This window comes from Ranitomeya variabilis, chromosome 2 (assembly GCF_051348905.1).
Source record: "Ranitomeya variabilis isolate aRanVar5 chromosome 2, aRanVar5.hap1, whole genome shotgun sequence".
NCBI lineage: Eukaryota > Metazoa > Chordata > Amphibia > Anura > Dendrobatidae > Ranitomeya > Ranitomeya variabilis.
Window position 1 is genome coordinate 368878329 of NC_135233.1, and position 144179 is coordinate 369022507.

At 45.1% G+C, this 144179-nt stretch overlaps 1 protein-coding gene and 1 pseudogene across 1 annotated transcript; both read left to right on the forward strand.

The window, feature by feature from the left end:
- The first annotated feature begins 2100 nt into the window (after positions 1 to 2100).
- LOC143803776 (olfactory receptor 6C3-like) lies at positions 2101 to 62707 on the forward strand (annotated as a pseudogene).
- Positions 62708 to 86124: 23417 nt separating this feature from the next.
- On the forward strand, positions 86125 to 87093 carry LOC143803777 (olfactory receptor 8G17-like). The gene has a single exon (XM_077281544.1). The coding sequence runs from the start codon at positions 86125 to 86127 to the stop codon at positions 87091 to 87093; it is 969 nt and encodes a 322-aa protein (XP_077137659.1).
- The last annotated feature ends 57086 nt before the right edge of the window (positions 87094 to 144179 follow it).

Consider the following 144179-nt stretch of genomic DNA (forward strand, 5'->3'; position numbering starts at 1 on the left):
GGGGGGTTTCAATGTTTAGGCACATCAGTGGCTCTCCAAATGCAACATGGCGTCCCATCTCAATTCCTGTCAATTTTGCATTGAAAAGTCAAACGGCGCTCCTTCCCTTCTGAGCTCTCCCATGCTCCCAAACAGTGGTTTACCCCCACATATGGGGTATCAGCGTACTCAGGACAAATTGTACAACAACTTTTGGGATCCAATTTCTTCTCTTACCTTTGGGAAAATAAAAAATTGGGGGCGAAAAATCATTTTTGTGAAAAAATATGATTTTTTATTTTTACGGTTCTGCATTATAAACTTCTGTGAAGGACTTGGTAGGTTAAAGTGCTCAACACACCTCTAAATAAGTTCCTTAGGGGGTCTACTTTCCAAAATGGTGTCACTTGTGGGGGGTTTCAATGTTTAGGCACATCAGGGGCTCTCCAAACGCAACATGGCGTCCCTTCTCAATTCCAGTCAATTTTGCATTGAAAAGTCAAATGGCGCTCCTTCGCTTCCAAGCTCTGTCATGCGCCCAAACAGTGGTTTACTCCCACACATCGGGTATCAGCGTACTCAGGAAAAATTGTACAACAACTTTTGGGGTCCATTTTCTCCTGTTACCCTTGGTAAAATAAAACAAATTGGAGCTGAAGTAAATTTTTGGTGAAAAAAAGTTAAATGTTCATTTTTATTTAAACATTCCAAAAATTCCTGTGAAACACCTGAAGGGTTAATAAACTTCTTGAATGTGGTTTTGAGCACCATGAGGGGTGCAGTTTTTAGAATGGTGTCACACTTGGGTATTTTCTATCATATAGACCCCTCAAAATGACTTAAAATGAGATGTGGTACCTAAAAAAAATGGTATTGTAAAAATGAGAAATTGCTGGTCAAATTTTAACCCTTATAACTCCCTAACAAAAAACAATTTTGGTTTCAAAATTGTGCTGATGTAAAGTCGACATGTGGGAAATGTTACTTATTAGGTATTTTGTGTGACATATCTCTGTGATTTAATTGCATAAAAATTCAAAGTTGGAAAATTGCGAAATTTTCAAAATTTTCGCCAAATTTCCATTTTTTTCACAAATAAACACAGATAATATCAAAGAAATTTTACCACTGTCATGAAGTACAATATGTCACGAGAAAACAATGTCAGAATCACCAGGATCCGTTGAAGCGTTCCAGAGTTATAACCTCATAAATGGACAGTGGTCAGAATTGTAAAAATTGGCCTGGTAATTAACGTGCAAACAACCCTTGGGGGTGAAGGGGTTTATCACCAGCAGCATTAATTAGATAGCAATGAACGTGCGGAGCATTAGCTGGCTGGAAACATCTAGTGTATATATATATGTATATATAAATATATATATATCTTGTAGGGAATTTTTTCCCATTATCTGGTCTTTTTGTGCAAATATGAACTCTGCATAGATCTAATATGTATTTTATCTCGAAAGTTCATTTCTGGCTTTAGAATAATTATATAGTATTTCATAATAAAGAGACCAGAAGACCAAGACTTGATGTCAATATAGCAAATATCTTAATGACCACCAAGTATTTTCCTTTGGTTCTAAGGTACACTGGTATGAAGGTGATCCTGACTGCACAGAAGACCAACATGCTAAAAGTAATATGATGAGCCTCATTATATCGGTCAGGCAGCTTCCTTACACAGAAGACTAAAACTGAAGAACGCTAGAAGACCGATGTATCCAAGAGCCATGTTGAATGTAAAAGGCTGATCCTTCATTACACTGTAATATTATCTTACCTAATTCGGTATGTGTATCTGACTCTGGAAAAGGTGGCCATCCACTCAGCCAAATAGCACAGATTGTAAATTGGTTTAGGCAGCAGAGCAATATGATGACTTTAGGTAATTGAAACTTTGGCCATGATTTGCTTTCAGGCCTGGTGGATTTGAAGGCCACTAAAACTGCAATATTCTTGTCCAGAGTTGAGGAAACAGATACAGTGAAAACAATACAAAAAGTTACTTGTCTAGCGATGCAGCTCAGAGTTGTTGGTCGGCCGATCAGCATCAGAGTGCACAGAAATGACATCATAAGAGATAAAAGCAGAATGTAACTCAGATCTCGATTACTGGCTTTGACTATGGGGGTGTCTCTGTACACTGTAAATATGCCCCCTACTACTACTGATATGGTAAAGCAGATGGCAGAAGACATTGTAAGTGTTACTCCTAAGGGATCTGAGAATGATAGAAAAATGACGACTTTTGGAACACATTCATCTCTCTTTATATTGGGCCATTCGTCTTCAGGGCAGATAATACAATTATTCATATCTAAGAAAAAAAAAAAAGTACTGTCAAATGTTTGACATATTAACACAGTTCCTAATTTCAATATATTTTAGAACAAAAACAGTCTTTATAATATTTTAAGTATATGAGGTTTACTGTGTGTAGTAGATTTGACTAACTAAGGCTAGTTTCACACTAGCATTTGTAGCAGCTGCGGAGGGCTGCGGACTTCCTCTGTGAAGTCCCGCCCTCAGCTGCACCTCCGCCGCTAGCTCCGCCTATTTCTGCATGCGGCCGGAATGCGGCCTGTGTACCTATCTTTAACATTAGGTACGCAGGTCGTGCGGCTGTATGCGGATGCTTCCGCATGCGTCGTTTTGACGATGCGGAAAAAAAAAGGAAATTGCTACAAGCTGCGTTTACGCTGGTCGCCGCATCGCCAAAACGAGGAGGAGGAAGTCCGCAGCCCTCCGCAGCTGCTACAAACGCTAATGTGAAATCGGCCTAATCTCCGAGTGAGGACTTTTAGCTATTAACTGATAGCAACAGGTTTGGCACCAGACAACTTTCCTCTGTAATTGCTATTGTTTTATATTGAGATTGCTGTTTTAAGGACCCCATTCAAAAGAAGGGGCATCTACTACAGTTTAGGCATGGACAGTCTTAACTATTCTTGGTCCTGATACAGTTCCACCCCTCAGTGTGTCTGAGATGCCTTTACTGACAGCTCAGCCATCCAATCTGCTACAGGGGCGTGCTCAAACTGTCAGTACTTTGATTGCCAGCTTGATCATCCAGTCTGATGCAAGGGCATACTGAGCTGTCAGCATGTTGATTGACAGCTGAACTGTACAATCTGAGATTGGAAGGTGCTGGCTGTCTCCACGAGTTCATTATATCAGGTGATTGCCAGGCTACGTAACCGATCTGTTTCTCCCATACCTCAGCCTGACGTATATTTAGCTACTGTGTGGTTTGTTTCTCTCTGCCTTGCTTCCTGTTACAGATCTTTTGTTGCCTGACCTTGGTGCTCGTTCTGACCATCCATCTGTTTAACCCCTTCTCCCCTAATTGGCTATAATCCTGGTATTCTGACCTCAGAATGTTATCTGTCTATGCCTTTGTCTCTTCCTTCTATTTATGACCTACCCTCCTGCTTTCTGACCTTCGAATCCTTGACTACCCTGACTCAGGGCTTGGCCATGAGAAGTGACTCAGACTCACATTGTGTCTGACCAATACATTTTTTTTTGCCAGGTTGGAGCCTGTTTACGTTCTTTGTGACCAGGTGGTGAACTTGATGCAGATTAATCAGGAACTGACTAAGGGATGCCAGAGTCTGGAATCATTGCAATATCAGTTGTAGGGTCAGATAATTAAGTTGAGGAAGACCCTCTAAAGCCCTCCACTGGCTGCAGTAGCTGTGATGTCAGTACTCTCTGATGTACAGTTGGTCTCTCCCGAACCCGTAATAGCCCTCCCTGATACATTTTTAGGAGAGCGATACTAGTGTATGGTATTCAGGGATATCTGTAGGTTATTTTTTACCCTTCCCCGGTCATCAGAGGAGGAGTTCCACAGGGTGGGAATAATCATATCCCTACTGCGAGGGATTCCTCAGACCTGGGCATTTTCTTTGTCCCCACAGGCCCCAGAACGGTTTTCTGTGACACCTTTTTTGACAGTATAGGTCTGATACATGACAAACTCGACAGGATCCAGGTCGTTGAGGCTAAGATCATAAACCTGGCATGGAAAGGTCGCACATCTGAGGACTACTGTACTGAGTTCCAGCAGTGGTGCACTGAGGTTCTGCAGATATCTGTGGATCAGGATGCTCTGGTCCTTCACAATGCATCTTGTGTTCTGTTGGAGGCCATCACCCAGGCAATATCAATAGACCATAGAATCCGTGAGAGACGGGGTGAACAGCAGGCTGCTCATTATACTTACCTGGTGCAGGTCAATTTACCGGAGGTGGAGCCATTGGAAGTTAGAGTTGTCAGTCTTCGCATTGTGAAGAAAAGACAGTCAAGATCTCGGACTCTGTCATTACTGTGGTCTCTCTGGACAGTTTCTTAACAATTGCCCAACTTATCCTCGGACTAGAAAACCGTTGAGAGAATGTCTGAATCTGGATGACGGATGAGGAGGTCACCTAGAGTCCCAGGTACCTTTTTCTTCCTCTGATAAAGTACTCATATATATGACGTTATCCTTCGAGAACCAAGTGTTATCAACATTGGCGTTCATTGACTGTGGTCTGATGATAACTTCATTGATTTGGTGATTTGGGACTGGTTCTGATGTTAGAATTCGAGACAGTTAGTTTACAAAGACCCATTCAAATCTTTGCCCTTGACAAAACATTAAATTTGATCAAGAGGGTAATGATGGATTTCACTCTCTAAGTGAGAGCACTTCCCTTTGATTCCATCTCCTTTTTTGTGTTGGATAATTTACCTGCTGGGTTGGTATTGGGGCTTCCATGGTTGCAGATTCACAATTCTGTTATTGGTTGGTGACAGAATGAGATTGTTAAATGTAGCCTCAATTGTTGGAAAAAATGTCTAAAAACTGTAAAAATATGCTCTGCTAGTCTGAAGGGTCTGCCGGAATACCTGAAGGTCTTTGAAGATGTGTTCTTAGAAAAAGAGGAGGAGATACTACTTCCCCATCATCCTTATGATTGTGCTTTTGATCTTAGTCCTAGTGTCAAATTGTCTAAAGCTTGCCTTTACAGTTTGTCGGGGCCTGAACGGACCACCATGAAAGAATATGTTAACAAATCTTTACGGAAGGGTCATATCTGTCTTTCCTCTTCCTCTGTGCTGGCTGGATTTTTCTTTGTTAAAAAGAAAGATTGGGATCTCTGTTCCAGCCTCAATTTCTGAGAACTAAACAAAATCACGGTTAAAAATACTTTGATTGTTAAATTAGAGAAATGTGTTTTTTCTGTTCAGGAAATTTCATTCTTGGGGTTCATCTTGTCAGAAGAAGGGTTTGAGATGGACCATGGGAAGGTGCAGGCCTTAATTGAGTGAGTTCTACCTCGTGATCTTAAGGCTTTGCAGCGTTTTCTGGGATTCTCCAACTATTATAGGAAATTTATCAAGGATTTTTCTCAGATTGCTAAACCTCTTACTGACCATACACCATACTGACCATAAAATAAAAAAGTGTTTTATGTCTGCTCCCAGTCTGATCCAATCTGATCTCCAAAACTGTTCATTGTGGAGGTGAATGCTTCGGAAGTCGGAGTGTGGGCTGTTTTATCGCAGGGGCCCAAAACTCTGACTAACATGAGTAAAAATTCACCATAGGAAAAGAATTATGATGTTGAGAATCAGGAGTTACTTGCTGTTAAATTGGCCTTTCAGGAATGGAGACTTTTTTTGGATGGGGCGGTTCATCCAGTTACAGGGTCACTGATGACAATAATCTAGTTTACAACAAATCTGCGGTTAACTCCTAGGCAGGCAAGATGATCCTTGTTTTTCTCAAGGTTTAAATTTACTATTACATTTAGGCTGGGGTCTAAGAATGTGAAAGCTGATGCATTATCTATAGTCTCAATTCAGTTTTTCGTCCAGAACCTCCATCCTTTATAATTTCTCAGGGTATTGCTGTTTCTATGATAACCTCAGAATTGGAAGAGGAAATTTGTAAAGTCCAGTCGTTGGCTCCTTCTGCTACTTCATGGTCCAAATTATTTGTGCCTGTGCGCTTAAGATTGCAGGTGTTAAAGGAATTTCATGATTTACTATTTGAGTAGTCATCCTGAGGTTACTGCTACATGGAAAGCCATTGCTAGACTTTTTGCATAATAATATTAACAATTTTGTATCTGTTTGTGAAGTTTGTGCACACTTCACACTGAGTAATTGGCTCCATTGCCAATTCCAGAAAGTCCAGAAACCCATTTATCTATGGATTTCATTACAGATTTGCCTCTGTCTGTTGGGAAAACTGCTACCTGTGTGGTAGTTGACCGATTCAGCAAACAAGCTCATTTTCTTCTTTTGACAGGATTACCTAATGCAGAGACACTCTCCAGGTTATTTATTTCTCATATCGTAAGGTTACATGGGATCCCTCTGAACATTCTGTCCAAGAGAGGAGAAAAATCTGTCTCTAATTTCTGGAGAACTTTTTGTAGTAAATTCGGTATTGACTTGTCATTTTCATCTGCTTACCACCCTGAAAACAACAGTCAGATTGTGAGGACAAATCAATCTTTGGAACAAATTTTAAGGTCCTTTGTGGTGACTCGGCAGGAGGACTGGTCTTCATTTTTACCTCTTGCTGAGTTTGATTTTAACAGTTGAGTAAATCAGTCTACTGGAACCTCACTGTTTTTCTGTAACTATGATTTTCATCTCCATTTTGGTGAACTTTGTAGGATTAGTTCTGAATGTCTTATGGTGGAGGTTACCGTAAAGAGACTGGGGAATTTCTCGAGGGAGGTTAAAAAAAAATTGGGACTGCTCAGATTCACCAAAAACGGAAGGCTGACCAAAGATATTTAGTGGCTCCTGTTTTTAAGACTGGGGATAAGGTTTAATTGTCATCCAGGAACATCAAACTTAAAGTTCCGTCAGCAAAGTTGGGTGCAAAGTTTATTGGTCCATATGAGATCCTAGAAGTGGTAATCCCGTGGCATTTAGATTAAAACTGCCTCCATTCCTTTGCATCCCTAACGTGTTCCATAAATCCCTATTAAGGGAGATTGTCTCATTGGCATTGTCTTCTTCATCCCCTCATCCTCTGGTTTTAGTCGACAGTGGCTTGGAGTATGAGGTCTAAAATTCTGTCCAATACCTCATCCACTTGAAGGAATATGGACCAGAGGAGAGATACTGGGTCCTAGATTGAGATGTCAAGGTCTGGTTAGTCAGACACTTCCATCTAAAATTTCCTATGAAGACTAGGGGTCCAAAGACCCCCTTAAAGAAGGGGTACTGTCAAGGTTCCACCCCTCAAAGTGGCTGGAATGCAGTTATTGAAAGCTCAGTCATCCAATCAAGTACAGGGGCATGCTGAAGCTGTCAGTACTTTGATTGACAGCTTAGTCATCCAGTTTGGTGTAGGTGCGTGCTGAGCTGTCAGTGTGTTGATTGACAACTCAGCCGTCCAATCTGAAACTGAGAGGTGCTGGTTGTCTCCAAGTGTTCATTTTTTCAGGTGATTGCCAGGCTACTTAACTGAGCTGTTACTTTCAGACCTCTACCAGACATACAATCAGCTGCTGTGTGGTTTGTCTCTGTGTGACTTGCGTTCTGTTATAGATCTTTCTCTGTCTGACCTTGGACCTCGTTCTGACCATCCATCTGTTTAACTCCTTCTGCTCCGATTCGCTATCCTCCTGGTATTCTAACCTCGGAACGTCACCTGCTTGCTCATTTGTCTCTTCCTTCTGTTTATTATGTACCCTCCTGGCTACTGACCTTGGGCTCCTTAGCTACCTTGACTCATGGTTTGGTCATGAGAAGTGACTCACCATCACAGGTTTAGCATTAAATTTCCATTCCTCACATTGTCTCTCTGTTTTTGGCTTATGGCAACATTAGATTTTGTTATTCCACCATTGTCAGAGGATTACCGTGTAGTACCTGTGTTGTTCCTGATGTCTTCAACCTGAGTTCCTGATGTCTCAACCTCAAGTTCTTGATTGTTTCAACCTGTGTTCTCCCGATTGAGAACCCTACTTAAACCTAGCAATGCACTTCCTTCATTGCAAAATTATTGAGTTCCCAGCCTTTAGTCTAGCTTCTTCCCACCTGCTGTTTATCCTCAAGATCCTACTGCTGCTCCATGTACCGAGCTCTGGCTATATCCTGACTATGTTAACTGTTTATCCTCTTAACTATACTGTTGTTCAGTGTACAGACCTCTTGCTATATCCTGATGACACTACCTGCCAGCGCTGCACCTAGTGGTTGCAATATCACTACTCCAACACCCACCTTCTACTTGTCTTTTGCTCATTCATGGCCATGACTCTTCTTCCACTTCTGGATCTTCTATAGTTTCAATTTAATTTACATCCACAATTATGATCTCAATATTATCCCTTTATCGTCTCTTTGCCCTACATATTAGTCAGATGTCTAAACCTGTGCAGTCTGTTTTTCCTGCTTGTATGCTCTTGTATTCGGGCTCATGTATGATGACCTAAGTACTCTGTGAGGAGGCCAGAATTAAAATATAACAAATGTGATGACATGTGGCATGTAATCCACAGAAAAGCTGGATTGGACACAGTCTGTTTATACTGCCTGTGCCCTTTTGAGGAACATACAGTGGGGAAAATAAGTATTTGATACACTTCCAATTTTGTAAGTTTTCCCATCTACAAAAAATGGACAGCTCTGTAACTTTTTAACTTCAACTGTGAGAGACAGAATTTAAAAAAATCCAGAAAATCACATTGTATGATTTTTGCATAATTAGTTTGCATTTTATTGCATGAAAAAAGTTTTGATACAATAGAAAAACAGTACTTAATATTTGGTAATTTGGTACAGAAACCTTTGTTTGCAATTACAGAGGTCAGACGTTTCCTGTAGTTCTTGACCAAGTTTGCACACACTGCAGCTGGGATTTTAGCCCACTCCTTCTCCAGATCTTTCAGGTTTCAAGGTTGTCGCTGGGCAACATTGAGTATCAGCTCCAACCAAAGATTTTCTATACGGTTGAGGTCTGGAAACTGGCCAGGCCACTTCAGGATCTTGAAATGCTTCTTACGGAGCTACTCCTTAGTTATACTGGCTGTGTTTTTCGGTCCATTGTTATGCTGGAAGACCCAGCCATGACCCATCATGTTCTTACTAAGGGAAGGAGGTTGTTGGCCAAAATCTTGTGATGCAAGACCCCATTCATCCTTCCTTCAATATGGTGCAGTTGTCCTGTCCCCTTTGCAGAAAAGCACCCCCAAAATATGATGTTTCCCTTACCATGCTTCATAGTTGAGACAGTGTTATTGGAGTTGTATTCATCCTTTTTCTTCCTGCGAATATGTCGAGTGGAGTTGATACCAAAAAGTTCTTTAGGTTCGATCTTACCAATTGACCTTCTCCCATGCCTCATATGGATCATCCGGATCATGTTGGTGAACTTCAAATGGGCCTGGACATATGCCGGCTTGAGCAGGGGGATCTCTGCGTGCACTGCATGATTTTATTCCATGACGGCATCATGTGTTACTAATGGTAATGTTTGAGACTGTGGTCCAAGGCTATCTTCAGAATTGACCAGGTCTTCCCATGTAGTTCTGTGCTGAACTTTCTCAGAATCATCCTTGCCCATGAGGTGAGATGTTTCATGGAGCCCCAGACCAAGGAAGATTGACAGTAATTTAGTGCTTTTTCATTTTCTAATAAATATGCCAACAGTTGTTGCCTTCTCACTAATATGCTTGCCTATTTTCCTGCAGCCTATCCTAGTTTTGTGCAGGTCTAACATTTGTTTGGGTGTCCTTAGACAGCTCTTTGGTCTTGGCCATGGTGGAGAGGTTGGAGTGTGATTGATAAAGTATGAAACGGTATCTTTTATACAGGTAATGGGTTCAAACAGGTGCAATTAATCCAGGTAATGAGTGCAGAGTAGCAGTGCTTCCTAAAGAAAAACTAACAGGTCTGCAAGTCAGAATTCTTCTTGGTTGGTAGGTGATCCCATGCTTATTTCATGTGATAAAATACAATTTAATTATTTAAAAATCATAAAATGTGATTTTCTGTTTTTTAATTTTTAGATTCTGTCTCTCACAGTTGGAGTATACCTATGATAAAAATTACAGACCATTTCTGTAGTTGGGAAAACTTGGAAAATCAACAGTGTATAAAATACTTATTTTCCCCACTGTACGTGGGCTCATGTATGATAACCTAAGTATTGTGTGAAGAGGGCACAAATAAAATAAAACAAATATGATGTCACGTGACACATAATCCACAGAACAGCCAGCAAAACATGAAATACAACATTTCATTTTATTAATTATAAAGTTTTGAAGACTATAACTATACTTTCTTTATGCATACAAAAGTGTTGAATAAAAAATATAAAGAGATGAACTTCTCCTCAAAATGTTCAATTTCTACACACCAGTTGTATTTGAGATTTCTCCTGCTGCACAGGGAACACAGTTGTAGCAGCAGATCGCTTCTCCTTCTCGACTGGATTTTCGAAATCCTGATGAGCAACTCTCTGTGCATACTGAGCGAGGGATCTGCAAGGTTAGGACAAAAGCATATGAGGGGGCTACATTATACTATATGAGGGGGCTACACTATACTATATGAGGTGGGCTACATTATTCTATGTGATGGGACTACATTATATTCTATGAGGGGGTTGCATTATACTCTGAGGGGGTTATATTATATTCTGTGGGGGCTGCATTATACTATATCAGGCTTGTTGCATTATACCCTATGAGGGAGGCTACATTATATTCTATGAGGGGGCTACATTATCCTATATGATGGGGCCACATTATATTCTATGGGGGGCTACATTATATTCTATGTGGGACTGCATTATATTCTATGAGGGGGGTTACATTATATTCTATGAGAGGGCTACATTATATTATATGAGGGGGTGCTTTATACTATGAGAGGGCTGTATTATATTTTATGGGGGCTACATTATATTCTGTGGAGGGTTACTTTATATTCTATGAGGGGACTGCATTATACTATATCAGGAGGCTACATTATATTCTATGAGGGGGCTACATTATACTATATGGGGTGGCTACATTATACTATATGGGGGGCTACATTGTACTATATTAGGGAGCTACATTATATTCTGTGAGGGGCCTACTTTATACTATATGAGGGGGCTACATTATATTCTGAGGGGGCTACATTATATTCTATGAGGGGGGATGCCCCAACTCATGCTACATAATTAAGTCATGTACAACCTTATATTATACCCTGATATTAGCGTGTTTTACCACACAATTGGTGGTCTTGTATTTATTTCTATGTAGCTACATTGTGGGCCCCAAGAATTATTTTCTCTGGTGGGCCCAAGGTGCTCCAGTCCGACGCTGATACTGTATGTAAACTTTTGGTTTCAACTCTACGATATTCTCATTGCCTGTTATTCTATTTTATTGTAATGTTGCAGCAAACAAAAACTTAATTCTGGAGTTTTCATTTTTTTCTCTTTACGCTGTTTATTGATTGGCTTAATTTAGTTTATATTTTAATAGATCAGACATTTCTGAATGCAGAAATAGCAGTCATGTATTTTTTATTAGTTCATTTTGAATTTGGAAAAAGGGCGGTGATTTGAATTTCTATATTTTTTAGTTTTTTAAACTATTTTTTAAAACTTGTTTTTTCACTTTTTACTTGCTTCAGTAGAGTTCTTGGGAGACTTGAAGCTGCAATCTTCAGGTCTCTTGTGCAACACATATCATCATTTACAATGACAAGCACGGGGGTCTTCTGCAGACTCCCATGCCAACCCATCAGTGCTCCACGATCATGTGACAGGGGCGTCGATGGGTGGAGTTTGTGACGCGCTTCCAATGCGCTTGTGTTAAATTCTGCTGTCAGTGATTGAAGCAGCATTTAACATGTTAGCAGCCATGGATGTATCACAATTCCACCCATGGCTGTTAGAGGTATATGACATGTGCCAGGAAAGATGCAAGCTTAGAGCCGAAGCAGTTGGACGACCTTAGATGTACCAGTATGTCCAAGGTCATAAAGGGTACATATATTTCTTTTATGTATGAACTGATATGTGATGACCTTTCCCAAACCACAATGATGGTTGATTGCTATCATTGTGGTTTGGTCCTAATGATGACACAATAAACCGCATTCATGCTTTAACCTTGTGGGTGACTACACCTTTGAACCTTGGGCAGTGCAGACTCTCAACCACTGTCATTTTCTGCATTTCACTTTATCGGTGGTCCAGCAGCAGCCTTTTCATGCTTTTATATGATATGTGACTGTCACAGCCCTATCAGGTGACCACACCTACAATATTTTGTTCCATTTGTATTTAATTTGTTTATCAGTTAAGACACTATTTGCGCTTTCTGTCTCTCCAGCGTTATTATTTGATTTCAAATAAAAAAAGCATACTTACTAATCTGACCAGCACCACTCTCCACTCCAAGCGTTGTGTTCCCCAGCAATTTTATGATACGGTTTATTTCATGTGAGTGCTAAAGCCTGTGTTCCATATGGTCAGAAGCCTTCACCACAGGGCCAGATGGGCAACAGCCTTCATAGTGGGGCTTGTTACACTGCAGTACTCAAAGTTGAGCTTGATGAGCTACATCCTTCAGATTTCTATCACACTGATACAAAGGCTGTGATCAATCAGCATGTGATGAAGGCTGCAGTTCTCAAGTAATGCAAACAATATCACAGTAAGAATGCTTTTTTTATAATTTTAGGTAGCACATTGGTGCTATTTAAACGGGAATGTCCAAAAGCAAAGTTTGGACACACCTCATTTAAAGATGTTTCTGTATTTTCATGACTATGAAAATTGTACATTCACACTGAAGGAAGGTGGCTACTTTGAAGAACCTAGAATATGAGACATAATTTCAGTTGTTTCACACTTTTTTGTTAAGTATTTAATTTCACATGTGTTAATTCATAGTTTTGATGCCTTCAGTGTGAATGTACAATTTTCATAGTTATGAAAATACAGAAAAATCTTTAAATGAGAGGGTGTGTCCAAACTTTTGGTCTGTACTGTATATATATATATATATATATATATATATATATATATATATAAATATATATATGTTAGGGTTGGAACACCGAGTATAAATATATGTAATAGTAGGTGCGTTCGCAACCCGGGGTCCACCGTGCAGGAGAGGAAACTGCTGATAATAATTGGCGGCGCTATAAGGTGGTATTAGCGAACTCTGTTACTTTACAGAATTGCTAGGATAGGGAAACGCTGTGCCCTGTTAACCTCACAGAGGAACACAGCTACCAAACAGAGCAAATTGTGGTCATGCAGTCAGCATAGCACACAAACAACTCCTCACCGGAGGTGCCGATATTCTAGGGGCTTATTTCAGCCAACCCTGACCTCATGCAAACATGCCCACACAGTAGCAAGGCTCAAAACATAGGTTGATACTAGTGCATGGCCGTGCGGCCATGCAAACCTTTTATAGCTGTAGCAGACAAGGACCTTCCTGGTGGTGCAATAGGAGCTGCTACAGGACCTGAGCATGTGACCCCAGACCTCCAATGGGAGGTCGTCCCGTGGGCATGCTCAGTATGGGAAAAGCGGGACTTATTTCCAGAAAGACCTGCTCGCTGCTGAACATTGCTGGCTACAATGACAGAGCCTGGAAGGGCAGTAGTAACCAGTCATCCAGTATCAGCCTGAGCCAGATGCTGGGACCGACGTCTCCGCTGAACAGGCTCCACTGCGGCTGGAGGAGAATGAGAGACCGCAGCAGACATGGTTCGAGATTCCCCCTGTGCAGCGGCGGGAACTCGACACCTAACATTACCCCCTCCTAGGGCCCCCTGCTTGGACCTCACTATGCTTGAAGGCAGCAATGAGCTGGGGAGCTCAAATGTGCTCAGCAGGCTCCCAGGACCTGTCCTCTGGGCCATAACCCCTCCAGTCCACCAAATAACATTTTTTGCCACGTACCACCTTGCACCCCAAAATAGCGTTCACCTCGTAATCGTCCGTAGATGAACCAATGTCCCGGCAGATGACTCGGAAAACCGGGACATGTGTATGGGCTTTAAAAGGGACACATGAAAGGTGTCGGTGATACCTAGGTGTGGAGGATGAGCCAGACGGTAGACCACAGGGTTAACCTGTTCGAGGACCTTGAAGGTACCCAAGTAGCGAGATGCAAACTTAGTGGACTCAACTCACAGCCTGATGTTAATTTTCCCCTTAAAGGACAATTTGGAGGCAAACTGTTGTGAATTCTGCTCTTGGGCTCCCTCCGGTGGTTATAAGTGGTAGCGCTGCTGTCTTTGGATCGCTGCAGTCATCAGGTGTGTCCACTTATTGCAATCCTGACTGGGCTATTTAGTCTTGCTTGACCCTTTAGTCAGTGCCAGTTGTCCATGGTTCCTGGAGGATTCACATCCCTTCCTGGTCTCTCCTGCTTTGCTGTTCATTTCAACAAAGATACGTTCTGGCCTTGTTTTTTGCAGTCCACATGCTGTGGGCCTTATTGTTCAGTTCTTTTCCATGTTTGTCTTGTCCAGCTTGGTCTGTATAAGGATTTGTTCAGCCAAGCTGGTATCTCTGGAGATGCAGATATACCCTCCATATCTTTAGTTAGATGTGGAGATTTTGTATTTTCTGTGGTGGATATTTTCTAGTGTTTTAATACTGACCGCATAGTACTCTGTCCTATCCTTTCTATTTAGCTAGAGCGGCCTCCTTTGCTAAATCCTGATTTCAGTCTGCGTATGTTATTTCCCTCTCCTCTCACAGTCAATATTTGTGGGGGGCTGTCTATCCTTTGGGGATTTTCTCTGAGGCAAGATAGTTTTCCCTTTTCTATCTCTAGGGGTATTTAGTCCTCCGGCTGTGTCGAGATGTCTAGGGAGTGTTAGGTACATTCCACGGCTACTTCTAGTTGCGGTGTTAAGTTCAGGGTCTGCGGTTAGTACAGGTATCACCTTCTCCCGAGTACGTCCCATGCTGCTCCTAGGCCACCAGATCATAACAGTACAACTGGCCAACAATGAGTTAATCGCATCTCAGAAGAAGGGAAGGAAAGTGCTGAGCCATTTTTTTTTCTGTAGTCTGTTGTGTCTTTTCTTCCCTCTTTACCTCTGGGTGGCTCAGGAGTTTGGCGCTGGCATGGATGTTCAGGGATTGGCTTCTCGTGTGGATTAACTTGCTGCTAGAGTACAGGGTATTTCCGATTACACCGTTCAGACTCCGGTTTTAGAGCCTAGAATTCCAACTCCTGATTTATTTTTTGGGGACAGGTCCAAATTTTTGAGCTTTAAAAATAACTGTAAACTGTTTTTTGCTCTGAAACCCCGTTCCTCTGGTGATCCCATCCAGCAGGTTAAAATTGTCATCTCTCTGCTGCGTGGTGATCCTCAGGATTGGGCATTTTCCCTGGAATCTGGGAATCCGGCTTTGCTTAATGTAGACACCTTCTTTCAGGCGCTAGGGTTATTGTATGATGAACCTAATTCAGTGGATCATGCTGAGAAGACCTTGTTGGCCCTGTGTCAGGGTCAAGAAGTGGCAGAATCGTATTGCCAGAAATTTAGAAAATGGTCTGTGCTGACTAAATGGATTGAGGATGCCTTGGCAGCAATTTTCAGAAAGGGTCTTTCTGAATCCGTTAAAGATATTATGGTGGGGTTCCCTGTTGTGAATTCCGCTCTTGGGCTCCCTTCGGTGGTTGTAAGTGGCACTTTTGTGAGTTCTTCTCTTGGGCTCCCTCCGGTGGTTTTGAGTGGTATGGCTGCTTCTTGGATTTAGCATCAGCAGCTGCTTCCACTGATCGTCTTTCTGGCTTGGCTATTTTAGTCTGGCCTTATCCCTCACTCAATGCCAGTTATCAATTGTTCCTGCTTGGAGTCACAGCTCTTTAGGATTTCTCTGACACTCTGACCAGTTCAGCAAAGATAAGTCCTTGCTTGTCCTTTTGCAGTCCACTTGTTGTGGACTTATTGTTCAGCACATTTTATGTTTTTTCTCTTTAGTCCAGCTTATCAGTATGTATCTATTCAGCTAAGCTGGAAGCTCTGGACAGCAGATTTTGCCCTCCACACCTTTAGTCAGGTGTGGAGATTTTTACATTCTCTGCAGTGGACTTTTTCTAGTTTTTATTACTGACCGCACAGTGTTCTGTCCTGTACTATCTATCTAGCTAGAAGTGGCCTCCTTTGCTACATCTTGTTTCATTCTACGTATGTCATTTCCCTCTCCACTCACAGTCATTATTTGTGGGGGGCTGTCCTATTCTTTGGGGATTTTCTCTGAGGCAAGATAGCTTTCCTATTTATACCTTTAGGGGTAGTTAGCTCTTAGGCTGTGACGAGGTGTCTAGGGAGTGACAGGAACATCCCACGGCTACTTCTAGTGTTGTGTTGAGATCAGGAACTGCGGTCAGTATAGTTACCACCTGCTCAGAGCTCGTTGCATGTCGCTCCTAAATCACCAGTCCATAACAGTACAACTGGCCAAAGATGAGTTAAATGCATCTCAAAAGAAGGAAAAAAAAAAGAGTTCTGAGCCATTTTTTTTTCTTTAGTCTGTTTTGTCTTTTTTCTTCCTCTTAATCTCTGGGTGGTTCAGGATTTTGGCGCTGGCATGGATGTTCAGGGTTTGTTTTCTCGTGTGGATCAGCTTGCTGCAAGAGTACAGACTATCCAAGATTATGTTGTTCAGAGTCCGGCTTTAGAGCCTAGAATTCCTACTCCAGATTTGTTTTATGGGGATAGATCCAAGTTTTTGAACTTTAAAAATAACTGCAAATTGTTTTTTGCTCTGAAACCCCGTTCCTCTGGTGATCCCATTCAGCAAGTTAAAATAGTAATTTCTCTGCTGCGTGGTGACCCTCAGGACTGGGCATTCTCCCTTGAGTCAGGGGATCCGGCATTGCTTAATGTAGATGCATTTTTTCAATCACTCGGATTATTGTATGACGAACCTAACTTTGTGGATCATGCAGAAAAAACCTTGTTGGCCCTGTGTCAGGGTCAGGAAGCGGCAGAATTATACTGCCAGAAATTTAGAAAATGGTCTGTGCTCACTAAATGGAATGAGGATGATCTGGCAGCAATTTTCAGAAAGGGTCTTTCTGAAGCCCTTAAAGATGTTATGGTGGGGTTCCCCACGCCTGTTGGTTTGAGCAAATCTATGTCTCTAGCCATTCAGATTGATCGGCGCCTGCACGAGCACAAAGTGGTGCACCATATGGCAGTGTCCTCTGAACAGAGTCCTGAGCCTATGCAATGTGATAGGATTTTGACTAGAGCAGAACAGCGGGGATACAGACGTCAGAATGGGCTGTGTTTTTACTGTGGTGATTCTGCTCATGTTATTTCTGATTGCCCTAAGCGTATTAAGAGGGTCGCTAGATCTGTTACCATCAGTACTGTACAGCCTAAATTTCTCCTGTCTGTGACCCTGATTTGCTCATTGTCATCCTTTTCTGTCATGGCATTTGTGGATTCAGGCGCTGCCCTGAACGTAATGGACTTAGAATTCGCCAGGCGCTGTGGTTTTTCTTTGCAGCCTTTGCAGAGCCCTATTCCTTTGAGGGGTATTGATGCTACACCGTTGGCCAAGAATAAACCTCAGTATTGGACTCAGCTGACTATGTGCATGGCTCCAGCACATCAGGAAGATTGCCGTTTTCTGGTGTTGCATAATTTACATGATGTTGTTGTACTGGGTTTTCCATGTTTATAAGTACACAATCCAGTGCTGGATTGGAAATCTATGTCTGTGACTAGTTGGGGTTGTCAAGGGGTACATAGTGACGTTCCTTTGATGTCAATTTCCTCCTCCCCCTCTTCTGATGTTCCTGAATTTTTGTCAGATTTCCAGGATGTATTTGATGAGCCCAAGTCCAGTTCCCTTCCTCCACATAGGGACTGTGATTGTGCTATTGACTTGATTCCTGGCTGTAAGTTCCCTAAGGGCCGACTTTTCAATCTGTCTGTGCCAGAGCATGCCGCCATGCGGAGTTATGTTAAGGAGTCTTTGGAGAAGTGGCATATTCGGTCGTCTTCATCACCATTGGGAGCGGGATTCTTTTTTGTTGCCAAGAAGGATGGCTCCTTGAGACCCTGTATTGATTATGACCTTCTTAATAAGATCACTGTCAAATTCCAATACCCTTTACCTTTGCTTTCTGATTTGTTTGCTCGGAGTAAGGGGGCTAGTTGGTTTACCAAGATTGACCTTCGAGGGGCATATAATCTTGTTCGTATTAAACAGGGTGATGAATGGAAAACTGCATTTAATACGCCCGAAGGCCATTTTGAATACCTTGTGATGCCTTTCGGGCTTTCTAATGCTCCTTCTGTATTTCAGTACTTCATGCATGATATTTTCCACAATTATCTTGATAAATTCTTGATTGTGTATTTGGATGATATTTTGATTTTTTTCCGATGATTGGGAGTCTCATGTGAAGCAGGTCAGGATGGTATTCCAGATCCTTCGTGAAAAATGCCTTATTTGTGAAGGGGTCTAAGTGCCTATTTGGAGTTCAGAAGGTCTCTTTATTGGGGTTTATTTTTTCTCCTTCGTCTATAGAAATGGATCCTGTTAAGGTCCAAGCCATTCATGACTGGATTCAACGCACATCTGTGAAGAGCCTTCAGAAATTTTTGGGCTTTGCTAATTTTTATCGTCGTTTCATTGCCAACTTTTCCAGTGTGGTTAAGCCCCTGACCGATTTGACGAACAAAGGCGCTGATGTGACGAATTGGTCCTCTGCGGCTGTTGAGGCCTTTCAGGAGCTTAAACGCTGATTTACTTCTGCCCCTGTGTTGCATCAGCCGGATGTTTCACTTCCTTTTCAGGTTGAGGTTGACGCTTCTGAGATTGGGGCAGGGGCCATTTTGTCACAGAGGAATTCTGATGGTTCCTTCATGAAACCGTGTACCTTCTTTTCCCGAAAGTTTTCGCCTGTGGAACGCAATTATGATGTCGGCAATCGGGAATTGTTGGCTATGAAGTTGGTATTTGAGGAGTGGCGACATTGGCTTGAGGGAGCCAAGCACCGTGTTGTGGTCTTGACCGATCATAAGAATCTGATTTACCTCGAGTCGGCCAAGCGGCTGAACCCTAGACAGGCTCGATGGTCCCTGTTTTTCTCCAGTTTCGATTTTGTGGTCTCATATCTTCCGGGATCTAAGAATGTTAAAGTGGATGCCCTCTCTAGGAGTTTTTTGCCTGATTCTCCTGGAGTCCTTGAGCCGGTTGGCATTCTTAGGGAAGGGGTGATTCTTTCTGCCATCTCCCCTGATTTGCGGCGGGTGCTTCAGGAATTTCAGGCTGATAAGCCTGACCGCTGTCCTATGGGGAAGCTGTTTGTTCCTGATAGATGGACAAGTAAGGTAATTTCTGAGGTCCATTGTTCGGTGTTGGCCGGTCATCCTGGGATTTTTGGTACCAGAGATTTGGTTGCTAGGTCCTTTTGGTGGCCTTCCTTGTCGCGGGATGTGCGTTCTTTTGTGCAGTCCTGTGGACTTGTGCCTGGGGTAAGCCTTGCTGTTCCCGCGCTAGTGGGTTGCTTTTGCCTTTGCCTGTCCCTGAGAGGCCCTGGATGCATATTTCCATGGATTTTATTTCGGATCTTCCTGTGTCCCAGAAGATGTCTGTTATCTGGGTGGTTTGTGACCGGTTCTCTAAAATGGTCCATTTGGTACCTTTGCCTAAATTGCCTTCCTCCTCTGATTTGGTTCCATTGTATTTTCAGCATGTGGTTCGTTTGCATGGCATTCCGGAGAATATTGTGTCTGACAGAGGTTCCCAGTTTGTTTCTAGGTTTTGGCGGGCCTTTTGTGCTAGGATGGGCATTAATTTGTCTTTTTCTTTGGCGTTCCATCCTCAGACAAATGGCCAAACTGAGCGAACTAATCAAACCTTGGAAACCTATTTGAGATGCTTTGTGTCTGCTGATCAGGATGATTGGGTGACTTTCTTGCCGTTGGCCGAGTTTGCCCTTAATAATCGGGCCAGTTCGGCTACTTTGGTTTCGCCTTTCTTTTGTAATTTTGGTTTCCATCCTCGTTTTTCTTCAGGGCAGGTTGAGCCTTCTGATTGTCCTGGTGTGGATTCTGTGATGGACAGGTTACAGCAGATTTGGACTCATGTGGTGGACAATTTGACGTTGTCTCAGGAAAAGGCTCAACGTTTTGCTACCCGCCGTCGGTGTGTTGGTCCTCGGCTTCGGGTGGGGGATTTAGTCTGGTTATCTTCTCGTCATGTTCCTATGAAGGTTTCTTCCCCTAAGTTCAAGCCTCGGTTTATTGGTCCTTATAAGATTTCTGAGATTATCAATCCAGTGTCTTTTCATTTGGCCCTTCCAGCCTCTTTTGCCATCCACAATGTTTTCCATAGATCTTTGTTGCGGAGATATGTGGTACCCGTTGTTCCCTCTGTTGATCCTCCTGCCCCGGTGTTGGTTGAGGGGGAGTTGTAATATGTGGTTGAGAAAATTTTTTATTCTCGTTTTTCGAGGCGGAGGCTTCAGTATCTTGTCAAGTGGAAGGGTTATGGCCAGGAGGATAATTCTTGGGTTGTTGCCTCCGATGTCCATGCCGCCGATTTGGTTCGTGCTTTTCACTTGGCTCGTCCTGATCGGCCTGGGGGCTCTGGTGAGGGTTCGGTGACGCCTCCTCAAGGGGGGGTACTGTTGTGAATTCCGCTCTTGGGCTCCCTCCGGTGGTTGTAAGTGGCACTTTTGTGAGTTCTGCTCTTGGGCTCCCTCCGGTGGTTTTGAGTGGTATGGCTGCTTCTTGGATTTAGCATCAGCAGCTGCTTCCACTGATCGTCTTTCTGGCTCGGCTATTTTAGTCTGGCCTTATCCCTCACTCAATGCCAGTTGTCAATTGTTCCTGCTTGGAGTCACAGCTCTTTTGGATTTCTCTGACACTCTGACCAGTTCAGCAAAGATAAGTCCTTGCTTGTCCTTTTGCAGTCCACTTGTTGTGGACTTATTGTTCAGCACATTTTATGTTTTTTCTCTTTAGTCCAGCTTATCAGTATGTATCTATTCAGCTAAGCTGGAAGCTCTGGGCAGCAGATTTTGCCCTCCACACCTTTAGTCAGGTGTGGAGATTTTTACATTCTCTGCGGTGGACTTTTTCTAGTTTTTATTACTGACCGCACAGTGTTCTGTCCTGTACTATCTATCTAGCTAGAAGTGGCCTCCTTTGCTACATCTTGTTTCATTCTACGTATGTCATTTCCCTCTCCACTCACAGTCATTATTTGTGGGGGGCTGTCCTATCCTTTGGGGATTTTCTCTGAGGCAAGATAGCTTTCCTATTTATACCTTTAGGGGTAGTTAGCTCTTAGGCTGTGACGAGGTGTCTAGGGAGTGACAGGAACATCCCACGGCTACTTCTAGTGTTGTGTTGAGATCAGGAACTGCGGTCAGTATAGTTACCACCTGCTCAGAGCTCGTTGCATGTCGCTCCTAAATCACCAGTCCATAACAGTTCCCCACGACTGCTGGTGTGAGTGATTCTATGTCTCTGGCCATTCAGATTGATCGGCGCTTGCACGAGCGCAGAGTTGTGCACACTATGGCGTTGTCTTCTGAGCGGAGTCCTGAGCCTATGCAGTGTGATAGGACTGTGTCTAGAGCTGAACGACAAGGATTCAGACGTCAGAATAGGTTGTGTTTTTACTGCGGCGATTCTGCTCATGTTATTTCTGATTGCCCTAAGCGTACCAAGAGAATCGCTAGTTCCGTTACCATCAGTACTGTACAACCTAAATTTCTGTTATCTGTGACCCTGATCTGCTCATTATCGTCATTTTCTGTCATGGCATTTGAGGATTCAGGCGCCGCTTTAAACTTAATGGACTTAGAATTTGCCAGATGTTGTGGTTTCCCCTTGCAGCCTTTGCAGAGTCCTATTCCTTTGAGGGGCATTGATGCTACACCGTTGGCTAAAAATAAACCTCAGTTTTGGACACAGCTGACCATGTGCATGGCGCCAGCCCATCAGGAAGATTGTCGTTTTCTGGTGTTGCGTAATTTGCATGATGCTATTGTACTGGGTTTCCCATGGTTACAGGTGCATAATCCGGTATTAGATTGGAAATCTATGTCTGTGACTAGTTGGGGTTGTCAGGGGGTTCATGGTGACGTTCCTTTGATGTCAATTTCCTCCTCCCCCTCTTCTGAAATTCCTGAGTTTTTGTCAGATTTCCAGGATGTATTCGATGAGCCCAAGTCCAGTTCCCTTCCACCGCATAGGGACTGTGATTGTGCTATTGACTTGATTCCAGGCTGTAAGTTCCCTAAGGGCCGACTTTTCAACCTGTCTGTGCCTGAACATACCGCCATGCGGAGTTATGTTAAGGAGTCTTTGGAAAAGGGGCATATTCGGCCATCTTCTTCACCATTGGGAGCAGGTTTTTTTTTTGTTGCCAAGAAGGATGGCTCCTTGAGACCCTGTATTGATTATCGCCTCTTGAATAAGATCACGGTCAAATTCCAATACCCTTTGCCTTTGCTTTCTGATTTGTTTGCTAGGATTAAGGGGGCAAGTTGGTTTACTAAGATTGACCTTCAAGGGGCATATAATCTTGTTCGTATTAAGCAGGGTGACGAATGGAAAACTGCATTTAATACGCCCGAAGGCCATTTTGAATACCTTGTGATGCAATTCGGGCTCTCTAATGCTCCATCTGTGTTTCAGTCCTTCATGCATGATATATTTCGGAATTATCTTGATAAATTCATGATTGTATATTTGGATGATATTTTGATTTTTTCAGATGATTGGGAGTCTCATGTGAAGGAACTCAGGATGGTATTTCAGATCCTTCGTGATAATGCTTTGTTTGTTAAAGGGTCTAAGTGCCTCTTCGGAGTACAGAAGGTTTGAAGGTTTCTTTTTTGGGCTTCATTTTTTCTCCCTCATCTATAGAAATGGATCCGGTTAAGGTTCAGGCCATTCATGATTGGATCCAGCCCACATCCGTGAAGAGCCTTCAGAAATTTTTGGGCTTTGCTAATTTTTATCGCCGTTTCATTGCCAACTTCTCCAGTGTGGTTAAACCCCTGACCGATTTGACGAAGAAAGGTGCTGATGTGACGAATTGGTCCTCTGCAGCTGTTTCTGCCTTTCAGGAGCTTAAACAACGATTTACTTCTGCCCCTGTGTTGCGTCAGCCGGATGTTTCTCTTCCATTTCAGGTTGAGGTTGACGCCTCTGAGATTGGGGCAGGGGCCGTTTTGTCTCAGAGGAATTCTGCTGGTTCCTTGATGAAACCGTGTGCCTTCTTTTCTCGAAAGTTTTCACCTGCGGAACGCAATTATGATGTCGGCAATCGTGAGTTGTTGGCTATGAAGTGGGCATTTGTGGAGTGGCGACATTGGCTTGAGGGGGCCAAGCACCGTATTGTGGTCTTGACCGATCATAAGAATCTGATTTACCTCGAGTCTGCCAAGCGGCTGAATCCTAGACAGGCCCGATGGTCCCTGTTTTTCTCCCATTTTGATTTTGCGGTCTCGTATCTTCCGGGTTCTAAGAATGTTAAGGCTGATGCCCTCTCTAGGAGCTTTTTGCCTGATTCTCCTGGGGTCCTTGAGCCGGTCGGCATTTTGAAGGAAGGGGTGATTCTTTCTGCCATCTCCCCTGATTTACGACGGGTTCTTCAGGAATTTCAGGCTGATAAACCTGACCGCTGTCCAGTGGGGAAACTGTTTGTTCCTGACAGATGGACTAGTAAAGTGATTTCTGAGGTTCATTGTTCTGTGTTGGCTGGCCATCCTGGGATTTTTGGTACCAGAGATTTGGTTGGTAGGTCCTTTTGGTGGCCTTCTTTGTCACGGGATGTGCGTTCTTTTGTGCAGTCCTGTGGGACTTGTGCGTGGGCCAAGCCTTGCTGTTCCCGCGCTAGTGGGTTGCTTTTGCCTTTGCCGGTCCCTGAGAGGCCTTGGACGCATATTTCTATGGATTTTATTTCAGATCTTCCGGTTTCCCAGAGGATGTCGGTTATCTGGGTTGTTTGTGACCGGTTTTCTAAGATGATTCATTTGGTACCTTTGCCTAAATTGCCTTCCTCTTCTGATTTGGTTCCATTGTTTTTTCAACATGTGGTTCGTTTGCATGGCATTCCGGAGAATATTGTGTCCAATAGAGGTTCCCAGTTTGTTTCTAGGTTTTGGCGGGCCTTTTGTGCTAGGCTGGGCATTGATTTGTCTTTTTCTTCCGCATTTCATCATCAGACAAATGGCCAAACCGAGCGAACTAATCAGACTTTGGAAACTTATTTGAGATGCTTTGTGTCTCCTGATCAGGATGATTGGGTGGCTTTGTTGCCATTGGCCGAGTTTGCCCTTAATAATCGGGCTAGTTCTGCTACTTTGGTTTCGCCCTTCTTTTGTAATTCTGGTTTTCATCCTCGTTTTTCTTCAGGGCAGGTTGAGCCTTCTGATTGTCCTGGGGTGAACTCTGTGGTTGACAGCTTGCAACAAATTTGGGCTCATGTTGTGGACAATTTGGTGTTGCCTCAGGAGGAGGCTCAGCATTTTGCTAACCGTCGTCGGTGTGTTGGTTCCCGGCTTCGGGTTGGGGATTTGGTCTGGTTGTCTTCCCGTCATGTTCCTATGAAGGTTTCTTCCCCTAAGTTCAAGCCTCGGTTTATTGGTCCTTATAGGATTTCTGACATTATCAATCCAGTGTCTTTTCGTTTGGCCCTTCCAGCCTCTTTTTCCATCCATAATGTTTTTCATAGATCTTTGTTGCAGAAATATGTGGTGCCCGTTGTTCCCTCCGTTGATCCTCCTGCCCCGGTGTTGATTGATGGGGAGTTGGAGTATGTGGTTGAGAACATTTTGGATTCTCGTTTTTCGAGGCGGAAGCTTCAGTATCTTGTCAAATGGAAGGGTTATGGCCAGGAGGATAATTCTTGGGTTGTTGCCTCCGATGTTCATGCTGACGATTTGGTTCGTGCCTTTCATTTGGCTCGTCCTGATCGGCCTGGGGGCTCTGGTGAGGGTTCGGTGACCCCTCCTCAAGGGGGGGTACTGTTGTGAATCCTGCTCTTGGGCTCCCTCCAGTGGTTATAAGTGGTAGCGCTGCTGTCTTTGGATCGCTGCAGTCATCAGGTGTGTTCACTTATTGCAATCCTGACTGGGCTATTTAGTCTTGCTTGACCCTTTAGTCAGTGCCAGTTGTCCATGGTTCCTGGAGGATTCACATCCCTTCCTGGTCTCTCCTGCTTTGCTGTTCATTTCAACAAAGATAAGTTCTGGCCTTGTTTTTTGCAGTCCACATGCTGTTGGCCTTATTGTTCAGTTCTTTTCCATGTTTGTCTTGTCCAGCTTGGTCTGTATAAGGATTTGTTCAGCCAAGCTGGTATCTCTGGAGATGCAGATATACCCTCCATATCTTTAGTTAGATGTGGAGATTTTGTATTTTCTGTGGTGGATATTTTCTAGTGTTTTAATACTGACCGCATAGTACTCTGTCCTATCCTTTCTATTTAGCTAGAGCGGCCTCCTTTGCTAAATCTCAGTCTGCGTATGTTATTTCCCTCTCCTCTCACAGTCAATATTTGTGGGGGGCTGTCTATCCTTTGGGGATTTTCTCTGAGGCAAGATAGTTTTCCCTTTTCTATCTCTAGGGGTATTTAGTCCTCCGGCTGTGTTGAGATGTCTAGGGAGTGTTAGGTACATTCCACGGCTACTTCTAGTTGCGGTGTTAAGTTCAGGGTCTGCGGTTAGTACAGATACCACCTTCTCCAGAGTACGTCCCATGCTGCTCCTAGGCCACCAGATCATAACAGCAAACGTCGCAGTGTCTAGTGTTCCTCCACCTACTACCACTAGACACTGACGTTTCCCAGGGGTCCACCGTGCAGGAGAGGAACCTGCTGCTAGTAATTGGTGGCACTATATGGCGGTATTAGCAAACTCTGTTACTTCACAGAATCGTTAGGATAGGGAAACGCTGTGCCCTGTTAACCTAACAGAGGAACACAGCTACCAAACAGAGCAAACTGTGGTCATGCAGTCAGCATAGCACACAAACAACTCCTCACCGGAGTCTCTTATTCAGACCGAGTGACGGTACCCGAGTCTATTCAGGTGTAGTACCGCCATATAGTGCCGCCATTTACTAGCAGCAGGTTCCACTCCTGCACGGTGGACCCTGGGCTGCGAACGCACCTATACTATCTCTGTATTTACTCGGTGCGTTCCGCCAGCCCTAACACCCTTCCCAGACTATCAATACTATTTCACAGGAAATCTTTTTATAAAGCCTTCAGAAAGCCTTTCTGTTTTGAGTTCTTGCAGCTACCTCTCCATTTTGAATAAAGAACGCAGTCTCCAAACTTGCCAGCCCAACGAACCTACCAAACAATCTTAATGAAACTTTAGATTTCGAATATACAAATGTAAATACCAATTTGGGTTACATTTTTTGTAGTTATGTTTGCACTTACAATTAAGAAATTGTATTTTTTCTAGAACACTCTGGAGACTATTACAAATGTAATGTGTGTGTCCTGGGAGAAACGTCCCATAGCGATTGTCAACACTATATTTTGCTCTGTTTTACCACAATTAGACAGATAATGACTGCATACCTGCGTTTCCCTTTTGGGGTGAGATTTGCCACACTATTTTATTACTTACACAATAAAAAAAGGAGTCTATTACTTTAGTTACACTGGTATTACAGTAGGAACATACTTCAGGCTGAAATCTGTCTTAGTCATTTGTCAAGACGGGTTGTAACTAGTGTTGAGCATTCCGATACCGCAAGTATCGGGTATCGGCCGATACTTGCGGGTATCGGAATTCCGATGCCGAGATCTGATACTTTTGTGGTATCGGGTATCGGTATCGAAACAACATTAATGTAAAAATGTGTAAAAGAGAGAATTAAAATAAAAAATATTGCTATACTCACCTCTCCGACGCAGCCTGCACCTTACCGAGGGAAGCGGCAGCGTTCTTTGTTTAAAATTCGCGCTTTTCTTTCCTTACGTGAAGTCCCGGCTTGTGATTGGTCGCGTGCAGCCCATGTGGCGGCGACGCAACCAATCACAGCAAGCCGTGACGTAATTTCAGGTCATTCAGTATTTTAAAATTACGCTCCGGCTTTGTGATTGGTTGCGTCGAAGTCACATGGGCGACGCAACCAATCACAGCAAGCCGTGACGTAATTTCAGGTCCTTAAGGATTTTAAAATTACGTCCCGGCTTTGTGATTGGTTGCGTCGCAGTCACATGGGCGACGCAACCAATCACAAGCCGTGATGTCACGGGAGGCTGGACACGCGCGCATTTTAAAATGCGCGCGTGTCCAGCCTCCCGGCTTGTGATTGGTTGACCGCGCTGCAACCAATCACAAGCCGGGACGTCACGGGAGGCTGGACACGCGCGCATTTTTAAAATGCGCGCGTGTCCAGCCTCCCGTGACGTCACGGCTTGTGATTGGTTGCGTCGCCCATGTGACTGCGACGCAACCAATCACAAAGCCGGGACGTAATTTTAAAATCCTTAAGGACCTGAAATTACGTCACGGCTTGCTGTGATTGGTTGCGTCGCCCATGTGACTGCGACGCAACCAATCACAAAGCCGGAGCGTAATTTTAAAATACTGAATGACCTGAAATTACGTCACGGCTTGCTGTGATTGGTTGCGTCGCCGCCACATGGGTGGCACGCGACCAATCACAAGCCGGGACTTCACGTAAGGAAAGAAAAGCGCGAATTTTAAGCAAACAACGCTGCCGGTTCCCTCGGAGAGGTGAGTATAGCAATATTTTTTATTTTAATTCTTTCTTTTACACATTAATATGGATCCCAGGGCCTGAAGGAGAGTTTCCTCTCCTTCAGACCCTGAGAACCATCAGGAATACCGTCCGATACTTGAGTCCCATTGACTTGTATTGGTATCGGGTATCGGTATCGGATTGGATCCGATACTTTGCCGGTATCGGCCGATACTTTCCGATACCGATACTTTCAAGTATCGGACGGTATCGCTCAACACTAGTTGTAACCTGAACAAACACAGCTCGAGACATGTGTCTCAACTGACAGAGAAGCCGCACTGTAAACATACATAACCTGCTCACTCAGCAAGGCTATGACAGGAAAAAAATCCTCTCAGCTGATTGAGCACAACTGAGCTTTTTTCTCCAGCTTTATCCTGTTGTGCTCAGTTGAGGAGAAGCTCTTTTTTTCTCCATGGCTGAGTGAGCAGATCGGGTATTTTTGTTCACAATGCTGCTCCTCTGACAGTTGATCCACATATATCGACCAGTGCTTCTTTAGACTGCAACCCTTCCTGACACTGGACTAAGATGGGTCTCATGATTGAAATATGTGACTATTGTATATACACATAATAGAACACAATAAGCACAATACGATTCTGAGCCATTGTATATCAAAATGCCCCAAAAACTGCTTCCTGGTATGTGACAGCAGCCATTATTACCCCATTCTTGGAGAACCCGTTATTTAATGTATTTTATTTTACAATTTTTAATATACTTTTATTTTATTACACTGTGTATATACAAATATCTACTGCACAATAAAAAATAAAATAAATACAATATCATTATAATTATAAAAAGACATATTAAATTATATTGTGTATACAGTGAAGAGCAAAAAGAGTAACGATGTTTTGATCTTTTGACTTTCAGTATCCATATCTCATTATCCACTTTTGGTTTAACTTGAGACTGCCATAATTTTATAGACAATCATCTTGGCTATCTCATAATTAAATTTGACTTGCAACTATTTAGCAAATGATTAGTTATGCAGGTTCTTGTCATGTCACTGCATTGTTACTGTTTTGCTTCTAAAGATCTAAATTTAATTTTTTAATATTTTATTAGTATTTTGTAAATCCGTCTTTGGCCTTCAACACTGCCTGAATCCTTCTGGGCATGCTCTTGATCAGATTCACACATGTGTTGACCAAAATCTGATCTCAGGTCTCTTCTGCACGTTCCCAAAGTTGGTACATACTGTCGACTCACTTGGGTATGTATACAGCTTTTTCTTCAATTCTACCCACAAGTGTTTGGAATGGGTTGTGGTCTGGGGACTGTGGGGGCCATTCTAGCACCTGTGTTTCACTGTCATTGAACCAATTCTACGCCAATCTCGACGTATGCTTAGTGTTGTTGTCCTGTTGGAACACTATATAGCCCTTTTCATACCCATAGTACTTGAGTGTACGAAGTAACTCATCTGGTAGGATACTCATATATAAATCAGCATGGAGACCACAAATGATCCTGGTCAAGTATCCAATGCCTTTGGCAATGAAACAACCCCATATCATCAGGCTTCCTCTACCGAACTTGACATGTCCTTTAATTTCTCAATCCAATAGCCCCTTTTACCTTGTTTCTTTCAGACCCATTTGCACTTATCAGAGTTTAGTCTATTGACTTTTGTGTCATTGCTCCAAATAACCCATTTCAAATATGGAAATGTCCACTTTTCGTACTTGTTTGCAAACTCGCACCAAAGCTTCTTATGACAATATTAAAGTTGAGGAATCTTCACCATTTTTCGGGCCACCATTACTGACTTGAGTCATTTGTGTCGCACGGTGATTGCATCAACGTCTGTGATCTCGCTATTATGAAGCATACGAGCCACCTCCACTGCCGTGTTTGTTGCACCAGAACTGATAGACCTTGGGATAAGCCGACTTCTTGACTCCGATATTTTACCTGGATGTCCACCTTTTAGCTTCTGAATGGATGGGCGGACTTAATTTCGTATTCTCCAACTGTAATGGCAGTCATATAATGCAGTTCGGCAATTTCCTTGACCAAGAGATCATCTTCATGGTTGGTCCTCAATTCAAACCAATGGCCTTTCACTTGGGAATCAACCTAATAACACACTGAGCTATTAGGGAATGTGAGAACAAGTTGTATTCTGTAGTTTTCAGAAAGAAAAATATTTTTCCACCACAAGGAGCAAATCAGTAACAATGCAGTGACATGACAAGAATCTGCATAACTAATCATATGCTAAATAGCTGCAAGTCAAGTTTATGTATGAAATAGGCGACATGATTGTCTATAAAATTATGGTAGTCTGACGATCCTAGCAGTAGGGGGCGGTGAGATATGGAGACTGGAAGTCAAAATTCAAAACAGCGTTCCTCTTTTGCTCTTCACTGTACACTAAACATAGTTCTGTAGCTACTGCTCTTAACCCCTTAACGACCGCCGATACTCCTTTTAACGGCGGCCGCTAAGGGTACTTAAACCACAGCGCCGGTTGGGCCGAGTACGACGCAAGTGTGAAAGTAGCCTTAGGGTTAGGGTTGGGGTTAAAGTTAGGGCTAGGGTTAGGGTTAAATTTAGGGTTAGGTTTGGGGCTAAATTTAGGGTTAGGGCTAGGGTTGGGGCTAAAATTAGGGTTAGGGTTGGGGCTAAAGTTATGGTTAGGGTTGGGGCTAAAGTTAGGGTTAGGGTTGGGGCTAAAGTTAGGGTTAGAGTTGGGATTAGGGTTAGGGTTTGGATTAGGGTTGGTATTAGGGTTACGTTTGGGATTAGGGTTGGGATTAGGGTTACGTTTGGGATTAGGGTTGGGATTAGGGTTAGGGTTGGGATTAAGGCTAGGGTTGGGATTAGGGTTAGGGGTGTATTGGGATTAGGGTTAGGTTTGAGATTAGGGTTAGGGGTGTGTTGGATTTAGGGTTCTGATTAGGGTTATGGTTAGGGTTGAGATTAGGGCTGTTTTGGGGTTAGGGTTGTGATTATCATTAGGGTTGTGATTAGGATTATGGATCGGGTTGAGATTAGTGTTAGGGGTGTGTTGGAGTTAGGGTTGGAGTTAGAATTGGGGGGTTTCCACTGTTTAGGTACATCAGGGGGTCTCCAAACACGACAGCCAATTTTGCGCTAAAAAAGTCAAATGGTGCTCCCTCCCTTCTGAGCTCTGCCGTGCGCCCAAACAGTGGTTTACCCCCACATATGGGGCATCAGCGTACTTGGGATAAATTGGACAACAACTTTTGGGGTCCAATTTCTCCTGTTACCCTTGTGAAAATAAAAACTTGGGGACTAAAAATCTTTTTTGTGGGAAAAATTTTTTATTTTTTATTTTCACTACTCTGCATTATAAACTTCTGTGAAGCACTTGAGCATTCAAAGTTCTCACCACATATCTAGATAAGTTCCTTAGGGGGTCTAGTTTCCAAAATTTGGTCACTTGTGGGGGGTTTCTACTGTTTAGGTACATTAGGGGCTCTGCAAACGCAACATAACACCCACAGACAATTCTATCAAAGTCTGAATTCCAAAATGGCGCTCCTTCTCTTCCGAGCTCTGCCGTGTGCCCAAACAGTGGTTTACCCCCACATATGGGGTACCAGCATACTCAGGACAAATTGGAGAACAAATATTGGCATCCAATTTCTCTTGTTACCCTTGTGAAAATAAAAACTTGGGGGCTAAAAATCTTTTTTTGTGGGAAAAAAATATATTTTTTATTTTCACTACTCTGCATTATAAACTTCTGTGAAGCACTTGGGCATTCAAAGTTCTCACCACATATCTAGATAAGTTCCTTGGGGAGTCTATTTTCCAAAATGGGGTCACTTGTTGGGGGTTTCTACTGTTTAGGTACATTAGGGATCTGCAAACGCAACATAACGCTCGCAGACAATTTTATCAAAGTCTGCATTCCAAAACGTCGCTCCTTCCCTTCCGAGCTCAGCCATGCGCCTAAACAGTGGTTTACCCCCACATATGGGGTACCAGCATACTCAGGAAAAATTGGACAACAACTTTTGGGGTCCAATTTCTCTTGTTACCCTTGTGAAAATAAAAACTTGGGGGCTAAAAAATCTTTTTTGTTAAAAAAAAAATATATTTTTTTTTCATGACTCTGCATTATAAACTTCTGTGATGCACTTGGGCATTCAAAGTTCTCACTACACATCTAGATAAGTTCCATGGGGGGTCTAGTTTCCAAATTGGGGTCACTTTTGGGGGGTTTCTACTGTTTAGGCACATCAGGGGCTCTCCAAACGCGACATGGCGTCCGATCTCAATTCCAGTCAATTTTGCATTGAAAAGTCACATGGCGCTCCTTTGCTTCCGAGCTCAGCCATGCGCCCAAACAGTGGTTTACCCCCACATATGGGGTGTCGGCGTACTCAGGACAAATTGTACAACAACTTCTGGGGTCCATTTTCTCCTGTTATTCTTGGTAAAATAAAAATGTGGAGGCAAAAAGATCATTTTTGTAGAAAAAATGCGATTTTTTTATTTTCACGGCTCTACGTTATAAACTTCTGTGAAGCACCTGGGGGTTTAAAGTGCTCACCACACATCTAGATAAGTTCCTTAAGGGGTCTAGTTTCCAAAATGGTGTCATTTGTGGGGGGTTTCCGCTGTTTAGGCACATCAGGGGCTCTCCAAACGTGACATGGCATCCGATCTCAATTCCAGCCAATTCTACATTGAAAAAGTAAAACGACACTCCTTCTCTTCCAAGCTCTGCGGTGCGCACAAACAGTGGTTTACCCCCACATATGGGGTATCGACGTACTCAGGAGAAATTGCACAACAACTTTTGTGGTCTAATTTCTCCTGTTACCCTTGTGAAAATAAAAATTTGGGGGCAAAAATATCATTTTTGTAGAAAAAATGTGATTTTTTATTTTCACGGCTCTACGTTATAAACTTCTGTGAAGCACTTGGGGGTTCAAAGTGCTCACCACACATCTAGATAAGTTCCTTAAGGGGTCTAGTTTCCAAAATGGTATCACTTGTGGGGGGTTTCCACTGTTTAGGCACATCAGGGGCACTCCAAACGCGACATGGCATCCGATCTCAATTCCAGCCAATTCTGCATTGAAAAAGTCAAACGGTGCTCCTTCACTTCCAAGCTCTGCGGTGCGCCCAAACAGTGGTTTACCTCCACATATGGGGTATCGACGTACTCAGGTGAAATTGAACAACAACTTTTGTGGTCTAATTTCTCCTGTTACCCTTGTGAAAATAAGAATTTGTGGGCGAAAAAACATTTTTGTGAAAACAAATGCGATTTTTTATTTTCACGGCTCTACGTTATAAACTTCTGTGAAGCACTTGGGGGTTCAAAGTGCTCACCACACATCTAGATAAGTTCCTTAAGGGGTCTAGTTTCCAAAATGGTGTCACTTGTGGGGGGTTTCCACTGTTTAGGCACATTAGGGGCTCTCCAAACGCGACATGGCGTCCGATCTCAATTCCAGCCAATTCTCTTTCAAGCTCTGCGGTGCGCCCAAACAGTGGCTTACCTCCACATATGGGGTATCGGCGTACTCAGGAGAAATTGTACAACAAAATTTGTGGTTAAATTTCTGTTTTTACACTTGTAAAAATTACAAAAAAATGGTTCTGAAGTAAAATGTTTGCAAAAAAAAGTTAAATGTTCATTTTTTTCTTCCACATTGTTTCAGTTCCTGTGAAGTACGTAAAGGGTTAATAAACTTCTTGAATGTGGTTTTGAGCAGCTTGAGGGGTGCAGTTTTTAGAATGGTGTCACACTTGGTTATTTTCTATCATATAGACCCCCCAAAATGACTTCAAAGGTGATGTGGTCCCTAAAAAAAACATGGTGTTGTAAAAATGAGAAATTGCTGTTCAACTTTTAACCCTTATAACTCCCTAACAAAAAAAAATCTTGTTTCCAAAATTGTGCTGATGTAAAGTAGACATGTGGGAAATGTTATTTATTAACTATTTTTCGTGACATATCTCTCTGATTTAAGGGCATAAAAATACAAAGTTTGAAAATTGCAAAATTTTAAAAATTTTCGCCATATTTCCGTTTTTTTCATAAATAATCGCAAGTAATATCGAAGAAATGTTACCACTATCTTGAAGTACAATATGTCACGAAAAAAACAATCTCAGAATCAGCGGTTTCCGATAAAGCGTTCCAGAGTTATAACCTCTTAAAGTGACAGTGGTCAGAATTGTAAAAATTGGCTCGGTCATTAAGTACCAAATTGGCTCTGTCACTAAGGGGTTAATCTGTTTCTTAGATGTTTAGTAAATAACTTTCTAATTGCAAATATAACTTTCCAGTACAATATTTTAGATTATAGTTGTTCTCAAAAGTTTACATACCCCAGCAGTATTTTTGCTTTTTTGGCCTTATTTCAGAGAATATAAATGATAACACCAAAACTTTTTCCCCACTCATGGTTAGTGGTTGGGTGAAGTCGTTTATTCTCAAACTATTGTGTTTTCTCTATTTAAATCATAATGACATCCCAAAACATCAAAATGACCCTGATCAAAAGTTCACATACCCCATTTCTAGCGTGTATTGCCCCCTCTAACATTAATGACAGCTTGAAGTCTTTTGTGATAGTTGTGGATGAGGTTCTTTATTTTCTCAGATGGTAAAGCTGCCCACTGTTCTTGGCAAAAAGCCTCCAGTTCCTGTAAATTCCTGGGCTGTCTATCATGAACAGCGCGCTCCAGATCTCCCTAAAGTGGTCAGGAGACTGAGATGGCCTTTCCAGTACCTTCACTTTGATCTGCTTTAGCCAATGACAGGTTGACTTGGCCTTGTGTTTTGGATTGTTGTCATGTTGGAATGTCCAAGTACGTCCCATGCGCAGCTTCCGGGCTGATGAGTGCAAATTTGCCTTCAGTGTTTGCTGATAACATGCTGCATTCATCTTTTCTTCAACTTTGACCAAGTTTCCTATACCTTTCTAGCTCACACATCCCCAAAACATCAGCGATTCACCTCCGTGCTTTACGGTAGGAATGGTGTTTTTTTCATCATAGGGCTTGTTGACCTCTTTCCCCATGTAATGTTTATGGTTGTGGCCATAAAGTTCAATTTTGGTCTGATCACTCCAAATTACCTTGTTCCAGGAGTTTTGAGGCTTGTCTCTGTGCTGTTTTGAGTATTGTATGTGAGATACTTTGTGGCAATTGTGCAGTAATGGCTTTCTTCTGGCGACTGGACCATGCAGCCCATTTTTCTTCAGTGTCTTCTTATTGTGCATCTTGAAAATAGCCACACCGCTAGTTTTATCAATTCCTTGGATATCTTTTTGTATCCCTTTCCTGTTTTATACAGTTCAACTACCTTTTCTCGCAGCTCCATTGACAATTATTTTGTCTTTCCTATGACTCACAATCCAGAAATCCAGATGAAAGATGCAAGAGTCTGTCTGGATCCCAGAAACTCACTCAGCTTTTATTCACAAACACTGATTACAAGCAAACAGGTCACAAGTGAGGATGTTACCTTTAGTAGCCATTCAAACCCATTTGTGTCAACTTCTGTGCATGTTATCAGGCCAAAATCACCAGGTATGTGAACTTTGTATCAGGGCCAGTTGGATTGTTTGGGTTGTCATTATGATTTAAAAAGGGAAAACACAGTAGTTTGACAATAATCGGCTTCACCCAACCACTAACATGAGTAGAGAAAAAGTTTTGGTCTTATCATTCATATTCTCTAAAAAAAAAAGGAAAAGAAAGCAAAAATTCTGCTGGGGTATGTACATTTTTGAGCCCAACTGTATGTCAGTAATGTAGTATCTTTTTTATATAACATTTTTGATCTTACCAACAGGTAACAGCATGGAAATAATAGAAAAAAATCAAAGCCTTGTCATGTTCTTCATTATTAAAGGCATTTCAGATGCTCCAGAGCTACAGATGGTAATCTTCCTTTCAGTTCTTCTTATTTATCTCCTAACCATTGGTGGCAACATGATCATTTTGTTCTTGGTCTGCCTGGATGCTAAACTTCACACTCCTATGTACTTTTTCTTGGCTAACCTGTCTGTATTAGATATGTTCTCTACCACCGTGACTCTTCATAACATCCTTATCATATTTATAATAGGTGATAACAGGGTCTCGTATGAGAGTTGCATTTGTCAGATGTACTTTTTTGGGTTTCTCATATGTGATGAGCTCCTATTTCTATCTGCAATGAGCTATGATCGCTATATTGCTATTTGTGATCCTTTGAGATACCACATGGTCATGAACCACAGACTCTGCATTGTTCTTGCAATTTGCTGTTGGCTGTTGGGCATGATAGAGGTGATACCCTACATGATTTTGCTTTTGGGCATTACATGCTACAATACAATAAATCACTTCTTCTGTGATCTTGTGCCTCTCAAGATATTGTCCTGCAGTGATACATCAACCCTGGAGATCTTAAGCTTGACAGAAGGTCTTCTTCTCATTACTTTTACCCTTTTACCCCATTCATTTTGAAGTTCATATCTTATGTCTTCATCATTTCAAACAATACTGAAGATCCATTCCGGCACTGGGTAGACGGAAGGCCTTCTACACCTGCTCATCACATCTCACAGTGGTCATACTACTTTACTCGACCCTCTTCTTTCAGTACTTGATGCCTACATCATTAGATACTTCAAAGTCCAACAAGTTCTTCTCCCTATTTAACACAGCTGCTATTCCTGTATTGAATCCCCTTATTTACAGCTTAAAAAATAAAGATGTCAAGTCGTCAATAGTGTTGAGCGATACCTTCCGATATCGGAAAGTATCGGTATCGGAAAGTATCGGCCGATACCGTCAAAGTATCGGATCTAATCCGATACCGATACCCGATCCCAATGCAAGTCAATGGGACGAAAATATCGGAATTAAAATAAACCCTTTCTTTCCTTGTAGGTTCATTCTACATGAAGGAAAACAACTAAGAATAATGTAGGATGTATTGGGGGAGGTGGCGGAGACATTAAAGGCACAGAGGTTTAGCCCAATCAAATAGAATAGCAGGATTTTGGGGTTTTTTTATGACGTTCGGCGTTAGAAAGAATTTGACTATGTTATTTTTTTTTTTATTTTGTCAGATATTGATGTTTCACTACTTCCACGCCCTTCACCTTCTTTTTTACTTCTCCCACACTTTCTTCTTCATTATCCTCATCATCAGCTTCTTTGACATCAACTTCTTCACCTTATTCATCTTCTTCTTCATCTTCTACCTATTATTTTTTTTCTTACATTGTTCATATTCTTTTTATTTAACTATTATCTTCTTCGTATTCAACTTCTTCATCATATTCTTATTTGTGACAGGCATTCCCGTAGTTGTTATCTATAAAAGTTTGAAGATTACACCTTCCGTTCTGCCTGTCACAAAAGAGTTACATTTGTCCGCGTTCAGTTTGGCCTGCAGCATCAGGCTTTATCCAGGGGCACCACGAGGAGGAACGGACTCACCCCCATACACTGCTTAGTCTTCTTTTGCTTATAATTTAGATAATATCTTTTGCTCTGATATTTAGTGTTATGCTTAATGTTCTTCTGCTCTTTGTTCTGCAGCCTCTTGTTCTTCTGCTTCTCGGTCTCCCATGTCGTCGTCGTCTCCAGGGTCGTCGTCTCCAGGGTCGTCGTCTCCGGGGTCGTCGTCATCGGGGTGGTCTTCAGGGTCATCGTCTCCAGGGTCGTCGTCATCTCAGTGGTTGTCGTCTCTGGTGTCGTCGTCATCTTAGGGGTGGTCTTCCGGGTCGTCGTCTTTAGGGTCTTGAACTTGGAAATGTAGCAGAAGGTACAAGAAGGCTGAGAAAATGCCGAGAAACAGCTGATGGAACTGGAACTCGGATGGCTACCCGAAGGTCCAAGAGCCAATGGAACTACCGAGGACCAGCTGACGTTACTGGAACCCGGTTACTAAGCAGGAGGTACATGTGCCTGAATGCACTACCAAGGACCACCTGACGTTGGTGGAACTCGGATACCCAGAGGGAGGCACCTAAGCCAAAGGCTCTGCCCGGAACCAGCTGACGGTACTGGAACCAGGATGGGGAGCAGAAGGTACAAGAGCAAAAGACACTGCCGAGAACCAGCTGACGGTACTGGAACCCGGATGGGTAGCCGAAGGTCCAAGAGCCAATGGAACTACCGAGGACCAGCTGACGTTACTGGAACCCGGTTACTAAGCAGGAGGTACCCGTGCCTGAAAGCACTACCAAGGACCACCTGACGTTGGTGGAACTCGGATACCCAGAGGGAGGCACCTAAGCCAAAGGCTCTGCCCGGAGCCAGCTGACGGTACTGGAACCAGGATGGGGAGCAGAAGGTACAAGAGCAAAAGACACTGCCGAGAACCAGCTGATGGTACTGGAACCCGGATGGGTAGCCGAAGGTCCAAAAGCCAATGGAACTACCGAGGACCAGCTGACGTTACTGGAACCCGGGTACTAAGCAGGAGGTACCCGTGCCTGAAAGCACTACCAAGGACCACCTGACGTTGGTGGAACTCGGATACCCAGAAGGAGGCACCTAAGCCAAAGGCTCTGCCCGGAACCAGCTGACGGTGCTGGAACCAGGATGGGGACCTATTCAAGCTTGTCTTCCTAGAGCCCCAACTAGCAGTGTTGGAGCAAAGGGTCAGCAGCAGAGTGTAGGCCAAAGCCTTCACTGGAGGCATTTGTAGGTCTGTTGTGTCTGCGTGGCTGTTGCAGGACACGATGCCGGCTACACAGCAGGGGAACAGCTGGCGGTGCTGAACCCCACTGACACATTGGCTGGTGTTTTTCTCTGTGCAGCTAGCAGTACCGGGCACCAACTGGCGGTGTTAGAGCCCAGGCTCTGCAGGGGGAGCAGAGTGTAGGCCGAAGCCTAATTGATCCAATTTTAAAGGTAACCTTTAACCCCCCCCTCAGGTGTTACAAACTAGAAGAGCCACGCCTTATGCAGCAGTAGTGCTGCACAAGTCAAAGGTTGCTCTTTTAATTTTGTTCCTTGTACAAGCTGAATGAAACACGTACAACATTTTGGCCCTTATACAGTCAATCTGTCTTGGAGGCGGGAGTTCCCTTCGTAATGAGACGCAGCACCGCTGGCAAAAATACCACCTTGGTGCTTGGCGCGGCCTCCTGAGCATCGCATTTTGATGTACAGGAGTCTGCGTTGTTGCGTTATCCCTTGGCCATGCGCTGCCCGTCTTCTGACATCATTTCATGTCGGCTGGTGCGGTTCGCGATGCCCATGAATCCCAGCCCCGCAGTGTCTTTACAGTGTTTCACACTGCGGGGCTGGGATTCATGGCCTGGCGCAGTACATAGGTTCGCCTCTCGCTCGTGTCCTTACACCTGCTACAGACTGTGCGGCGTCAGCTGATCCCTTATCGCATGCCACGGCCATGAAGCCGCACAGTCTGAAGAAGGCGGAAGGAGCTGAGTGACAGCCTGGCGAAGATATGCACTGCTCATGCCCGTCAATCACACCCTCGCAGTCAAAATAAATAAGACACCGAGGGGCGTTGTGTCGGGCAGGGCGGCCGCAGAGGTGCAGCCAGCCAAACAATGATGTCAGAAGAAGGGCTGTGCTACCAAGGGGGTCGTTGCGTGTCATTACAAAGGAAAGTCACACCTCAGGGACGTTTTAATGGTCTCAGGGGACACATTGTAGACGTGTTCTGTTCCACGGGTGCAAGGAGAATAAGTTTATGAGCCACCTTGCACACATGCAGCATTACTGCTGTACAAGGTGGCTGTAAAACATACAAACACCTAGGGGTGGGGCGACAGGATCCCTTCAATTTCAGTTCTTGTGTCTGCGTGGCTTTTGCAGGACACGATGCCGGCTACACAGCAGGGGAACAGCTGGCGGTGCTGAACCCCACTGACACATTGGCTGGTGTTTTTCTCTGTGCAGCTAGCAGTACCGGGCACCAACTGGCGGTGTTAGAGCCCAGGGTCAGCAGGAGGAGGAGAGGGAGCAGAGTGTAGGCCAAAGCCTGCACTGGCGGCAGCTTTGTGTCTGCGTGGCTGTTGCAGGACACGATGCCGGCTACACAGCAGGGGAACAGCTGGCGGTGCTGAACCCCACTGACACATTGGCGAGGTGTTTTTCTCTGTGCAGCTAGCAGTACCGGGCACCAACTGGCGGTGTTAGAGCCCAGGGTCAGCAGGAGGAGGAGAGGGAGCAGAGTGTAGGCCGAAGCCTGCACTGGCGGCAGCTTTGTGTCTGCGTGGCTGTTGCAGGACACGATGCCGGCTACACAGCAGGGGAACAGCTGGCGGTGCTGAACCCCACTGACACATTGGCTGGTGTTTTTCTCTGTGCAGCTAGCAGTACCGGGCACCAACTGGCAGGGTTAGAGCCCAGGCTCTGCAGGGGGAGCAGAGTGTAGGCCGAAGCCTAATTGAACCAATTTTAAAGGTAACCTTTAACCCCCCCTCGGGTGTTACAAACTAGAAGAGCCACGCCTTATGCAGCAGTAGTGCTGCACAAGTCAAAGGTTGCTCTTTTAATTTTTCTCCTTGCACACGCTGAATGAAACACGTATAACATTTAGCCCTGTATACAGTCAAACTGTGTTGGAGGCGAGAGTTCCCTTCGTAATGAGACACAGCACAGATGTCAAAAATCCCACCTTGGTGCTGGGCGCAGCCTCCTGAGCGTTGTTATTTGCTGTACAGGAGTCTGCGCTGTCGTGTTATCCCTTGGCCTTGCGCTGTTAGCGCTGCCCATCTTCTGACATAATTTAATGTCGGCCGTTGCGGTTCGCGATGACCATGAATCCCAGCCCCGCAGTGTCTTTACATAGTTAAAACACTGCGGGGCTGGGATTCATGGCCTGGCGCAGTACATATGTTCGCCTCTCGCTCGTGTCCTTACACCTGCTTCAGACTGTGCGGCGTCAGCTGATCCCTTATCGCATGCCACGGCCATGAAGCCGCACAGTCTGAAGAAGGCGGAAAGAGATGAGGGACAGGCGAACATATGCACTGCTCATGCCCGTCAATCACACCCTCGCAGTCAAAATAAATAAGACACCGAGGGGCGTTGTGTGGGTCAGGGCGGCCGCAGAGGCGCAGCCAGCCAAACAATGATGCCAGAAGACAGGCAGCGCTACCAAGGGGGTTGCAGCGTGTCATTACAAAGGAAAGTCACACCTCCGGGACGGTTAAATGGTCACAGAGGACACATTTTTGACGTGTTCAGTTCCACATGTGCAAGGAGAATAAGTTTATGAGCCACCTTGCACACATGCAGCATTACCGCTGTACAAGGTGGCTGTAAAACATACAAACGCCTGGGGGAGGGGGGACAGGTTCCCTTCAATTTCAGTTCTTGTGTCTGCGTGGCTGTTGCAGGACACGTTGCCGGCTACACAGCAGGGGAACAGCTGGCGGTGCTGAACCCCACTGACACATTGGCGAGGTGTTTTTCTCTGTGCAGCTAGCACATCTGGGCCCCAACTGGCGTTGTTAGAGCCCAGGGTCAGCAGGAGGAGCAGGGGGAGCAGAGTGTAGGCCGAAGCCTGCACTGGCGGCAGCTTTGGGTCTGTTGTGTCTGCGTGGCTGTTGCAGGACACGTTGCCGGCTACACAGCAGGGGAACAGCTGGCGGTGCTGAACCCCACTGACACATTGGCTGGTGTTTTTCTCTGTGCAGCCAGCACTTTCGGACAGCAACTAGCGGTGTGGGAGCCCGGGCTCTGCAGGTGGAGCAGAGTGTAGGCCGCAGCCTGCACTGGAGCAAGTTGAAAGGGAACCTTTAACCCCCCCCCCCAGGCGTTTGTAGCTGAAAGAGCCATCTTGTACAGCACTAATGCTGGAAAAGGTAAACTTATCTCTTTTAATTATGGTCCTTGCACATGCTGAACCTAACACTTTTGAAATGTGTCCCCTCACACAGTTAAACCGTCCGGTCGGTGGAACTTTCCTTTGTCATGTGACGCAGCACAGCCGTCATTCTTACCCCCTTGGCGCCGTGCGCCTCCTCCTCAGCGTTGTTTGAATCTGTCCCAGGGTCTGCGCTGTTATGTTATCCCTTGGCCAGGCACACTTAGCGCTGCCCGTCTTCTGACATCATTTGGTGTCAGGATGGCTGCGCCTGTGCGGCCGCGCTGGACGAGATCCCGCCTCGCTGTGTCATCTAATGTAATCACTCTGCGGACCTGTGATCCATGGGCATGAGCAGTGCATATCCTCGCCTCTCACTCCCCTCCCTACGGCTTCTTCAGACTGTGCGGCGTCACGGCCGTGGCATGCTATTAGGGATCAGCTGACAGCGCACAGTCTGAAGAAGGCGTAGGGAGATGAGTGAGAGGCGGAGGTTAAGATATGCACTGCTAATGTCCATGGATCACAGGTCCGCAGTGGGATTAAATCAGAAGACACTACGAGGCGGGATCTCGTCCAGCGCAGCCGCACAGGCGCAGCCATCCTGACACCAAATGATGTCAGAAGACGGGCAGCGCTAAGTGTGCCTGGCCAAGGGATAACATAACAGCTCAGACTCCGGGACAGATTCAAACAACACTGAGGAGGAGGCGCACGGCGCCAAGGGGGTAAGAATGACGGCTGTGCTGCGTCACATGACAAAGGAAAGTTCCACCGACCGGACGGTTTAACCGTGTGAGGGGACACATTTCATAAGTGTTAGGTTCAGCATGTGCAAGGAGCACCACGAAAAGAGGCACTTTTTCCCTTTGCATCATTACTGCTGCACAAGGTGTCTCCTTTAGTAACAAACGCCTGGGGGGGGGACAGGTTCCCTTAAATTTAACTTGTTGTGCCTGCGTGGCGGTCGCAGGACACGTTGCCGTATACACAGCAGGGGAGCAGCAGGCATTACTGAACCCCACTAACACATTGGCGAGGTGTTTGGCTCTGTGCGGACAGCACTTCTGGACGGCAACTAGCGGTGTTGGAGCCCAGGGACAGCAGCAGGAGGAGGAGGTGGAGGAGATAGGAGGGATTGCCACACACACAGCTGGGGAACAGCTGACGTTACTGAACCCCAATAACAGAGGAGGGACTGTTGGGACTGTGTGGACAGCACTTCTGGATGGCAACTAGCAGTGTTGGAGCCCAGGGACAGCAGCAGGAGGAGGAGGTGGAGGAGATAGGAGGGATTGCCACACACACAGCTGGGGAACAGCTGACATTACTGAACCCCAATAACAGAGGAGGGACTGTTGGGACTGTGCGGACGGCACTTCTGGATGGCAACTAGCGGTGTTGGAGCCCAGGGACAGCAGCAGGAGGAGGAGGTGGAGGAGATAGGAGGGATTGCCACACACACAGCTGGGGAACAGCTGATGTTACTGAACCCCAATAACAGAGGAGGGACTGTTGGGACTGTGCGGACAGCACTTCTGGATGGCAACTAGCGGTGTTGGAGCCCAGGGACAGCAGCAGGAGGAGGAGGTGGAGGAGATAGGAGGGATTGCCACACACACAGCTGGGGAACAGCTGACGTTACTGAACCCCAATAACAGAGGAGGGACTGTTGGGACTGTGCGGACAGCAGTTCTGGACGGCAACTAGCGGTGTTGGAGCCCAGGGACAGCAGCAGGAGGAGGAGGTGGAGGAGATAGGAGGGATTGCCACACACACAGCTGGGGAACAGCTGACATTACTGAACCCCAATAACAGAGGAGGGACTGTTGGGACTGTGCGGACAGCACTTCTGGATGGCAACTAGCGGTGTTGGAGCCCAGGGACAGCAGCAGGAGGAGGAGGTGGAGGAGATAGGAGGGATTGCCACACACACAGCTGGGGAACAGCTGACGTTACTGAACCCCAATAACAGAGGAGGGACTGTTGGGACTGTGCAGACAGCAGTTCTGGACGGCAACTAGCAGTGTTGGAGCCCAGGGACAGCAGCAGGAGGAGGAGGTGGAGGAGATAGGAGGGATTGCCACACACACAGCTGGGGAACAGCTGACGTTACTGAACCCCAATAACAGAGGAGGGACTGTTGGGACTGTGCGGACAGCACTTCTGGACGGCAACTAGCGGTGTTGGAGCCCAGGGACAGCAGCAGGAGGTGGAGGAGATAAGAGGGATTGCCACACACACAGCTGGGGAACAGCTGACGTTACTGAACCCCAATAACAGAGGAGGGACTGTTGGGACTGTGCGCACAGCACTTCTGGACGGCAACTAGCAGTGTTGGAGCCCAGGGACAGCAGCAGGAGGAGGAGGTGGAGGAGATAGGAGGGATTGCCACACACACAGCTGGGGAACAGCTGACGTTACTGAATCCCAATAACAGAGGAGGGACTGTTGGGACTGTGCGGACAGCACTTCTGGACGGCAACTAGCGGTGTTGGAGCCCAGGGACAGCAGGAGGAGCAGAGGAACACAGTGTAGGCCGAAGCCTGATTGGAGAAAGTCTAAAGGGAACCTTTAACCCCCCCCAAGGCGTTTGTAGCTGAAAGAGCCAGCTTGTGCAGCACAAAGGATGCAAAAGGAAAAGGTGGCTCTTTTCATTATGGTCCTTGCAAACACAGAACTAAACACTTATAAAATGTGTCCCCTGATACCGTGAGACCGTCCCGGAGGTGGGACATTCCTTCGTAATATGACGCAGCACAGCCATCATTCTTACCCCCCCGGCGCCGTGCCCAGGGTCCTCAGCGTTGTTTGATTCTGTCTCGAAGCCTGTGCTGTTATGTTATCCCTTGGCCAGGCACACTTAGCGCTGCCCATCTTCTGACATCATTTGGTGTCAGGCTGGCTGCGCCTGTGCGGCCGCGCTGGCCGAGAGCCCGCCTCGCAGTGTCGTCTAATGTAATCCCACCGCGGGCCTGGGATCCGTGGCCATGCGCAGTGCATATCCTCGCCTCTCACTCCCCTCCCTACGGCTTCTTCAGACTGTGCGGCGTCACGGCCGTGGCATGCTATTAAAGATCAGCTGACGGCGCCTAGTCTGAAGAAGGCGTAGGGAGATGAGTGAGAGGCGGAGGTTGAGATATGCACTGCGCATGTCCATGGATCTCAGGCCCGCAGTGGGATTAAATCAGAAGACACTGCGAGGCGGGCTCTCGTCCAGCGCAGCCGCACAGGCGCAGCCAGCCTGACACCAAATGATGTCAGAAGATGGGCAGCGCTAAGTGTGCCTGGCCAAGGGATAACATAACAGCACAGGCTTCGAGACAGAATCAAACAACGCTGAGGAGCCAGCGCACGGAGACGGGGGGGTAAGCATGACGGCTGTGCTGCGTCACATTACGAAGGAAAGTCCCAACTCCAGGACGGTTTTACGGTATCAGTGGACACATTTTATAAGTGTTAAGTTCTGCGTGTGCAAGGAGCTAAACAAAAATAGCTACCTTTTCCTTGTGCATCATTACTGCTGCACAAGGTGGCTCTTTCAGTAACAAACGCCTTGGGAGGGGGGACAGGTTCCCTTACATTTCAGTTGTTGTGTCAGCGTGGCGGTCGCAGGACACATTGCCGGCTACACAGCTGGAGATCAGCTGACGTTACTGAAACCCAATAACACTGGGTCGTATGTTTTTTGTGGCGGGCACAGAAAACTGTGCCACAGTTGGGCCATACTGGTCTTGCCTTGGGCAGAGGCACTGCTTCTGCTCCCTCTTTGTGCAGAGCCTCCACCACTGCCTGGATGCACTGAGCTGCTTTGTAATGCACTAGCAGCACTTCTCTCACTTGGAATGGAGAAGATGATGGAATTCACCAGTGTGTCTTGGTACTCCCGCATTTTTCGCTCCCGGTTCAACGGTGTGATGAGGCTTTCTACGTTGTCCCGGTAGCGAGGATCGAGGAGGGTGAACACCCAATAATCAGACATGTTGAGAATGTGGGAGATGCGGCGGTCGTTTCTCAGGCACTGCAGCATGTAATCCACCATGTGCTGCAGACTGCCAACTGGCCAAGAAACGCTGCCCCCTGCTGGAGGCGTGATCTCTGCCCGCTCGTCATCATCACCCCACCCTCGCTGTACACACTGAGTACTGGACAATTGTGTCCTCTGGACGGATGTCTTCCTCCTCCATTGACTCCTCCTCATCCTCCTCACAAAGTGTCCCCTGCCTACGCGTTTGTGAGGAACCACGTGGCGCTGACTGTCCAGAAGATGATGGAAATGGTGAATCCTCATCCTCCACCTCTTCCACAACATCATCCCTTAGTGCTTGCAGTGATTATTCAAGCAGGCAGATAAGGGGGACAGTCATGCTGACTAGTGCATCATCTGCACTCGCCATCCGCGTGGAATAATCGAAGGGACGCAAAACCTGGCAGACGTCCTTCACAGTGGCCCACTCTGTGGTTGTGAAGTCTGAACGGCGCGGAGTGCGACTTCTTTGCGCCTGATGCAGCTGGTACTCCATTACAGCTTGCTGCTGCTCACACAACCGCTCCAACATATGTAACGTGGAGTTCCACCTGGTAGGTAGGTCACATATGATGCGATGTTCCGGCAGGTGGTGTCGGCGCTGCAGAGCCGCAATGTGTGCTTTTGCCGTGCTGGAACGCCGCAAGTGAGCACACTCTAGGCGGACCTTGTGCAGCAGTGCATCAAGATCCGGATAGTCCCTCAAAAAACTCTGCACGACCAAATTGAGCACATGTGCCAGACATGGGATGTGAGTGAGGTTGCCGAGGCCTAGAGCTGCCACCAGATTTCGGCCATTATCACACACTACCATGCCTGGCTGGAGATTCGCTGGCACAAACCACACATCGCTCTCCTGCTTGATGGCATTCCAGAGCTCCTGCGCTGTGTGGCTTCGATTCCCCAAAGAAATTAATTTCAAGACGGCCTTTTGACGTTTGGCCACGGCTGTGCTCATGTCGGTCGTAACAGGTAAACGTTCATCACGGGTCCATGTGGAGGCGGACTGTGACGGCTCCTGCAGTGATGATTCTGAGTAACTGGTGTAAGAGGAGGAGTCAATGCGTACAGAATGGATTCCTGCAATCCTTGGAGTAGGCAGGACACGTCCTGCGCCACTTGCACGATCTGTACCCGGCTCAACGACATTAACCCAATGGGCAGTGAGGGAAAGGTATCGCCCCTGTCCATGTTGACTGGTCCACGCATCGGTGGTGAGGTGGACCTTGCTACTGACGGCATTCAGTAGCACGTGTTTTATGTGTCCCTCCACATGCTTGTGCAGGGCAGAGACAGCTTGCCTGCTGAAGTAAAAGCGGCTGGGCACATTGTACTGTGGGACTGCCAATGTGTTGTGAATTTGCTTTTTGCTCCCTCTAGTGGTTACTAGTTTTTTGACTCTGGTTTTTCTGTCATTCCTTTTATCCGCACCTGGGTCGTTAGTTAGGGGTGTTGCTATATAAGCTCCCTGGACCTTCAGTTCAATGCCTGGCAACGTAGTTATCAGAGCTAGTCTGCTGTGCTCTTGTCTACTGATCCTGGTTCCAGTTATATCAGCTAAGTCTGCCTTTTGCTTTTTGCTATTTGTTTTGGTTTTGTATTTTTGTCCAGCTTGTTCCAAATCTTATCCTGACCTTTGCTGGTAGCTCTAGGGGGCTGGTGTTCTCCCCCCGGACCGTTAGACGGTTCGGGGGTTCTTGAATTTCCAGTGTGGATTTTGATAGGGTTTTTGTTGACCATATAAGTTACCTTTCTTTATTCTGCTATCAGTAAGCGGGCCTCTCTGTGCTAAACCTGGTTCATTTCTGTGTTTGTCATTTCCTCTTACCTCACCGTCATTATTTGTGGGGGGCTTCTATCCAGCTTTGGGGTCCCCTTCTCTGGAGGCAAGAAAGGTCTTTGTTTTCCTCTACTAGGGGTAGCTAGATTCTCCGGCTGGCGCGTGTCATCTAGAATCAACGTAGGAATGATCCCCGGCTACTTCTAGTGTTGGCGTTAGGAGTAGATATATGGTCAACCCAGTTACCACTGCCCTATGAGCTGGATTTTTGTATTCTGCAGACTTCCACGTTCCTCTGAGACCCTCGCCATTGGGGTCATAACAGTTTGCCAGGCCGGTATTAAATGTTTAATGCATTGCAGAAGAGGGATTATAAGAAAAAAGATTCTGAGTTTTTTTTTTTTTTTCTTCTTCCCCTTTACCTCAGAGTGGCTATGCTTGCTGCAGACATGAATGTCCAGACCTTGATTACAAGTGTGGACCAGCTGGCTACTCGTGTGCAGGGCATACAAGACTATGTTATCAGAAATCCTAGGTCAGAACCTAAAATACCGATTCCTGAACTGTTTTCCGGAGACAGGTTTAAGTTTAGGAATTTCGTGAATAATTGTAAATTGTTTTTGTCCCTGAGACCCTGTTCATCTGGAGATTCTGCTCAGCAAGTAAAAATTGTTATTTCGTTCTTACGGGGCGACCCTCAGGATTGGGCTTTTTCGCTGGCGCCAGGAGATCCGGCATTGGCTGATCTTGATGCGTTTTTTCTGGCGCTCGGTTTACTTTATGAGGAACCCAATCTTGAGATTCAGGCAGAAAAGGCCTTGTTGGCTATGTCTCAGGGGCAGGACGAGGCTGAAGTGTATTGCCAAAAATTTCGGAAATGGTCCGTGCTGACACATTGGAACGAGTGTGCACTGGCCGCTAATTTTAGAAATGGCCTTTCTGAAGCCATTAAGAATGTTATGGTGGGTTTTCCCATTCCCACAGGTCTGAATGATACTATGGCACTGGCTATTCAAATTGACCGGCGGTTGCGGGAGCGCAAAACCGCAAATTCCCTCATGGTGTTGTCTGAACAGACACCTAATTCGGTGCAATGTGATAGAAAAACCGCAAATTCCCTCATGGTGTTGTCTGAACAGACACCTGATTTAATGCAATGTGATAGAATCCTGACTAGAAATGAGCGGAAAATTCATAGACGCCGGAATGGCTTGTGCTACTACTGTGGTGATTCTACACATGTTATCTCAGCATGCTCTAAACGTATAGCTAAGGTTGTTAGTCCTGTCACCGTTGGTAATTTGCAACCTAAATTTATTCTGTCTGTAACTTTGATTTGCTCACTGTCATCTTATCCTGTCATGGCGTTTGTAGATTCAGGTGCTGCCCTGAGTCTCATGGATCTCTCATTTGCTAAGCGCTGTGGTTTTACTCTTGAACCATTAGAAAATCCTATTCCTCTTAGGGGTATTGATGCTACACCATTGGCAGCAAATAAACCGCAGTATTGGACACAGGTTACCATGTGCATGACTCCTGAACACCGCGAGGTGATACGTTTCCTGGTCTTACATAAAATGCATGATTTGGTTGTTTTAGGGCTGCCATGGTTACAGACCCATAATCCAGTCCTGGACTGGAAGGCTATGTCAGTCTCAAGTTGGGGCTGTCGTGGTATTCATGGGGATTCCCTGCCTGTGTCTATTGCTTCTTCTACGCCTTCGGAAGTTCCGGAGTATTTGTCTGATTATCAGGATGTCTTCAGTGAGTCTGAGTCCAGTGCACTGCCTCCTCATAGGGACTGTGACTGTGCTATAGATTTGATCCCAGGCAGTAAATTTCCTAAGGGAAGACTGTTTAATCTGTCGGTACCTGAACATACCGCTATGCGTTCATATATCAAGGAGTCTCTGGAGAAAGGACATATTCGTCCGTCTTCTTCCCCTCTTGGTGCGGGATTCTTTTTTGGTGGCCTTCCTTGTCAAGGGATGTGCGGTCATTTGTGCAGTCCTGTGGGACTTGTGCTCGAGCTAAGCCTTGCTGTTCTCGTGCCAGCGGTTTGCTCTTGCCCTTGCCTGTCCCGAAGAGACCTTGGACACATATCTCCATGGATTTCATTTCTGATCTTCCGCTATCTCAGGGCATGTCCGTTATCTGGGTGATATGTGATCGCTTCTCTAAGATGGTCCATTTGGTTCCTTTGCCTAAGCTGCCTTCCTCTTCCGATCTGGTTCCTGTGTTTTTCCAGAACGTGGTTCGTTTGCACGGCATCCCTGAGAATATTGTGTCAGACAGAGGATCCCAGTTCGTTTCCAGGTTCTGGCGATCCTTTTGTAGTAGGATGGGCATTGATTTGTCGTTTTCGTCTGCTTTCCATCCTCAGACTAATGGACAGACGGAGCGAACCAATCAGACTTTGGAGGCTTATTTGAGGTGTTTTGTCTCTGCTGATCAGGACGATTGGGTGACATTCTTGCCGTTGGCTGAGTTTGCCCTTAATAATCGGGCTAGTTCCGCCACCTTGGTTTCGCCTTTTTTCTGCAACTCTGGTTTCCATCCTCGCTTTTCTTCGGGTCATGTGGAGCCTTCTGACTGTCCTGGGGTGGATTCTGTGGTGGATAGGTTGCAGCAGATCTGGAATCATGTGGTGGACAACTTGAAGTTGTCACAGGAGAAGGCTCAGCGCTTTGCCAACCGCCGTCGCGGTGTGGGTCCCCGACTACGCGTTGGGGATTTGGTATGGCTTTCTTCCCGCTTTGTTCCTATGAAGGTCTCCTCTCCCAAATTTAAACCTCGTTTTATTGGGCCTTACAAGATATTGGAAATCCTTAATCCTGTGTCTTTTCGTCTGGATCTTCCTGTGTCGTTTGCTATTCACAATGTATTTCATAGGTCCTTGTTGCGGCGGTACATTGTGCCTGTAGTTCCTTCTGCTGAGCCTCCTGCTCCGGTGTTGGTTGAGGGCGAGTTGGAGTACGTGGTGGAGAAGATCTTGGATTCTCGCCTCTCCAGGCGGAGGCTTCAGTACCTGGTCAAGTGGAAGGGCTATGGTCAGGAGGATAATTCCTGGGTGGTCGCCTCTGATGTTCATGCGGCCGATTTAGTTCGTGCCTTTCATGCCGCTCATCCTGATCGTCCTGGTGGTCGTGGTGAGGGTTCGGTGACCCCTCACTAAGGGGGGGGTACTGTTGTGAATTTGCTTTTTGCTCCCTCTAGTGGTTACTAGTTTTTTGACTCTGGTTTTTCTGTCATTCCTTTTATCCGCACCTGGGTCGTTAGTTAGGGGTGTTGCTATATAAGCTCCCTGGACCTTCAGTTCAATGCCTGGCAACGTAGTTATCAGAGCTAGTCTGCTGTGCTCTTGTCTACTGATCCTGGTTCCAGTTATATCAGCTAAGTCTGCCTTTTGCTTTTTGCTATTTGTTTTGGTTTTGTATTTTTGTCCAGCTTGTTCCAAATCTTATCCTGACCTTTGCTGGTAGCTCTAGGGGGCTGGTGTTCTCCCCCCGGACCGTTAGACGGTTCGGGGGTTCTTGAATTTCCAGTGTGGATTTTGATAGGGTTTTTGTTGACCATATAAGTTACCTTTCTTTATTCTGCTATCAGTAAGCGGGCCTCTCTGTGCTAAACCTGGTTCATTTCTGTGTTTGTCATTTCCTCTTACCTCACCGTCATTATTTGTGGGGGGCTTCTATCCAGCTTTGGGGTCCCCTTCTCTGGAGGCAAGAAAGGTCTTTGTTTTCCTCTACTAGGGGTAGCTAGATTCTCCGGCTGGCGCGTGTCATCTAGAATCAACGTAGGAATGATCCCCGGCTACTTCTAGTGTTGGCGTTAGGAGTAGATATATGGTCAACCCAGTTACCACTGCCCTATGAGCTGGATTTTTGTATTCTGCAGACTTCCACGTTCCTCTGAGACCCTCGCCATTGGGGTCATAACACCAATGACATCAAGTCACGGAAGCTGTCAGTCTCCACCAGCCTGAATGACAGCATTTCCAGTGACAGAAGTTTGGCAATGCCTGCAGTCAGAGCCTGTGCTCGTGGGTGGTTTGATGAGAAAGGCCGCCTTTTCTCCCATGCCTGTACTACCGATGGCTGTAGACTGGGCTGGGAGTGTGTGGATGACTGGGAAAGTGGTGCTGCGGGTGGAATTACAGCGGGTCTCTGGACAACAGGGCCAGAGGTTCTTCCACGGCGATCCTGGGAGGAAGCCGAACCAGCTGCGTGTGAGCTGGAGGAAGAGGCAACACGAGCTGAAGAGGTGGTAGCTGCCGCTGTTGGTTGGCCTAGCTCTTCAGTGTGTTTTTCTAACTCCACCGCGTGCCTGTTGCGCACATGTTTCCACATGTTGGAGGTATTGAGGTTGCTGACATTTCGACCTCTTTTGACTTTGTGATGACACACCTTGCATTTGACATAGCAAATGTCATCTGCAACTGTGTCAAAAAAGGGCCAGACACTGCAAGTCTTGGGAGCGCCCTTTTTGGCTTTTGGAACAGACATGCTCCTAACGGGTGCCAAAGTGGAGGCTACAGGCTGCGCAGTCTTCCCCCTCCCTCTACCTCTTTGGCCCGTTCTAGGAATCTCTTCCTCAGAGCTGCTCCCACCACCTTCCTGTCCCTCACGCCACGATGGGTCAAGGACCTCATCATCTACACTACCCTCTGCCACCAACTGCTCCTCCTGGGTAGTCTCAGCAGCAGAGCACGCACCAGAAAGTGGCACCTGAGTGTCATCATCAGCGGATGCGGCCTGCAATGTGGTGACCGGAGGCACTGGCCCACCTGCCTCTTCAGAGGAAGAGAGAAAAAGCTGTTGGGCATCACTGCACCCTGCCTCTTCTTCCATTTCTCCAATGCTGCTTGGCTGGCCCCCTGTTTCCAAGCCAAGAGATTCAGAGAACAGAAGTAGAGACGGCTCTTGTCCTGGGCTCTCTGTCTGCCTGGGCAATTTGGCAGGTGGTGAAGAAACAGATGGCTGCTCTCCAGTGCTCTGTCTGAGAGGATGTGGCACTAATTGAAGTCGATGCGTTAGCTGCCATCCATCCGACAACGGCTTCAATTTGTTCTTCACGCAGCAGCGGTGTACGGCGCTCTACGACAAAGCTGCGCATGAAGGACTGTTCCCTGGTGAAACTGGGTGCTGGTGAGTCACCAGTGCCCGCAGCAGGCACAGAATCCCCACGTCCTCTCCCTGCTCCGCGCCCACGCCCACGTGCCTTACTCACTGCCTTCTTCATCTTGGTTGACTGATAAAGATAAGCAGAAAAGTACTAACGGCTTTGTGTGCTTATTCCTGAACAGCTCCTAACAGGTATAAGAAACACTAATTTTCTAAAGTGTGGACTAGACTTTAATATGAGCTAATGTGGCCTACACAAATGTAAAGTGGTGTCACTGGTGTGTTTGGTGAACTTTATTATTTATTTATTTTTTGGGGGCTGAACTGACAACAGAGAGAGCTGCAGTCACACGGAGACCGTGCAGACAGCCGTAAACGGCGCTGCAAGGCCCAAAAACCCTCCTCTACGTTATCCTATGTAGTGTTTTTCCACAAGTTAGCTGGAGACCGGTGGAAAGACACTAATAGGAATTTTTTGAAAAAATGTGCAGCAGCCTGCACTTTTTAAAACAAAAGGAAAATTGATTTTACGGTATGACGCAGTGAAGAACCCTGACCTGGAGACAACCAAGCTATGGCTGCTCACAGACTACAGGGCGAGCTGCAGTCACACGGAGACCGTGCAGACAGCCGTAAATGGCGCTGCAAGGCCCAAAAACCCTCCTCTACGTTATCCTATGTAGTGTTTTTCCACAAGTAAGCTGGAGACGGGTGGAAAGACACTAATAGGAATTTTTTGAAAAAATGTGCAGCAGCCTGCACTACTTAAAACAAAAGGAAAATTCATTTTACGGTATGACGCAGTGAAGAACCCTGACCTGGAGACAACCAGGCTATGGCTGCTCACAGACTACAGGGCGAGCTGCAGTCACACGGAGACCGTGCAGACAGCCGTAAACGGCGCTGCAAGGCCCAAAAACCCTCCTCTACGTTATCCTATGTAGTGTTTTTCCACAAGTAAGCTGGAGACGGGTGGAAAGACACTAATAGGAATTTTTTGACAAAATGTGCAGCAGCCTGCACTACTTAAAACAAAAGGAAAATTCATTTTACGGTATGACGCAGTGAAGAACCCTGACCTGGAGACAACCAGGCTATGGCTGCTCACAGACTACAGGGCGAGCTGCAGTCACACGGAGACCGTGCAGACAGCCGTAAACGGAGCTGCAAGGCCCAAAAACCCTCCTCTACGTTATCCTATGTAGTGTTTTTCCACAAGTTAGCTGGAGACGGGTGGAAAGACACTAATAGGAATTTTTTGAAAAAATGTGCAGCAGCCTGCACTACTTAAAACAAAAGGAAAATTGATTTTACGGTATGACGCAGTGAAGAACCCTGACCTGGAGACAACCAGGCTATGGCTGCTCACGGACTACAGGGCGAGCTGCAGTCACACGGAGACCGTGCAGACAGCCGTAAACGGCGCTGCAAGGCCCAAAAACCCTCCTCTACGTTATCCTATGTAGTGTTTTTCCACAAGTTAGCTGGATACGGGTGGAAAGACACTAATAGGATTTTTTTTAAAAAAATGAGCAGCAGACTACACTACTTGAAAAAAAAAAAAAAAGAACAGTATGAGGCAATGAACCACCCTCCCTGAACTGAATACAACCAGCTATGGATGGCCTATGGCTGCACTCAGACTAGAGAGTGGGCTGCACTCACACACACACACACACAGAGACCCTGCAGATCGCTGTGAAAACAGCGCTACAAGGCAAAAGCAAGGTGATTAGTAGGTGAACACAGCGGTTGCTAAATTATCCTTTGAAAAGCACAAAGAAGCAAATCGCTATCTCTAAACTGGCCCTCAGTCAGCAAACAGCGTCCTGTCACTAACTGAATTCACAGCAGAGTGAGCGCAAAATGGCGCCAGCAACTTTTAAACTGCATCATGACATCATTTCAGCAGCCAATCACAGCCTTGCCAGTAGTTTCATGCCCTCCATGCTGAACAGGATGTGCCCACACTTGGAATCATTCTCATTGGCTGATTTCGTACAAATTTGTGCAGTTTGAATCCTGGGAACTTCCGATTCCGGTATCCGATACGCGGCAAGTATCGGATCCCGGTATCGGAATTCCGATACCGCTAAGTATCGGCCGATACCCGATACTTGCGGTATCGGAATGCTCAACACTAGTCGTCAATGATAAGAACATTAAGATATATTAAAGGTTACAGGAGGTCTACGTGAGACCTGATTACATGTGTTCAAGTTTCACATGGAGAATTGCAAAGCGCAACATGGAAATTATGTTGAGCAGGGGAGTTAGTGTCCTCTTTTTGTTATATATTATCACAATGTCTTTGCTGCCAATGCTATTCAAGATATTTTTAAAAATTCACAAGTATCCATGTGACTTGTCATATTTGCACCAATTTAAACACAATGCGTATCGCCCACCCCTTTACTGTGCATGCAGGGTTTTTTTTGTCAAAGATAAAGGTAAAAGTAAAACCCTGTGTTGGTTAATCTGTGGTATGTATGCACCAGTGCCCATAAAATAAATCACATGAAAACTAATCTTTTTTTTTCAATCTCAAGGGAGTCTAGAAGTAAAATTGGACTTATTTATAGGCATTCCAAACAAAGTCCCAAAGTACAGGGTGGGCCATGTATATGGATACACCTAAATAAAATGGGAATGGTTGGTGATATCAACTACCTGTTTGTGGCACATTAGTATATGGGAGGGGGGAAACTTTTCAAGATGGGTGGTGACCATGGTGGCCATTTTGAAGTTGGACATTTTGGATTCAACTTTATTTTTTCCAATGGGAAGAGGGTCATGTGATACATGAAAATTATTGAGAATTTCACAAGAAAAACAATGATGTGATTGGTTTTAACGTAACTTTACTCTTTCATGAGTTATTTACAAGTTTCTCTTTGATTACAGCCATTGACATGTCGCAGAGTTTAACCCCTTCCCGACCTTTGACGCCACGTAGGCATCATGAAAGTCGGTGCCAATCCGACCTGTGACGCCTATGTGGCGTCATGGAGGGATCGCGTCCCTGCAGATCGGGTGAAAGGGTTAACTCCAATTTCACCCGATCTGCAGGGACAGGGGGAGTGGTACTTCAGCCCAGGGGGGGTGGCTTCACCCCCCCGTGGCTACGATCGCTCTGATTGGCTGTTGAAAGTGAAACTGCCAATCAGAGCGATTTGTAATATTTCACCTATGAAAATGGTGAAATATTACAATCCAGCCATGGCCGATGCTGCAATATCATCAGCCATGGCTGGAAAACCTAATCTGCCCTCCCCCACCGCCACCGATCGCCTCCCCAGTCCTCCTTTCTGCCCCGTACTCCCCTCCGTCCGCCTGCCCACTCACCCGTCCTCCTGTCCGCCCCCGTGCTTCGATCCACCCCCCCGTGCTCCGATCCCCCCCTCATACTTACCGAGCCTCGCGGTGTCTGTCCGTCTTCTTCATGGGCGCCGCCATCTTCCAAAATGGCGGGCGCATGCGAAGTGCACCCGCCGAATCTGCCGGCAGGCAGATTCGTTCCAAGTACATTTTGACCACTGTGATAAAACCTATCACAGTGATCAAAATAAAAAAAATAGTAAATTAACCCCCCTTTATCACCCCCATAGGTAGGGACAATAATAAGAATAAAGAAAATATATATATATTTTTTTTCTTACCCCACTAGGGTTAGAGTTAGGGTTAGGGTTAGGGCTAGGGGTAGGGTTAGGGTTAGGGCTAGGGTTAGGGTTAGGGTTTGGGTTTTAGGGTTAGGGTTAGGGTTAGGCCATGTGCACACGTTGCGGATTCTGCTGCGGATTTTTCCGCAGCGGATTTGGAAAATCCGCAGTGCAAAACCACTGCGGTTTTCACTGCGGATTTTCTCGCGGTTTCTTCTGCGGATTCCTCTGCGGGTTTTCAACTGCACTTTCCTATTGGTGCAGGTTGAAAACCGCTGAGGAATCCGCAGAAAGGATTGACATACTGCGGAAAATAATCCGCTGCATTTCCGCGCGGATTTTTCCGCAGCATGTGCACAGCGTTTTTTTTTCCCCATAGGTTTACATGGTACTGTAAACTTTGGGAAAACTGCTGCGGATCCGCAGCGTCAAATCCGCTGCGGATCCGCAGCAAAATCCCCAGCGTGTGCACATGGCCTTAGAGTTACATTAGACTGTGCACACATGGTGCGGATTTGGCTGTGGATCTGCAGCGGATTGGCCGCTGAAGATTCGTAGCAGTTTTCCATCAGGTTTACAGTACCATGTAAACCTACTGAAAACCAAATCCGCTGTGCCCATGGTGCGGAAAATACCGCGCGGAAACGCTGTGTTGTATTTTCCGCAGCATGTCAATTTTTTCTGCGGATTCCGTTTTACACCTGCTCCTCAATAGGAATCTGCAGGTGAAATCCGCACAAAAACACTGGAAATCCGCAGTAAATGCGCAGGTAAAATGCAGTGCCTTTTACCTGCGGATTTTTCAAAAATGGTGCGGAAAAATCTCATACGAATCCGCAATGTGGGCACATAGCCTTAGGGTTAGGGTTGGAATTAGAGTTAGGGTTGGAATTAGGGCTAGGGTTGGAAATAGGGTTAAGATTAGGCTTGTGGTTGGGGTTATGGTTAGGGTTAGGGGTGTGTTGGGGTTAGGGTTGTGGTTAGGGTTGGGATTAGGGTTAGGGGTGTGTTGGGTTAGGGGTGTGTTGGGTTAGGGTTGTGGTTAGGGGTGTATTGGGGTTAGGGTTATAACTAGAGTTGGGATTAGGGTTTGGGGTGTGTTGGGGTTAGTGTTGGAGTTAGAATTGAGGGGTTTCCACTGTTTAGGCACATCAGGGGTCTCCAAACGCAACATAGCGCCACTATTGATTCCAGCCAATCTTGCGTTCAAAATGTCAAATGGTGCTCCCTCCCTTCCGAGCCCCGACGTGCGCCCAAACAGTGGTTTATCCCCACATATGGGTTACCAGCATACTCAGAACAAACTGGGCAACAATTATTGGGGTCCAATTTCTCCTGTTACCCTTGCGAAAATAAAAAATTGCTTGCTAAAACATAATTTTAGAGGAATGAAAAATTATTTTTTTATTTTCACGGCTCTGCGTTATAAACTTCTGTGAAGCACTTGGGGGTTCAAAGTGCTCACCACACATCTAGATAAGTTCCCTTGGGGGTCTAGTTTCCAAAATGGGGTCACTTGTGGGGAGTTTCTACTGTTTAGCCACATCAGGGGCTCTGTAAATGCAACGTGACGCCCGCAGACCATTCCATCAAAGTCTGCATTTCAAAACGTCACTACTTCACTTCTGTACCCCAACGTCTGCCCAAACAGTGGTTTACCCCCACATATGGAGTATCAGCGTACTCAGGAGAAACTGGACAACAACTTTTGGGGTCCAATTTCTCCTCTTACCCTTGGGAAAATAAAAAATTGTGGGCTAAAAAATCATTTTTGAGAAAAGAAAAATTATTTTTTATTTTCATGGCTCTGCGTTATAAACTTCTGTGAAGCACTTGGGGGTTCAAAGTGCTCACCACACACCTAGATTAGCTCCTTGGGAGGTCTAGTTTCCAAAATGGGGTCACTTGTGGGGGAGCTCCAGTGTTTAGGCACACAGGGGCTCTCCAAACGCAACATGGTGTCCGCTAATAATTGGAGCTAATTTTCCATTCAAAAAGCCAAATGGCATGCCTTCCCTTCTGAGCCCTGCCGTGCGCCCGAACAGTGGTTTACCCCCACATATGGGGTATCATCGTACTCAGGACAAACTGGACAACAACATTTGGGGTCCAATTTCTCCTGTTACCCTGGGGAAAATAAAAAATTCCGGGCTAAAAATCATTTTTGAGGAAAGAAAAATTATTTTTTATTTTCATGGCTCTGCGTTATAAACTTCTGTGAAGCACCTGGGGGTTTAAAGTGCTCACTATGTATCTAGATAAGTTCCTTGGGGGGTCTAGTTTCCAAAATGGGGTTACTTGTAGGGGAGCTCCAATGTTTAGGCACACAGGGGCTCTCCAAACGCGACCTGGTGTCTGCTAACAATTGGAGCTAATTTTCCATTCAAAAAGTCAAATGGCCAGGTCATTAAGGTCAAAATAGGCTGGGTCATGAAGGGGTTAACATGTGAGGAGATGATAGAAATTGTGTTGATGTCTGGTGAACGCAGTACCCGGTTCATTGCAGATTTCAATGCAAGACACCCTATGCAAGAAAACTGTCACCAGTCCCATTTGATTTAGGTGTATCCATATAAATGGCCCTCCCAACAAGTTTGCCTCATCACTGAACATAATGTTCTGTGTAAACTGAGGGTCCGGTTCCAATTTTTGTTTTGCCCATTCTGCAAATTCAGTGCGGCGATCTGGGTCATCCTCGTTGAGATGCTGCAGCAGCTGGATTTTGTAAGGGTGCCATTTGTGAGTAGCTAATATCCGCCGAACGGATGTTCGACTGATGCCACATCGGCACGCTGAATTTGCAGAATGGGCAAAACAAAACTGTGAACAGTTAAGCAAGTTGAAGATGAAATGTTCTCTATTAGGCTACTTTCACACTAGCGTCGGGCTCGGCGTCGTTTTTTGCTCCCGACGGTCCACCACAACACGGCGCAACCGTCGCACGACCATTGCGACGTGTGTCAATGCGTCGCAAATACGTCGCTAATGTTAGTCAATGCAGAAAAAACGCATCCTGCAAGCACTTTTGCAGGATGCTTTTTTTCGGCAAAACAACACATTGCGACGTATTGCAGTTAACGCCAGTGTGAAAGTAGCCTTAGGCCCAAAGTTAAAGATCACACATTTAATTTCTATTTCTTTCTATTTTAGGAAAAAAAAAAAAAAAAAATATATATATATATATATATATATATATATATATATATATATACATATATGTATATATTAATATTTTACATTTTAAAAATTACAAAAAGGAAAATGGGCCAATGCAATGGGACCAAGCATGGTTAGTACCTAAGAGCACCCCTTTTGCAAGTATTATAGCTTGTAAACACTTTTAGTTGCCAGCCAAGAGTCTTTCAATTCTTGTTTGAGGGATTTTTATCAATTCTTCCTTGGAAAATTCTTACAGTTGTGTGAGACTCCTGGATCGTCTTGCATGTACTGTTACTTTGAGGTTTAGCCACAGATTTTCAATGATGATCAGATCAGGAGACTGTGAGGGTCACTGTAAAACCTTCAACATGCACCTTTTGAGTTAGTCAATAGTGGATTTTCATGTGTTTTTAGGATCATTATCCATTTGTAAAAGCCATCCTCATTTCAGCTTCAGTTTTTATTATAGATGGTGTTATGTTTGCATCAAGAATTTGTTGAAATTTCACTGAATCCATTCTTCCTCTACTCATTAAATGCTCCCCGTGCCATTGGCAGCAACACAATCCCAAAGCATGATTGATCCACCCCCATGCTTAATGGTTGGCGAGTTGTTGTTGTCCTGAAATTCTGTGCCCTTTTTTCTCCACACATTCTTTTGATTATTGTGACCAAAATGTTCTAGTTAAACCTCATTAGTCCACAGAGCTTGTTTCCAAAATACATCAGGCCTGTTTAGATGTTCTTTTGCATACTTTTGAAGCTGAATTTCATGGTGAGGACACAGGAGAGGTTTTTCTCTATTCCATGAAGGACATATTTGTGCAGGTGTCTCTGAATAGTAGGACAATGTACCTCAACTCCTGAGTCTTCTAAATCTTTCTGAAGGTTTTTCGCAGCCAAGCGGGGATTCTAATATGCCTCTCTAGCAATCCAACGAGCAGCTCTCACTGAAAATTAGCTTGGTCTTCCAGACCTTATCTTGACATCCACGATTCCTGTTAACTACCATTTCTTAATTACATTTCAAACTGAGGAAAGGACAAATTGAAAACAATTTGCTGTCTTCTTTTAGCCTTCTCCTGCTTTGTGGGCCTCCACCATTTTCATTTTCAGAGAGGTAAGCAGCTGCTTTGAAGAACCCATGGCTGCTGTTTTTTGGCACAAGGTGAGAGGAGGCTGGGTTTTTATAAAGCTGAGAAATTTGCATCATCTGGCCTTTCTTAACGATGATAGTGAACAAGCCATAACCCTAACACACTAAATAAAGTTTGAAACCTTGGTCAAAGTTATCTGAGCACACAAATCTCCAAGGGTGCCCAAACTTTTACATAGGCCCATTTTCCTTTTTGTAATTTTTAAAATGAAAAAAAAAAAAGTACTATATATATAGTATTCCCGAAAATACAAAGGAAACAGGTCATGTTTACCTTTAGACATTTTAGAGATCATTTCAACTTCAACTTGCTTAGCTGTTCACAATAACAGTAATTTTGACCAGGGGTGCCCAAATTTTACATGCCGCTGTGGCTTGAAACAGTTTTTCTATTCCCAAAGAAGTGACATTATTCTACTATCTTAAGCAGCCTAAAAATAAAATCTTATTGAGTTAATTTTGAAGGTTACTCCTGTCTGTGGCCATTATTTATTGTGTGTCCAATTTGTGTCAAACTTTCTGAAATGTACAGGTCTTACGGTATATAACAATTTATTTGAATTGCTAAACAAATGCCCACCACTATTTTACATATTGCAGAAGATTGCAATAACCGCAAAAGTGTCTCACATAACTTCAGATACAACTGAATGTGCTTCCTCATAACGCCTTTCAGAATTTCTTAAAATGTTCTTTTTGGCAAGAGCTAAATAATTGGGGTTGAAAAGATTTCTAGAGCTAATTATAGTGTTATACAAATGGACAGAGAAGTGCAAAAGAAGTCATGGCTAAGAATGTGCAATCTGTTAGCAATAGCAAAAAGACCACCACCACTGGTATCAGCTGTACTGGCACTACCAAACACAGGTTACAATTGGTCTCCTTTATTGGGAAGTGGATGATGTTATGGAATATATGACACATCACTCATATCAGTCCCAGAAAGAAGATGTTACCTCTGATAGTGACACCATCAGATTGAGTTAATGTTCTGCACAGAGCTGTCTGCCAGGTCGCAAATGACTAATGGGGATAATTTATTAATCTTTTTTGCAATTTTCTTTAAAAATGAGAAGATAGTCAGTGGACTGTTATTAATTAGGCTGTTGGTTACTACTGGAATCATATTGGTTTCTACTTTGACCTTACTAAGGCTGTAAGAACTAGAAAGAGGCTGGATATAGTCTTACATGACAAAGTAATACATGCACCTTTTCAGGTGTGAGGGGATGACTCACTCAGCTGCTTCCCAAGGTAGACACAGGAACGCTTCTTGTGGTATATCACCTGCTGGTTTATTGTGGACCAGCGTAAATAGAGCCTCTCTGACATAATGGCAAAACAAAAGGATAACATATACCAAAGTCCAATTGTCTGAGGGATTCGCCATCTCAGACCACCATGTGTCTTCAGCTCCATCTGGAGGAACCGCTTGGAGCTTTTTCTCTCCAAACACAACACGCAGACTGCCTCTCAAGTCCAGCCATTTAAACCCAGAGCATGTGACTGATCACATGACTGCCACATCACACAGGGCCTGTTAGCACATGGCTATGCCGACTCTGCAGGTGGAGATAGAGTACACATATTATCACCCATTCTATAGATGTCCACCTAAAACCAGCCCATGTATGCAACTTTAATTTAACCCTCACAATACCAGTGTGCGGGAGGAAAATACTCTGGTTTCACATCACTGATGTTATTATGAGCAGTGACACATGGCTCCTCTCGTATACCGTGCTAGTGACCCTGTCACATATTCCCCCCTTCTGCCCAAAACCGGGAATTTTAGCACCTTCAGACACCAGAGAGGGGATTCGGGAGGGAGCATCCACATTATCATGTAACTTCCCTGACCTATGCTCTATGTGTAAACTGAAATCTTGAAGGGCTAAGAACCACCTAGTCACCCAGGCATTCTTACCATTCTTCTCTCTTAACCAACTCAGAGGGGCATGGTGTGATATTAGCTTACACCTACGACCTACAAGGTAATACTTCAGTGTGTCCACGGCCCCCTTCATGGCTAAGCACTCCTTCTCAATAATTGCATCATTATTCTCACAGGAAGAGAGTTTCGGGCACAGATACAGGATGGGATGCTCTTCTCCATTTATTTCCTAAGACAGCAAAGCTCTCAACCCGACTATGGAGTCATAGTTTCTCTCTTAATTGGTCAATGGATTGAACCTTTCAGGTGCAATAATTATGCATTCATGCACTCCCTGTAGTCCAGTATTATAAGCAATCATTGACTTTGATGAAACATCTTGTTTACACAAAAAGAAGTACGATTGCGTCTGAGCAAATTAAAATCTCCTGGCTAAGATGGCATTCATCCACGGATACTGAGGGAATTGAGCTCAGTGATTGGCAGACCACTGTATATCATATTCTTAAACTCTCTTGTAACAGGGTTGGTGCCACAGGATTGGAGGATGGCTGATGTTGTACTGATATTTAAGAAAGATAAGAAGGTGGATCCAGGTAACTACCGTCAGGCATCAATAGTGTGCAAAGTTTTTGAGGGCATCATAAGAGATGACCTGCAGAAATATATTGCAGAGAATAATATAATAAATGACAACCAGCATGGATTCAAGGAATACAGGTTGTGTCTAACTAGCATGTTGGGTTTCTATGAGGAGTTTAGTGCAAATCTACATGTTGGTAATGCGGCTGATGTGATTAATTTGGATTTTGCAAAGGCATTTGATACTGTACCACATAACAGCCTTATACTGAAGCTACAGAAGCAAGGACTGGGGGAAACTATATGCAGATGTGTAAGAAATTGGCTTAATGACAAGAAAGAAAGAGTCGTCATAAAAGGTACATTCTCTAAACGGAAAATAGTAGCAGTGGGGACCGCAGGGATCTATACTGGAAGCAGTGGGGACCACAGGGATCTGTGCTAAGACTGATTCTTTTAAACTTCTTTATTAATGACCTGGTGGATGGGATTGAGAGTGAAGTGTCTGTCTTTGCTGATGGCACCAAACTATGTAGAATATTAAAATCTGAACTTGACACTACAATATTGCAAACCGATCTGAATAAGATGTCTGAATGGGCAAACACTTGGCAAATGAGGTTTAATGTACATAAATATAGAGTAATGCACCTGGCACAGAGTAATCTTACAGCTGCATATGCATTAAGTGGGAGTGTACCTGGGACTACAGAACAGGAGAAGGACAAGGGATCCTGGTTACAAACAGTACTCAATACCAAGCAGCAGCCGCAGAAGCAAACAAGATTTTAGGATGCATAAAAAGAGAGATAAAATCCTGCGATCCAAACGTATTGTTACCTCTTTATAAATCACTGGTGAGGCCACTTCTAGAATACGGGACTCAGTTTTAGGCACCACATTTTAAAAACGATATTCTGAAGTTAGAATCAGTTCAAAGAAGGGCAACTAGAGTTGGGCTTGTTTAGCTTAGAAAAAAAAGATGCCTCAGAGGAGATCTCATTTACATATATAAATACATGTGTGGTCAGTACAGAGGACTGGTACATAACTTATTCCTTCCAAAGACCTTACTAACGACCAAGGGGTAGTCATTACGGGTGGAAGAAAGGTTATTCCGGCAGCTAAATAGGAAAGTGTTCTTTACAGTTAGAGCAGTCAGAGTGTGGAATACCAACAAAAAGTGATGGTAATGGCAGACACTATAACAGCTTTTAAAAAAGGGCTGGATGATTTGTTTGATACACATAAAATTGCGGGTTATAGTTAAATTAGTGACGAATGTAGAGTTGGTGGAGGAAGGTTGAACTGGATGGACCTAAGTCTTTTTTCAACCTATGTAACTATCTTAACAGTGATTTCTTTCCCATAGTATAAGAACAAATGTCCCCTTTGTTCACAAATCTTATGCAGAATCTGCCATTGAAAAATAACTACTTTAGGCAATTTTAGTTAATTTGACTATGACCCATGCATCCGTTCAAACACATAAATCAAGAGTAGATATTTTAGATTTGCTAATTTGAGGTTCTACACTTTCTTCTTGTCTTGCAAATTTATCTCAAGACTCTTGGTGATATTGGTCATACAATAGTATTGTCCAGATTCTAGATCATCATATTCACCCTTTTCATTGGGAAACTTTCCATAGCAAGCATATCTTCTACAACAGTGTTTCTCAGCGTTTTCAAGCCAGGTAGCCCCTCATGACAGAAAATTCCCCTAAGGATGGATGAAGGAGTGTGACATGGCTACCAAAACTAAAGGATAGCAAGCAAAGCACATTACCTTACTTACAGAAATTGGTACACATTGTGAGTCAGGTAACATTTTTGTTTAATGCCCTAGCATACTCAAATTTTTGCCTATTGCCTCACAGTTTTAATGCCCTAAGCAATGGTTCACCTAAATCACGTTGGTCTAGTGTTGCATATGTGAAGCCTATATGATGTATTTTTAATCTATTTTTTATGGAACCTCTTAAAAAAAATTTAAAACAGACATCAAACTCTCTTTATACAGACCCCTGTACTACATACAGACCACATGCCAGAACTCTCCTGTATACAAACCCTCTTGCATACCAAGATAGCCCAGAACCCCCATATTACAAACTGACTGCACCTAATGACCCCATACACCTACTTTATTTACGGGCCCCCATGCCATCGTATAAGAACATGGCAGTGTTACCTACTCACACTCCTCCTGGCTCTGCTCTTCACTATCTACAGTACTTCAGCTGATTCAAAGTCTCTGTAAAGTCTTTTTTTCTACCAATAAATCCTTCATCGACTACTGTGTTGCAGACATACGACCACCTCTCTCAGCCTGACCTGCTCCGACTATGCACCGCAGGACTGTAGCACTGTAGCACTGTAGGTGAAGTCGGCAGCCCATGAACCAATGCAGTGCTCCAACAGCAAGTCATGACCTTGATATGCACAGGAACTTCTGTTAAAGATCGATGGTGCATCGCCCAGCCCTAAACCTAGCAGACAAGAATAAAACATTACAGGATATTAAGGAAATCAAGGCTGGTTTCAGTGTTCTCAACCACAACATAGACCCTTTAGAATTGTGGGACCACACCACCTAGTGTTGACAAGTACTGTTCTACAACAGTTAGTCTTCATAAATTCCTGCTTATCTGAAATGCAATATTTTAGTTGGTTCATCAATGATACAGTTTATCTGATGGTCAAAAGCTATGATCATTAAGTAGACATTGGAGACACAGAATGATCATCAATTGCTTCAAATCTAATATAATCGATCACTTCTTTTGTGATATTGCAACATTTTCCTGCGCCGAGATCCCAGTCTTTGAATTTTTAATTATCATTAAATAAGTGTCTATTTTGACCCATTAATATTGTTTCTTATATACCGGTATTCGTAAATGTGACCATAATAGAAATGTATTTCCCAAACAAAAGATGCAAAGTCTTCTACACATGTTCATCATAAATCATACATCTGTGCAAGGTGTTAAAAAAAAGTTATGTCAACTTTAAAAAAAACAAACAATTTTTTAGGGGTCGAGATCCCGCCTCCGCACAGGGGGAATCTCGAGCCATCTCCGCTGCGGTCTCCCATCCTTCGCCAGCTGCAGTGGAGCCTGCTCAGCGGAGACGTCGGTCCCAGCGTCTTGCTCAGTCTGACTCTGTCCAAAGGGTTACTGCTGCTTTTCCAGCTTCTGCCATTAAAGCCAGTGCTGGGCAGCGGCGAGCAGACGCTTCTGGGACTAAGTCCTGCTTTTCTCGTTCTGAGCATGCCCAGAGTAAGATCTCTCAGTGGAGATCGAGGGTCACATGTTCAGATACTGCAGCTAAATCCATTGGTCCTCCAGGAAGGTCCTGAAGGTGCTCAGGCTCTGTAGCAGCTTCTCATTGGTCCTTCTAGGAAGGTCCTGTTCTTGCTGCAGCTATTTAAGGTTCTCATGACCGCACGGCCATGCGCTAGTATTGAATCAGTTTTGTGCATGCACCAGTGTGGTCACATTTATGTGTGTGTTCAGGGACTCGGCTGAAATAAGCCCCTAGAATGCTGGCATCTCCGGTGAGGAGATTGTGTGTGTGGATCTAGGGCCCTGGCTGAAATAAGCCCCAAGAATACCGGCTTCTCCAGTGAGGAGATTGTATGTGTGCGTGACCACAGACTGCCTTCAGTTTGGCAGTTAGCTGTGTACTCCTGTGGGGTTAACAGGGCACAGCGTCTTGTTTCCGGGCGACTCTGTGAAGTAACAGAGTTTGCTTAAACCGCCATATAGTGCCGTCATTTGCTAGCAGCAGGTTCTACCTGCATGGTGGGCCCCGGGCTGCGAACGCACCAATAATAAACATCTATATTTACTCGGTGCGTTCCGCTAGCCCTAACATAATACTAGCGCCAGGGTCTGGCTAGCAATGGCGGACAAACAGCAATCTTTGCGGTACATCCAGCAGCTGGAGGGTAGGTTGGCGGCTCTCGAGCACACAACCTCAGCTGTGGATGTTACCGCAGTAGCTGTTCAGGCTGCTAGCGTGGCCGCAGCAACTTTGTCCACTGCCACTCCTGTTCCGACCCTATCTCGCCTCCCGCTGCCAGAAAAATTATTTGGTGATGGTAAATCTTGTAGGGGTTTTGGGAGCCAGTGCTCAATACACCTCGAGCTTCTGGCTGCACGTTTCCCTACAGAGCGGGCAAAGGTGGGATTCATTATGTCCCTCCTGTCGGACAGGGCGTTGGAGTGGGCTACGCCGCTATGGGAGCGTGGCGATCATGTGGTGCAGAGTGCTCCACTGTTTCTGAGCACTCTGAAACAGGTCTTTTTAGGACCTCGAGTCACCCATGATACGGCGCTCCAACTGTTGTCATTGACTCAGGGCTCGTCCTTGGTCAGCCATTTTGCCGTCCACTTCCGCACCTTGGCATCTGAGTTGGAGTGGTCGGATAAAGCCCTAATCCCTATATTTTGGAGGGGGCTGGCTGACCATGTTAAGGACGCTCTGGCCACTAGGGAGATTCCCGCCACACTGGAGGAGTTAATAACTACTCGTATTGACCTCCGTTTTCACGAGTGGAGGTTAGAGCGAGCCCAGTGCAGGCAGAGGTTTTGGCTGGCTCCCACCTTTCCCAAACCTTTGGAATCTCTGGTTCAGGCAACCGAGTCACATGAGGCCATGGAGTTGCCACGAGCGGGACTTAAGTCCCGGACCGCTCGTGCACTTAGGGTCTGTCATATTTGCCGGCAGTCAGGACATTTTGCCACCAGATGTCCTCAGCGGTCGGGGAAACATAAGCGTCTAGTGGTAGTGGGTGGAGGTTCACTAGACACGGCGACGTTTGCCTCCAAATTGTCCTTTAAGGGGACAATTGCCATTGGCCCATCCACTCATTCGGTAGAGCTTTGCATGGACTCCGGGGCGGAGGGCAATTTTATGTCTTCTGCCTTCGCCCAACGACACGCAATACCTCTGATGATGCTCGGCCAACCAGTGACCGTACGAGTGGTGAATGGGTCGACACTGCCCTCACAGATTACACACCAGACCATCCCATTTACGCTATCCATGTCGCCATCTCATCAGGAGATAATATCTCTGCTCGTCATTCCAGAAGGAATTGATGAGGTCCTGTTGGGGATACCTTGGCTACGGTACCACTATGCTAATATTGAGTGGTCCACTGGCAGGATTTTGGGATGGAGTAAATCTTGTGGGGGTAGATGTCAGAGGGTACCTGTTGTGAATTCTGCTCTTGGGCTCCCTCCGGTGGTTGTTAGTGGTAGTGCAGTGGTCTCTGGATTGTAAGCAGGGCAGGTGTTTCTGCTTATTGCAGCTCTATTAGGTATTTAGCGTTTTAGGATCCATCAACCCCTGCCAGTTGTCCATTGTATCTTGGAGGGCTTGCATCTCTGTCTGGCTCCACTTGCCCTGCTGACATTTCTGCTAAGATAAGTGTCTTGTTTTTTGTTCTCTTTAGCACGCATGCAGTGTGCTTTTATGTGCAGTGCAATCTATTGTGTTTTTGTCCAGCTTAGACTTTGTTTGGATTTTTCTGTCATGCTGGATTCTTTGGAGATGCAGATATACATCCTATGTCTTTAGTTAGATGTAGTGATAGTATATTCTGCTGTGGATTTTTCTAGAGTTTTAATACTGACCGCTTAGTACTCTGTCCTATCCTTTTCTATTTTAGCTAGAAGTGCCTCTTTTGCTAAACTCTGTCTTTTCTGCCTGTGTATGTATTTCCTCTTAAACTCACAGTCAATATTTGTGGGGGTCTGCCTATCCTTTGGGGCTCTGCTCTGAGGCAAGATATGATTTCCCATTTCCATCTTTAGGGGTATTTAGTCCTCCGGCTGTGTCGAGGTGTCTAGGCCATGTTAGGTACATCCCACGGCTACTTCTAGTTGCGGTGTCAGTATTAGGATTGCGGTCAGTACAGGTACCACCTACTCCAGAGATAGTCTCATGCGGCTCCAGGGTCACCGGTGCATAACAGGTGCAGATCTCTCCTCTCTCCCCAAGCAATATTGGCCCTATGCAGACGTATTCTCCAAAAGGGCTGTGGAGACTCTTCTGCCTCACTGCCCCTATGACTGTCCTATTGACCTCTTGCCTGGTGCTGAGCCTCCCCGGGGTCGAGTCTACCCATTGTCTCTCCCAGAGATGGAGGCTATGTCTCAGTACATCCAGGAGAATTTGGCAAGGGGATTCTGTTGTGAATTTGCTTTTTGCTCCCTCTAGTGGTTACTAGTTTTTTGACTCTGGTTTTTCTGTCATTCCTTTTATCCGCACCTGGGTCGTTAGTTAGGGGTGTTGCTATATAAGCTCCCTGGACCTTCAGTTCAATGCCTGGCAACGTAGTTATCAGAGCTAGTCTGCTGTGCTCTTGTCTACTGATCCTGGTTCCAGTTATATCAGCTAAGTCTGCCTTTTGCTTTTTGCTATTTGTTTTGGTTTTGTATTTTTGTCCAGCTTGTTCCTAATCTATATCCTGACCTTTGCTGGAAGCTCTAGGGGGGCTGGTGTTCTCCCCCCGGACCGTTAGACGGTTCGGGGGTTCTTGAATTTCCAGTGTGGATTTTGATAGGGTTTTTGTTGACCATATAAGTTACCTTTCTTTATTCTGCTATCAGTAAGCGGGCCTCTCTGTGCTAAACCTGGTTCATTTCTGTGTTTGTCATTTCCTCTTACCTCACCGTCATTATTTGTGGGGGGCTTCTATCCAGCTTTGGGGTCCCCTTCTCTGGAGGCAAGAAAGGTCTTTGTTTTCCTCTACTAGGGGTAGCTAGATTCTCCGGCTGGCGCGTGTCATCTAGAATCAACGTAGGAATGATCCCCGGCTACTTCTAGTGTTGGCGTTAGGAGTAGATATATGGTCAACCCAGTTACCACTGCCCTATGAGCTGGATTTTTGTATTCTGCAGACTTCCACGTTCCTCTGAGACCCTCGCCATTGGGGTCATAACAGTTTGCCAGGCCAGTATTAAATGTTTAATGCATTGCAGAAGAGGGATTATAAGAAAGAAGATTCTGAGTTTTTTTTTTTTTTTTTCTTCTTCCCCTTTACCTCAGAGTGGCTATGCTTGCTGCAGACATGAATGTCCAGACCTTGATTACAAGTGTGGACCAGCTGGCTACTCGTGTGCAGGGCATACAAGACTATGTTATCAGAAATCCTAGGTCAGAACCTAAAATACCGATTCCTGAACTGTTTTCCGGAGACAGGTTTAAGTTTAGGAATTTCGTGAATAATTGTAAATTGTTTTTGTCCCTGAGACCCTGTTCATCTGGAGATTCTGCTCAGCAAGTAAAAATTGTTATTTCGTTCTTACGGGGCGACCCTCAGGATTGGGCTTTTTCGCTGGCGCCAGGAGATCCGGCATTGGCTGATCTTGATGCGTTTTTTCTGGCGCTCGGTTTACTTTATGAGGAACCCAATCTTGAGATTCAGGCAGAAAAGGCCTTGCTGGCTATGTCTCAGGGGCAGGACGAGGCTGAAGTGTATTGCCAAAAATTTCGGAAATGGTCCGTGCTGACACATTGGAACGAGTGTGCACTGGCCGCTAATTTTAGAAATGGCCTTTCTGAAGCCATTAAGAATGTTATGGTGGGTTTTCCCATTCCCACAGGTCTGAATGATACTATGGCACTGGCTATTCAAATTGACCGGCGGTTGCGGGAGCGCAAAACCGCAAATTCCCTCATGGTGTTGTCTGAACAGACACCTAATTCGGTGCAATGTGATAGAAAAACCGCAAATTCCCTCATGGTGTTGTCTGAACAGACACCCGATTTAAAGCAATGTGATAGAATCCTGACTAGAAATGAGCGGAAAATTTATAGACGCCAGAATGGCTTGTGCTACTACTGTGGTGATTCTACACATGTTATCTCAGCATGCTCTAAACGTATAGCTAAGGTTGTTAGTCCTGTCACCGTTGGTAATTTGCAACCTAAATTTATTCTGTCTGTAACTTTGATTTGCTCACTGTCATCTTATCCTGTCATGGCGTTTGTAGATTCAGGTGCTGCCCTGAGTCTCATGGATCTCTCATTTGCTAAGCGCTGTGGTTTTACTCTTGAACCATTAGAAAATCCTATTCCTCTTAGGGGTATTGATGCTACACCATTGGCAGCAAATAAACCGCAGTATTGGACACAGGTTACCATGTGCATGACTCCTGAACACCGCGAGGTGATACGTTTCCTGGTTTTACATAAAATGCATGATTTGGTTGTTTTAGGGCTGCCATGGTTACAGACCCATAATCCAGTCCTGGACTGGAAGGCTATGTCAGTCTCAAGTTGGGGCTGTCGTGGTATTCATGGGGATTCCCTGCCTGTGTCTATTGCTTCTTCTACGCCTTCGGAAGTTCCGGAGTATTTGTCTGATTATCAGGATGTCTTCAGTGAGTCTGAGTCCAGTGCACTGCCTCCTCATAGGGACTGTGACTGTGCTATAGATTTGATCCCGGGCAGTAAGTTTCCTAAGGGAAGACTGTTTAATCTGTCGGTACCTGAACATACCGCTATGCGTTCATATATCAAGGAGTCTCTGGAGAAGGGACATATTCGTCCGTCTTCTTCCCCTCTTGGTGCGGGATTCTTTTTTGTGGCAAAAAAGGACGGATCTTTGAGACCTTGTATTGATTATCGGCTTTTGAATAAGATCACTGTCAAATTTCAGTATCCTTTGCCGCTGTTGTCTGACTTGTTTGCCCGGATTAAGGGTGCCAAGTGGTTCACCAAGATAGACCTTCGTGGTGCGTACAACCTTGTGCGCATTAAGCAAGGTGATGAATGGAAAACCGCATTCAATACGCCCGAAGGTCATTTTGAGTACTTAGTGATGCCTTTTGGGCTCTCCAATGCGCCTTCAGTTTTTCAGTCCTTTATGCATGACATTTTCCGGAAGTATCTGGATAAATTTTTGATTGTTTATCTGGATGATATTTTGGTTTTTTCTGATAATTGGGATTCGCATGTGGAGCAGGTCAGGTTAGTCTTTAAAATTTTGCGTGAAAATTCTTTGTTTGTCAAGGGCTCAAAGTGTCTCTTTGGTGTACAGAAGGTTCCCTTTTTGGGGTTCATTTTTTCCCCTTCTGCTGTGGAGATGGACCCAGTCAAGGTCCGAGCTATTCTTGATTGGACTCAGCCCTCGTCAGTTAAGAGTCTTCAGAAGTTCTTGGGCTTCGCTAACTTCTACCGTCGTTTTATCGCTAATTTTTCTAGCATTGTGAAACCTTTGACGGATATGACCAAGAAGGGCTCCGATGTAGCTAACTGGGCTCCTGCTGCCGTGGAGGCTTTCCAGGAGTTGAAACGCCGGTTTACTTCGGCGCCTGTTTTGTGCCAGCCTGACGTCTCACTTCCCTTTCAGGTTGAGGTGGATGCTTCGGAGATTGGGGCAGGGGCCGTTTTGTCGCAGAGAGGCCCTGGTTGCTCTGTTATGAAACCTTGTGCCTTTTTCTCTAGGAAGTTTTCGCCTGCCGAGCGAAATTATGATGTGGGCAATCGGGAGTTGTTGGCCATGAAGTGGGCATTTGAGGAGTGGCGTCATTGGCTCGAGGGTGCTAAGCATCGTGTGGTGGTCTTGACTGATCACAAGAATCTGATGTATCTCGAGTCTGCTAAACGCCTTAATCCGAGACAGGCCCGCTGGTCATTGTTTTTCTCCCGCTTTGATTTTGTTGTCTCGTATTTACCAGGTTCAAAGAATGTGAAGGCCGATGCTCTTTCCAGGAGCTTTGTGCCTGATGCTCCTGGAGTCACTGATCCTGTTGGTATTCTTAAAGATGGAGTTATCTTGTCAGCTATTTCTCCGGATCTGCGACGTGTGTTGCAGAGATTTCAGGCTGATAGGCCTGAGTCTTGTCCACCAGACAGACTGTTTGTCCCGGATAAGTGGACCAGCAGAGTCATTTCCGAGGTTCATTCCTCGGTGTTGGCAGGTCACCCGGGAATTTTTGGCACCAGAGATCTGGTGGCCAGGTCCTTTTGGTGGCCTTCCTTGTCAAGGGATGTGCAGTCATTTGTGCAGTCCTGTGGGACTTGTGCTCGAGCTAAGCCTTGCTGTTCTCGTGCCAGCGGTTTGCTCTTGCCCTTGCCTGTCCCGAAGAGACCTTGGACACATATCTCCATGGATTTCATTTCTGATCTTCCGCTATCTCAGGGCATGTCCGTTATCTGGGTGATATGTGATCGCTTCTCCAAGATGGTCCATTTGGTTCCTTTGCCTAAGCTGCCTTCCTCTTCCGATCTGGTTCCTGTGTTTTTCCAGAACGTGGTTCGTTTGCACGGCATCCCTGAGAATATTGTGTCAGACAGAGGATCCCAGTTCGTTTCCAGGTTCTGGCGATCCTTTTGTAGTAGGATGGGCATTGATTTGTCGTTTTCGTCTGCTTTCCATCCTCAGACTAATGGACAGACGGAGCGAACCAATCAGACTTTGGAGGCTTATTTGAGGTGTTTTGTCTCTGCTGATCAGGACGATTGGGTGACATTCTTGCCATTGGCTGAGTTTGCCCTTAATAATCGGGCTAGTTCCGCCACCTTGGTTTCGCCTTTTTTCTGCAACTCTGGTTTCCATCCTCGCTTTTCTTCGGGTCATGTGGAGCCTTCTGACTGTCCTGGGGTGGATTCTGTGGTGGATAGGTTGCAGCAGATCTGGAATCATGTGGTGGACAACTTGAAGTTGTCACAGGAGAAGGCTCAGCGCTTTGCCAACCGCCGTCGCGGTGTGGGTCCCCGACTACGCGTTGGGGATTTGGTATGGCTTTCTTCCCGCTTTGTTCCTATGAAGGTCTCCTCTCCCAAATTTAAACCTCGTTTTATTGGGCCTTACAAGATATTGGAAATCCTTAATCCTGTATCTTTTCGTCTGGATCTTCCTGTGTCGTTTGCTATTCACAATGTATTTCATAGGTCCTTGTTGCGGCGGTACATTGTGCCTGTAGTTCCTTCTGCTGAGCCTCCTGCTCCGGTGTTGGTTGAGGGCGAGTTGGAGTACGTGGTGGAGAAGATCTTGGATTCTCGCCTCTCCAGGCGGAGGCTTCAGTACCTGGTCAAGTGGAAGGGCTATGGTCAGGAGGATAATTCCTGGGTGGTCGCCTCTGATGTTCATGCGGCCGATTTAGTTCGTGCCTTTCATGCCGCTCATCCTGATCGCCCTGGTGGTCGTGGTGAGGGTTCGGTGACCCCTCACTAAGGGGGGGGTACTGTTGTGAATTTGCTTTTTGCTCCCTCTAGTGGTTACTAGTTTTTTGACTCTGGTTTTTCTGTCATTCCTTTTATCCGCACCTGGGTCGTTAGTTAGGGGTGTTGCTATATAAGCTCCCTGGACCTTCAGTTCAATGCCTGGCAACGTAGTTATCAGAGCTAGTCTGCTGTGCTCTTGTCTACTGATCCTGGTTCCAGTTATATCAGCTAAGTCTGCCTTTTGCTTTTTGCTATTTGTTTTGGTTTTGTATTTTTGTCCAGCTTGTTCCTAATCTATATCCTGACCTTTGCTGGAAGCTCTAGGGGGGCTGGTGTTCTCCCCCCGGACCGTTAGACGGTTCGGGGGTTCTTGAATTTCCAGTGTGGATTTTGATAGGGTTTTTGTTGACCATATAAGTTACCTTTCTTTATTCTGCTATCAGTAAGCAGGCCTCTCTGTGCTAAACCTGGTTCATTTCTGTGTTTGTCATTTCCTCTTACCTCACCGTCATTATTTGTGGGGGGCTTCTATCCAGCTTTGGGGTCCCCTTCTCTGGAGGCAAGAAAGGTCTTTGTTTTCCTCTACTAGGGGTAGCTAGATTCTCCGGCTGGCGCGTGTCATCTAGAATCAACGTAGGAATGATCCCCGGCTACTTCTAGTGTTGGCGTTAGGAGTAGATATATGGTCAACCCAGTTACCACTGCCCTATGAGCTGGATTTTTGTATTCTGCAGACTTCCACGTTCCTCTGAGACCCTCGCCATTGGGGTCATAACAGGATTCATTAGGAAGTCTGTGTCACCTGCAGGGGCTGGGTTCTTCTTTGTACAGAAGAAGAACGGAGAACTATGTCCATGCATTGATTACAGGGGTCTTAACGCCATCACCATTAAGAACAAGTACCATCTGCCCCTGATATCTGAGCTTTTTGACAGGCTTCAGGGAGCAAGAGTGTTTACTAAACTAGATCTGCGGGGTGCTTACAACCTGATTCGCATCCGTGAGGGGGACGAATGGAAGATGGATTTTAACACCAGGGATGGGCACTATGAGTATCTGGTGATGCCCTTTGGGCTCTGTAATGCCCCAGCTGTTTTCCAAGACTTTGTAAACGATATCTTCCGGGATATGCTCTCCACCTCGGTGGTAGTCTGTTATGATCCGGTGACCTTGGAGCCGCATGAGATGTTCTCTGGAGAGGTGGAACCTGTACTGACCGCAAACCCTAAACTGACACCGAAACTAGAAGTAGCCATGGGTGTACCTAACACATCCTAGACACCTTCGACACAGCCGGAGGACTAAATACCCCTATAGATGGAAATGGGAATTCTATCTTGCCTCAGAGCAGAACCCCAAAGGATAGGCAGCCCCCCACAAATATTGACTGTGAGTATTAGAGGAAAGACACACGCAGGCAGAAAACAGGATTTAGCAAAAGAGGCACCTCTAGCTAAATAGTAAAGGATAGGACAGAATACTAAGCGGTCAGTATTAAAACCCTAAAAATATCCACAGCAGATAATACAAAAATTCCACCATCTAACTAAAGACATGGAATGTATATCTGCATCTCCTGAGAATCCAACATGACTGAAAAAATCCAAACACAGTCTAAGCTGGACAAGAAAACACAATGAATAGCTCTGAATTGTAAAGCACACTGCATGTGTGCTGAAGAAACAAAAACCAGACACTTATCTTTGTTGAATTGGCAGCAGGGCAGGAGGAACAGACAGAGATGCAAAACCTCCAAGAACAATGGACAACTGGCAAGGGCTAATGGATCCTGCAGACCTAAATACCCCAGTCAGAGCTGCAATCAGCAGGGACACCTGCCCAGGATTGCAACCCAGGGACAATTGTATTACCACCAACAACCACCGGAGGGAACCCAAGAGCAGAATTCACAACAGTACCCCCCCTTGAGGAGGGGTCTCTGAACCCTCCCCAGAGCCCCCAGGCCGATCAGGATGAGCCAGATGAAAGGCACGGACCAAATCAGCAGCATGGACTTCAGAGGCAAAAACCCAAGAATTATCCTCCTGGCCATAACCCTTCCATTTGACAAGGTACTGAAGCCTCCGCCTTGAAAAGCAAGAATCCAAAATCTTCTCAACCACATACTCCAACTCCCCATCAACCAACACAGGGGCCGGAGGATCAACAGAGGGAACAACGGGCACCACATATTTCCGCAATAAAGATCTATGGAAGACATTATAGATAGCAAAAGAGGCCGGAAGGGCCAATCGAAAAGACACCGGATTAATAATCTCAGAAATCCTATACGGACCAATAAACCGAGGCTTAAACTTAGGGGAAGAAACCTTCATAGGAACATGACGGGAAGACAACCAGACCAGATCCCCAACCCGAAGCCGGGAACCAACACACCGACGACGGTTAGCAAAACGTTGAGAGTCCTCCTGAGACAACACCAAATTGTCCACCACATGAGCCCAAATCTGCTGCAACCTGTCAACCACAGAATCCACACCAGGACAGTCAGAAGGCTCAACCTGCCCTGAAGAAAAACGAGGATGAAAACCAAAATTACAAAAGAAGGGCGAAACCAAGGTAGCCGAACTAGCCCGATTATTAAGGGCAAACTCGGCCAATGGCAAGAAAGCCACCCAATCATCCTGATCAGCAGACAGAAAGCATCTCAAATAAGTTTCCAAAGTCTGATTAGTTCGCTCGGTCTGGCCATTTGTCTGAGGATGAAATGCGGAAGAAAAAGACAAATCAATGCCCAGCCTAGCACAAAAGGCCCGCTAAAACCTAGAAACAAACTGGGAACCTCTGTCGGACACAATATTCTCCGGAATACCATGCAAACGAACCACATGCTGAAAAAACAACGGAACCAAATCAGAAGAGGAAGGCAATTTAGGCAAAGGCACCAAATGAACCATCTTAGAGAACCGGTCACAAACAACCCAGATAACCGACATCCTCTGGGAAACCGGAAGATCAGAAATAAAATCCATAGAAATATGCGTCCAGGGCCTCTCAGGGACCGACAAAGGCAAAAGCAACCCACTAGCACGGGAACAACAAGGCTTGGCCCGCGCACAAGTCCCACAGGACTGCACAAAAGAACGCACATCACGTGACAAAGAAGGCCACCAAAAGGACCTACCAACCAAATCTCTGGTACCAAAAATACCAGGATGGCCAGCCAACACAGAACAATGAACCTCAGAAATCACTCTACTAGTCCATCTATCAGGAACAAACAGTTTCCCCACTGGACAGCGGTCAAGTTTGTCAGCCTGAAATTCCTGAAAAACCCGTCATAAATCAGGGGAAATGGCAGAAAGGACCGCCCCTTCTTTCAGAATGCCGACCGGTTCAAGAACCTCAGGAGAATCAGGCAAAAAACTCCTAGAGAGGTCATCAGCCTTAATATTCTTAGAACCCGGAAGATACGAGACCACAAAATCAAAACAGGAAAAAAACAAGGACCATCGAGCCTGTCTAGGATTCAGCCGTCTGGCAGACTCGAGGTAAATCAGATTTTTATGATCGGTCAAGACCAGAATACGGTGCTTAGCTCCCTCAAGCCAATGTCGCCACTCCTCAAACGCCCACTTCATAGCCAACAACTCCCGATTGCTGACATCATAATTGCGTTCAGCAGGCGAAAACTTATGGGAAAAGAAGGCACACGGTTTCATCAAGGAACCAACAGAATCCCTCTGAGACAAAACGGCCCCTGCCCCAATCTCAGAAGTGTCAACTTCAACCTGAAACGGAAGAGAAACACCTGGTTGACGCAACACCGGGGCAGAAGTAAATATGCGTTTAAGCTCCTGAAAGGCAGAAACAGCCGCAGAGGGACAATTCGTCACATCAGCGCCTTTCTTCGTCAAATCGGTCAAGGGTTTAACCACACTGGAGAAGTTAGCAATGAAACGGCGATAGAAATTAGCAAAGCCCAAAAATTTCTGAAGGCTCTTCACGGATGTGGGTTGAATCCAATCATGAATGGCCTGAACCTTAACCGGATCCATCTCTATAGATGAGGGAGAAAAAATGAAGCCCAAAAAAGAAACCTTCTGCACTCCAAAGAGACACTAAGACCCCTTCACAAACAAAGCATTATCACGAAGGATCTGAAATACCATCCTGACCTGTTCCACATGAGACTCCCAATCATCGGAAAAAATTAAAATGTCATCCAAATATACAATCATGAATTTATCAAGATAAGTCCGGAAGATATCGTGCATGAAGGACTGAAAAACAGATGGAGCATTAGAGAGCCCGAATGGCATCACAAGGTATTCAAAATGGCCTTCGGGCGTATTAAACGCAGTTTTCCATTCATCACCCTGCTTAATACGAACAAGATTATATGCCCCCCGAAAGTCAATCTTCGTAAACCAACTAGCCCCTTAATCCTAGCAAACAAATTGGAAAGCAGAGGTAAAAGGTATTGAAACTTGACCGTGATCTTATTCAAGAGGCGATAATCAATACAGGGTCTCAAGGAGCCATCCTTCTTAGCAACAAAAAAAAATCCCGCTCCCAATGGTGAAGAAGATGGCCGAATATGCCCTTTCTCCAAAGACTCCTTAACATAACTCCGCATGGCGGTATGTTCAGGCACAGACAGGTTGAAAAGTCGGCCCTTAGGAAACTTACAGCCTGGAATCAAGTCAATCGCACAATCACAGTCCCTGTGCGGTGGAAGGGAACTGGACTTGGGCTCATCGAATACATCCTGAAAATCAGACAAAAACTCTGGAATTTCAGAAGAGGAAGAAGAGGAGATTGACATCAAAGGAACGTCATTATGAACCCCCTGACAACCCCAACTAGTCACAGACATAGACTTCCAATCCAACACAGGATTATGTACCTGCAACCACGGAAAACCCAGCACGATAGCATCATGCAAATTATGCAACACCAGAAAACGACAATCTTTCTGATGGGCTGGCGCCATGCACATGGTCACCTGTGTCCAAAACTGGGGCTTATTTTTAGCCAAAGGTGTAGCATCAATGCCCCTTAAAGGAATAGGGTTCTGCAAAGACTGCAAGGGGAAACCACAACGCCTGGCAAACTCAAAGTCCATTAAGTTCAAAGCGGCGCCTGAATCCACAAATGTCATGACAGAAAATGATGACAATGAGCAGATCAAGGGCACAGATAACAGAAATTTAGGCTGTACAGTACTGATGGTAAATGAACTAGCGATCCTCTTTGTACGCTTAGGGCAGACTGAAATGACATGAGAAGCATCGCCACAATAAAAACACAACCTATTCTGACGTCTGAATCCTTGTTGTTCTGTTCTAGACAGAATCCTATCACACTGCATTGGCTCAGGCATCTGCTCTGAAGACAACGCCACAGCGTGCACAGTTCTGCGCTCCCGCAAGCGCCGATCAATCTGAATGGCCAAAGACATAGAATCACTCAGACCAAAAGGCGGGGGAAACCCCACCATAACATCTTTAACGGATTCAGAAAGACCCTTTCTGAAAATTGCCGCCAAAGCATCATCATTTCATTTAGTCAACACAGACCATTTTCTAAATTTCTGACAATACAATTCTGCCGCTTCTTGACCCTGAGACTGGGCCAACAAGGTCTTCTCCGCTTGATCCACAGAATTTGGTTCATCATATAATAATCCTAAAGCCTGAAAAAAGGCATCTACATTAAGCAAGGCCGGATTCCCAGATTCCAGGGAAAATGCCCAATCCTGAGGATCGCCACGCAGCAGGGAGATGACAATTTTAACCTGCTGAATGGTATCACCAAAGGATCGAGGTCTCAGAGCAAAAAACAGTTTACAGTTGATTTTAAAACTCAAAAATTTGGACCTATTGCCAAAAAACAAATCAGGAGTAGGAATCCTAGGCTCTAAAACCGGAGTCTGAACAATATAATCAGAAATACCCTGTACCCTAGCAGCAAGCTGGTCTACATGAGAAGCTAATCCCTGAACATCCATGCTAGCACAAGACTCCTCAGCCACCCAGAGAAAAAGAGGGAAGGAAAGGCAAAACAGGCTACAGAAAAAAAAATGGCTAAACAACTTTCTTCCCTTCTTCTGAGATGCATTTAACTCATTGTTGGCCAGTTGTACTGTTATGATCCGGTGACCTTGGAGCCACATTAGACGTTCTCTGGAGAGGTGGAACCTGTACTGACCACAAACCCTAAACTGACACCGCAACTAGAAGTAGCCGTGGGGTGTACCTAACACATCCTAGACACCTTCGACACAGCCGGAGGACTAAATACCCCTATAGATGGAAATGGGAATTCTATCTTGCCTCAGAGCAGAACCCCAAAGGATAGGCAGCCCCCCACAAATATTGACTGTGAGTATTAGAGGAGAGACACACGCAGGCAGAAAACAGGATTTAGCAAAAGAGGCACCTCTAGCTAAATAGTAAAGGATAGGACAGAATACTAAGCGGTCAGTATTAAAACCCTAAAAATATCCACAGCAGATAATACAAAAATTCCACCATCTAACTAAAGACATGGAATGTATATCTGCATCTCCTGAGAATCCAACATGACTGAAAAAATCCAAACACAGTCTAAGCTGGACAAGAAAACACAATGAATAGCTCTGAATTGTAAAGCACACTGCATGTGTGCTGAAGAAACAAAAACCAGACACTTATCTTTGTTGAGTTGGCAGCAGGGCAGGAGGAACAGACAGAGATGCAAAACCTCCAAGAACAATGGACAACTGGAAAGGGCTAATGGATCCTGCAGACCTAAATACCCCAGTCAGAGCTGCAATCAGCAGGGACACCTGCCCAGGATTGCAACCCAGGGACAACTGTATTACCACCAACAACCACCGGAGGGAACCCAAGAGCAGAATTCACATCAGTAGTCTACCTGGATGATATTCTCATCTACTCTCCAGATATAGACTCCCATCGGAGAGATGTGTGCAAAGTCTGCAACCTCCTACGGGCAAATTCCCTGTATGCCAAGTTGGAGAAGTGTGTGTTTGAGCAGGAGTCTTTGCCTTTCCTGGGCTATATCATCTCGGCCCAAGGATTGGCTATTGATCCTGCCAAGCTACAGGCTGTGCTGGACTGGCAGGAACCCCATTCTCTCAAAGCGGTGCAGCGCTTTATGGGGTTCATTAATTACTATCACCAGTTCATTCCCCACTTCTCAACTTTGGTAGCTCCTTTGGTTGCCCTCACCAAAAAGGGAGCAAATCCCAAATTGTGGTCAGAAGAGGTCTCCAAGGCCTTCCTCTCTATTAAGTCCCACTTTGCTAGCGCTCCCATTCTACATCGCCCCGATGTATATAAACCTTTCATAATGGAGGTGGATGCCTCATCTGTCAGTGCAGGTGCAGTCCTATTCCAAAGGATGCTCAAGGTCGGAAGCATCCCTGCTTCTTTTTCTCTAAGACCTTCACACCGGCAGAGAGGAATTATTCCATCGGGGACAGGGAGTTGCTAGCTATGAAGTTGGCCTTCTCGGAGTGGAGACATCTCTTGGAGGGGGCTCGTTCCCTTCCAAGTTTTCACCGACCACAAGAATTTGGTTTATATTCAGACTGCCCAGCGGATAAATTCTTTTTCTTCTCCCGGTTCCATTTCACCCTCCATTTTCTCTCTGGGGAGAAGAACATTAGTGCCAATGCTCTCTCCCACTCCGTAGTGTCATCAGCGGAGGAGGAGGAACCTCGGCTTATTGTCCCTTCGGAGAGTCTGAGGACCGTGGCTCCGGTTTTGCTTGAGTCTGTGCCCCCAGGTAGGACTTTCGTGCCAGCAAATTTGCGACCGGAGGTTCTCTCTTGTGCTCATTCGTCCAGAGTGGGTAGGCACTTTGGGACTAAAAGGACATCTGAGCTGCTGGCGAGAACGTACTGGTGGCCACATATGGTCCGTGACGTCGGAGACTATGTTCGAGCGTGTCTCCTGCGCCAAAAATAAGTCTCCTTGACAACGGCCAGCTGGTTTGTTATATCCCCTGCCGGTGGCAGACAGGCCCTGGGAGATGGTCGGGATGGACTTTGTGGTGGGTTTGCCCAAGTCTCGTGGCTGTACCATCATTTGGGTAATCACCGATCATTTTTCTAAAATGGTGCATTTGGTGCCGCTTCCACGGCTACCTTCTGCACGGGCCTTGGCAGCGTTGTTTATTAAACATATCTTCCGCCTACATGGTATGCCGGACAAAATTGTCAGTGACTGGGGTCCCCAGTTTGTATCTCGGTTCTGGAGAGAGCTTTGTCATCTTCTCAGTATTGAGTTAAATCTCTCTTCTTCCTATCATCCCGAGACAAATGCCTTGGTAGAGAGAGCCAAACAGACCTTGGTCACATACCTGCGAGATTTTGTCTCAGCTAGGCAGGATGACTGGGCATCTTTGCTATCGTGGGCGGAGTTTGCTCTGAACAACGCTGTAGCCGACTCCACTGGACAGATACCTTTCCTCCTTAACTATGGTCAGCATCCGCAGGTACCTGTGCCCATGCCCGTGTCTTCTGCCGATTCCAGGGTGGCAGACTGGGATGTGGAGGCACAGGACATTTGGGACCGCACTCAGGATGCCATTCGGGCTTCCAAAGAGAGAATGAGGTCCTCCGCCGATGCACATCGGCGCCCCGCTCCGACCTTTGCTCCTGGCGACTTAGTGTGGCTCTCCGCCCGTAAACATCAGGCTGCGAGTTGAGTCCACTAAGTTTGCACCTCGCTACTTGGGTCCTTTCAAGGTCCTCGAACAGGTTAACCCTGTGGTCTACCGTTTAGCCCTTCCGCCACGCCTGGGTATCACCGACACCTTTCATGTGTCCCTCTTGAAGCCCGTATACATGTCCCGGTTTTCCAAGTCATCTGCCGGGACATCGGGTTCATCTACGGATGATTACGAGGTGAACGCTATCTTGGGGTGCAAGGTGGTACGTGGCAAAAAAATTTATTTGGTGGATTGGAGGGGTTATGGCCCAGAGGACAGGTCCTGGGAGCCTGCTGAGCATATTCGAGCTCCACAGCTCATTGCTGCCTTCGAAAGTAGTGAGGTCCAAGGAGGGGGGGCCATGTTAGGGGTCGAGATCCCCCCTCTGCACAGGGGGAATCTCGAGCCATCTCCGCTGCGGTCTCCCATCCTTCTCCAGCCGCAGTGGAGCCTGCTCAGTGGAGACGTCAGTCCCAGCATCTTGCTCAGTCTGACTCTGTCCAAAGGGTTATTGCTGCTTTTCCAGCTTCTGCCATTAAAGCCAGTGCTGGGCAGTGGCGAGCAGATGCTTCTGGGACTAAGTCCTGCTTTTCTCATTCTGAGCATGCCCAGAGTAAGATCTCTCAGTGGAGATCAAGGGTCACATGTTCAGATACTGCAGCTAAATCCATTGGTCCTCCAGGAAGGTCCTGAAGGTGCTCAGGCTCTGTAGCAGCTTCTCATTGGTCCTTCTAGGAAGGTCCTGTTCTTGCTGCAGCTATTTAAGGTTCTCATGACCGCACGGCCATGCGCTAGTATTGAATCAGTTTTGTGCATGCGCCAGTGTGGTCACATTTATGTGTGTGTTCAGGGACTCGGCTGAAATAAGCCCCTAGAATGCCGGCACCTCCGGCGAGGAGATTGTGTGTGTGGATCTAGGGCCCCGGCTGAAATAATCCCCAAGAATACCTGCTTCACCGGTGAGGAGATTGTATGTGTTCGTTACCACAGACTGCCTTCAGTTTGGCAGTTAGCTGTGTACTCCTGTAGGGTTAACAGGGCACAGCGTCTTGTTTCCGGGCGACTCTGTGAAGTAACAGAGTTCGCTTAAACTGCCATATAGTGCCTTCATTTGCTAGCAGCAGGTTCCACCTGCACGGTGGACCCCGGGCTGCGAACGCACCAATAATAAACATCTATATTTACTCGGTGCGTTCCGCTAGCCCTAACACAATTTTTCCATGCATCCAAAAATGCAGCCATGAAAAACAACTTATGCAAAAAACACGCACTTATATGGCTAGGTTTATGGGAGATTAAAAAAAAGTTTGAGCTCTTGAAATAAACATACAAGGACTCAAGTCAATTTGGTTTGTATATAATGAGTTAAAGCATAGGTTAAAATATCATCACGTTAAATTTTGTAGGTGTCAGGTGTGATTGATTCATTAATTTTAATTAGTGATATCCCTCAGAGATTGTGTATACTCGTAATGAAGACTTTTCTGGCTATATATGATGCAGAAGCTCATTTTATGAACAGGTAACAGATGATGGGTGGAAACTCAACTGAACTGAGTGACGAAGAAAATTCTGGCAGACTATGGACCATGTGCACCACGGATTGGCTTTGAAAGATGAAAAGCTAATGATCTCTAGGTAGGACTAGACGTAAAACGCTTCCTCATCATCGAGAACAAATTAATACTTATTTTTTAACACCAGAATGGAAAAATTACTCATTTTGTGGTGACAATCAGACATTTGTCACATAAATATTCATTATCATGTATTTCTGAGTGCATTATTTTTTTAAAGGTGTCGTCTATCATATATATCAAATCAGTGGAGATCCTACACTCTGCACCCTCAATGATCAGAAGTTATCGGCTCTGACGCCAAGTTTAATTTAAACTGATTAAGTTCATTGCTCAACATTAATAAACAACTGTAAAATGAGATGTTGGTAAACATTTTCGGAAGATATATTATTGGCATTACCCAAAAAAATGTTACTTTTTTTTGCATACTAGCAATTTTTAAAGGTGACTATCAAAGTGAGCAGAGCTATGCATCAGTTTTTGAGACTTATACCTAAAACTATAGACCAAGCTTATGAATGTGAACAGAAGATGTAGGTTACAATTTATGGTGCTAAATACTTCGAAATAAGCCACATTTCTTAGACAGCATGGTCTTCTTAATAGATTTAGCGCATCTTACTCTGATGTAAATGCGCATAAGACAGGCGTATGAAGCGCCAGTAATTTCTTCCCATTATTACTTAGGAGGCTAACACAGACCATTATCTATAGAGGAGGACAATATCACATCGAATGGGCTGTGCTGCGGTAAACGAGAATCGTTTTGTGTTGCCAAACACCAAACAGTTCTTTAATATATCAATGCATTTCAGTTCTGGACCAGCACCTTTATTAAGGTAAAAAAGAAATATTGTCCGGCGCTGAAACGCGTTGGTACAATATAAGAGAGTTTTGGAACACACAAGACTTCTTGTTTACCGCAATGCAGCCCGTTCAGCGTTATATCACCCTCCTCTACTACTACTCATCTGGAAGATTTTTTTATTCAGCCATGGGGCCGAGCAACAGTTACCCGTGTCTACAGGTGTTGTGCATTCACATAACACCACCAGGTGAGCACATACTACCAACTTTCCCTACCCTACTAGGGAATATTGCTCTATGCATGTGCAGTTTTGTCTCCCAAACAGTTCCACTGACCATTATTGGCAAACGACATGTGTAAAAATAAATACTTTGAAACCTATTTATGATGAGAACTCAAAATCACATTGAAAAGCTGTGTTCCAGAGATGATGCCACCTCAAGAAAAATTTCCAGCATATATGTATACACTGTTGTAAAACCCAAAATCAATCACAAATTGGTCTAGATAAATGAGTGGTATCTTAAAAAGATATGGTTTCTTGGAGAAGTCTTTGAAAGGGTCCAACACAACTAAAATGGTGGTCTATTCTTACACTCTTGGCAATCCCAACAATTGGCCGATTGAAGGTCGCTATGGCATTCCCCATTCATTTGAGTGAGATAAAGATGCAGAAAGATATAATATCAGTCGCAGGTTCTAACGATAGTATTGAGCTATGCCTCAAACTAAGAGGATTTGCGGTGAGCTAGAAACTCACCAATCTATATTGATGGCTTTTCATGTTGATAGGTCAGTTTATTGGTCCTGGAAAATGTATTTAATGGTAGTGTAATATCTAATATACTGTATATATTAATGCTTTCTTTATTTCTGAAACAGGGGTTTCAATAAAAAAAACAAGCCATAGAGTATGGAGCAAGGAAATTGGACCATGGTGACATATTTCATTATTAAAGGGATATCTGAAGTCCCAGAGTTGCAGCTTCCAATATTTCTTCTTCTTCTTTTGATTTATCTCTTTACACTTGGTGGTAACATGACTATTTTAATGGTGGTCTGTCTAGATCATGTACTTCACACACCCATGTACTTCTTTTTGGGAAATCTGTCCATAGTGGACATGTCTTCTACAACTGCAGCTCTCCACAAGGGACTTCTAATTTTTATCACTGGGGACAGAGTCATTTCATACGTGAACTGTATATCACAAGTTTATTTTCTGGGATGGCTAACTAGTGATGAACTTCTGATACTAACAGCCATGAGTTATGATCGATATGTGGCCATCTGCAACCCCTTAAGATATTCTGTGATCATGAACTGGAGACTTTGCTGCTGGTTGGCAGTTGCATGTTGGGTGGTGAGCTTTGTAGAAATCACTCCTTATGTTATTCTAGTGAGAAGTTTTTCCTGCTATAAATCTAATGTGGTCAATCACTTCTTTTGTGATCTTGTGCCCCTCAAGAAACTTGCATGCAAGGTGAACACTTCCTTTGAAATGTTTACAATAATTGAAGGAGTTTTCATCTTGACCATTCTTCCCCTCTTTCTGACCATTATATCGTACATATTTATTATCAACTCGATATTGAAGATTCGCACCAGTAGTGGAAGGCGTAAAGCCTTCTACACTTGTTCTTCACACCTCACTGTCGTCATTCTTCTCTACATCACTTTGATCAGTCAATACCTAAGTCCAACTTCAAATGATGTAGAACACAAGAAACTTCTTTCTCTCTTCAATATGGTGGCAGTCCCAATGTTAAACCCATTGATTTACAGCCTGAAGAACCGAGATGTAAAGTTGGCCTTACAACGACATTTACATCAGTTCAGCATGAAATGTAATGTTTTTGCAGCACGGTTACTCCGTGATTAACACTGTTGCCTAAATGACTCAGGACCAGGGTTTACATCCAATAAAGGTCAACCACGTGGAATTTTTATGATCTCCCTGTGTTTTACTGTTCTACAGCTCATTCCCAAATTCTAAATACATACCTAAAAGTTACTTAGCTATGAAGTTATCCCTTTATCCCTTGTGTATGTACCCTAACTAAAAATCTTTCAGTAGGATCACTGAGATTAAAGCCATTTCACTTGCAAGTTGTATAGCTGACATTTGTATTTTTCTAGCAAAGATGTGAGTTTTTAATGAATTGTTCATTCTTTAAGACCCTTTAAAATCTTGCGCCTTTTGTACTGACCCATATTTCAGATATTTTCATAAATGCCATCATAGTTAAGATCTTAAGTGTAGTCAGTAAAGAATAAAGCCTCCAACACATGTTCCTCACATCTCACAGATGTTCTTCACCTTCAAACTACATTCATTAGACAGTCCATTCGAGATGTCAATAAAGATAGTCTACAGTACAAGTTCTCTATATTTTATACAGCAGTTCCGATGTATAAAATAAGGCCATAAAATCAATTTTAAGGAATTTTGGTCTTCAGTTACCTTATTCTCTTTTTCTGATTAAATGTATTGATTATCAATAATGAACAAAACAGAATATAAGATATCCGTAGATTTTGTAGTGTTTTGTTTTATTTGTGATAATCTGAATTGTTTTATCCTCTTGGTGCATCTTTCTGGTTCTTTTGTTTGGAATCTCAAAATAACCTTATGGTAATTAGACCAGTTTTCTAGAACCTCATTACAAATCTATGACTAATAATAAACCACATAATTGATTGAATTCTTGGCATGGAATGCGATTGTATATCCCACTTAGATATGGAATTAATTAAATAAAGGGTATCAGAAATAGAGATAAGAGTTTGGATTTAGTGTTCATCGAATTCACCAAAAGGTGATTTGTTGGAGTTTTAAGCACTCAACTGAAATTTTATTTCAATGGAGGCTGAGCATGTGAAGTTTAATTGGATCATAGAGGAATAATGGGCTGGTACTTGCCTACATTTCATATTTCGGGCAAAAGTTCACTGCATTCTGTCTATTTTTACAGCTCCTATTAAAATCTATAGTAGCCATAAACATTTATATGCACTAAGCTCCTACTAGTGGTTATTCTAAAAAGGCACTGACCCATCAATGACTGTATTTTCCAACATGTCTGAAAGTGTCCAGGTTCAAATCCCACCAAGGACAACATCTGCAAGGAGTTTGTATGTTCTCCTCGTGCTTGCAAGGGTTTCCTTCCTCTGGGTTCTCCGGTTTGCTCCCACACTCGAAAAACATACTGATAGGGAACTTTGATTGTGAGCCCCAATGGGTATTCGCTAACCAATGCTTTTGTAAGCTGCAACAGAGGAAGCTCCATTTGGCTATGAGTTATAGTTTCATCAGTAGCTGTTGAATGGCAAATGTATTATTACATGACATCATAACATGATAAATGGTCGGAATAAATCTGACATTGATGGAGCCACTCTTTGTAATGAATCTATACTTAAATTTAAATACGGAATACCACTTAAATAGCTCATTCAGGCCTTTGATGTACTTGTATAAGTGTATCTGTTGTACTTGTATGCACATGTACCTATGATAGTCATAGGTACTTGTATGCACATGTACCTATGATAGTCTACGGGGCCATTCACATGTCTGTGATTTTTTGCAGACTGAGCGATCTGTGTAAAATCGTGGACTCATGCTTGCTAGGGGTCGAGTTCGCGCCTCTGCACAGGGGGAATCTTGAACCATCTCCGCTCCGGTCTCCCATTCTTCTCCAGCCACAGTGGAGCCTGCTCAGCACAGACATCAGTCCCAGCGTCTGGCTCAGCCTGATACTGTGAGGATGGTTACTGCTGCCTTTCCAGGCTCAGCCATTGTAGCCAGTACTAGTCAGCGGCGAGCAGACATCTCTGGGACTAAGTCCTGCTTTTCCCCTTCTGAGCATGCCTGGGGTAAGACCTCTCATTGGAGGTCGGGGGTCACATGCTCAGGTACTGTGGCAGCTCCCATTGGTCCTCTAGGAAGGTCCTGAAGTTGCTGCAGCTATAAAAGGTTTGCATTGCCACACGGCCATGCGCTAGTATAAGCTTATGTTATGAGCTTTAGCTACTCAGTGGTCTTGTCTGCTTGTGGTCAGGGTCCAGCTGAAATAAGCCACTAGAATTCCGGCACCTCCGGTGAGGAGTTTGTATGGTGAATTCAGGGCTGGCGTAAAGCCATTAGAATTCCGGCTCCACCGGATAGGAGGTGTTTGTGTGCTTGCTACTCCCTGACCACTGATTGATTTTGCTCTGTTAGGCAGCTTTGTTCCCCTGTGACACTAACAGGGCACAGCGTTTTCCCTTCTGTTCGACTCTGTGAAGTTCGCTTCTACCGCCATATTGTGCCACCATTTCTTAGCAGCAGGTTGGTCTCCTGCACGGTGGACCCGGGCTGTGAACGCACCAATAATAATATCTAAATATACTTGGTGCCTTCTGCCAGCCCTAACGATGTTTGATTTTGATCAGAGTATCGGATCAAAATCAGCAATGCACGTCAACGGGACCGTGGAAAAATCAGATGGCATCCAAGTGTTGTCTGATTTTCATGGACTGTCAGAAAGGAAATTTTTCTTTTGTTTCTGCCAGTGGGTGCGGCCTCACTTCCATATACTTCAAAACACTTCAATACAAGTGTATGGAGCACACCCTCTTGACAGGCTATGGCTGGAAGTATTTATAATTTATACATATCCTCTGTTCCCAGCTCAGAAACTGGTGAATCCCCGCAGCATACAGCGTGTGGGCTGGGGAAATTCATGTCTCCATTCACAAAGATTGACTGAAAACTTATCGATCTGGACTTGACAACCCCTTTAAGTTTGCAAATTTAATTGTTATTTAAAAGAAAGTAGAAAGAGATCATGAAGAAGGAAGAAAGTATGACTGAAGATTCAGACTACACAGAGTCTGTTTGTAGTCTGTTACCATGGAGACAAACATCTTTATCAGAGCTGTAGACACAAAGCAGTAAGAGATTTGTAATCAACACTATTGGAAAAGTTACCTGATATATTTTTTTATATTTTAGATGCATTTTAGCAATAAAATAAAATGGAATTGCCAAAGTGGCTTTTTGTAAATACATGGCATATTTAAAAAATTACTCAATGCAAACAACACCTGTGTCAGTCAATTCTCTGCTCCACTAGTATAATATTTATAATTATAGTATGAGTTTTAATTATAATTAGGGTGACACAGCATGCACTAGCTAAGATCAACAGCTGTCAAGAAAAAAAATGGTCCCAGGAGACTGCCTCAATCATTGCTTTATAAAAGTTCTGATCTCGGCGGAGACTGTAATAATAAACAGAAAAATAGTTGCTGATAGGTAAAATTATAAAATAGTTTGGGTGAAAATATCCCTAGGAATATGCTAATTTTATTATTAAAATATTAGTTTGGGTAAAATCAGTTTTACTTGCAAAAAAGATCCGAGTCTGAAATATAGAAGCAGTCATAGTGGTAATTTTATGCCCCGAAACACCAATGCAAAATTTGTAACAAGGCTTCCAACAAGCATGTGACATTTCCAATATTAATGTCCTCTTATTTCTTAAAGAGCCCACAGACCCAAAAAAAGTGTGACTGTTATCTCCATTCTGTCTAAATTCATGTAACAACTATAGAACTTTCAGATTTGGAGGGTTTCCTTTCCCTCTGAGTTCTGTAAGTACATTTTTTATATCTCCATATTTACTATCTATTGGGCTCTTCCTGGTGTGAGATTAACCTGTGATCTGCGCTTTGAGAAGTCAGATATTTCCCACGACTTCTACATTTAATGGTTTTTTTTTAAAAAACCATTCAGCAAGGTAATGCAGCTGCATCCCCCTCCTCCCGCCTCTTTGTCTTCCATTTACTATTTTATACTAGTAGTATTTTATCTAACTTGGATATTCATTAAATTTTTAGAAATAGTTAGTAAAACAATGTGAGGGAGGAAGACATTGCAGAAAGGTCAATTGAAAAAGCCAATGGACAAGAGTAAAAGCAGTTGAATTACATTGAGGAGGTTTCTAAACAAGTACAGGGAGAGTCTGCAGGAAGGGAAGAGGCGACTACGGGCTACTAGAATAAGTTGTATTAAAAACTTTTTCCACTGTTGCATTAGTCATATTAGCAAAAATTGGTTTGAGAAAGCCTCCTTGATCTTTTATCCCAAAGGAACTGATGAAAGGAGGAAAATTAATGGAGCCATGTACAGTGGGGAAAGTATTTGATACACTGCCGCTTTTGCAAGTTTACCCACCTACAAAGAATGGAGAGATCTGTAATTTTTATCCTAGGTACATTTCAATTGTGAGATACAAAATCTGAAAAAAAATCCAGAAGATCACATTGTGTAGAAAAACAGAACTTAATATTTGGTACAGAAACCTTTGTTTGCAATTCCAGAGGTCAGATGTTTCCTGTAGTTCTTGACCAAGTATGAACGCGCTTCAGCAGGGATTTTGGCCCCCTCCTCTATACTTATCTCCTCTAGATTTTTCAGGTTTCGGGGATGTCACGGGGCATTATTGAGTTTCAGCTCCTTCCAAAGATTTCCTATTGGGTTCAAGGCTGGATACTGTGTCATGATCTCTGCAGGCAGAGATCATAGCAAGCCTATAGAGGGACAAGCTCTCGGAAGATGGAACTATACTGACCATGAACTAAGCCTGCCGCGCAACTAGAAATAGCCAGGTAGCATTTCCTATTTATCGCTAGATGCCCAGCTCTGGCCTAAGACCTAAATAGCTAGCAGAGGGAAATATAAGACCTGGCTCACCTCTAGAGAAATATTCCAAAGAAGACAGTAGCCCCCCACATATAATGACGGTGAGTTCAGATGAAACAACAAACGCAGCAGGAAAATAGTCTTAGCAAATTTGAGGTCCGCTTACTAGATAGCAGAAGACAGATAGTATACTTTCATGGTCAGCAGAAAAACACTAACAAAACACCATCCAGAGATTACCTTAAACTCTGGCATTAACTCATAACGCCAGAGTAGCAATCCCTGATCAACGAGAGCTTTCCAGACACAGTAACAAAACTTCAGCTGTGAACTGGAACAAATAGGCAAAACAAAACATGGACAAAAGTCCAACTTATCTAGTAGTAGTCTAGAAGCAGGAACAAGCACTGAGAGGCATCAGATAACATTGTTGACCGGCAAGAAACCACCAGAGAAATGAGCTTAAATAGCGACACCCACTACTGATGGAACCAGGTGAAACAGGAAAGAGGATGACAAGTCCAATTCCACAAGCGGCCACCGGGGGAGCCCAGAATCCAAATTCACAACAGTACCCCCCCCTCAAGGAGGGGGCACCGAACCCTCACCAGATCCACCAGGGCGACCAGGATGAGCCCTATGGAAGGCACGAACAAGATCAGAAGCATGAACATCAGATGCATTGACCCAAGAATTATCCTCCTGGCCGTAACCCTTCCAGTTGACCAGATACTGGAGTCTCCGTCTGGAAACACGAGAGTCCAAAATTTTCTCCACAACGTACTCCAACTCACCCTCAACCAACACCGGAGCAGGAGGCTCAACTGAAGGTACCACAGGTACCTCATACCTGCGCAATAACGACCGATGAAAAACGTTATGAATGGAAAAGGACGCAGGGAGGTCCAAACGGAAAGAAACAGGATTAAGAATCTCCAATATTCTATAAGGGCCGATGAACCGAGGTTTAAACTTAGGAGAAGAGACCCTCATAGGGACAAAACGAGAAGACAACCACACCAAATCTCCAACACAAAGCCGAGAACCAACACGACGATGACGGTTGGCAAAACGCTGAGTCTTCTCCTGGGACAACTTCAAATTGTCCATAACCTGCCCCCAGATGTGATGCAATCTCTCCACCACCGCATCCACTCCAGGACAATCCGAGGATTCCACCTGACCGGAGGAAAATCGAGGGTGAAACCCCGAATTACAGAAAAACGGGGACACCAAGGTGGAAGAGCTGGCCCGATTATTGAGGGCGAACTCTGCCAATGGCAAAAAAGCAACCCAATCATCCTGGTCAGCAGAGACAAAACACCTCAGATATGTCTCCAGGGTCTGATTAGTCCGCTCGGTCTGGCCATTAGTCTGAGGGTGAAAAGCAGATGAAAAAGACAAATCTATGCCCATCCTAGCACAGAATGCCCGCCAAAATCTAGACACAAATTGGGTACCTCTGTCAGAAACAATATTCTCAGGAATACCGTGCAATCGGACAACATTCTGAAAAAACAGAGGAACCAACTCAGAAGAAGAAGGCAACTTGGGCAGAGGAACCAAATGGACCATTTTAGAGAAACGGTCACAGACCACCCAGATGACAGACATCTTCTGGGAAACAGGCAGATCTGAAATAAAATCCATCGAGATGTGTGTCCAAGGCCTCTTAGGAATAGGCAAGGGCAACAGCAGTCCGCTAGCCCGAGAACTACAAGACTTGGCCCGAGCACAAACGTCACATGACTGCACAAAGACTCGCACATCTCGTGACAGGGAAGGCCACCAGAAGGATCTTGCCACCAAATCCCTGGTACCAAAAATTCCGGGATGACCTGCCAATGCAGAAGAATGTACCTCAGAGATGACTCTGCTGGTCCAATCATCCGGAACAAACAGTCTATCAGGCGGACAACGATCCGGTCTATCCGCCTGAAACTCTTGCAAGGACCGCCGCAGATCAGGAGAAACGGCCGACAAAATTACTCCCTCCCTAAGGATACCTGTGGGTTCAGAATTACCAGGAGAGTCCGGGTCAAAACTCCTAGAAAGGGCATCTGCCTTAACATTCTTAGAACCCGGTAGGTATGACACCACAAAATTAAAGCGAGAAAAAAATAAAGACCAGCGCGCCTGTCTAGGATTCAGGCGTCTGGCAGTCTTAAGATAAATCAAATTTTTGTGGTCAATGCATCTGATGTTCATGCTTCTGATCTTGTTCGTGCCTTCCATAGGGCTCATCCTGGTCGCCCTGGTGGATCTGGTGAGGGTTCGGTGCCCCCTCCTTGAGGGGGGGGTACTGTTGTGAATTTGGATTCTGGGCTCCCCCGGTGGCCGCTTGTGGAATTGGACTTGTCATCCTCTTTCCTGTTTCACCTGGTTCCATCAGTAGTGGGTGTCGCTATTTAAGCTCATTTCTCTGGTGGTTTCTGGCCGGTCAAACTGTCATGATCTCTGCAGGCAGAGATCATAGCAAGCCTATAGAGGGACAAGCTCTCGGAAGATGAACTATACTGACCATGAACTAAGCCTGCCGCGCAACTAGAAATAGCCAGGTAGCATTTCCTATTTATCGCTAGATGCCCAGCTCTGGCCTAAGACCTAAATAGCTAGCAGAGGGAAATATAAGACCTGGCTCACCTCTAGAGAAATATTCCAAAGAAGACAGTAGCCCCCCACATATAATGACGGTGAGTTCAGATGAAACAACAAACGCAGCAGGAAAATAGTCTTAGCAAATTTGAGGTCCGCTTACTAGATAGCAGAAGACAGATAGTATACTTTCATGGTCAGCAGAAAAACACTAACAAAACACCATCCAGAGATTACCTTAAACTCTGGCATTAACTCATAACGCCAGAGTAGCAATCCCTGATCAACGAGAGCTTTCCAGACACAGTAACAAAACTTCAGCTGTGAACTGGAACAAATAGGCAAAACAAAACATGGACAAAAGTCCAACTTATCTAGTAGTAGTCTAGAAGCAGGAACAAGCACTGAGAGGCATCAGATAACATTGTTGACCGGCAAGAAACCACCAGAGAAATGAGCTTAAATAGCGACACCCACTACTGATGGAACCAGGTGAAACAGGAAAGAGGATGACAAGTCCAATTCCACAAGCGGCCACCGGGGGAGCCCAGAATCCAAATTCACAACAATACTGGCTGGGCAACTTCAAGACCTTGAAATGCTTCTTACGGAGCCACTCCTTAGTTTCCCAGAATGTGTGTTTCGTGTCATTGTCATGGTGGAAGTTCCAGCCACAAAATATCTTCAATGCTATTACTGAGGAAAGGAGGTTGTTGGCCAAAATCTCACAATACATGACCCCTTCCATCCTCCCCACGATAAGGTGCAGTCGTCCTCCGATCTATCAGTATCTAAAGCCTATATAGCCTGACAGCATGGAGCACAATAAGTTGCTGTCTCTCTTTAACTCAGGTGCTGTGCAATTACAGTACTGAACACTCTTACAGTTGTGCTCAAAAGTTTACATACCCCGGAATAGTTTTTGCTTTCTTGGTCTTTTTTCAGAGAATATGAATGATAACGCCAAAACTTTTTCTCCACTCATGGTTGGTGGTTGGGTGGAGCCATTTACTGTCAAACTACTGTGTTTTCTCTTTTTAAATCATAATGACAACCCAAAACATCCAAATGACCCTGGCTAAAAGTTCACATACTCCATCTCAGTCTCCTAACCTCAATATTATTGAGCCACTCTTGGGATATCTCAAGTGCCCAGGAATTTCCAGGAACTGGAGGCTTTCTGCCATGAACAGTGGGCAGCTTTACCATCTGAGAAAATAAAGAACCTCATCCACAACTGCCACAAAACACTTCAAGCTGTCATTGATGTTAGAGGGGGCAATACACGGTATTAAGAAATGTGGTACGTAAACTTTTGATCAGGGTCAGTTGGATGTTTTGGGTTGTCATTATGATTTAAAAAGAGAAAACACAGTAGTTTCACAATAAATGGCTTCACCCAACCAATAGCCATGAGTGTAGGAAAAGTTTTGGTGTTATCATTCATATTCTCTGAAAAAAGGCTAAGAGAGCAAAAATTCTGCTGGGGTATGTAAACTTTTGAGCACAAATGAATACAGTTCTTTCTTTAATTCTACCCATAAGTGTATGATAGGGTTGAGGTCTGGGGACTTTGGGGGCCATACCAGCACCTCTGCTTCATTGCCATTGAACCATTTCTTCTTCAATCTCGTGTTGTTGTACTGTTGGAACTGTTATGATCCTTAGTGGATGAGGATCACAGAACTGACTAGCTAAGTAACTGAACACAGGACGAGCTCTAGGGAGGGGGTAACTGGACTGACCGCAATCCTGATCCTAACCGCACACACTAAAGGTAGCCGGTGAACGTGCCTGAATTCTTAGACGTCTCGACGCAGCCTGAGAAACTAGCTACCCCTAGAGAGAAAGCAAAGACCTCACTTGCCTCAGAGAATTAACCCCAAAGATATAGAAAGCCCCCAACAAATAATAACGGTGAGGTAAGGGGAAAATACAAACGTAGAAATGAAACAGATTCAGCAAATGAGGCCCGCTAATACTAGATAGCAGAAGATAGATAGGAAACTGTGCGGTCAGTAGAAAACCCTATACAAAATATCCACGCTGAGAATTCAAGAACCCCCACACCAACTAACGGTGTGAGGGGAGGCAACAACTGAAAGTCCAGGTGAGCTAAATAGGAAACCAACTAGCAGATAACGAGACAGCTGATCCCAGCCACAGACCCGCAGAATGACAAAAAGAGCCACCAGAGGGAGTCCAAAGATAGCACTCACACAGTACCACTTGTGACCACAAGAGGGAGCCCAAAAACAGAGTTCACAACAGTACCCCCCCTTGAGGAGGGGTCACCGAACCCTCATCAAAACCCCCAGGGTGATCAGGATGAGCCACATGGAAGGCATGAACCAAATCGGCCGCATGAACATCAGAGGCGACAACCCAGGAATTATCCTCCTGACCATAGCCCTTCCACTTAACCAAATACTGAAGCCTCCGTCTAGAAATACGAGAATCCAAGATCTTCTCCACCACGTACTCCAATTCGCCCTCAACCAGCACCGGAACAGGGGGCTCAACAGAAGGAACCACAGGCACCACATACCTCCGCAACAAAGACCTATGGAACACATTATGAATGGCAAACGACGCTGGGAGGTCCAAACGAAATGACACAGGGTTAAGGATTTCCAAAATCTTATAAGGACCGATGAAGCGAGGCTTGAACTTAGGAAAGGAGAACTTCATAGGAACATAACGAGAAGACAGCCATACCAAATCCCCAACATGAAGTCGGGGACCCACACCGCGACGGCGGTTGGCAAAGCGCTGAGCCTTCTCCTGTGATAACTTCAAATTGTCCACCACTTGGTTCCAAATCTGCTGCAACCTATCCACCACAGAATCCACCCCAGGACAGTCAGAAGGCTCCACCTGACCCGAGGAAAAACGAGGATGAAAACCAGAATTACAAAAAAAAGGCGAAACCAAAGTAGCAGAACTAGCCCGATTATTAAGGGCAAACTCGGCCAATGGTAAGAAAGTAACCCAATCATCCTGATCAGCAGAAACAAAACATCTTAAATAAGTTTCCAAGGTCTGATTAGTTCGCTCGGTTTGGCCATTCGTCTGAGGATGGAAGGCCGACGAAAAAGACAAATCAATGCCCATCTTAGCACAAAAGATCTGCCAAAATCTGGACACAAACTGGGATCCTCTGTCAGACACAATATTTTCAGGGATGCCGTGCAAACGAACCACATTCTGAAAAAATAGAGGAACCAAATCGGAGGAGGAAGGCAACTTAGGCAAGGGCACCAAATGGACCATTTTAGAAAAACGATCACGCACCACCCAGATGACAGACATTCTCTGAGAGACTGGAAGATCCGAAATAAAATCCATGGAAATGTGCGTCCAAGGCCTCTTCGGGACAGGCAAAGGCAAAAGCAAACCGCTGGCACGAAAACAGCAAGGCTTAGCCCGAGCACAAATCCCACAGGACTGCACAAAGGAACGCACATCCCACGACAAGGAAGGCCACCAGAAGGACCTAGCCACCAAATCTCTGGTACCAAAAATCCCAGGATGACCTGCCAACACCGAAGAATGAACCTCGGAAATATCTCTGCTGGTCCATCTATCTGGGACAAACAGTCTCTCTGGTGGACAACGGTCAGGTCTATCCGCCTGAAATTCCTGCAGCACTCATCGCAAATCTGGGGAAATGGCAGACAAAATCACTCCCTCTCTGAGGATACCAGCCAGCTCTGAAACTCCCAGAGAGTCAGGCACAAAACACCTAGAAAGAGCATCAGCCTTCACGTTCTTCGAACCAGGCAGGTACGAGACCACGAAATCGAAACGGGAGAAAAACAACGACCAACGAGCCTGTCTAGGATTCAGCCGCTTGGCAGACTCGAGATAAATCAGATTTTTGTGATCAGTCAAGACCACCACACGATGCTTAGCTCTCTCGAGCCAATGTCGCCACTCCTCAAATGCCTACTTCATAGCCAACAACTCCCGATTACCAACATCATAATTCTGCTCGGCAGGCGAAAACTTTCTTGAAAAGAAAGCACAAGGCTTCATCACAGAGCAATCAGAGCTTCTCTGTGACAAAACAGCCCCTGCTCCAATCTCAGAAGCATCAACCTCGACCTGAAAAGGAAGAGAGATATCAGGCTGACATAAGACTGGAGCCGAAGAAAACCGGCGCTTCAGCTCCCGAAAGGCTTCCACGGCCGCAGGAGACCAATTAGTCACATCAGAACCCTTCTTGGTCAAATCCGTCAAGGGTTTAACCACGCCAGAAAAATTAGCAATGAAGTGATGGTAAAAATTAGCAAAACCCAAGAACTTCTTAAGACTCTTAACAGATGTAGGCCGAGTCCAGTCATGAATAGCCTGGACCTTGACTGGGTCCATCTCAATAGTAGAAGGAGAAAAAATAAAACCCAAAAAGGAAACCTTCTGTACTCTGAAGAGACATTTTGAGCCCTTCACAAATAAGGCATTGGCACGCAGGACCTGAAATACCATCCTGACCTGCTTCACATGGGACTCCCAATCATCAGAAAAGACCAAAATGTCATCCAGATACACAATCATAAATTTATCCAGATATTCTCGGAAGATGTCATGCATGAAGGACTGAAACACAGAAGGAGCATTAGAAAGTCCAAAAGACATCACCAAGTACTCAAAATGGCCTTCGGGCGTATTAAATGCTGTTTTCCATTCATCACCCTGCTTAATACGCACAAGGTTGTACGCACCACAAAGATCTATCTTGGTGAACCAACTGGACCCCTTAATCCGAGCAAACAGATCAGACAATAATGGCAAAGGATACTGAAATTTGACCGTGATTTTATTTAGAAGACGATAATCTATACAAGGTCTCAGAGAACCATCCTTCTTGGCCACAAAAAAGAATCCTGCACCAAGAGGGGAGGAGGACGGGCGAATATGTCCCTTCTCCAAAGACTCCTTTATATAACTCCGCATAGCGGCATGTTCTGGTACAGACAAATTAAAAAGTCGTCCCTTACGGAACTTACTACCAGGAATCAAATTTATAGCACAATCACAATCCCTATGAGGAGGCAGGGCACCGGATCTGGGCTCATCAAATACATCCTGGTAGTCCGACAAAAACTCAGGGACGTCAGAAGGAGTGGAAGAAGCATTTGACACCAAAGGAGCATCGCCATGAATCCCCTGGCAACCCCAACTTGACACAGACATAGCTTTCCAATCCAGGACTGGATTATGGGCCTGCAGCCATGGCAGACCCAACATGACAACATCATGCAAATTATGCAGCACAAGAAAGCGAATCACCTCCTGATGTACAGGAGTCATGCACATGGTCACTTGAGTCCAATACTGAGGCTTATTCTCAGCCAATGGTGTAGCATCAATTCCCCTCAGTGGAATAGGGAATTTTAAAGGCTCCAGGACCAAACCACAGTGCCTGGCAAACGACAAATCCATCAGATTCAGGGCAGCACCTGAATCCACAAAAGCCATAACCGAGTAGGATGACAGAGAACAAATTAAAGTAACAGACAAAATGAATTTAGGCTGTATAGTACCAACGGTGACAGATTTAGCGATTTTTTTTAAGCGCTTAGAGCATGCTGAGATAACATGAGCAGAATCACCACAGTAAAAGCACAACCCATTTTGACGTCAATTCTGGTCAGAATTCTGTCACATTGCATAGACTCAGGTTTCTGTTCAGAAAACACCGCCAGATGGGTGCGCAGGTTTGCGCTCCCGCAAACGCCGATCAATCTGAATGGCCAAAGCCATTGAGTCACTCAGACTTGCAGGCGTGGGGAACCCCACCATAACATTCTTAATGGCTTCAGAAAGACCTTCTCTGAAATTTGCAGCCAGGGCACACTCATTCCATTGAGTAAGCACCGACCATTTCCTAAATTTTTGACAATACACCTCTGCTTCATCCTGACCCTGAGAGAGGGCCAGCTGAGGAAGGGGAAAATACAAACGTAGAAATGAAACAGATTCAGCAAATGAGGCCCGCTAATACTAGATAGCAGAAGATAGATAGGAAACTGTGCGGTCAGTAGAAAACCCTATACAAAATATCCACGCTGAGAATTCAAGAACGCCCACACCAACTAACGGTGTGAGGGGAGAAACTCAGCCCCCTAGAGCTACCAGCAAGCGAGGAAATCACATACTAGCAAGCTGGACAAAGACTAATAATAAACCAAGAAACATATTGAACACTGATGAGCAAAACAGGAACAAACAGAAACTTAGCTTCTCTTGGAGAGACTGATAACGAAGGTAGTCAGGAGAGATCAAAATAGCACTGAATACATCGACAGCAGGCAACAACTGAAAGTCCAGGTGAGCTAAATAGGAAACCAATTAGCAGATAACGAGACAGCTGATCCCAGCCACAGACCCGCAGAATGACAAAAGGAGCCACCAGAGGGAGCCCAAAGATAGCACTCACACAGTACCACTTGTGACCACAAGAGGGAGCCCAAAAACAGAGTTCACAACATGGAACACTATGTCATCCTTTTCATACCCACAGTACTCAAGTGTATGAATTAACTCATCTTGTAGGATATTCACATGTAGCTCAGCTTTGAGACCACCATCAATTGTGGTCAAGTATCCAATGTCTTTGGCTGCGAAACAACCCCATATCATCAGGCTTTCTGCATCAAATGTGACATTTCCATCAATTTCTTAGTCCGTTAGCACCTTTTTCAATTGTTTCTTTCAGTTCCAGTTGTATCTGTCAGAGCCTAGTTTATGGAGTTTTGTATCATCGCTCCAAATCACCCAGAGAAACACAGTAGTTTGACAATAAATGGCATCACCCAACCACTAACCATGAGTGGAGAAAAATTTTTGGTGTTATCATTCATAGTGTCTAAAAAAGGCCAAGAAAGGAAAAATTATTTTGGGGTATGTAAACTTCTGAGCACAACTGTACATACCCAAGTGAGTCAACCAGTATGCACCAACTTTGGGAACGTGTAGAAGAGACCTGGGATCAAATTTTGGTCAAGACATGCTAGAATCTGATTGAGAGCAGCCCAGAAGGATTCAGGCAGTCTTGAAAGCAAAAGGCGGATTTACAAAATACTATCAAAATAATAAAGATTAACCCCTTCACCCCAAAGCCTGTTTTCACCTAAGTGACACGGCCAATTTTTACAATTCTGACCACTGTCACTTTATGAGGTCATAACTCTGAAACGCTTCAACGGATCCTGGTGATTCTGAGATTGTTTTCTCGTGACATATTGTACTTTATGATAGTGGTAAAACTTCTTCGATATGACTTGCATTTATTTGTGAAAAAAACAGAAATTTGTCGAAAATTATGAAAATTTAGCAATTTTCAAATTTTTCGTTTTTATGCCCTTAAATTAGAGAGTTATATCACATAATATAGTTAATAAACAACATTTCCCACATGTCTGCTTTACATCAGCACAATTTTGGAAACATAATTTTTTTTTGTTAGGGAGTTATAAGGGTTAAAAGTTGACCAGCGATTTCTCATTTTTGCAACAAAATTTGCAAAACCATTTTTTTTACGGACCACCTCACACTTGAAGTGACTTTGAGGGGTCTATATGACAGAAAATGTCCAAAAGTGACACCATTCTAAAAACTGCACCCCTCAAGGTACTCTAAACCACATTCAAAAAGTTTATTAACCCTTCAGGTGCTTCACAGGAATTTTTGGAATGTTTAAAAAAAATTGAACATTTAACTTTTTTTTCACAAAATTTTTACTTCAGATCCAATTTGTTTTATTTTACCAAGGGTAACAGGAGAAATTGGACCAAAAAAGTCGTTGTACAATTTGTCCTGAGTACGCCGATACCCCACATGTTGGGGTAAACCATTGATTGGGCACATGGCAGAGCTCGGAAGGGAAGGAGCGCCATTTGACTTTTCAATGCAAGATTTGCTGGAATTGAGATCGGAGCCCATGTCGCGATTGGAGAGCCCCTGACGTGCCTAAACAGTGGAAACCCCCACAAGTGACACCATTTTGGAAAGTAGACCCTCTAAGGAACTAATCTAGATGTGTGGTGAGCACTTTGAACCTCCAAGTGCTTCACAGAAGTTTATAATGTAGAGCCGTAAAAAAAATTAATATTAATTTTCACAGAAAATGATCTTTTTGCCCCAAATTTTTTATTTTCCCAAGGGTAGCAGGATAAATTGGACCCCAAAAGTTGTTGTGCAATTTGTCCTGAGTACGCTGATACCCCATATGTGGGGGTAAACCACTGTTTGGGCGCATGGCAGAGCTCGGAAGGGAAGGAGCGCCATTTGACTTTTCAATGCAAAATTGGCTGGAATTGAGATCGGAACCCATGTCGTGTTTGGAGAGCCCCTGACGTGCCTAAACAGTGGAAACCCCCACAAGTGACACCATTTTGGAAAGAAGACCCCCTAAGGAATTTATCTAGATGTGTGGTGAGCACTTTGAACCTCCAAGTGCTTCACAGAAGTTTATAATGTAGAGCCGTAAAAAAAAATTAATATTAATTTTCACAAAAAATGATCTTTTTGCCCCAAATTTTTTATTTTCCCAAGGGTAGCAGGATAAATTGGATGCCAAAAGTTGTTGTGCAATTTGTCCTGAGTACGCTGATACTTCATATATGGGGATAAACCACTGTTTGGGCGCATGGCAGAGCTCGGAAGGGAAGGAGCGCCATTTGACTTTTCAATGCAAAATTGGCTGGAATTGAGATCGGAACCCATGTCGTGTTTGGAGAGCCCCTGACGTGCCTAAACAGTGGAAACCCCCACAAGTGACACCATTTTGGAAAGAAGACCCCCTAAGGAACTTATTTAGATGTGTGGTGAGCACTTTTAACCCCCAGTTGTTTCACTAAAGTTTAGAATGTAGCGCTGTGAAAATCAAAAAATCATTTTTTCTTTCCACAAAATGATGTTTTAGCCCGCAATTTTTTTTCCCCCAAGGGTAACAGGAGAAATTGGACCACAAAAGTTATTGTCCAATTTGTCCTGAGTACGCTGATACCCCATACATTGGGGGGAACCACTGTTTGGGCGCACGGCAGAGCTCGGAAGGGAAGGAGCGCCGTTTGAAATGCAGACTTAGATGGATTGGTCTGCAGGTGTCATGTTGCATTTGCAGAGCCCCTGATGTACCTAAACAGTAGAAACCCCCCACAAGTGACCCCATATTGGAAACTAGACCCCCCACGGAACTTATCTAGATGTGTTGTGAGAACTTTGAACCAACAAGTGTTTCACTACAGTTTATCACGCAGAGCCATGAAAATAAAAGAATTTTTTTTTTCCACGAAAATTATATTTTAGCCCCCACATTTTTATTTTCCCAAGGGTAACAGGAGAAATTGGACAACAAAAGTTGTTGTCCAATTTGTCCTGAGTACGCTGATACTTCATATATGGGGATAAGCCACTGTTTGGGCGCACGGCAGAGCTCGGAAGGGAAGGAGCGCCGTTTGAAATGCAGACTTAGATGGATTGGTCTGCAGGTGTCATGTTGCATTTGCAGAGCCCCTGATGTACCTAAACAGTAGAAACCCCCCACAAGTGACCCCATATTGGAAACTAGACCCCCCACGGAACTTATCTAGATGTGTTGTGAGAACTTTGAACCCCCAAGTGCTTCACTACAGTTTATAACGCAGAGCCGCGAAAATAAAAAATATATTTTTTTCCACGAAAATTATATTTTAGCCCCCACATTTTTATTTTCCCAAGGGTAACAGGAGAAATTGGACAACAAAAGTTGTTGTCCAATTTGTCCTGAGTACGCTGATACTTCATATATGGGGATAAACCACTGTTTGGGCGCACGGCAGAGCTCGGAAGGGAAGGAGCGCCGTTTGAAATGCAGACTTAGATGGATTGGTCTGCAGGTGTCATGTTGCATTTGCAGAGCCCCTGATGTACCTAAACAGTAGAAACCCCCCACAAGTGACCCCATATTGGAAACTAGACCCCCCACGGAACTTATCTAGATGTGTTGTGAGAACTTTGAACCCCCAAGTGCTTCACTACAGTTTATAACGCAGAGCCGCGAAAATAAAAAATATATTTTTTTCCACGAAAATTATATTTTAGCCCCCATGTTTTTATTTTCCCAAGGATAAGGCTGGTTTCACACTTGCGTTTTTTTTAAAAACGCATGTGTGAAAAAACGCATGTAATCGCGGTAAAACGCATGCGTTTTTTTAGACGCATGCGTTTTTATAGAAAAACACAAGAAAACAAGAAAAAACCAAAAAACCCTAACCCTACCCCTAACCCTACCCCTACCCCTAACCTGAAATACGTGGCACTGAAATACGTGGCACTGAAATACGTTTATATACGTATATACGTATATACGTATATAAGTGCCACGATATTTCAGTGGCCACGATATTTCAGTGGCCACGTATATAAGTGCCACGTATATAAGTGCCACGTATATAAGTGCCACGTATATAAGTGCCACGTATTTCATGTACATGCCACGATATTTAAGTGCCACGTATATAAGTGCCACGTATTTAAGTGCCACGTATTTAAGTGCCACGTATTTAAGTGCCATGTATTTAAGTGCCACGTATTTAAGTGCCACGTATTTAAGTGCCACGTATTTCACGTAAATGCCACGATATTTCAGTGCCACGTATTTCACTGAAATACCGTGGCACTTAAATACGTGGCACTGAAATATCGTGGCATTGAAATATCGTGGCACTGAAATACGTGGCACTGAAATACGTGGCACTGAAATACGTGGCACTGAAATACGTGGCACTGAAATACGTGGCACTGAAATACGTGGCACTATGACTGTCAGAAAATGTTCATTAAACGGTTAGGGATTAGTTTAGGGGTAGGGTTAGGGTTAGGGTTTGGATCCCTTTATCACCTTGATGGTGGTGGGTGACTTTTCAGTGTGTTCTGTTTTTTTTCTATAAAAACGCATGTGTTTTTAACGCAAACAAACGCGTTGAGATCGGACGCCATGTCGCGTTTGGAGAGCCCCTGATGTGCCTAAACAGTGAAAACTCCCCAATTCTAACTGAAACCCTAACCCCAACCCTAACCCTAGTCCTAACCCTAGCGCTACTTTCACACTAGCGTTTTTTTGCATACGTCGCAATGCGTCGTTTTGGCGAAAAAACGCATCCTGCAAAGTCATCTGCAGGATGCGTTTTTTCCCCATAGACTAACATTAGCGACGTATTGACACACGTCGCAAGCGTCGTGCGACGGTTGCGTCGTGTTGTGGCGGACAGCCGGCAGCAACAAACGTTACATGTAACTTTTTTTGTGCTGCCGGTCCACCATTTCCGACCGCGCATGCGCGGCTGGAACTCCGCCCCCACCTCCCCGCACCTCACAATGGGGCAGCGGATGCGTGGAAAAACAGCATCCGCTGCCCCCGTTGTGCGGCGCTTGCACAGTATGCGTCGGTATGTCGGGCCGACGCAGCGCGACGGCCCCGTACCGACGCTAGTGTGAAAGTAGCCTAACGGGAAAATGGAAATAAATATATTTTTTAAAATTTTATTATTTTTCCTAACTAAGGGGGTGATGAAGGGGGATGTGATTTACTTTTATAGCGTTTTTTGGGCGGATTTTTATGGTTGGCAGCCGTCACACACTAAAAGACGCTTTTTATTGCAAACAATAGTTTTTGCATCACCACATTTTGAGAGCTATAATTTTTCCATATTTTGGTCCACAGAGTCATGTGAGATCTTGTTTTTTGCGGGACGAGTTGACGTTTTTGCTGGTACCATTTTCGGGTACATGACATTTTTTGATCGCTTTTTATTCCGATTTTTGGGAGGCGGAATGAACAAAAACCAGCAATTCCTGAAATTCTTTTAGGGGGGGCGTTTATACCGTTCCGCGTTTGGTAAAAAGGATAAAGCAGTTTTATTCTTCGGGTCAGTACGATTACAGCGATAACTCATTTATATAATTTTTTTATGTTTTGGCGCTTTTACACAATAAAAACTATTTTATATAAAAAATAATTGTTTTTGCATCGCTTTATTCTGAGAGCTATAACTTTTTTATTTTTCTGCTGATGATGCTGTATGGCGGCTTTTTTTTTGCGGGACAAGATGACGTTTTCAGCGGTACCATGGTTATTTATATCCGTCTTTTTGATCGCGTGTTATTCCACTTTTTGTTTGGCGGTATGAGAATAAAGCGTTGTTTTTTGCCTCGTTTTTTTTTTTTTTTTTTTACGGTGTTCACTGAAGGGGTTAACTAGTGATATAGTTTTATAGGTGGGGTTGTTACGGACGCGGCGATACTAAATATGTGTACTTTTATTGTGTGGTGTTTTTTTTATTTAGATAAAGAAATGTATTTATGGGAATATATTTATTTTTTTTTTCTTTATTTAGGAATTTTTTTTTTTTTTTTTTTTACACATTTGGAAAATTTTTTTTTTTACTTTTTTACTTTGTCCCAGGAGGGGACATCACAGATCGGTGATCAGACCGTGTGCATAGCACTCGGTCTGATCACCGATGTGACAGGCACGTAACAGAGGCTTGCCGGCGCCTGCTATGAGGATTCTCAGCAGACGCCGGCAAGCAGGGTCATCTTATGACCCGGAAGGAGTCCCGCGGCCATCTTGGATCCGGGGACTCCTTCCAGGTCACCGGAGCAGCGCGATCTCATCGCGTTGCTCCGGTGGGAGAGCGCAGGGAGCCCCCGTCCCTGCGCGATCCCCCTCTATGCCGCTGTCACTACTGACAGCGGCATCAGAGGGGTTAAATGCCCGCGATCGGCGACAGCGCCGATCGTGGGCATTGCTGCGGGGTGTCAGCTGTCATATACAGCTGACACCCGCACCCGATCACCGCGGCGCTCAGCGTGAGACCGCGGTGATCGGGGCGCCGTACTAGTACTGCGGCTGGCACTAATGCAGTGCCGGCAGCGCCGTACTAGTACGGCGCATGTCACGAAGGGGTTAAAATTTAGATTTTTAGAAGCAAAACAGTAACAATGAAGTGACATGACAAGCATCTGCATAACTAGCCATATAAAAATAGTTGCAAGTTATATTTATGTATGAGATAGCCAAGATGATTGTCTATAAAATTGTGGTAGTCTCACGTTCAACGTAGAAATGGATGGTGAGATATGGAGCCTGAAAGTCAAAAGTCCAAAGCATTGTTACCCTTGTGCTCGTCAGTGTATGCATCAGTACAATACATATTCATAATACCGACATGAGCTTGGAATATGATATTGTGACGAAAGGGTAATAGGTAAAACAAGAGTTATGGCAGTTAGCAGTTGGATTCTGCCAAATCCAGTTTTCTATCGATCATTCCATTGGTTAAATTGTTTCCACATGCATCACCATGGATGACATTGAATGGATTCATTGTGTGGTTCTGATATTTACAGATATTTGCCTATATCATCTCTGTCCATTACATATAGCAGAGCTAAATATTATTACTATTCCAGGATGCGTTAATCACACATAGCTTGTACCTAATAAACAGATTATTACTCGTATTACTCCAGAGAATTCCCATGTTTTCTATTTAACCTTTTGTCTCTACAGACTAATGTTTCACATCAGAGCAATTAACATCTTAAACTGTCTATAACTTTGGACTGAGATGTGAATAAATCCTTGGGGTCTAATTAGAAAGGGAATGTTTGCAAGCTATTCGTTAAGTTCATAGACAGTACTGATGCTAAGGAAATATTACTAACTGTAAACAGGTACTCGAATGCAACAGCGCAGAGGATGAGGACACAATGATAACTTAATCAACAAATATTTATGTAATTAAAACATGTATAAATGGTGCCTAAGGCATAATAAAAGGGTAAAGCAAACTGTAGAAGTATTGCATGCTACTGCACAACAGAATACAGCAATTCCGCTGTACAGAATGTCAACACAACTCTAACCACACACTATTGTTCCCTTGTAATAAACAAACAAATATTATCTGAGATGTCTAGTACCTTAACCTGAGGTCTGTCACTATTAGGCCCGTTACCGCCATCTCTCTGTCACTCTCTAGGCAATATGAGCAGTAATACAGGTTCTAACGGAGACCTGTGATACTGCGCCATTAGGCTGCAAGTCCCTTATTGATGAGTCACTTTGTACAACCGGTACGTTGACCGCCTTTGTCCCCTTAAGCATGGCCCCAGTTCCCTGTGTACTGTACGTCTACACCAGAACTCACAGCTAACATGAATGTCACTTTTCAATGGCCTGGTTGTCTATCTCGGCTCTGACTCTGCTCCTTTGGCTTGGATCTCTTATCTCTGGTCTCTCGTCTCCAAATCCAGCTATCCAGCTCTGGTCAGTCGTGCCAAATTCTGGTTACCCAATTCTTCACTCGAGTCTGGTCTCTTGATTCTTCACTCGGGTCTGGTCATTCAATTCTTTACTTGAGTCTGCTCTCTTGATATGTCAGCCATAAGCCAACCTTGCAGCGCTACGCATCCGTTCTGCTACAGATTCAAGCTCCGACTCCTCCATTTCAATGCCCTCCTAGGCCATTTATAATTATTAACTGTATCACAGCTGTCACCTGACCTGGTGTCTCCTCCAATCTCTTCTCTTCAAGAATCAAGTGCTTCATTATGCAGTTCCTGCTGATGCAATCCTTTCCAATCTCTCTTGTTCTACAATCTTTGACCGGTAGATGGTAGTCCTGACTTGTGGACATCTTGTTATACATTAACTGTGAAAATCTTCCATTTGTTCATCCCTTTACATTCCTTTCTTCTTTAAACTTGCCAATCCTCGAGCACGAACGATCAGTTCAGACTCTATAGGCTCTTTGGGGGTGGTGCTAGCGTTGCTAAGATTCGGGCCCACTCCTGCATTTCACTGATAATGTATTGCCAGATTAAATCATTTTTCACGTACATAGTGGGTGGGACACCAGAGTTGTCATGCTCAGTTCTATGAGGCCCCCCTTGGCTTGCCTATTTGGGGGCACTCAGACCTTCTGATACTCTTCTCTTGGGTTCAGCCCCCAATCTGCTCCCTGGATTGCTTCAAGGTGGTAGTGTTTCCTCTCTTGGCACCACAGGTACTATCCACCCCTCTCCTTCATCATCCGCAAGTACTAGTGGTGCAGGGTTCCATTGTTTTTGCAAAGACTCCGCTACTCTTTCCTCATCAGAGACAAAGCATATTGCTGTGCAACACTTTTCCTGGTGCCTAATCTTCACTCTCGGATGAACTTCATACACCAGATTCTTGGTGTGAATTCTCCTTGTTACTAGGTAGTTATTTGCCTCCCATCTGTAATCCAACTTTCTCCTACAGCATTATGATCATATCAGCACTCGATCTCTGGGCTGTAGTGGTGCCTCCTTCACCAGGGATGAAATCAGAGGACTCATCTCCTGGAATCTTTGTTCAACAAGATGTCTCAGCATCTGCATTTTTAAACTTGGTCTGATGGGGTGAGAGCCAGAAAAGTGAAGCTCTAAAGTTGTGGTATGGTTTGAACAGTTGATTGGTTAATTATTTAGCACCTGTTAACGTCTGGCTCTGAATCCACCAGAAGGCAGGTAGTGCTCCTGGGCAACTGGGAAACATAATCCTATAAATGAATATATAACATGCAGTTTAAAAACACAATTTAATGACAGTAACAAAACAGATATATAGAAGTAAGCTAGCTAGCTGGTTAGCAGTGTTACATGATTTCATGTTTTAAATTTAACCCTTTGGGAACCCTTGTATTGAGATGAAATACCAAAAAGCATAACTATTGTGAAATACCCTTTTTCTATCCCCACCTCGCATATGTTTGGGAATATCTTATATAGCATAAACAATGTAGTCTGCTATTTGTTTGCTATGTGCTGAAATAAAGTGTTTAGACGCATTGGATTCATTGTGGTTTGTATGTTGGTTAACATCAAATTGATATTCACGTATCCTTGATTTCATTTTTCTAATGGTAGATCCAACATTCTATGATATAAACTGTATATTCTGAGTTGCAATTTTGAAAAAGAATTTATTTTAAAAGTTTTGGAGCCATGAGAATTAGAAAAAGTTTGGCTCCTTGATGGCATGTGTGCATGTCTTACAGGGAAATTGGTCACTTTTGAAAAAGCCTTTTATAGAAAAGCCAGTGTTGGGGAGGGTGATGTTTATTTGGACTATATAAACTGGGAGATAAAAATTGAATTTCTCAATGACATAGATTCGGTGCAATTCTACCATGACCATCCCTTGAAAACATGTTCCTTGATCAGAGTGGATACTTTTCGTACACTCGCATACCCGGATGAAGTATCAGTAGATGGCTCGGGCTGATTACTTGGCCGTCTGATCCTGAATCGAGGTCACGATTGCAAACTTCGTGGAAAGGTCAGTCATCAACAGGCAGTATTCACAGCCGTTATGAGATGGACCTATCACGAGATAGTCCACCATTAACACTTCCAGCGGCTCAGAAGTTTTATCACCTGAGCGAGTACTGTGTGTTCTATAGGCTTTGCAAGTTCACACTGATGGCACTTCCAAATGACTTCCTTCACCACTCAGTGTATTTGTGGTCAATACACGAACTGTTGCAACCACTTGAAAGTCCTTTCTGTTCCAAAGTGTGCGCTCCTCTCATGGGCTTCCTTTCCCATCCCTTCTGGAATAACTACTTACCATGTAGTCCCAAACTCTCTGGGTAACTGTATAAACCTATATGGTAGGTATAACTTCACCACCTCCCCTCTCCCTCTATCTGACCACTATCTGCTTACTTTCTCATCCCTAGAGGGGGGTTATTTGGCGTGCACTCGGCCTAATGAGACGAGGTGCTGGTGTAAGGGACCAAGAGGTCCTGAATTGGCAATTAATCAAATTCACCGCACTCTCTTTGGATATGTGAAAAAATTGCAACAGTTTATTTAACCTGATGGGAGCGTAACAGAATATTACAGCATATGCGATTAACAACGTTTCGGCTCAACCTGAGCCTTTCTCACGTTATCGCTTTCAGCTACCTGACATACGCTGACACTGAGCACAGAACGGGAGCGCCGCTCTCCTTCTTGATTTTCAAGGTCCATACCCTCCACAAGGGGAACCTCTATTTACATATCCATCTATTTACCAGTGTATTACTGAAAGCGATAACGTGAGAAAGGCTCAGGTTGAGCCGAAACGTTGTTAATCGCATATGCTGTAATATTCTGTTACGCTCCCATCAGGTTAAATAAACTGTTGCAATTTTTTCACATATCCAAAGAGAGTGCGGTGAATTTGATTAATTACTTTCTCATCCCTGTCCTCCTCACCGGTCACCCATGTCCAGCAACATGTGCACCCCTGCAGAAACCTTGCACACCTAGACCCCCAAACGTTCTGACTCTATCCTACCACTGGCATCCATATCCTCACTCTACGACACAGACACTGCCACTGCTTTCTACAATGCCACTCTCGCATCAGCTATTGACACGGTCACCCCTCTCGTTCATGGCAGAGTTCGACGTATCAATAGACAACCGTGACACAATAACACCACTAAAAAGCTCCGGCAACTGTCCAGAGTTGCAGAGCGGCATTGGAAGAAAACATATTAGAAAGATAACTTCACTGCATTCAAACAGGCAACACTCGCTTTTAAATCTGATCTCACCTCTGCTAAACAGGCCTACTTCACAAGCCTCTTATCCTCCCTATCGTACAACCCCAGTTATTCAAAACCTTTTCTGCACCAGACGTCACCTCTCTGCTGTCCAGAATCCCGGAGTGTCTATCAGTAGTGTTGAGCATTCCGATACCGCAAGTATCGGGTATCGGCCGATACTTGTGGTATCAGAATTCCGATACCGAGATCCGATACTTTTGTGATATCGGGAATCGGTATCGGGATTAATATCAATGTGTAAAAGAAAGAATTAAAATAAAAAGTAGGGATATACTCACCTCTCCGGCGGCCCCTGGACTTTACCGCCATAACCGGGAGCCATTGTACCTAAGAATGCGCTCTTAAAGGGCCTTAGATGACGTCACGGCGCTCTTATTGGTCCGTAGCGGTCGCGTGACCGCTACGCGACCAATCGCAAAGCCGTGACATCACCTAAGGTCTTTCAAGCGCTTGAAAGACCTTAGGTGACGTCACGGCTTTGTGATTGGTCGCGTAGCAGTCACGCGACCGCTACGCGACCAATCAGAAGCTGCGGACGTCTTCTAAGGTATTTCAAGCGCTTGAAAGACCTTAGGTGATGTCACGGCTTTGTGATTGGTCGCGTAGCGGTCACGCGACCGCTACAGACCAATCAGAGCACCGTGATGTCATCTAAGGCCCTTCAAGCGTGCATTCTTAGGTACAACGGCTCCTGGTTACGGCGGTAAAGTCCAGGGCGCGTCAGAGGGTGAGTATATCCCTATTTTTTATTTTAATTCTTTCTTTTACACATTGATATGGATTCCAGGGCCTGAAGGAGAGTTTCCTCTCCTTCAGACCCTGGGAACCATACAGGATACCGTCCGATACTTGGTGTCCCATTGACTTGTATTGGTATCGGGTATCGGTATCGGATTAGATCTGATACTTTGCCGGTATCGGCCGATACTTACCGATACTTTCAAGTATCGGACAGTATCGCTCAACACTATCTATCAGCCATATCTTCCTTCTTCTCCTCTCACTTCCTCAAACTCAATGTGGACAAATCTGAACTTATCATCTTTCCTCCATCTCATAGATCTTCCATACCTGACCTATCTATCGCAATTAACGACATCACGCTTTCCCCGTACCGGAAGTCCGCTGCCTCGGAGTAACCCTTGACTCTGCCCTGTCCTTCAAACCGCACATCCAAGCTCTTTCCACCACCTCCTGTCACCTCCAGCTTCCAATCTACTAAAATGCTTGTGCATGCCCTCATCATCTCCCACCTTGACTACAGCAACATCCTTTTCTGTGGCCTCCCTGCTAACACCCTTGCACCTCTCCATTCCATCCTTAACTCTGCTGCCTGACTAATTCATCTCTCTCCTTGCTACTCCTCTGCTTCCCCTCTCCGCAAATCTCTTCACTGGCTCCCATTCCCTCAGCGTATCCAGTTCAAATTACTAATACTGACCTACAAAGCCATCCATAACCTGTCTCCTCCATATATCTCTGAACTAATCTCCCGATATCTTCCTCACGTAATCTCCGGTCCTCCCAAGACCTCCTTGTCTCCTTCACACTTATCCGCTCCTCAGCCAACCGCCTCCAAGACGTTTCCAGAATATCCCCCATCCTCTGGAATTCTTTGCCCCAACACAACTGACTATCAACCACATTCGGATCCTTCAGACGGAACCTGAAAACCAACCTCTTCAGGAAAGCCTACAGCCTGCACTGACCCCGCTGCCTCCTCACCACTATTGAAGCTACCGTCTCACCAACATCAGTGCTCCTACAACCCACAACCTATTTATTATTATTATTATTTATTTATATAGCACCATTGATTCCATGGTGCTGTACATGAGAAGGGGTTACATACAATTTACAGATATCACTTACAGTAGACAAACTTACAATGACAGACTGATACAGAGGGGCGAGGACCCTGCCCTTGCGGGCTTACATTCTGCAGGATTATGGGGAAGGAGACAGTAGGTTGGGGGGTTGCAGGAGCTCCGGTGTTGGTGAGGCGGTAGCTTCGGTAGTGATGAGGAGGCAGCGGGGTCAGTGCAGGCTGTAGGCTTTCCTGAAGAGATGTGTTTTCAGGCTCCGTCTGAAGGATCCGAATGTGGTGGATAACCGGACGTGTTGGGGCAGAGAATTCCAGAGGATGGGGGATATTCGGGAGAAGTCTTGGAGGCGATTGGATGAGGAGCGAGTAAGTGTGGAGGAGAGAAGGAGGTCTTGGGAGGACCGGAGATTACGTGAGGGAAGATATATGGATATTAGTTCAGAGATATATGGAGGAGACAGGTTATGGATGGCCTTGTAGGTCAGTATTAGTAATTTGAACTGGATACGCTGAGGGAATGGGAGCCAGTGAAGACATTTGCAGAGGGGGGAAGCGGAGGAGTAGCGAGGAGAGAGATGGATTAGTCGGGCAGCAGAGTTAAGATAGACTGGAGAGGTGCAAGGGTGTTAGCAGGGAGGCTGCAGAAAAGGATGTTGCAGTAGTCAAGGCGGGAGATGATGAGGGCATGCACAAGCTTTTTAGTAGATTGAAGGTTGAGGAAAGGACGGATTCTGGAGATATTTTTGAGCTGGAGGTGACAGGTGGAAAGAGCTTGGATGTGCGGTTTGAAGGACAGGGCAGAGTCGAAGGTTACTCCGAGGCAGCGGACATTATTGTCTCCATCCCCACCATCCTGTAGAATGTAAGCCTGCAAGGGCAGGGTCCTCTCCCCTCTGTATCAGTCTGTCATTGTTAGTTTGCTTACTGTAAGTGATATCTGTAATTTGTATGTAACCCCTTCTCATGTACAGCACCATGGAATCAATGGTAGGCCATCCTTCATACAGAGCAGCTCCCATTGCCCTTGTGTCTTGTAAGGCTCACCTTTCTTCTCTGTTGGGCTTTTGGCTGAGGGTCACCCATTGCCTAAGCTTCAATAACTCTGAGTTTGACTTTTGCAGTTGTACCCATTCGTCTCTTGTGCATCCTTGCACTCGATTATGTCTGTGTTCTCCTCCCAATTCTTGAGAAGCCATGAGCGCTATGGCAAGGCTTTTGAAATCTGGGGTCTCTTCCCCCTCCAACTCCTCGTCCATAGGCTGGACTGGTCACTCATGTGTCACTCTGGACAGAGCAAGAACATGGGTATTTTCAGCCTTGGTCTCGCCTGTCCAAAGGGCAAGATTCAGGTGTCTAAGATTTTATTGAGATGCAGCTTTGCAGACTTTAGCCATGACACCTTGTTTGTCTTGTTTTTTACAAAGAAAAGGCTTTTTACTGGCAACCCTTCTAAACAACCCATTTGTCAGCCTTTTACTATTTCCATTAACATGAAAATTTAACATGTTAACTGAATCCTTTAGAGTCTGAGCTGTAGTTCTTAGTTTTTTTTAAATATTACAGCTATATAAAAATTGCAATTTGTTTCTTTTTACAATTTCAGATTTTTTTTTACCAGTAAGGTAAAATAAAAACTATGCATGTGTGGTATCTCTCTAATCCTACTGACCTGGAGAATCATATATTGCTAAATTATTTTTACCGAAAAAAAGAATGCTGTAAATAAAAAGTAAAAAAAAATGTGGAATTTCGTTTTTTTTAAACATTTTCTCAAACATTGATTTTTTTCCCGCTTTCCAGTCCATCACATGATTAAATGGATGGTGTCATTCACAAGTACCCCTTATCCCACAAAAACAAGCCCTCACTATGTCAATGGAAAAATAAGAAAGTTATGGCTCTTGGAATAAAAGGAGAGAAGAACGAAAACAAAAAATCGCCTGGTCCTTAAGGGGTAACCAGGAATTGAATGCTCAATATAACCTGTTTTTCTTTCACTCAGGGAAACTTCAAATAGAAATTCAAGGAAGAAGTAAAAATGAAGAAGAGAATGAAAGGAAAAGAAAAAAGAAAGATAGGAAGACAGAAATAAAGAAAGTGTTCCTCTAATTCCCTGCTCTAGAAGAGAAAACAACCACTGATTCAACCTTGGAGCCTTACAAGCCTTGTCCGTGCACTGGTATCAATCACCTGCAGACTGGAATGATATCTGCACATGGAGAGGTGGTGAACTGTACCTAACAAAATGTACAATTTATAAACTTCCTTTAGTTTAACTTCATGGTGACGTAGTAGTGGTTACCACTATTGCTTTACAGGCTCTGGATTCAAATCTCACCAAGGACAATTGCATGAAGTCTGTGGTCCTGATTCATCAAAGTCTTTGGGCCAGGGAACACTTTGGAAAGTTGCTAAAATTATGCAACTATTGGTGTTTGTATGCCGCTGAAACGGGTGGAACTGGGGACAAGCCAGAGCATTGACCGGAAATGGCTAAGCCCGAACATCACATTCATCAAAACTGGTGGCATATCTTACACCAGAAATGTTACTCTAGTCCCTGACGAATAAACATTTTGAGGTGTACAGCAGCAGCAAGTAAAAAAGACTTTCTCTGAGACAAGCTGAAAGCACAAGTGCCTCTAATGAAGCCAAGATGGAGACTGAGACACAGGGAAAAGAAGAAGGAAGTGACATGACACCCAGCAGAGGGAGACAGGGAGACAGAAGGGACAAACTTGAAAGAAAGGGAGGATTTCAGCTATGCAAAATACAGGAACACATAGCAACAATAAACAATATGAGAACTGCAATACAGCATACAAAATGTACAAGACGGTCTGTAAAATGTCTCATTCATGGGACATAACACTCCCCGTCTGAAATCTTTAGATTTCATAATTCTTATGATGTCCCCTGGGGATGTCACTGTAGACCTGAAAAAAAAAGGAAAACAAGCATGCAAGTAACAACAACAACAGTTGTAATCAAATTGGCATGGTCCAAGCTTCAATCTTCAGTTGGAGGCATGAAGTCCTCAACAGCGGGATAGTCCGAGTCCAAACGTAAACCCATCTTCAAATTGGGGAAGCTGCAACATGCAAACACTTCCACCAACCCAACAATCCACTGGAGAAAGTTCACGAATGTTCCAACACAGCTGGAGGAATATATGGCAGTAGGCTCCCCGCCGTGAGCTGTGTCCATAAACAACGACTTTATGTGATGTCCTCCTTTGGTAAAAGTAGCACAAGCTCAGTGACTGGATGAAAGAAAATATGAGTTAAACCGCCTTTCGTAACCTTTACTTCTACCTTACGGATCTTCCCATCATTGCTTGGTGTAACCTTGGTGATAAGACCCATTGGCCAGTCGTTGCGATGAACTTCTTTATCCTTAAGGAGGACGAGGTCTCCCTCTTGGAGATTAGTTTTGCAGTCTGCCATTTGTGATGGCTTTGGAGCAAATGCAGGTATTCAGTTTTCCAGCGGTGCCAAAAGGAATTGGACAAGTGTTGTACCTGTTTCCACTGACGTCTGTAAATGTCCCCATCCACAAACTTCCCTGGAGGGATTGCAGCAGCTCCAATCTTCTGAGCTAGAAGTGTAGCAGGAGTAAGGATCATTGGTACATCAGGGTCCGATGTTACTGGTACCACTTTACTGTCTGTGTAGAAGGTAAATTAATCAATAGCAATGTCCATTTCGTCCTTTAGAGCTTCAGCTAACTCCACTGCCAGAACGACGGCACAAAGTTCGAGTCTTGGAACAGAGTGAGCAGGTTTCGGGGTTAGTGAGGATGAACCCACAATGCACCTTGTTATCTTCTTCCAAGGTCTTCAGGTAGGCTATGCAGCTATAGCCTCTGTAGAAGCGTCAGAGAAAATGTGGACTTCTCTTCTAATGGTGGCTGAAAGGGTGCCTGGGGATTAACAACGTAGGACTTGGAAATGCTCTAAGACCTTCAGAGACTTCTTCCACGCCTCCCACCTTTGTTGTTTCTGGGATGGTAGCGGAGTGTCCCAATCCATAATCTCGGCGGTCAACTGTCTCAACAGTATCTTGCCTTGAATGGTGATGGGTGCGATAAACCTGAGAGGATCATAGATGCTGATCACAACAGATAGGACTCTTCGTTGGAGGTACCTTCACACTAAACGACTTTGCAGCGATAACGATAGCGATCCGTGACGTTGCAGCATCCTGGATAGCGATATCGTTGTGTTTGACACGCAGCAGCGATCTGGATCCTGCTGTGATATCGCTGGTCGTTGCTGAAAGTTCAGAATTTTATTTGGTCGTCAGATCGGCGTGTATCGTCGTGTTTGACAGCAAAAGCAACGATGCCAGCAATGTTTTACAATGGTAACCAGGGTAAATATCGGGTTACTAAGCGCAGGGCCGCGCTTAGTAACCCGATATTTACCCTGGTTACCATTGTAAAAGTAAAAAAAAACACTACATACTCACCCTCTGATGTCTGTCACGTCCCCCAGCGTCCGTGCTGCTGCTCAGAGCTTCCTGCACTGACTGTGTCAGTGCCGGCCGGAAAGCAAAGCACAGCGGTGACGTCACCGCTGTGCTCTGTACTGCCGGCGCTTACACAGTGCAGGGAAGCGGACACCGGGGGACGCGAATGTAAGTATGTAGTGTTTGTTTTTTTACATTTACACTAGTAACCAGGGTAAACATCGGGTTACTAAGCGCGGCCCTGCGCTTAGCAACCCAATGTTTACCCTGGTTACCAGGGGACTTCGGCATCGTTGGTCGCTGGAGAGCTGTCTGTGTGACAGCTCTCCAGCGACCAAACAGCGACACTGCAGCAATCGGCATCGTTGTCGATATCGCTGCAGCGTCGTTTAGTGTGAAGGTACCTTTAGTGAAAGGTTTATCACAAGCTGACACCTGGAAAGTGAACGTGTCCTGCTTAATATCCCAAAGCAGACCAAGGCTGCGTTGCGTGGGAGAAAAGTCAGAACCCAGAACAAGATCCCTTACACCAGCAGCGTGATCCTCAGATGGAAATGCTTCCATTACCTTTTTACTGTTGGAGACGATCTTGTGGAGTTTGCTGTTGACAGCATTTCCTGAGTCCTAGAGAGCAGATCGATTGTCTCTTCACTTAAGCCCATCATCTACGTAGAAGTCTCTTTCCACAAATAGACGAGCATCAGACCCATATTCTCTCTCACCTTCCTGTGCTGTCTGTCTTAATCCATAGATGGCCACTGCAGGCGAGAGGCTGTTCCCAAAGGCGTGCACCTTCATCCTGTAGTCTATGACCTTGTTATGGATGTCCTTGTCTTTGTGCCATAGGAATCTTAGGTAGTTTCTGCTGTCTTCTCTCACGATAAAACAGTGAAACATTTGTTGAATGTCGGCCATTACTGCGACAGGTTCTTGCCTGAAGCGAATAAGTACTCCTATAAGGCTGTTGTTTAGATTAGGCCCAGTGAGGAGCAGGCTATTTAGGGAGATGCCTTCATACTGAGCACTGGAGTCAAACACCACTCTAATTTGGTCGGTTTGCGAGGATGGTAGACACCAAAGGATGGGAGATACCAGCATTCTTCACCTTCTTTTAGCAGGGGTGTGGGTTCTGTGGGACCTCTGTCGAAGATAGAAGATATTCTGCATGTTTCTCCATCTCTGGCCTTCTCTTTAAGGTGCGTTTTAGGGATGAAAACCTTGCTGTTGCTTGTTGCAGATTATTAGGTAGTCTTGTTCTTGGAGAACGAAAAGGTAAAGGTGCTACCCAGCTATTTGAATCGTCTTGGGCGAATTCCTTTTTCATAGTCTTTACGAACTCTTTGTCCTCCCTTGCAGGTGTTAGCTGGTTGTCTTCTCTTGAAGAGTTGAAAACTGTTGACCCGAGGTCATCATTGTGAGACAGGAATGTGTTTGTGTCGTCAGAGGTTTCTTTCTTCCACTTGATATCGCTTATCTTCTCTTTGACCCAGTAATGATGTGGGCATGGTTGAAAGTAAGTGTTGCGACTATTTGGTAGGACGCGAGTCTTAAATGAGGAAATCCTCGTGGGTCTCTTCATCTTTCCTATACAGACATTGCCTAAGGTAACCCAGCCTAGGTCAAAGCGTTGAGCAAATGGAGCGTCGTGTGGCCCGTTGATTTGCTGACGTACCTTGTATAGTCGCAGAATGTCTCTGCCAAGCAAGATCAGAATGTTTGCATTGTTGTCGAGAGCTGGTATCTTGCCTGCCAAAGTACTTAGATGAGGGTGATGGAGTGCAGCATCTGGAGTTGGGATTTCCTCTCTGTTGGACGGTATCTTGTTGCATTCGACCAGAGTGGGTAACTCCACATTGTTCTCAAGAGAAGACACCATGAGTCAATTTGCTCTTCTCCCAGAGACCTCCGTAACACTGCTGCAGGTGCCCAGGGTGTAGGGGTGAGAGTTTCCCTTTAAGTCAAACATATTGAAGAGTTCTGACCTTGCAAGTGACTGGTTGCTCTGATCGTCCAGGATAACATACACCCTTGTGGTTTTCTCTGGTCGACCCTTGGGATACAGATTCACCAGGCATATCTTCGCACACGACTTGTCCCAGAGGCCTTCTCCGCAGACTTCTGTGCATCATGAGGAAGATATTGTGATAGAACAGCATCCTCCCCGCCTTGCCTTGTGATAGGGGAAGGCATATGCTGTGCAGTGTTAGACTGGGATGGATGGATGGAGCTCTTGCACATGCTCCTCACTGTCGCACTCCAAACACTTAATAGATATTTTACAGTCCTTAGCAAAGTGTTCAGTAGAAGCGCAGCACCTGTAACATATCCCAAAGTTCTTCAGAAGCTCTTTGCGTTCCTGGAGTGGTTTCTTTCTGAAGCCGATGCACTTCTTTAAGGGGTGAGGTTTCTTGTGAATGGGACACATACAATTAGGATTCTCAACCTTTCTCACCTTTGTTGCTCTTATCTTGTGATACTGTAGGTGTGGGAAGAACATCAGTCTTCTTGACGGACATTGGAGGTCGGCGGTTCCTGTGGTTAAGATGTGGACTCTCGTGTTTAGGAGATGAAACGGGGTCACTGTGTTCTTTATAGGAAAAACTTGGATCAGTCTTACACTCTGCTATATTTTCGATGAACTCGCAGAAGTAGGAAAATGGAGGGAAGGAGACTTGCTTTTCCTTTTTATATTTTGATCCAAGAATGGCCCACTTATTTTGGATATTGGATGGCAGATTGGAAACTATTGGGGTTACCCCATGAGCAGTGTCCAGGTAGCTGAGGCCAGGCAGGTACAGGTCTGCTTTGGCCAGCTGAAGCTCTAACAGAAGGTCACTGAGCTCTTGGAACCTTGTACTGTCCTTTCTAGATACCTTTGGAAATTCCGCTATTCGCTTGAATAGGGCGTTTTCTATGGCCTCAGGACTGCAATAGCTTCTTTCTAGGCTGTTCCATGCAGCGGTGAGACCCACGATAGGATTACTGATGTCAAATAAAGTATAAAAGTGGCTGACAGCACTCACTCATTCGGGCGCTCGTTCCATATCCAGGGAACCCTCCTGGGTAAAACATCAATATCCGCACAGAAGAACAGCCCTCCACCGGGTGTAATAGTCCAAAGAAATCTTTATTTAGCCATATAGCATCAGCAGCAACGTTTCGACCATATGCTGGTCTTTTTCAAGCAAGCAAGGATTACTGATGTCGACGGATTTAAGTCTTTTGACCAGATCTGTGGATTGTGGCCCAAGCCACCTGATTAGCAGGTCTAGCTCTTTGGTGGTGTTAATGCCGAGGTCACTGATTGTGGTTTTAAAGGTACACTTCCAACCTTTGTAAGACCTGTCTTAGTTATATCACGCCGAATCATGTACCTTGCAAAGCCAGTCATATCGGCATTCTCCAATTTTTGAAGGACCGTTGCTGGCTGGGTAGCATTGTTTATACAGTCTGTGCTTTGACCTGGGAATGCAGGAACATATGGGGCAGCATAGGCATTCAGTCCGTTAACTGGCTTAATGAGCTTAGTTTCTGCCACACATGGGACTGGAATTGTGACTGACCGGAATGTGGTGACTTGCCTGCATATTGGCCTGCACGTATGTTTCTGTGTATAAGGTTTGATGAGGTGCACGTTTCCGGTACATTCCGGTGCACAGAGGAGGATCAGGATGCAGGGTTAGCAGCGTATTGTACTGACCTTGGGTGCAGGATGCGGGTAAACACTCTGTGTCCTGTTCTCTCAGGGGAGATTTGTGCAGTCAGGAAGGATTGCAGGAGCAGGGGGAGCGCTGTATTGGCTTTGTACATAGTCTCTAGTACGCTTAAGAGGGTCTTCAGTATCAAAATCACTTAAACTGACACTGTCTCTTTGGCTCCCATTGATGGCTTGTTCCAGGACCTTTAACCTTGCCATGGCTGTGGCGTGTTCGCATTCCTTCTCTAGGGCCTCTATTTCTGCCTTTCTTTTCTTCTCTAGGGCCTCTATTTCTGCCTTTCTGTGCACTGCTTCAGCTGCCTCTATTTCCATCTCATTTTTTTTTTGAGCGAAGGCAGCTTGTATTTTAGTGGCCTCAGCTTCTGCACGTGCTCTTATGAGCTGTTCGCCAAGGGTTGAGGTTTTTGAAGAGCGTGACTTAGATGATCGCTTTGACTGTCTGGCTGAGCTGGAAATACAAGATGACATCTCAGCTATTAGCGCGATTCTTGCCTCTGTCTTGGCTTTTATATCGCGCACTATGCTTTCTCTCTCAGAGTTAAGTTGTTGGAAAGCTTGCAGCTCTTTGCAGGGAACTGATGGGTTAAGTTTCTGTAACACAGAGGTGCACTGATCTTGCAATTTCAGCATACAGTTGATAATCTGAACACAGTTGTGCAAGGGTTCCCTCTGGTGGTGTTCGAGAGAAGCAGGCTGAGACAGGCTGTCTATGTGACTCAGCAGTTTTTGCCATTGCTCTGCTATAGCACAGAGAAGATCATGTTTACTGGATTCTAGATTGTCCCTGACTTTCCATGTGGGCTTTGAGGGACGTCTAGCCTTCTCACTAGATGGTGGAACAAGTTCTATACACTCTTCCTCTACCATTGGGTCTGTCAGAGACCGTGTAGTCATTCCTTCAGCCATCCTGAGTCACAGGGAGAAGGGGGGCTGTATAGTCTCTTATATGCTGAGAGCGGATGCTCTGCAGGAAGTTCTGTAGCTTTATAGAAGCTGTTGGTGGCTTTCCAGATGAATCTGGTAAGTCTTTTTCACTATTCTGTCCCCGGGGCCTGTGGCTGCAAATATGGCTCTGTGAGATGCTGAATCTCTTCACCTTACTTACAATTGGCCGCGTTCGCAGATAGCTTAACTCAGCTGAAGGCACACATGTTATGAAGAATCCAGAAGAGACTTTGATTTCTTTAAGAATTCTTGTTAAATGCATAAAAAGCAGCAGCAGGTAAAAAAGACTTTCTTCAGACAGGCTGAAAGCACATGTGCCTCTAATGAAGCCAAGATGGAGACTGAGACACAGGGAGAAGAAGAAGGAAGTGACATGACACCCAGCAGAGGGAGACAGGGAGACAGAAGGGACAAACTTGATGGAAAGGGAGGATTTCAGCTCTGCAAAACACAGGAACACATAGCAACAATAAACAATATGAGAAACTGCAATACAGCATGTAAAATGTACAGGACAGTCTGTAAAATGTCTCATTCATGGGACATAACACAGAGCATCTTGTTGCTGCATGGCCCTCATTGAGACTGGAGTCAGAGGATTCTTATCTCACACGTCAAAAACATACTTACTGAAAATTTGGATTGTGAGTCTCAGTAGGGACAGTTAATAATGATAATGTATGTAAAGTGCTATAAGAAAGAATATTAATAATAAGTATATAACTATAATAGCAGTCTGAATTAGTAATGAGCGAACGTGCTCGCCACCACTCGTTACTCGCCCTAGAATCACTATGCTCGGTGTACTCGGTGAGCACCGAGCATTTCTGGGTTTATTCCGCGGTAATTGGTGTCTCCACCCAGCATTCTTGGCGGACTTTAGAGACCCAATCATGATGCAGGGATTGTCTGCCAGGCCATGAAACGCCACAGCCATCTTTGTTGTGGTCGTTCAGTGATTGGCTTGGTCGCACAGCATCATCCCTAGTATTAGAGACCTGTCGCCGCCCTGCTCACCGCATTCTGCTCTGGATTCAGCGAGAGTATGGAGAGCTGCTGCGGAGATAGGGTCAGAATCGTGGTTTTTAGAGTTAGTGTAGGTCTGCAACTCTTAAATCGACAACTCCTGAGAAACCAACAGTCCTTTCTAGGGCTAATTCATGTGTCCCGATATTGCAGCGCTAGGTAGGCAGGGCACAGCATATCCACATCAGTGCAAGGCCTGCAGGCACTGTATGTGCGTCCATTGCTCCCACTGCATCCCTCCCAAAGCTCCATAACTATCTGCTGCTGCTGCAGCTTCTTTACTATATACCTAGTTGCATATTTTTTTCTTCAGGCAGGAAGAAGCAGTGTGGTGGCCACAGGCAGAAGGCGTGCATCCGTTCCCAGTAACACCAACATGAGGGAAGTTGCCATTCCAACTGTTAGATCTTCCCGAGTCTGGTTATTTTTTAAAGACTCTGCCGATAACCCCAAATAGGTTATTTGCAGCACCTGCCATGCCCGCATAAGCAGGGGTAGCAAAACAACCAGCCTTACCACCACCAGCATGATCAAGCACATGGCAGCAAAGCACCCGACTTTGTGGGCCGAACCCCAGGCTCCAGGACCACTGCCTGTAGGTCACACCACTGCTTCTTCCACTGTTTTGCATAGAAGCCAATCCCCAGTACACCGTGCATGTGAAGATGCCTCAAGCCATACATCTGTTGTGGCCCACAGTCAAGCAGCACCATCAGCAAGCCCGTCAACATCCTTGTCCCAGCACAGCATTCAGTTGTCTATAACCCAGTCTTTGGAACACAAGCAGAAATACCCAGCCAACGCCCCACAGGCCACAGTCCTAAATTCTAATATTTCTCTTCTGCTTGTGCTAGAAATGCTGCCTTTTAGCTTGTTGAGATGGAAGCTTTCCACAACCTGATGGCGGCGGCCATCCTAAGGTACTCGGTCTCCAGTCACCACTATTTCTCCCGGTGTGCCGTACCGGCATTACACCATCATGTGTCCCACAACATTACCCGTACCCTCAACAATGCTGTTACAGGGAAAGTCCACCTAACCAGGACACAAGGACAAGTGCTTGTGGGCAGGGATGGTACATCTCACTGATGGCACACTGGGTTAACATAGTGGACCTTGGGATGGAACACATCCTCCCCACATCAAGGATTGCGGGCCCTACATCAATTAGGGTTGCCCCCACAGTGTACAGCTCCTGCATCTCCTCCTCCTCCTCCTCTTCATCCTCCATCTCTGAAATCAACACATCAGTCAGAAGCTGGAAACACTGCAGCACTGCCTCAGCCAAGCGGCAGCAGGCTGTGCTGAAGCTAATCTGCATAGGTAACAAACTGCACAATGCAGAAGAGTTGTGGACAGCGCTGAAAGAGCAGTCAGATGTTTGGATGTCATCGCTATACCTACAGCCAGGCATGGTCATGTGTGACAATGGCCGTAACCTGGTGGCGGCTCTGAGGCAAGGTGAGCTCACACACGTACCTTGCTTGGCCCATGTGCTTAACCTCGTCGTTCAATGTTTTCTGAAAAGCTGCCGGATCTGCTAGTGAAACTACACCATCTGTCTGCCCATTTTAGAATGTCAGCTACAGCTTCAGCCACCCTTGCCGTGCTTCAGCAGCATTTTCAGCTTCCAGCTCACCGACTGTTGTGTGATGTCCCCACGTGCTGGAACTCTATGCTGCATATGTTGGAAAGGATTTGTGAGCAGAAGAGGGCCGTTCTTGACTACCAACATCAACAAGGCCATCCATATTAAGTTCGGACTCCACACATAAGACCTCAGGAGTGGACATGGATGTCCGACATATGTACCATCCTCCAAAACTTTGAGGACTGCATCAAGTTGGTGAGCGACAATGATGCCATAATTAGCATCACCATCCCTCTTCTCAGCATTCTGAAAACCTCTCTGCTCACAATTAAAGAGGATGCATTGCAGGCAGAGCAAAAGGACATGGAGCAAGGAACCATACAGGGGGATTACACTCAGCCCAGCCTCATGTCTTCTCAACGTGGATTGGTAGTCAATGAGGAGGAGGAGAAGGAGGAAGAACAGGAGCTACTTTCATGCGCTATAGATGGTACTACAAACACAGCTGTCATACCGTCTGTTCAGCGGGGATGGCCTGAGGTCAGGGAGGAGGAGGATGAGGATGAGAAGGACAGCATGGTCAGTCGTCCTGTTGGTGAGGACATGGAAGTCTTTCCTGTTAGCAGTCTGGCATGCATGGCTGACTTTATGCTTCACTGCATTTCACGTGACCCTCACATTATAAAAATTTTGGGTGACACTCATTACTGGTTGGTGACACTTCTAGGCCCACGCTACAAGGAGAACTTTCAATCTCTTCTACCAGAGGCAGAGAGGTGTACTAAAATGTTGCAGTACCAGAGGGCCCTTGTAGCAGAATTATTTAGAAAATTCCCATGTGAGAACGCTGGCAGCAGACGTCAGAGTTTGTTGTACAACCAAGGAGTCCAAGGGAGAGAGACAGAAGAAAAATCCAGCTCAGGCAGGGAAACAATGGCAAAGTTCTGGGACAGTTTTCTCAGACCCTACCATCGTGATGGCGTTGTATTGCAAGCATTAGCCTTATTTAAAGCCGTATCTGAAACTTAGTGTTAAAAACATGGCCAAAAAAATTGCCAAATTCTCCTGTAAATAATTCGGCAAAGAGGGAACCATCATACGATTAAAAAAAACGAGTGGATTTTCATGGGCCCATCCAGTATGTGAGTTCCAAGGCGTAATGGGGTGCATATGGTTATGCAGCAGGCAGGCCTTGCTGCAAATGTGTAAAACAAAGGAGTACGGAGTACAAAATGCATATTATGAAGTGGATTTTCATGGGCCCATCCAGTATGTAGGTTCCAAGGCGTAATGGGATGGATATGAGTGACTATGCAGCAAAGCTGGCCCTGCTGCCAATGGGTAAAACAAAGGAGTACGGGAGTATAAAATGCATATTGTGAAGTGGATTTTCATGGACCCATGCCGTATGTGGGTTCAAAGGCTTATTGGGGTGCATATGAATTGGTAGCAGGGCAGGACTTGACTTCAATGCAACACTTTTTCAGGAGTCCCCCCTGGACATCTTATGAAAGGGTATTGTGGTGCGTCGTAATTCTTGGCAGCCCATTCACTCACAGCATAGGCTACCCATTGTTTAATAATGGCCCTTTAAGAAGATTATACCTTCCCGACCTGTGACACAGCGTATGCGTCATGAAAGTCGGTGCCAATCCGACCTGTGACGCATATGCTGTGTCACAGAATGATCGTGTTCCTGCAGGTCGGGTGAAAGGGTTAACTCCAATTTCACCTGACCTTCAGGGACAGGGGGAGTGGTACTTAAGCCCAGGGGGTGGCTTTGCCCCATGTGGCTACGATCGCTCTGATTGGCTGTTGAAAGTAAAACTGCCAATCAGATCAATTTGTAATATTTCACCAATGAAACTTGGTGAAATATTGCAATCCAGTCATGGCCGATGATGCAATATCTAGAGACCCCGATCTACCCCCAACACCGACTAACGGTGGCGATCTGCAGCCGCCGTCAGTCTTTCCTCCCCTCTGTTCTGTCCTCCGCTGCCCTCATCTCCCCTCCTCTCCCCTCCATCCTGTCTGGCGCCCCCCTGCTGTCCGATCCCACGCCCCATACCTCTGGGGCCCCTCCCGATGTCCGTCCGTCTGCTAGGATGGGCGCCGCCATCTTTCAAAATGGCGGGCGCATACGCAGTGCACCCGCCGAATCTGCCGGGCGGCAGATTCATTCATTCATTCATTTTGATCACTGTGAAAGATCCTATCACACTGATCAAAATAAAAAAAAAATTGTAAATAACTCCCCCCCTTTATCACCCCCCATAGGTAGGGAAAATAATAAAATAAAGAAAATAGATTAACTTTTATTTTTCCACTAGGGTTAAGGTTATAATTAGGGTTAGGGTTGCAATTAGGGTTAGTTAAAATTAGGGTTAGGTTTGCAATTAGGGTTAGGGTTAGAATTTGGGATAGGGTTAGAATTAGGGTTGGGGTTATAATTAGGGTTAGGGTTAGAATTAGGCTATGTGCACACGGTGCGGATTGGCAGCTGTGGATTCGTAGCAGTTTTCCATCATTTTTACAGTACCATGTAAACCTATGGAAAACCAAATCTGCTGTGCCCATGGTGCAGAAAATACCATGCGGACACGCTGCGCTGTATGTTCCGCAGCATGTCAATTCTTTGTGCGGATTGCGCAGCGTTTTACACCTGTTCCTCAATAGAAATCCGCAGGTGAAATCCGCACAACAAACACTGGAAATCTGCGGTAAATATGCAGGTAAAACGCAGTGCATTTTACCTGTGGATTTTTAAAAATCCAGTGTGGAAAAATCCGCACACGATTCCGCAAAGTGGGCACATAGCCTTTGGGTTAGGGTTGGAATTAGAGTTAGGGTTGGAATTAGGGTTAGGGTTGGAAATAGGGTTAAGATTAGGGTTTGGGGTGTGTTTGGGTTAGGCTTGTGGCTAGGGTTATGGTTAGGTTTGGGATTAGGGAGGGTTAGGGGTGTGTTGGGGTTAGGGTTGTGGTTAGGGGTGTGTTGGGGTTAGGGTTGTAATTAGGGTTAAGGCTAGAGTTGAGATTAGGGTTAGGGGTATGTTGGGGTTAGGGTTGGAGTTAGAATTGAGGGGTTTCCACTGTTTAGGTACATCAGGCGTCTCCAAACGCGACATGGCGCCACCATTGATTCCAGCCAATCTTGCGTTCAAAAAGTCAAATGGTGCTCTCTCCTTTCCGAGCCCCAACGTGCTCCCAAACAGTGGTTTACCCCCACATCTTGGGTATCAGCATACTCAGGAAAAATTGCACAACAACTTTGGGGGTATAATGTCTCCTGTTACCCTTGGGAAAATAAAAAATGGGGGCTAAAAAATAATTTTTGTGGGAAAAAAAATTATTTTTTATTTTCACGGCTCTGCGTTATAAAATTCTGTGAAGCACTTGGGGTTCAATATACTCACCACACATCTAGATAAGTTCTTTGGTGGTCTAGTTTACAAAATGGGGTCACTTGTGGGGGGTTTCTACTGTTTAGGCACATCAGGGGCTCTGCACACCATTCCATCAAAGTCTGCATTTCAAAACGTCACTACTTTCCTTCCGAGCCCAGACGTGTGCCCAAACAGTGGTTTACCCCCACATATAGGGTATCAGCGTACTCAGGACAAACTGGAAAACAACTATTGGGGTCCAATTTCTCCTGTTACCCTTGTTAAAATAAAAAATTGCGGGCTAAAAAATAATTTTTGAGGAAAGAAAAACGATTTTTTATTTTCACGGCTCTGCGTTATAAAATTCTGTGAATCACTTGGGGGTTCAAAGTGCTCATTGCACACCTAGACTACTTCCTTGGGAGGTCTAGTTTTCAAAATGGGGTCACTTGTGGGGGAGCTCTAATGTTTAGGCACACAGGGTCTTTCCAAACGCGACATGGTGTCCGCTAACGATTGGAGCTAATTTTTCATTCAAAAAGTCAAATGGCGCTCCTTCCTTTCCGAGCCCTGCCGTTTGCCCAAACAGTAGTTTACCCACACATGTAAGGTATCGGTGTACTCAGGAGAAATTGGCCAACAAATTTTAGTATACATTTTATCCTGTTGCCCATGTGAAAATGAAAAAATTGAGGCTAAAATACATTTTTTGTGAAAAAAAAGTACTTTTTCATATTACGGATCAATTTGTGAAGCACCTGGGGGTTCAAAGTGCTCACTATGCATCTAGATAAGTTCCTTGGGGTACTAGTTTCCAAAATGGGGTCACTTGTGGAGGAGCTCCAATGTTTAGGCACACAGGGGCTCTCCAAACACCGTGTCCGCTAAAGATTGGAGCCAATTTTTCATTCAAAAAGTCAAATGGCGCTGATTCCCTTCCGAGCCCCGACATGTGCCCAAACAGTGGTTCCCCCCACATATGGGATATCTGCGTACTCAGGACAAATTGTGCAACAACTTTCCATTTTTGTGACTAAAAAGTTAAATGTTCATTTTTTCCTTCCATGTTGTTTCTGCTGCTGTGAAACACCTGAAGGGTTAATAAACATCTTGAATGTGGTTTTGAGCACCTTGAGGGGTGCAGTTTTTAGAATGGTGTCAATTTTGGGTATTTTCAGCCATATAGACCCCTCAAACTAACTTCAAATGTGAGGTGGTCCCTAAAAAATGGTTTTGTAAATTTTGTTGCAAAAATGGGAAATCGCTGGACAAATTTTAACCCTTATAACTTCCTAGCAAAAAAAAATTTGTTTCCAAAATTGTGCTGATGTAAAGTAGGCATGTGGGTAATGTTATTTATTAAATATTTTGAGTCACATAACTCTTTGGTTTAACAGAATAAAAATTCAAAATTTGAAAATTGCGAAATTTTCAAAATTTTTGCCAAATTTCAATTTTTTTTACAAATAAACGCAAAAATTATCGACCTAAATTTACCACTAACATGAACCCCAATATGTCATGAAAAACAATCTCATAATCGCTAGGATCCGTGGAAGCGTTCCTGAGTTATTACCTCATAAAGGGACACTGGTCAGAATTGCAAAAAATGGCCAGGTCATTAAGGTCAAAATAGGCTGGGTCATGAAGGGGTTAATGCCGCCTTATGCACCAGTAAAAATAAGCTATATGACTTTAAGAGTCCCTACTTTGTAAATGAAACAAGATGGGTCTGCTTATGTGTCACACACCACATGGCCAGCTAGGGTTGTGAAATGTTACAATGACATTTCCCATTGAACGCATTTGTAGTGGTTGAAAGCAATGTTAAAGTTGAAAACGCTTAAAAAAGCAGCGTCTGAACTAAGCCCAAGTGGGGCAGGAAATTTTCTGTCTGGGGTTAATTATTTGGCCTACAGGCAAGCCATTAACTTGCAAAGGATGCACCTTAACATATTTCCCAGCAAAATCCGTTTTAGTTTAGTTTTAGTGTGTTTTTTGTGGCTTCCGGAAAAATGACATGAATCTTGGAAAAAATTGTATAAAACTGTGAACTAGGAGTCAGGAATGCTTCCAGGGGCGATCCCCATGATGTTCCTGTGTCAGTTGTGCAGTATTTCCATAATTTTCAGACGTTTTTAGGCCTTAAAAGGACCCTTGGGGGGGATCACGGTAAAAATACTCGGGTCTATCATAGACTTACATTGGAGTCGTTGTTCAGGCCGAGTACCCGAGTATTCCAATCTGCTCGACCCGAGCAACAAGCACCCGAGCATTTTAGTGCTCGCTCATCACTAGTCTAAATGTGTAGTTTGCATCCCCCCATAACAGTAGTCTAGATGTGTATTCTGGAGCCCCCAATAACAGCAGTCTGGATGTGTATTCTGGAGCCCCCTATAATAGCAGTCTAAATGTGCAGTTTGCAGCTCCCCTATAAAAAGTCTAGATGTGCAGTCAGGAGCCACTATAACAGCAGTCTGAATAAATAGTCTGGAGCCCCCTATAACAACAGTCTGGATGTGCAGTCTCGAGCCCTCTTATAACAACAGCCTGGATGGGTAGTCTGGAGCCCCCTATAACAGCAGTCTGGATATGTAGTCTTAAGCTCCTTATAACAGTAGTCTGGATGTTTAGTCTGAATCACCCCTATAACAGCTGTCTGGATGTGTAATATGGAGCCCTCAATAACAACAATCTGGATGTGTAGCCTGGAGCCCCCTATAACAGCAGCCTGGATATGTAGTCTGGAGCCCCCTATAACAACAGTTTGGATGGATAGTCTGGAGCCACCTATAACAGCAGTCTGGATGTGCAGTCTAAAGTCCCACCTATTGCTCAGTCTGGCTAAACTCTTGGGCACACCCTATAACCACACTCTAAAGGCCCCGTCTCACATAGCGAGATCGCTAGCGAGATCGCTGCTGAGTCACAAGTTTTGTGACGCAACAGCGACCTCCATAGCGATCTCGCTATGTGTGACACGTACCAGCGACCAGGCCCCTGCTGCGAGATCGCTGGTCGTGTCGGAATGGCCTGGACCTTTTTTTGGTCGTTGAGGCCCCGCTGACATCGCTGAATCGGTGTGTGTGACACCGATCCAGCGATGTCTTCACTGGTAACCAGGGTAAACATCGATGTTTACCCTGGTTACCAGCGTAAATGTAAAAAAAAACAAACACTACATACTGACCATCTGATGTCCGTCAGGTCCCTTGCCGTCTGCTTCCTGCTCTCACTGACTGCCGGCCGTACAGTGAGAAGTGAGAGCACAGCAGTGACGTCACCGCTGCGCTCTGCTCTCAGTGTACGGCCGGATCTCAGTCAGAGCAGGAAGCAGACGGCAAGGGACCTGGACACTGAAAGGCGAGTATGTACTGTTTGTTTTTTTTGGTAACCAGGGTAAACATCGGGTTACTAAGCGCGGCCCTGCGCTTAGTAACCCGATGTTTACCCTGGTTACCCGGGTGCTGCAGGGGGACTTCGGCATCGTTGAAGACAGTTTCAACGATGCCGAAGTCGTTCCCCTGATCGTTGGTCGCTGGAGAGAGCGGTCTGTGTGACAGCTCCCCAGCGACCACACAGCGACTTACCAACGATCACGGCCAGGTCGTATCGCTGGTCGTGATCGTTGGTAAATCGCTTAGTGAGACGGGGCCTTTACTGTAAAGTCTACTGCACTCCCTATTTAGGAAAGGGTTTGTACAATGTTGTTAGAATGAAGCCAGCGAGCTCAGTGTGACCACTGTTTGGGTCACTTCTTTTTTGGCCATTGTGGAAACTGGTTGTTAAATGGATAGCATTAAACTATAAGCCATACATTGTACATAATGCGACAGTGCTTTACTTTCTTTGCTATGTCAATATCTTCCAGCCAATCTTTTCCCCCAGCTGACTCCATATCTAAATTACAAATCTCATCTGCTTCTATGCAAACAATTTTCACTCAAACATTTAGAAATTCCCTTCAGAGACACAATCAGGTCAAAATAACATCTTCCACAATTGCCAACCAAGGGACTCGTTATGTATTTGTAATAATTACAATGATCTGCAAGTTTTTATTAGTATCTGAAAGTGAAGAATCTCGGCACGCCAGGGACTTCTCCAATTGCATCTACACAATTAATTACATAGAGTGCTGGCTCCAGGCGCTTCACGTTTTCAAACTTAATTGGCTCACGTGAAAAGCTGCCAATATCTCAATTTACCATGAATCTTTAGCACAGGCAACTATTACAAGAAGGTTACACTTCTCATGTAACTAAATATAGGGATTTGCAATGAGAGGTCACAATATGTAATGCAAGTCTACTATGTAAAGTTTTTGGTTAGACCGTGGTTCCTGGAGATCTTCAGGAAAGGACTTTGAGAGTACACCATCTACAAAGATCCAATGTTAATAGTATCATATACTTTTTGGTGTCATTATACACACATTGAGATTATAAATTAAATCTAACAGCTTATACATGAATCATTTAATAAGAAATAGACTTACTGGCTCCAAAAGCTTTGTCAGATAAGGTTGTCTTCTGATGGACCATTATTGTGTCAGAGTGTGGACCAAACCAAACAATCCTTCCATTTTCTTGTGGGTTAGTCCTACATAAAATCTCTAACTTGAAAACAAAATCTTTTGTTCCTGTCCTTTTTTGTAAAGAAGCTTAAATGGGTTGACCAATCTGTATAACTTTATCTTAGAATTATTATCATTTATATTTTTAGAGCACCATTGATTCCATGGTGCTGTACATGAGAAAAGTTTACATACAAAATACAAGCATAAACTACAGTGAACAAACTAACAATAACAGACTAGTACAGAGGGGTGAGGGTCCTGCCCTTGCTTTCTTAAAGGGAACCTGTCACCTGAATTTGGCGGGACCTTTTTTCGGTCCGATGGGCGGTGTTTTCGGGTGTTTTATTCACCCCTTCCTTTCCCGCTGGCTGCATGCTAGCCACAATATTGGCTTGAAGTTGATTCGCTGTCCTCCGTAGAACACACCTGCGCAAGGCAACCTTGCCTTGAGCACGCGCAATATTCGCAAGACAGTGAAATACTTCCGGACATAGTGCGCCGGCGCATGCACACTAATGCTTTTCGGCTTTGCCCGCAGTTGGGCAAAGCATATTGTGCGTGCACAAGGCAAGATTGCCTTGCGCAGGTGTGTTCTACAGAGGACAGCGAATCAACTTCAAGCCAATATTGCGGCCAGCGTGCAGCCAGCAGGAAAGGAAGGGTTGAAAAAAACACCCGAAAACACCACCCATCGGACTGAAAAAAGGTGCCGCCAAATTCAGGTGACAGATTCCCTTTAATAATGGGGAAGGAGAAAATAGGTTGAGGAAGTTAAGGCAGCTCCAGTGGTGACTAGAAGGCTTGTGAATACAGGAACTGAAGAAATATCCCAGGGTGAACAAAAAATGAATGCCGCATTAATTGTGTGATGACAGTGGATATAGGTATCCAGAGACAGAATGAATGAAACATAGTAACATAGTATTTAAGGTTGAAGGAAGACTATAAGTTCATCTAGTTCAACCCATAGCCTGACATGTTGATCCAGAGTTTATTGGAACCACATTTCAGAGTTGTTCCAACTCCTTCATGAGGGCAAACCTTCCTATTATTTTCCTATTTTTGTTTACATTTTTCCTTGATATCAGCAAAAAAAAAACAGGAATATAAAAATGACAAAATAAGCTCCATGTGTCACAAAAAAGGGTAAAAAATTTATAGAGCCTTTAAAAGCGATTGTACGATAAACCCTGGTCAAGAAATGGGAATAAATGGTCCGACATGAGCTAGTTAATTATATAGAGAGGATGAGAGGAGTTGAGCTGTGTTTGTTGCCTGCTGATGAGTGATCAATGATGTGAAATTCCAAACTCTGCTATGTTGATGCATATGATAGAAGATAATACTCTGCCATATGCATCAGCAGAGCAGAATTTGCAGATTCACATCACTGATCACTCAGCAGCAGTTCAATTCTTTCTCACGGTGCTAGCAGGGATCTCACCGAGGTCACCGCAGTTCAGCTCACCTGGGAACGCAGCCTCAGTGACCAAAGGTAACCTCAATGATGTCACCGCTAGTCACTGAGTTCCGCAGTTCAGCTACCAGTGTGTTATGACCTGGTGGTTAAGGAGCAACATAGGACGAGCTCTGAGGAGGTGGTATCTGTACTGACCGCAGTTCCTAATCCTAACACCAACACTAGCAGTAGCCGTGGGATGTTCCTGTCACTCCCTAGACACCTCGTCACAGCCTGAGAACTAACTACCCCTAAAGATGGAAACAGAAAGCTATCTTGCCTCAGAGAAAAACTCCAAAAGGAAAGATAGCCCCCCACAAATATTGACTTGAGTGGAGAGGGAAATGACATACACAGAAATGAAAACAGATTTTAGCAAAGGAGGCCACTACTAATCTAGATAGACAGAATAGAAAAGGATACTGTGCGGTCAGTATTAAAAACTAAAAGTCCACGCAGAGTTTACAAAAATAATCTCCACACCAACTCACGGTGTGGAGGGCAAATCTGCTTTCCCCAGAGCTTCCAGCTAGACTGAATAAATCATACTGAGAAGCTGGACAAAAAGAGACATAACATGAGCTGAGCGATTAAGTCCACAGCAAATGGACAACAAAAGAACTAGCAAGACCTTATCTTTTGCTGAAATGGACAGGCCATAAGAGAAATCCAAGGAGAGACCTGAATCCAACCCAGAAACATTGACAGCTGGCACGAACTGAAGACCAGAGCCAGGTTAAATAGCAAAGCCAGGAGAGAAGATAAGTGAAAACAGCTGCTAATGCTAAACCCAAGGAGCAGCAGTTCCACTCGAAACCACCAGAGGGAGCCCAAGGGCAGAATTCACAAAAGTGCATTTACAACCACCAGAGGGAGCCCAAGAACGGAATTCACAATACCAGTGGTTCTCAGCCTGGACGGTCGCATCTTGGCTCCGTCCAGGTTCAAAACTCTTTTTCCCCCGAACATGAATTACGGCGTAGGACAGAACGACGAACAGTTGAAGGATATTGTTGTTTTTTATTTTGGTTTTCTTACAGGAGACGAGGCATTCAGTGGAATTAGGCTTTAGGTGAGTATAACTGTGTTTTCTATTTTTAAATAAAAAAGTAAAAGTGTTTTGTTTTATTTCAAATAAAAGACTTTATTCTGGCTGTGTCTTTATTTAACATCTATATATATAAGAGGCATCGTGATTACTCGCTAATCCCGCCCCCTGCACAGTAGCTCCGATCCCCACCACATCACCACACATAATTCCGCCCCCCACCCCATCACCACCCCCAATCCCGCCCCCACCACATTACCACACATAATCCCGCCCCCAACCCATCACCACACACAATCCCACCCCCACCACATTGCCACACATAATCCCGCCCCCACCACATTACCACACACAATCCCACCCCCACCACATTACCACACATAATCCTGCCCCCACCACATTACCACACATAATCCGGCCTCCCACCACATTACCACACATAATCCCGCCCCCCACCACATTACCACACATAATCCTGACCCCACCACATTACCACACATAATCCCACCCCCCTACATTACCACAAATAATCCTGCACCCCACCACATCACCATACATAATCCCGCCCCCTCACCACATCACCACACATAATTCCGCCCCCCCACCACATCACCACACATAATCCCGCCCCCACACCACATTACAACACATAATTCCGCCCCCCACCACATTACCACACATAATCCCGCCCCCCACCACATTACCACACATAATCCCGCCCCCCCACCACATTACCACACATAATCCCGACCCCACCCCATCACCACACACAATCCCGCCCCCCACCCCATCACCACACACAATCGCGCCCCCCACCCCATCACCACACAAAATCCCGCCCCCCACCCCATCACCACACACAATCCCGCCCCCCACCCCATAACCACACACAATCCCACCCCCACCACATTACCACACATAATCCCGCCCCACCACATTTCCACACACAATCCCGCCCCCCACCACATTACCACACATAATCCCACCCCCCTACATTACCACAAATAATCCTGCACCCCACCACATCACCATACATAATCCCGCCCCCTCACCACATCACCACACATAATCCTGCCCCCCCACCACATCACCACACATAATCCCGCCCCCACACCACATTACAACACATAATTCCGCCCCCCCACCACATCACACACACAATCCTGCCCCCACCACATTACCACACACAATCCCGCCCCCCACCCCATCACCACACACAATCCCACCCCCACCACATTACCACACATAATCCCGCCCCACCACATTACCACACACAATCCCGCCCCCACCACATTACCACACATAATCCCGCCCCCCACCACATTACCACACAAAATCCCGCCCCCCTACCACATTACCACACATAATCCCACCACATCACCACACATAATCCCGCCCCCACACGACAATACCACACATAATCCTGCCCCCCACGACATTACCACAAATAATCCCGCACCCCACCACATCACCACACATAATCCCGCCCCCTCACCACATCACCACACATAATCCCGCCCCCCCACGACATTACCACACATAATCCCACCCCCCTACATTACCACAAATAATCCTGCACCCCACCACATCACCATACATAATCCCGCCCCCCCACCACATCACAACACATAATCCCGCCCCCTCACCACATCACTACACATAATCCCGCCCCCACCACATCACCACACATAATCCCGCCCCCACACCACATTACAACACATAATTCCGCCCCCCACCTCATTACCACACATAATCCCACCCCCCACCACATTACCACACATAATCCCGCCCCCCACCACATTACCACACATAATCCCGACCCCACCACATCACCACACACAATCCTGCCCCCCACCCCATCACCACACACAATCCCGCCCCCCACCCCATCACCACACACAATCCCGCCCCCAACCCCATCACCACACACAATCCCGCCCCCCATCACCACACACAATCCCGCCCCCCACCCCATCACCACACACAATCCCACACACACCACATTACCACACATAATCCCGCCCCACCACATTACCATGCACAATCCCGCCCCCCACCACGTTACCACACATAATCCCGCCCCCCTACATTACCACAAATAATCCTGCACCCCACCACATCACCATACATAATCCCGCCCCCTCACCACATCACCACACACAATCCTGCCCCCCACCACATCACCACACATAATCCCGCCCCCACACCACATTACAACACATAATTCCGCCCCCCCCACCACATCACACACACAATCCTGCCCCCACCACATTACCACACACAATCCCGCCCCCACCCCATCACCACACACAATCCCACCCCCACCACATTACCACACATAATCCCGCCCCACCACATTACCACACACAATCCCGCCCCCACCACGTTACCACACATAATCCCGCCCCCCACCACATTACCACACAAAATCCTGCCCCCTACCACATTACCACACATAATCCCACCCCCACCACATCACCACACATAATCCCGCCCCCACACGACATTACCACACATAATCCTGCCCCCCACGACATTACCACAAATAATCCCGCACCCCACCACATCACCACACATAATCCCGCCCCCTCACCACATCACCACACATAATCCCGCCCCCCACCACATCACCACACATAATCCCACCCCCACACCACATTACAACACATAATCCCACCCCCCAACAGATTACCACACATAATCCCGCCCCTCCACCACATCACCACACATAATCCCGCCCACCACCACATTACCACACATAATCCCGCCCCCCGCCACATTACCACACATAATCCCGCCCCCCCACATTACCACACAAAATCCTGCCCCCTACCACATTACCACACATAATCCCACCCCCACCACATCACCACACATAATCCCGCCCCCACACGACATTACCACACATAATCCTGCCCCCCACAACATTACCACAAATAATCCCGCACCCCACCACATCACCACACATAATCCCGCCCCCTCACCACATCACCACACATAATCCCGCCCCCCACCACATCACCACACATAATCCCACCCCCACACCACATTACAACACATAATCCCACCCCCCAACAGATTACCACACATAATCCCGCCCCTCCACCACATCACCACACATAATCCCGCCCACCACCACATTACCACACATAATCCCGCCCCCCGCCACATTACCACACATAATCCCGCCCCCCCACATTACCACACGAGGCTATGTCCCCACACATTACCACACGATGCTCTGTCCACACACATTATCACACGAGGCTCTGTCCACACACATTACCGCAGGAAGCTCTGTCCCCCACACATTACCGCATGAGGCTCCATCCCCGCACATTACCACACGAGGCTCCGTCCCCGCACATTACCACACGAGGCTCCATCCCCAAACATAACCACACGATGCTCTGTCCCCCCACATTACCACATGAAGCTCCTTCCCCACACATTACCACACGAGGCTCCATTCCCCACATTACCACACGAGGCTACATTCACGCACATTACCACATGATGCTCCGTCCCACACACATTATCACAAAATGCTCCGTCCCCTATTACCACACGAGGCTGCGTCCCCACACATTACCATACAAGGCTCCATCCCCACACATTACCACACGAGGCTCCGTCCTTACACATTACCACACGAGGCTCCGTCCCCACACATTACCACACGAGGCTCCATTCCCCACATTACCACACGAGGCTCCATTCACGCACATTACCACACGATGCTCCGTCCCCACACATTATCACACAATGCTCCATCCCCAATTACCACACGAGGCTGCGTCCCCACACATTACCATACAAGGCTCCATCCCCACACATTACCACACGAGGCTCCATCCTCACACATTACCACACGAGGCTCCGTCCCCACACATTACCACACAAGGCTCCGTTCCCACACATTACCACACGAGGCTCCATCCTCACACATTACCACACGAGGCTGCGTTCCCATTCATTACCACACAAAGCTCCTCCCCCCACATTACCACACGAGGCTTCATCCCCACACATTACCACATGAGGCTCCTCCCCACATTACCACACGAGGCTCCTCCCCCACATTACCATACGAGGCTCCTCCTCCCACATTACCACATGAGGCTCCTCCCCCCACATTACCACACGCAGCACTTCCTTTCTATGTAATTCAACCACTTCAACCAAGGTAAATGTACATTTAATTGCATAATCACCAGCAGCGTTAATTAGATAGCAATGAGCGTGCCGAGCGTTAGCTGGCTGGAAACAGCTAGTACAACTATAGAATTACTAATGGATAGGTGTCTAATAGATTGATGGATTGATGTCACCGGACAATACAAAGGTGACATCAACCCCACAAATATGAACTCCGCTTGCCACCACTACAGAGCACGTGGGAAGAGCTGGGCAAATCGCCAGAATTTAATAGATGCACCTTTTCTGGATGGCTGTGGGCTGCAATTTTTAGGCTGGGGGGGGCAATACCCATGGCCCCTTACCAGCCTGAGAATACCAGTCCCTAGCTGTCTGCTTTAGAAAGGCTGGTTCTCAAAAATGGAGGGGATCCCATGCTGTTTTTGTAATTATTATTTATTTAAATAATTAAAAAATACGGTGTGGGGACCCCTCTATTCTTGATAACCATACTCCTATCAGCTGCTCCTGCTCTCACAGTTATTAGCAGAAGCAGGCGTTGGCTGATGGGTGCAGTAGTCTCATCAGCTGACACAAGTGACTGGAGGTAAACTTTATGCCTGTCTTTCTTTTGACAGCATGGGAGCCGCGGCTCTCTGACCAGCGGGGATGCACATGGCAGCGTGGCAAACACTGGATGTTCGAAATCCCCATTCAAAGTGAATGGGGTCCTGGTTTAGTTTCAGGTACTGTTCTGTTACCCGAACTCAAACTTTTTGTAACTGTTCGGACAAACCTGTCGGATCCGAACATCGAGGGGTCCGCCTATCTCTAGCCACAACTAATTATGCGACTGGGTTTTCGTCTATTAACATGTTTCTGTGCTGTTCACTGTTGTTTCCAGGTTTTCAAATTACTTTAGAGCCCATGATGGCACATGGCTCTTATAGCTCAATGAGGTGTTTAAAGACAGCAATGAAATATGTATGAAGGGAACAATATCTTTAAATTCAAGGATTTACTCAGAAAAAGGGCTCGTATCTGGTGGAACCACTCATTTTTGGAAAGATACATCTAGAGAGGGCTGTGTTGTGAATTCTGTTCTCGAACTCCCTCCTGTGGTCATGAATGGTACTTCGGCGAGTTCTGTCCATGGACTCCCTCTGGTGGCTGTGAGTGGAGCTGCTGGTTCTGAGGTTCCTTCCTCAGCTGACCTTGTTTAGTCCTAGGCTGGCTGCTCTATTTAACTCCACTCAGATCGTTACTTGATGCCAGCTGTCAATGTCCTAGTACTGGTTCAGATCTCTCTTGGATCTTTCTGATGACCTGTCTACTCCAGCAGAAGCTAAGTCCCTGCTAGTTTATTTGTTTATCATTGTTTTCTTGTCCAGCTTGCTATCATGATATTGCTTTGCTAGCTGGAAGCTCTGGGATGCAGAGTGGCACCTCCGCACCGTGAGTCGGTGCGGGGGTCTCTTTTGCACACTCTGCGTGTTTTTTTGTAGTTTTTTTGTGCTGACCGCAAAGATACCTTTTCTATCCTCAGTCTGTTTAGTGAAGTCTGGCCTCCTTTGCTGAAACCTGTTTCATTCCTGTGTTTGTGGTTTTCATCTTAACTCACAGTCAATATTTGTGGGGGGCTGCCTTTTCCTTTGGGGAATTTCTCTGAGGCAAGGTAGGCTTTATTTTCTATCTTTAGGGGTAGTTAGCTCTTAGGCTGTGAAGAGGCGTCTAGGCAGAGTTAGGTACGCTCCACGGCTATTTCTAGTGTGTGTTGATAGGATTAGGGGTTGCGGTAAGCAGAGCTCCCACTTCCCAGAGCTTGTCCTGCGTTATAGTTTGACCATCGGGTCTTTCCGGGTGCTCCTAACCACCAGGTCCATAACAGGGCTGATTCCCAGAGGGTTAAGGGTGCAGGTATTCCTGTCATTTTTTATTAAGAATGAGAGCTTTAAAGCAAGATGGGAAGATTTTTCTAATAAATGTTCCAACGGTTATATGGAACTACTGAAAGAAATGAATTCCAATTCACTTAATGAGATGAAAGAAGAAATAAAAACCCTACAGACCACCATTAAAGATGAGATGTCAGGAAAGAACTTAAAGAAGTTCAATAATCAAATAGATGTGGAGCTTTAAAAATGGGCTGAGGAGATTCAGACAACCAAATCCCCAAAAATTCCAGAGAAAAGTGAAAGACAGACAATCCAATAGGGTATACAAGTGGAGGAACCATAGTGATCGATCATGAACCTCTCATAGGAACAGATCGACATCACGATCTAGATCAACTTCAATAAAATCTACCACTTCATATGGTAACTTATACGTTACCAATAGAAATCCTCAAGAAAGAGATGGCGAAGGGGCCCAATCAACAAAAAGAATTAAAGCCAGACAAAATACAAACAAAGGGTCAGCAAGTAAACAACCTGACACCAGGTCCCAAGGAGGGTTACAGGTAATAAATCTGCCTAATCATGTTCTTTCACAGAAAGAGTTGGGTGTATTGAGCATGGGCCTGACTTTTTCCCCTACTAATGCTTTCAATTACTTCACAACCCTCCCACAAACTTATTCTAAAGAAATTACACCCTAAGGGCAGATCTACACATGAGTTCCAGAGTGAGGCTGAGAGGGAGGCACTTAGGGTACTGGAGGATCTACTTGAGGAATAAATGCCTGTACAGCAAGGTGGGTTCCCACAGACTATTTTACACAAATTGACAAACTTCCCTTGTTGCAAGTCCTGCCGTAGAAATTTTCACTAAATTTGTACCTGAGGATTTAAAAAAAATTATCCACAAGACGAAAATTTGATAACTTAACGTTTTGATAACTTAACGTACCAACAGAGAGATGCAGTTAGACAACTGTAGTTCCTCAATATGTGATTTCCAAGGCAGCAGACAAGGGGGGGAGCATAGTGATTTGGCCAACCTTTAAATACAAGAGTGAAGCATTTGGCCAGCTGAGGAATGGTAAAACCTACTCAAGATTGACCTCCAGCCCAATGTCCTCTTTCTCGGCCCAACTTCAGACGATTCTTGTTATAGCATATAAGGGGGAGTGATAACAAAAAAAGTTCTGGATGGATTAACAGTTAAGTTCCCTAGAGTACTCACGCTGTATCTACCACCAAAATTACCAAAGATGCTAACAACCCACTGGGGCATTCGAGCCCCAGTGTCCGGCACGGGGGTCTGTGTGACCCGATATGTAACTTCATAGACTTCTATTTAAAACCCATAGTGGAAACAATGTCATCATATGTCAGAGACACAACTGACGTCCTAACCAAGGTTGACGGCGTCTTTGCGGAAGATGGGATCCTATTGGTTACAGCAGGTGTTGAAAAGCTATACACATACATCGACTACACTGATGGTGTGACTGCAGTCCGCTTCTTCCTTAGGGCCCCCAACCTAGATGGCCCTCTTTGTGTGCTTAACTTCAATCTGCTGCAGTTTTTCCTCACGCATAATTTTTTTGTATTTAAAGATCTGTTTTACCTTCAGAAACACGACATATACATGGATGCGGCATGCGCACCCTCGTATGCCAACCTCTTCCTAGGTGGATGACCACTTTTGCATCCAGACTGATGTCTACAGAAAAGCGACCTCAGTTAATGCTTTGATACATGCACAATCAGCTCACAATAAAGCCACCATCTGGGCTGTCCCAGTTGGACAGTTCCTAAGCATGAGGCAGATCTGCTCCTCGAATGATAGAATCGAGGTGCAGGCAAATGATCTTAAAATCAGGTTTGAACAAAGGGGGTAAAGTCGGAGGAGCATATGGCGTGAGTACAACAGAGCAAGAACAATCCCTTGAAACATCTCCTATAAGGAAGAA

Coding starts and splice junctions, on each gene's coding strand:
- LOC143803777 (XM_077281544.1), top strand. CDS start 86,125: ATGGAGCAAGGAAATTGGACCATGGTGACATATTTCATTATTAAAGGG.